This window comes from Pseudochaenichthys georgianus, chromosome 23 (assembly GCF_902827115.2).
Source record: "Pseudochaenichthys georgianus chromosome 23, fPseGeo1.2, whole genome shotgun sequence".
Classification (NCBI taxonomy): Eukaryota; Metazoa; Chordata; class Actinopteri; order Perciformes; family Channichthyidae; genus Pseudochaenichthys; species Pseudochaenichthys georgianus.
The window spans coordinates 22,017,903-22,162,081 of NC_047525.1; the positions used below are offsets into that span (position 1 = coordinate 22,017,903).

Genomic DNA, 144,179 nt, shown 5'->3' on the forward strand with positions numbered 1-144,179 from the left:
CAGTAGCACTTTGCCCAATACAAATGTCTCCTTGAAAACAATCAAGTTTACTCTGCAAGTTCAACTCTGTCTTAATCTTTAAATTACAAACGTTGCTGTTGATTCTTTCTATCCTAACCCTCTGGAGTCTAAAGGTATTTTCTCGATTTTTAGATGTTTTCTTAACCCTCTGGAGTCGGTGGATGCGCCGGCCGCGTGTGCGCGCGCGTGTGTGTGTGTGTGTGTGTGTGTGTGTGTGTGTGTGTGTGTGTGTGTGTGTGTGTGTGTGTGTGTGTGTGTGAGTGAGTGAGACTCCTTCTCCAACCTCCTACACTTTCTTTTATGTGTGCATTGTTATTTGTGCTTGAGCAACATTTTACTTGAACTTTATTTCAATGAAATTAGTTGTAATTTTTGTCCTACATTTTAATTTGTTTTACAGAGATGTTTCACAGCTGTCACCAGAGCCATCACCACCAAGGACCAGCAGACCAGCATCACTACAGCTGCCTCCACCTCCATCTGCAGCTGCCACCAGGTCAAGATACACCTCAGCACAAAGGCTCCACCACAGCCATCACCTTCAACCCAGCCAGCAAGGAGGTCTCGTGGAGGTCTCGTATAGCACTTGTACACCCCACCTACACAGCAGCCCATGCACCATCACCCCCATCTGCACAGCAGCCAGACCCACTGTCTTGGAAGACAGGCAAAGACCTTGACACTGTCTTGACATTTATAATGAATAGTTGGTTGAAAGTTCTGATGTTCAATTTTGTAAATAGTTATATTTTCCAGTTTCTTATATTTATATAAATAGTTGGTTGAAAAAAACATATTTATAATAAATTGTTGGTTGAAAAAAAGGTTGAATGCTCAATTTGTATTTGTACACATCACATGAACCTTGGTATGTAATATGAAGTCATTATTCAGTCCTGATGTATCTCAGTCCCTGCTGTGGTGAAAGTAGAGTGATAAACACCTGTTTTACTCCAAATTCGAATTGAATTTTTTTCATTTTAGACATGAATAACACATTTATATACAGTGTAATTCAAATATTTCACTGCTTTTGTGATCCTAAGACTTTGGTAACCAAATCTAAAACACCAAAACAATTCGATCACATGAGTAAATTTGTGTTTTCACAAGAGTTTTGAAGATTTTCCGAAAATCGGATGTCACATTTTAAGCTTTTGAGCTACTTATCTCATCAAACTCTAAGGTGAGTAATTTGCATATATAGCAATACCAGAGATTGCCCTGAGCATTTTGATATGTAACACATGGGGGGCGCCATGTTAGAAGAAATACATTTAACAGGTGATTTAAAATTGTAATCACTTGTGTTGCAGTGAAATCGTTTGTATTCCATGGAGGCTTTGTCGACACCTAGTGGCATAAACAAGGCATTGCACTGAAAACGTCTAGAGAACTGCGTCACTTCCTCTCTTCTTCCTGTTTATCTTTTCCATTTAACATAAACACAACTACAGGTGTTATACCAGCATCTAACTGAAATAAATACGTTGGCCATATATTTAACGGCATCTGTTTCTTATGGTAAGACAAACTCTGTTTAATTGTGTGACATAGCCTTATCATTATAATATTAAAAGGCTAACGGTTTCATGTGTGTGCTAGGCAAGCTAACACTAGCTTTGAAGATTAAACATTACGTGTTTTTCCTTTGAAAATGTCGGGCTTGCTATCAAAACACAAACAGTTTCGTTCTTTGCTTTAACGTTATCTAAAGCTAGTGTTATCTTAACGGTAGCTAACGTTACAGTCACAGTTGAAGTCCAATAAAACGTGCACGTATGAGATACATTAGAGGAAAAACTGGTAGCAGGTAACTAGGCTAGTTAGCTAACAGTTGGTGTGTATTGTCTCTCCTTACTTTCATTCAGCTTTTAGATAAGAGGATTAGAAAGAGTATTGAAGTGTTTTCAATGAATTCACATACATTGTGTAATGTATACATATCTTTGTATAAGGTGCATATTTAGAAGCATATAAGTATATAGATGTAATAAACAGTAAATAAAGACATCGTAAATGATAATAATATCGAAGTGGGTTTATAACGTTTCTCATTTCGGGCGAATAAGAGTTCAAAGCAATATCTTGCAAGTTAAATGCTAGCAGTTAGCCCGTTGGATATACCGTTCGCTTTGGGAATGACCCACACATTGTCACTTTCTCGGCTGTTGGTTCAAAGGTTGACCGCGTTTCGGAGCAGGGTCTTGCTATCAATGACATCCACCAGCCACCCCTCTCTGAACCTGGTCCTCCTGGGGGTGTGCATCAGCCGGTTTGACTCCACCGCAAAGTGCACCTCCACGGGCAGAGTGTGGGGTCTAACTTGAGGGATGTACACCACGAAATACACGCTAGCTGTCCCCTGAATGGGCTTCCTCCAGGTCGTGGTACTGAAGCGGGCCTCGTAGTGGTGGAAGGTGCTATGTTCCTTCTCAGTGGAGCAGAGGAAGTCCAGGCTGTGGAGCCAGCAGGGCAGCAGCTCCCAGGTCTGAATGTACTCCTCAATCTGCCTTTTCCCCTCTTCCACTGTAAAGTCTCTGATAGCAACCCAGGTTATAGTCTTCATCTCACTGGGAGGAGAGTCGGGAGAGACTGGGTGGCGCTGTTTGTCCAGCAAAGTCTTCACAAGTTGAGCTGACTCTGTTGTTAAATTCATCTTTAGTGTTGGATGTTGTCCCTCTTCCATGTTCTCTTTGCTACAGTGAAAATCTAGAGGGTTTGAGTTGTTAGTTTTTGAAAGCTGTTTACAGTATCTGTTTTGGTTGCTGTAACAACAGTTTCCATGGTTACCAGGTTGGGTAGGGTGGCAAATGGGTTAGTGCTAGATCCTGGGTTTTAGGCGGAAGTGACGTAACCTGCCACCCCGGACAAGAGACGAACATGAATACATAATTTCCCCTCAAAAATATCATAAATATAATATTTTGAGAATTCATAACTTTGGAGGACAGCAGGCTATTACCAATATTTAAAGAAATGACATCTCACAAGAAGAAAAGCATTTCCCATGCAAAATTAAATGTGTCTACTGTTACTACCAGATGTGCAGTCAGTTGCTGCAAAAGTGTTGTCGTCCAGTTAAGTTTGCTCCTATAAAAACGTGTTTAAAATTATCCTTTTTTTTTCTCCAGGAGACGGAACAAGCTGTGAAATTACCTATTTCCCTCTACAATGGAATTTCTACTAAACCACCGTTGCTGATGGCAGGAAGTGTGCCAGAACGCAGCCTCATTTTAAAACAGAATCATCCAGTTGCCTGATAAAGTCTTAGTTCTCCACTGCTGTTCCCGGTGAGCAAACGCATGTCGCGAATCAGGACCACATTGGACAGTGTCACCAAGGCAGTAGGCAGCACTGACCTCATCTCCAAGTTCTCTCGCTTCAAGCCTGGCAGTGCCTCAGTGGACAGCGGCACCCATGTGGAAAAAGTTCTGACCAAAGCCGAGACCTCGTCCTCTAACAACACAGCAGCACCGTCTGAAACCACCATGAAAGAAGCAGCAGAAGGCGAGAGCAAAACAGCTGAGGAAGAGCCAGACAAGCAGCAGCAGCAAGTTACAGAACATCCTTTTGTTGCCACAAAGAAGTCCACATCAGGATTAAGCTCTTCCTCTTCTGTGGCAACACACACATCCCAGCTGTTTCACCCAGCAGCTCTGTCTAGTAACATGGATGAGACGTACGCAACTCTGGCTCTGCACATCAATAGTTACTTTGGCACCAGTGCACCAGAGGAAGAAGTAGACACCAGGCCACTGCAGCAGAGCAGAGAAGGGCGTGATCCGGTTTCAGAGCCCACTCTCAGCGCTCTTACAACTAAGGACCACATTCCTATTTTGTCTCCAGTGGCTAAAAGTATTGAAGCACCCACGACCTCTCCATCTCCCTCAGACATGCTCATTCCCCCAGCAGGGACGTCCTCCCCTGCGACCCCTGCGACTGAAAGTGAAGCTCAGTCCATCCTTGTGCCCGCTGCCTCCACTAAAAAAGGCTTCACCCACTATCTCTCCTACCCTCGGCCCAGCGTTCAGGCGTTCGTCGGCAGCTACCTCACACCCCTGGTCCCAAAGTTCAGAGGGGATTCCAAAAGCATTGCGGCTCCAAACGACAAGCCGTCAGCAGCTGTTGAGCCAGCTGTGGACAAAGCAGCAAAGAAAGCAGACTGCGAAGAGGAGAAAGTTAAGCAACAGCGGTTAATTCAAAGAGAGAAGGTAATTGATGTGATATGAGTCGCTAGGTTAAAAATGCACAATAAAAACAAGTACGGTAAGCATGGTGTGTATTTGTCTTGCAGATAAGAGCCAGGGTGAGTGTAGACAACCAGACCCGGTCGCTGGTGAAAGGCCTGCAGAGAGTGAATGATGTCAAGCTCCTCACCAGTCGAGTGGAGGAGCTCAGCTTTCACATCCTGGAGTTCCCCGAGACAAGAGGTGTTGCCATCAAGGTGAGTGTGTGTCACCGTGACAACCATGCAGCTCTATTAAATGTCTGATGTGTTTGCACAGTCATCAAGTGTTGAGGAATGGTCACCTTCTTAGGAGAGGGTGCTGCCCTGCCTGCTGAGACTGAGGCAGGCTAGAGACCTCCCCCTTCAGGCTGCTGTGAGAGAAGCTCTGGCTCTGATTGGCTACGCCGAGCCAGTCAAAGGCAGAGGGATACGGGTCCTGACCATAGACGGAGGCGGAACAAGGTATAGCCATTTAGGAATGAAGCACGTGTGGCATTAAAAAGCCTGACTACCCTGTTTTACTGAAGGGGTTTAGGTTTGATGTTTTTATCTCCTAATATCGAAAATCCTATTGCGATATCAGTCGAAATAATTGAAATGAGTTATTTGTTCTAAACCGTGCAGCCCTACAGAAAAGAACTATGGGCAACGTAAAGATATAGTGGATAGATATACATGTTATTCATCTCGGGTCAAAAGCATGTGTCTCTTGCTACTTTTTTAAATCATACTTGTGTAGTTTTAAATGCAGACAGAAGTCACAAATCGTGGGAACCAATGGAGATTCTTTCCACTACAGAGAACTACAAAATGAGCTTTCATTGCGTGCCAACGGAACAAGACTACCTCCATATATTACTGTGTCGTAGATCAAATGTTAAAGCTGCATTTTGTTACTCCAGGTGTGTCAATTGTGTGCCTTTTCTTACAGGGGACTGCTGGCCCTGCAGACTCTCTATAAACTGCAGAACATGACCGGCAAGCGCATCCACCAGCTGTTCGACTACATCTGTGGAGTCAGCACCGGTACGCCGTCATGACTGCTTATCGTCTGTATTGTTTTCACATCACGGAATCTAAGTCCTTTGCTCACCGGCACATCACGCTTGTCCCTCTCTACTCTAGGTGCTATCCTGGCCTTCATGCTGGGTATCTTTCAGATCCCGCTAGAGGAATGCGAGGAGATGTACAGGAAGCTGGGCTCGGACGTCTTCAAACAGAACGTCATCGTTGGAACCGTAAAGATGGGCTGGAGCCACGCTTTCTACGACAGTGCAATATGGGAAAACATCCTCAAGTCAGTCTGCAGGACTCTTTCATCCCTCTTTTTTATAGTCTTTACATGATTTTACTGCTCGCTACCGTACTTGATTTCAAAGACACAGAGTTAGGCCCCGTCCACACGGAGACGAAAACGAAACAAAGTCGAAATCAAAAAAGTCTTCCGTCCGCATGGAAAAGGCTCACGAAACGTGTTCCTTCACACGAGACCGCTCGACCCGCTGGGCCTGTAAGTGGCGCTGTACTTCCGCCACAAAATACACCAAAAGCAGCGAATAAGACCGATGACGATTATTATTATTATTATTATTATTATATTATATTATTATTGTTGCTGTTGGTTGTGGTAGAGGAGCTGTAAATGTTGCACTAAAATCTGTATCATGGTCAGTAGCATCTTGAGCACGAACGCAACCCTGTGATCCGCCATTGTTGTTGTTGGAGAAACGCATCAGCAATGACGCGGGGGTGAGCGGGAGAGGCGGGGCTATGGCGTATCGTTTTCAGGGAATGATCATATAGGGCGTACACACGGAGCCGCACGCGTTTCGTCCTCAGACCTACCCACTTTGGGAGCCGTTATCAAAATTCGGGCTCCGAATCCGTGTTTCCGTGTCGGCCTCGTGTGGACGAACCGTCTATACGATAGAGAACGTTAGCGGATTCAACTCATATGGACGGGGCCTTAGTCGAGTGTTTAATTTGAATCTGTTTGCATTCCCTCTAGGGAACGGATGGGTGAGGGGCGTATGATTGAGAGCGCCAGGGACCCTCACTGCCCTAAAGTAAGTCACATGTTTTTCCAGCTCTTCACCATATGGACTCAATTTGTACTCCAGGGTTCGTACGGTCATTGAAAACCTGGAAAAGTCATGGAAATTCAAAATGCAAATTCCAGGCCCTGGAAAAGTTATGGAAAACGATGTTTTTCCCAAAGTTTTGGAAAAGTCATGGAAATGTAACTGCGTCAAATATAATTTACATTTAATCTAATCGCCAAAATAATCTGCGGTCGCGAGCTGTTATGTGCCATCATGAAGCGCATGGTATTATTTTTTAATATATGAAGCGCGAGCTGTGTGCTCGAGTCTTCCTGCCTGTCGGTTGAACTCTGCTGCTCCGGTATGACGGTCAGCTACATTATCTACGGTGCTTTCGTTAACTGCGGAGTCACTGTAGCACAGACTGCACCGCTGGTGAACAGCTGTTAGAACGGGCCGTTCAGGTGTTCAGAGCAGAGCGGCAGAGCATGATGTGAATTGAAATGTTTTTCTGTCACAATATCATTAAGGAATCGTTGAGCGAGCTAGCTAGCTAGCAATAGCATACATTGTCACTATCTGCTAACGTTAGCTTTAGCCTTCGTTTTCTAATAGTTTTTTTCATAGGCTATAAACGGAGGTGGTATAAGTATAGATATTGTGCTAGAGTAAAAGTAGAAGTACTCAGATCTTGTACTTGATTAAAAGTAGAAGTACTCAGATCTTGTTCTTAAAAGTAGAAGTACTCAGATCTTGTACTTGAGTAAAAGTAGAAGTACTCAGGTCTTTTACTTAAGTAAAAGTAGAAGTACTCAGGTCTTGTACTTGAGTTAAAGTAGAAGTACTCAGATAAGTAGAAGTAATCAGATATTGTACTCGAGTAGAAGTACTCAGATCTTGTACTTTAGTAGAAGTGGAAGTACTCAGATCTTGTACTTTAGTAGAAGTGGAAGTACTCAGGTCTTGTACTTTAGTAGAAGTGGAAGTACTCAGGTCTTGTACTTGAGTAAAAGTAGAAGTACTCTGATCTGGTAGTAAAAGTAGAAGTATCAGAGTGTAGGAATACTCTGTTACAGTAAAAGTCCTGCATTCAAAATGTTCCTCAAGTGAAAGTAGAAAAGTATTCTCATCAAAATATAGTGAAAGTAGCGACAGTAAAAGTAGTCATTGTGCAGATTGGTCCATTTCAGAATAATATATATGATATGTTTTATAATGATTGTTTGATCATGAAAGTGTTCTCAAAGCTGGTGAAGGTGCAGCTAGTTTGAATGACTTTGTATACTGCAGGGTAGCTGGTGGATTTACTCCAGGTGGAAGTCTGATTCAACACTTGATTAGATTTCACATCATTCATCCACATCTGTAGAGTAACTAAAGGTATTAAATACATGTAATGGAGGAAAAGTACACCATGTACCTCTGAACTGTAGTGGAGTAGAAGTACACCATGTACCTCTGAACTGTAGAGGAGTAGAAGTACACCATGTACCTCTGAACTGTAGAGGAGTAAAAGTACACCATGTACCTCTGAACTGTAGAGGAGTAGAAGTACAAAGTAGCAAAACATTGAAATACTTAAATAAAGTACAAGTATCTCAAAATTGTACCCACGTATACTTGTTGAGTTTATGAACTTAGTTACTTTACACCAGTGGCGATAAAGATAGAAAGACTAAGCCTTGCAGAGGCATGACAATACATTTTCAAAATGCTCAACAGTGCTGCCAGAATTATAAACTGACTGCTACACAATTAAAATAAATGCTTTTATATATTTATATTAGATGTGACTCTTTGGCGTTTCTGTTATTATTGACACTGCTGCTTTCAGGGGGTCAGGGGTCGGGTCCTTGCCACCTTTTTCATACCAGCCTCCCTGACTACAGTTGCTTTAGCGTGTAGAAGCTAGTAAGCCTACTATTTGATTTGATTTAGATAGGCACAACATGTTTCATATGCAGACCTTATTTCCTGTTCCGTGTTCAAATAAACCATTTTCAGTGGGAATTTCTTTTTGGTCATGGAAAATGAGGTAAAGGTCATTGAGAAGTCATGGAAAAGTCATTGAAAATCATTGGTGAAAAAGTGTATGAACCCTGGTACTCTCAAGTACAATTTCGAAGTACTCGTGCTTTACCTAAGTGTTTTCAATTGATGCTACTTTATTGTTTTTACTCTACTAGATTTTTAAAGACAATATTGTACTTTTTCTTTTAGTTTTGATTTGGCAGCTTTAGTTACTTAACATATTTGGATTATTAGCTATTACAAAATATAGCATACTTACAAATTAAACATTGATATATTATTAGAGGTTCGGATATCCAGCAGCAGTTACATTTTTTATTTCATATTCTATTTAAGTATAGATACTGTTTGACTTTTTACTTGTAGCAGGTCATTTTTAACATCTGATCTTGCTACTTTTACTTGAGTAAAATATCAGAGTACTGATATTTAAAAAAGGGAATAAAACACTTTTTTACCTATTATTTAGTTGTCAATTGAACAGCACCTTAGTGAAACACCAGCTCTTAAAAATATGAATGAAGTCACACACATTACTTGGTGTTGCCTTCTCAATGTGCCCTTGTTTGTCCACCAGGTGTCAGCAGTGAGCACCATCGTGAACAGGGGCTTACCTCTGAAGGCCTTCACGTTCAGGAACTACAGGCTCATGCCAGGAGTGAGATCCCACTACCTTGGAGACTGCAACCACAAAATGTGGCAGGCTATCAGGGCCTCGTCTGCCGCGCCGGGATACTTCCAGGAATTCGTCCTGGGAAAAGACCTCCATCAGGTATGACTCACAGCGGAGAGATACTGTTGGTAACACAGGCTGCGAGATGGAAGAAAGTGCAGCACGAAAACACACAGCATCACTAAGGCTCCGTCCTTGGAGAGGTGAACACATGTGGTTCACATCTATAGTAGTTGCATTTCTCGGAGAGCCCTAGTCCAGTGTGAGAGAGTCATTTCCTTGAAATGTTTCCAATCAATACACTTCCGTTAAGGTGCCAAGGACAAAAGCAATGAGCATTGCACTCTCTCTGTGAATGTACACTTCAAGGGGTATGTGTAAATTAGTTTCACTCTTGATACCTACATACATGCTCCTTTTAGGACATCTAGGAGATCCTTCCTGATCTCTTAAGGGTAAATCAGAGTGAAATCAAGGGCAAAATGGATATTGCAGACAGCTTTAATAATCATTTTATTTCTGCTGGCTCAATCTTTGATTCTAGCAACTCAGGGATGATCGCTGCAGAAGGAGAGCCAGGTCCTCCGCCACTTGACCCTGATCAACTGTTCACCTTTGCCCCCATCTTGACCTCTCAGGTTCACAAAGCTTTAATGAGCCTAGATGTAAAGAAATCTTCAGGCCCAGACAAGATAGAGCCGTTCTTCTTCAAAGTTGCTGCAGGTCTGATTGCAGAACCCATAACCTCTATTCTGAATCTCAGTCTTTATGCTGGTGAATTACCTAGCTCATGGAAGTCGGCCATGGTTCTCCCCTGTTAAAGGGCGGAGACCCCTCTGACCTAAATAATTATCGCCCTATTTCCAGACTGTCTGTAATGGCCAAAGTCTTTGAATCTCTTGTAAACGAACAACTGAAAAAGTTTCTAACTGACCATAATATTCTTAGCGAGTCTCAGTCCGGCTTCAGATCAGGCCATAGTACTACTTCAGCGGCTATGCTAGTCTCAAATGACATCATTGAAGCACTAGACAAGAAAAAACACTGTGCAGCATTGTTTGTTGATCTGTCTAAAGCTTTTGATTCTGTGGATCATGCATTGCTACTGCAGAGGCTTGGCTGCATAGGTCTTGGCAAAATGGCTTTGAGCTGGTTTAAAAACTATCTATCTGAAAGAACTCAGTGTGTCTCAGTAGAAGATTATACCTCAGCTGCTCTTACTATAAACAAAGGTGTTCCACAAGGCTCTATTTTGGCCCCTGTCTTATTCTCCATCTTTATAAATGAACTAGGAAATGGGATAAACCCAGCACGGTTTCATTTATACGCCGATGATACAGTTGTTTATACAGTGGCTTCCTCTTTAACTCAGGCTATAGAGCTTCTACAGGATGCTTTTAATACACTGCAACACTCCTTGCTAAGGCTAAGACTGGTCCTTAATGCAAAAAAGACCAAGTACATGACCTTCTCTCTCTCTCGAGCTAATACAGCTGTCCCTCCGATTCTTACACTGGAAGGGACATGCCTTGACAAAGTAGCATCCTACAAATATCTGGGCATATGGATTGATGAAAAGATGGCCTTTGATGTTCATATTGGGAACCTACTGAGAAAACTTAGACCTAAACTGGGCTTTTTCTTTCGTTTAAGGAAATGTTTCCCGTCTGAAGCCAGGAAGAGAATTGTGCAGAGTTCCTTTCTGTCTGTATTAGACTATGGCGATGTGATCTATATGCATGCTTCTTCCTCCCTGCTTAAAAAGCTGGACTCTGCGTACCATACTGCTATACGTTTTGTAACGGGTGCAGGCTCTCGCACCCACCACTGCACTTTGTATCAGTCCTTAGGATGGTCCTCTCTGTACCAAAGAAGACAATCACACATGTTGATTTTTATCCTTAAGTCATTGCTAGGTAAGCTGCCCTTATATATCTCCAGACTTCTGTCATTTTATACTTGCTTTTTTAATACTAGACGAGCAGCAAATGGGATGCTTTTAAATGTTCCTTTGATGCAGTCAGAGCTTGGTAAAGCTGCATTCTCCCACTATGCTCCCTTTTTATGGAATACGCTGCAAGTAAAACTTTGTCTAGAGGCACTTCCTACTGTAAATGCTTTTAAAGGTATGCTACGATTAGCCCTTCATGAAACATGTAGCTGTGTACCTGATGCTATTGCTGATGTGATTATGCTTCTTGCCACTGCACAAATGGCCTTCTGTATTTATATTTGAATTGTATGTTTTTTTTGTTTAATGCCTTTGTTTTATGTTGAAACTTGTTGTGTGCCGTGTTGGTCAGGACTCCCTGGAAGAAGAGATCTTGTATCTCAATGGGACATTCCTGGATAAATAAAGGATAAATAAAAAAAAAAAAAAAAAAATACCCTAACCTTGAAGGCAGTCATGTCCCTGCTTTTAAGAGTCTGAGAGGAAGTGGAGAGATGGAGGTAAAGAGAGAGTCCTTGGACCCTGCATGTTCCCCTAAACATCAAAGTCCTCGTCCTCTCAGGGAAATGGAGAGCTCTGATTCCCATGAAAGAAAGTGAATATCAGAGCTGCTGTCTGTCAGTCCCACACAGTGAACACGTGTGTGCGTTAGGTGATGGACGCTAACTCTTGACCATTTGTAAGGTTCAAGAGCGGTAGATTAGCTTTAAGTACGAGGTAATTGAATATAAACCCAGCTGTTGATGCGTCTGATGAATTACTTTCTGCTACGTTGATCTTTTCTTGGACCCATATCATAGAGCGCCTTTTATTTCATAACGTTTGATTATTAGGCCAGATATCTTTAGATGGTCTGCGTGGGCAGCAATTATGCTCAAGGCTTCATTTAACAACCTACTTAGGCAGAGTTAGCCTTGTCCCGGCTCCAACAAGCACTTCTCTCCCCTGCCGGTTCCTAATGCCCGGGTCCTGGTAGACGGCCCTTTGCAATGTTTAGTCACTAAGAGACCCTAATCTCTAACCCCACTCAGCATGTTTACAGACCCAGGCCTTGTTAGTTCAAGCATGTAGAATTAAAACAAATGGCCTCCGAGTAATTGGCCCGAGCCCAGGCCTTTAACCTTGAAAACGCATCTGATGTTTGCTAGTATTCCTACTAACGTATTACCAAGACAGAAATTCGATTATATTTGTTATTGGCATGCTATAGCACCTGATCCTTTCTGAGAGTGATATCGATCTCTGGTCATTTTATTATTTTTCTTTTATTCGATAGGAGCAAGGAAACAACAGAAGAGAGTTGCTTGTTTTAAAATGAGCTGTTGGCAAGAATTCGATGAGATGACTATCTCTATTGTGTACATGTTGATTTAGGTATATATATGGTTTTGTTATGGCTTTTATTTTTAATGCAAATTATGTTATATTATCATTTGCATATATTTCTATTCACATTCGCAATCTGCTTTGAGGTGTGTGTGTGTGTGTGTGTGTGTGTGTGTGTGTGTGTGTGTGTGTGTGTGTGTGTGTGTGTGTGTGTGTGTGTGTGTGTGTGTGTGTGTGTGTGTGTGTGTGTGTGTGTGTGTGTGTGTGTGTGTGTGTGTGTGTGTGTGTGTGTGTGTGTGTGTGTGTGTGTGTGTGTGTGTGTGTGTGTGTGTGTGTGTGTGTGTGTGTGTGTGTGTGTGTGTGTGTGTGTGTGTGTGTGTGTGTGTGTGTGTGTGTCCTCTTGGAGCTGCATAGTGTTTCGCCGACAGTTTGAGCTACCGTTGCCACCCACCGGTCTCACTCCTACTCTAGTTTTCAGCACTAGCAGCGGTATTTCTCAGGAGACTTCAGCCGGTGCAGGCCGGCTGTCAGAAATACATTCACACACACAAACACAGTGGGGAGCAGACACCTTCACACACTCAACGTAGAGGTCAAACATCCTTATGTCTCCCCGAGCTGCAGTCCTTTATCGTAGCAAAAGAGTGTCAGTCGGGATGCCGCGTTCAGTGTGCGTGTTGGTTGGATTTCATTCAGAGGTTGAAGGTCAGAGCTGAGGAGCAGCTGAGTAATTAACCTCTGTTTCGGTAGCTTACACCTGAGGGTACACAGCTGTATAATTAGTTCAATAATAACATGTTTCAGACAATAATACCAGGGCAGCGCTGTGGAGCAAAGACAGACATATGAATTTGAAATAAGTTTCCTGGAACTAATATTTAACCTTTTTTATGTAATTTCTTTACTTTTCAGGGTGAATAAAAAAAGTTGAATTCACAGAAAAGCAATTATATAAATAAGTTACTGGTGGAGTTCCTCCGGTATCCACAGTATCAGCACACACCATACCTAACCCGCACATATTTATTCAGTCCGTCTGTGTGTTTTTAGATTTTAAAATAATAAATGTAAGGAATTATTATTGTAGGCGTGTGGTGCAGTGGGTTGTGCGTTGGCCTATGGATCAGGGGGTCACAGGTTCAAACCCCACCGCATGTCGTTGTGTCCCTGGGCAAGACACTTCACCCCAAATTGAGTGCCTAAAGAAGACACAATATTAAATAAATTAGAACAGATACATCTACTACCAACGCGAGAAAGGTATTTGTGTTTTCCTACAGAAGAAGAATGGGATTCAAGCTTTTTGGATATTTCTCTACTGCCCTCCCCATGTAGAGGCGTGTACAGACCTTTACCCCCGCTCCACTGGGGAGGGTCTCAGCTCTTGTGCGCCACACTCTCCATCTCTATTAATCCGATCCAAAAGCCCTTCGGGGTCTGGATGTGGTCCAGAGCTGGACTCGGGGAACGACTGAGAAAGAGTGTTTAGCACTAAATGGGTCCAGGCATCCATTTAGCTCCTTTGTCCTCTTTCTGGCATTGTTGGCACCACGCAGATCAGCTCCAATCCGGTTCCATTATTCAGAGCAAATGGCAAGTCATTTGTGATTAGCTGAATGAAATCAGTCAGGATTAGAATGCTCAAATGCAACATGCTGTATCAACAATTCAGAGTAATGCAGCAACTCGATCTTCTTATTCAATTTAGTTTTAGATCAGATTATTCAAAGAAAGGGTTTCTTTTAGCCTCGGAAAGCTGCTCGAAAAGACACACATTCCTACTTGTTTATTTGTGAATAACAGGGCTGTTTGCACACACGGCACATCTCAGGCCAGGGAGCTTTGTATCTCTGGGACAGCGTGTCCACTTCACCTCATGTGTCCCCTGCAGGCTGTCACAACACATATATTCAAACCTGAGGCTCCTTCTATGCATGCAAAGTGTCCTTTTGGCGTCTTAACCTAGCCTAGTAAGCATATTTGACTGATGAAAAGCTGAAGGTGACTTTGCCGATTTTGAACCCATCAACAACATTGGCTGTTGGTTCGAAAAGCAAATTGTCTACGGTGGAAATAAGACGTAAAACATTCCACGGTGATTGCTTTGGGGCCCTTCTTTTACTTCATGGTGATTCTCCTTGCCCTTTTCATCACCTTTCTTATCCTTCCTCTCCTTTAGGATGGAGGCCTCCTCATCAACAACCCCACAGCGTTGGCCATCCACGAGTGCAAGTGTCTGTGGCCGAACACCCCGCTGCAGTGTGTGTTGTCCCTGGGCACGGGACGGTACGAGACGGTGGGCAAAAACAGCACGACCTCCACCAGCCTGAAGACCAAGCTCTCACACGTCATCAGCAGTGCCACGGATACGGAGGGTAAGACCAATGTTTGACGTCACACACGTTTATTTATAAACCACAGCTCAGAGGCGCGCAGTCACAGGCAGGGTGACGAGTTACGATTTCCCCGCTCCAGTGCTTCTTGAAATATAAACCAACTTTAAAGGTCACCTATTATGCAAAATCCAATGTTTCATTTCCCCCTCTGTGGAAAGAGACTCTGAAAGTTTCAGGAACAAAGATTCTCTCACTTTTTGATCCATTTCTATAAAAACCTGTCTGAAAATGAACTGATCAGATTTTGGCCACTTTATGATGTCATAACGATGTGTTGGCTTGTGTAACCATTAGCCAATCACCAACCAAGGTAACCCCCCCCCACCTTATCACCTGAATCTCCTCCTAGAGCACCATTGAGTTCTTTGTAACCAAATGTCTCTCAGAGGGGCGTGGGGAGGGGCTCCTTATTTTCATCTAAAGTAACAGACAGAGAATCAGCATTTTGGAAACAGGGCTGAAACAGAGGGGATTATGGGTAATTCTGCAATGATCTGTTTGGTGTTTCAGCCAATCAGAGACATGTTCTGTATATATCTGAGAGCTATAATATATTGATGAAAAACAGTATAATTGGGGACCTTTTTTAAAAGCAATACTCTCCTGTCCTTATTCCAGAGGTGCACACCATGCTGGACGCCCTCCTCCCCCCTGGCACTTACTTCCGCTTCAACCCCTACATGAGCGAGGACATCCCGCTGAACGAGAGCCGCCCCGAGAAGCTCAACTTCCTGAAGGGCGAGGCCGAGCGCTACCTGGAGCGCAACGAGGCCAAGCTGAAGAAGGCTGCCAGCGTGCTCTGCCAGGAGAAGAGCACCATCCAGAGGGTGGCCGAGTGGGCCAAGCTCAAGGCCGACATGTACGAGGGGCTGCCCTTCAGCTCCAAGCTCTAGTTATCTGCCGGGCAACAGTGTGGGTTTTTAAGGTAAGAACCAAGACCTGGTAGATTCAGGCCAAACTGGAACTTTATTTTTAAGCATCTTGGTTACCACATTTTTTTTGGACTTTTTTTTTTATCATCATCTACACTGTTTAATTATGACGATTCATTAAAAAAGACAATACTATACTGTAAATAATAGTATGAAATTACATATGTGGTGTGTTTTTAGTTGGACGCAATGTGTCTTTGATGCAGACGGAGTATTAACTTTGATAAGAATCAAGCCGGTTTGGACGCTTAATGAAATCATTTACTTGAATAATTACAGAAAGGAATTGTTTCTGTACATAAATGTATGAATTTTAACTGGCTTAAAGTGTTGGTGGACTAAACGCACAAGGACAGTAATGTGGCACAGACTCATGACCACAATATGAAGAATGAATGATATGGACTGACTTGAATACATTAAGATGTAATCGACACATGGTGCACAGTGAAACCGTTCAAACGACTGCCCATCACTACAGGAGAAAGTCCTCATGCACTTTGTAAAATAGAATTATTTACTAAGAAAATGTAAATAATTTTTGAAGTAATTATGAAATACTTAAATGGGGTTGCTAGAATTTACGAATATAGCAAAAAGAAAAATAGTGCTGATTTTGACTTTACTTGATTGACGCAGACACTGGAATCTGTTTGATACTAACGACAATATATCAGAATGCGATGTAATGTTTTCCTCATGGCATGTTCTCCTTTGTGGCCCATTATTTAGAACGAAGCTTTTGCCTTTAACCTTTTAATTCCTCTTTGTCCCACATTTCAAGAAAGTGACACAATATTTACATTTGGAGAATTCTAATCCCCCCTCTCTAATTTATAGCTTGGTTGAATGCGATAAGAAATGACGTGAAAAAATAAAACTTGGGTTTTCAAAACATTGATATATGATCTTCTGACCTCTGTATGATTTGTTTTAATTGTACTTCTACATTAGTGGATTGGGAATATATGCCCGAGGAATGTTTGCCATCTTATTTTCAGGTTCATATTTGTATTTAGTGTTCAAAAAGTTCTTTATTCTTCTCATACTGCAGCACCTCTTTTCACCCTCTGTATGAAACCAGAGCCCAGTCTGCTCTGATTGGTTAGCTGGCCGGCTCTGTTTTGATTGGTCAACAGATTAGAGATGTCCCGCCCCTTAGCCTATCATGTACAATGTGTTGTAGTGCTAGCCAATAGAAGCGCAAGTCTTACATAGTGATATCACACAATCCATATAACACACTACAGCACAGGGGAAACTCCAAAAAGCACATTAGGCCCCTTTTTAAATTATTGATTTTCCTAACACTCGAAACACATCACCATGGAGTTGTCCCAAAGGAATGCTGAGTATCTTGCTATGACGAATTGCCTTTGTTTCCCAATCGCACACATTGATTTTCAGCTTTATTGTTTAGATCCCATTGAAGGATCCCCTGAAATTCCACAGCGTCATTCCTCCAGTCAAACGGTTGTTACCCCAATCAACGGGAACAATGCCTCACAAACCTACACACCTCCACAACAAAGACACATGTCTGGAAGGTATAGCATAATATGTCAAGCCTTTCACTTGACTGATGCATCAATCCCGGTTTAAAACCATCAAAGTTGTGGCTGTCTTGACTGATTGATCGATGGCCCTTTCTTCCAACGCCAGCTTGAGTTGCGCCTAAACGTCAAGCTCTGATTTATGGCTGCGTTGCCTACACTTGGCCCGGCTGCAGATCTGTTCGGTAGGTATCGGCTTATACTGGGGGGACAGATCCTACAGGAGTAAGCAGAGTGAAAGCGGGCACCATGGCAGAAAATGTGTTTCTGAGCAGTTACATTTTCATTTAGCCGACACTTTTAATACAAAATAACTTGCAATCAATTCTATAAGCCATGAAGATAGAAACTCAGAACAGCAAGAAACATGCAGGTACTATTGGTTAACATGAGCTAAACTATTTTAGTATTATTTTGTGTGTGTGTGTGTGTCACGTTTAATAGGCAGTCAAAACAGGTGAGTTTTTGTGTGAAAATATGTGTAGACTTTCTGCTGTCCTGATATCAATGATACCATTTTGGAGCTATGATAGCTAACGGGCCTTCTTTTGTCGAGGGGTAACATTCTCAGTGAGGGAGTGGCGAGATGATTGGCCGATGCAGAGCGAAGTGCACACACTTGAGTGTATGATTTCATGTCCTCGATGTATGAAAGGTTCACAGCACGGTAGGCCAGTAACAGTGTCTTAAAGTGTGATTTAGGCAGCCAGCGATACGAGAAGACCAGTGGAGCTGCTGCTGCTGCATTCTGGATGAGGTAAGACCGCCAGAAGGGAGTGGCAGTGGTCCAGACGTGAGATGACAAAAGCTTGGACCCGAACTACTTTGCCTTCTGGGTAAATATTAGACCTCCTGATGTTGTAAGTAAATAAGGACTTATTGTGGGTTGATGAGATTTTGTATAGATACAGTATATATTTTAAGTTAAGGTGTATGGAGGCACTTCATGGAACCACCATCTATCTCAAAATCATCTCAAAATCACAAGGCTTCCTTCATCCACCTGATGGCAAATAATTACATTTTTAGAAATGACATAAATAAGGTTTCTTTCACTGCCTTTAAACAATTTGCACTGCTCTTATATTGTTTTTGTGATGGCTTAAAAGTAAATGTCACTGTAGAAATACTCTGTTAAAATTCCTGCATTAAAAGTCTTATTTTTCTAAAATAATGTATGTATTGGCATCAAAAGTAATTTAATGTAAATCCTCCTTTTGTCCAATGTCCGATTATTAAATTATTACAACATTAAATTGTTTATCATTTTATGTTGCAACTGGTTTACAAGGAGCTTTTTTAATATTTATCTCCTGCCGTGTAGCTATGATGTCAAGAAGGGATCAATAAAGTTGTATCAAAACCTATAATAATACATGATTTGTTCATTGTATTTTTAAGTTGTAAGATAAATGCACTGGAGTTTAAGCGCTGCATTTGCCTCTGAATTGTAGTGGAGGAAAAGTATAACGTAGCAGGAAATGCAGCACTCAAGTAAAGTACCACAAAATGATACTTAGGTCCAGAACCTGAGTACAATACTCATTCACACCAACGGTGTTTCAGGGCGGGTTCGGAGCTGGAGCTTGAAAAGCACCAGGTTTTCCTGTTCACACCGCAGCGGAGCAGCCTCTTAGCTCCGGAATCCGGTTCATTTCGAGCACCAAAAAATTGTCCGGCCAGAGCAAAAGCATCGCATACGTCACGCTTACGTCGAGGCGGGGGCAGGGGCGGGATCAACTCCTAAACAACAACAAAAAGCCGGCGTTTTATCCAGCTTGTACACAACGATGGAGAAACGTAACAAGCAGCAGTGGTCCACTGAAGAGACCAGCTACCTACTGGGAATCTGGTCTTCTGAATAGGTACAGAGGAAGCTGGAGCACAATCGGCCATTGTTGTTGTTGTCGGTGTCAGCTGTGAGGGGTTTCCGCGTGGGTTGGCTTTATGAAGCAGGCACGCAAGCGGTTACGTCATGACGCAAACGATGACGCAATGACGCAGCACCAGTCGGATTCTGGGCGGTGTGAAAAGAGCCGGAGCTAAAACCGAAGAACTGGTTCTGAACCTGAAAAGCTCTAGCACGGAGCTTGAACCGGAGTTGCGTTGGTGTGAGTGAGGTAACTCTTCACCATTGGTGATAAGACACCGCCTGAAGTGATTTGAGTGAACAGGCCCTGTATACAATATATTTTTTAATACAGGTTGCTGTTAAATTCCAGTGTCAAACAGCAGGAAATAAATATCCTTTAAGTCCATCTGCGTGGAGAGTGTCTCTTATGGGCTCAGAACAGTCTCATAATACACACATGCGCACAGAAGGATTCACACTTGTATTTCATGATCCGCAAAAGGATTCAAACTTGTATTTCCGGATCCACACTTGTGTTTTTCAATGCACACACAAATGTATTCCGTTTCATATACATGTAAATAAAATCCAAATACAGAAAAAAGTTTTACATGTGTATTTTTGATCCTCACATATTTGTTTTCCGTTTAAATCCTCTGAACCTGCAAACACAAACAGCTTTCTGTGCACGGATCGCTGTGCATTCGTGTGTGGGTTTTTTGAGACTCCCCTGACGGTCAGCCGATTCGTACTTGTAATTATTTCTATCTATAGCCAATCAGATGTCTCCTCAATTCTAAGCCAATCACATGAGCGCGCCCCCACGAGGGTAGATTTCTTGCGTTCATGACGTAGTGCTTCATGTACGCATTTTGCGCAGTCCGGAGCCGACAGGTCCATGGAGCCTGCCTGCAGGCGCTAATGTCAGGACACCTCCACTCTCAGTACAGCGCCACTTTCCGAACAGGAAATGCACGAAAATACAAGCCTTTATATTATTAAGGTACAGCGCCACTTTCCAAACCATTGATGAATGCTTGTGTACACAAAAACGGCAGGCAAAACCGTTTTAAATGTGTGTTTCCTGTATGGCGAATACAGCTGCTTTATTTATGTCTGTATGAAGTTGTTGTGAGTGTGGAGGGAGCAGCTACAGGTTAGCTTAGCCTAATCGATCAGTGCACTACGAAGCCAGTGCTAGACAGTGACCTGTTAACGGGGGGAGCCCCGCCGGTCATTATCGGCCGATATTCACTCTTAATAGGTTGATCGGTGCTCACTATAAAGGCCGATCAGGAGAGCTGGATCTGATCGATATGGACATAAACGTGAGTGAAGTATAACCGGACGCCAGAGAGAGATCAGATCAGCTGCTGAGTCTGATGGAGACACGCTGCTCTGCATGAGCCTGATGCTCCTCCCTCTGTTTAGCGAGCTGACCGGACTGCGCAAAATGCGTATATGAAGTAATGTTACCCTCGTGGGGTCGCGCTCGTGTGATTGGTTTAGAATGAAGGAGACATCTGATTGGCTATAGATAGAAAAAATTACAAGTACGAATCGGCTGACCGTCAGGGGAGTCTCAAAAAACCCACACACGAATGCAAAGCGATCCGTGCACAGAACGCTGTTTGTGTTTGCAGGTTCAGGGGATTTCAACGGGAAACTAATAAGTGAGGATCAAAAATACATATGTAAAACTTTTTTCTGTATTTGGATTTTATTTACATGTATATGAAACGGAATACATTTGTGTGTGTATTGAAAAACACAAGTATGGATCCGGAAATACAAGTTTGAATCCTTCTGTGTGCATGTGTGTATTATGAGACTGTTCTGAGCCCATAGTCTCTGACATGCACAGTCAAGACAGACAAATGAGGTGAACATGCAACACGCTGTGGTGATGTTCATGCTGTTGGCATCTCCTCCAGCGTGAAAGGCCAAAGTGCCGAGTCCAAGTGAAGTCTGCCAGGCCATGTTTACATGAAGGAGTGGGAAACATATATAGTTCATAGCACTGCACTACTAGTTGCTCTTCGTGGCAGAAGCTGTCCATCTCTCCTCCTCCACAGGCACAATTGGATTGTCTGGTCTTATGGTGTTCCCTAGCAACCGTTATAGTTCCCTTCTCATTTACAATCTTCTCAATGTATGTGTGCCCACGGTTTCCTAAAATTGTCCCTGATCTGGTGGAAATGTGTTACACAATCACCCTCTTTTATGTTGCCGCCATGTGTTGTTGTTGACAAAAGAGAGTGGTCACATTAAAGTTTGCCATCAATATTTTTCCTCCAGCTTTTCCTAAGCTGAGCGTCTTCCAGGAAGTGCCAGTGGAAGCTGTCTTACCTTGTTTCGTCTTGGCTCTGCTTTCGCTTTTTGATGCCCTGCAGTAAAACCTCAACCAGTTGGCTGTAGATGCGAAATATAAAGTAACAAGAGCCTCCTTAAATAGAGGATCTTAACTGATGTGGATAACGTAGCTCGAATGATGCAAAATAAGTCACTTCTCAGCATTTCCTTCCTCTGATATGTCTTCTGACTGGCGTCATGTCTTTATGTAAAGTTCAGCTGCTTCACTTGTCAATGATGTAGCTCTCTGGCCAAGTTAGGAAGGCTGTTGTGTAGACGATTAATTTGTAGAAGTTGGTGTCTCGTGGCTGCCAAAGAAACATGTTTGTAATATTATATATCCCTGGCCTGTATACACTGTGTTAGAGTACACAGTGCCATTAGAGAAGGCCTGGCAAGGATCCTAAAACATCGTCACACAGTATAACGGATCTATTGACACACATAGTTTTAGAAATGGTAATAAAAATATAAAAGCTACTTTGAGTATTTCACACTCCACAGCGGTATGTCTGTAATGTCACACAGTAAAACAAAACCAATCTGTCCGTCGTCACGTCTCCCCATTGACAAGAAACGGCAGAAGAGTTTGCACAGTGGTGTGGCCCTCAACAGATCTCTGCCAGTCGGTTATGTGGACACACACACACACACACACACACACACACACACACACACACACACACACACACACACACACACACACACACACACACACACACACACACACACACACACACACACACACACACACACACACACACACACACACACACACACACACACACACACACACACACAGACTATTTGTACAACAGGCCTGCATGAATGTCAAACAGCACTGTCTGTGCCCACTGTTGCCACTTCTGTACAGTGTAAACTTAAATCTTCTAGCATTTTCTAAGTTTTCAAAGTTACACCCATGAAAAACAAATAAGCATCCAAAGATATAACTGGTAACACCTTAAAATGTCTTAATGTCTATATATATATATATATATATATATATTATTGAGCCTTGTACTGATTTTATTGAGCTGTGTACTGATTATTCTAAACAATTTTCAGATCCAGAGCAAGCCATAATTCATTTAAGGTAAGTGTCCATTTCAGATGTTCAACTATAGGTTGCAGTAAGTGCATTGTAATTGACTTTTTATCAAGTTTAAATTGTAGTCGTTGGACGTCGAAATCAGTTATAAGGGAACAAAGCTGAGAAAATCAGAAACCCTGATTTTTAAAACGACACAGTTTTACGACACTAGTCGTAGATTTGTATTGCAGTGCTGCATCATTGTTATGTTTAAAGTCACTAAGGAATAGACTTAATGTGACAAGTGAATGTTGCAGGTCATTTGAATCCCTGTAAAATATCCTGAACAAGTCGTAGGCCTACGAACTGAGCAAACGTTAGCATGTAGCCCCTCCATCCTCCTATGTCAATCCAAACAGAGTAAATCATATTTAACAAGAAACTGATTTGTGTTTACACCAGTTTAACTGAACATGTCAGTTTGTTTTGGAGAGGAAGAGGCCTGTGTGGATAATTTGGCTTCCAGTAACAAACGTCTGTATCTTCAATAACCAGAGAAACAAGCTTGGCAAACAGTCGCAGCTTGTCTATCATTCTGATTCACTTTTAGTGGCATCACATGGCATGTTATGCTTTTAAATCAGTGAGCCGGTGCACACCTTTCAGAGGTTAGTGGGAGTCATGTAGAAAAACACATTCGCATGTTATTCTCATCCTCTTTGTGTTTGTCCGGCCTCCCCTCAGGACTTGTCACCATTAGTAGCAACGGTATGTGAATGCTAATGCCCCTCGGCCTGGATGAGTGTAACATGCATTTATCATGTGAGGAAACTCTACATGTATACCCTTTTCTCCCACTTTGTGCTGGTGACCTGAACATGCCTTAAGGTGATCTACACTTTTCATAAAAAAGGAGGGTGAAAATGCCTTTTAAACAGATGTCAAGTATCTTTCAGCGTTCATTTGACTGCTAGACAAAGAGAGTGAGACTCTGGTATGATGGCCGTTAATGACAGGGGTCGTAATGTGTTTGAGACATGCTTGGTCTGTCCCGTGGTGGAGCTGAGTGATGTGGGAGGGGTGAGGGGTATTCACACACACAGCTGCCATGTGAGTTGTGCAGTAAAACATGTGATGTGAGTAGGTGGGCCAGTAATGATAATGTAATGTGCAGTGGGGCGTTTGACACCATGTCAGTTTCTGAAATGGGCAACCTGTCCCGTGTTGATGGCGGAGGAACACCTGTTTTTCATATTTGACATCCTGGATCAGAACCTTATATTGATTTTTTTTTTTTGTTGCATTTTCATGTCCGTCTTTTAGTCTGCCCTGTACAAATGTCTCTTTTAGGGGCATTTTAAGACTTTATTGATTGTAGTCTCTTTAGTGCAAGTCTCTCAGTCATGAATAGATGCAGACACAGTTTGAAGGTATAACATGGTAGAAAGAAAATAGTTCCTACATTATAACAGACAACTGATTATCTTGAGTTACCAGGTCATCATTTCTACAAGGAAACATTGCTGTTACTTTTCTAAATGTATTTCTTTCGTGGCTTTTTGAGTCCTACAAGCTGCCATCTACTTCCATCTTTATTCAAGAGAAGCCAGGCATCTCTAGGGCTACTAACTCCAACAATTGGTAACTCACAATAAAACAATCCACATCATTGAATAGCACTACAGGTAAAAGAAAATACATTATTTGGATTTGGGATGAACTGCCCCCCCCCCCCCCCCCCAATACAGTAAGATACAAATAAAAATAAGATAAAGAAATAAGATACCAGCAATAACATCAATTGATATTAAAAGAAAAAGTATGAAATGATCCTGGCAAATTAGAACAAACAAATCCGGAGAAAACAACTTTGAATACATTCCTACTATACTAGAAAACCCAATTTGCTGATGATTAGTAAGAGGCTACGTGTGACTTTATTTCAGGAATATTGAGGCTTTTGTATTTAATACAATAAAATAACTCTGCAGGGTTATTGTTTGTTTCTCCCATATCAGTCTGCAGGTTCCACTCCTGCCACTCAGTACCGCGGGTCGCTGTCGCTGCCATTTTTCCTCTTTCTTTCTGCACCGAATTGGCACCGACTGACATATAGTAGGGTAATGAGGAGGTCTCACTCTGACATATTATCCCTCTACCATAAGTAACATATAAAGATTGAAGTTTCACAATTCAACCATGCATGTTAGACAGATATACATTTACATCTGGAGCTAGATTGACTTTAACTATGAAAAGTACTATGCGTTTTAAAATGTAATTATTAAGTCACCGCGCCGCTTTATGCCGTATCGGTCTGGAAAGTGGGTTAGATTTTTTGCTCACGAGTGCGTTGTCTTTGCTAAATTATAGACAATCTTTGTTACTGGTTTCTGAGCTGGTGAGGAGGAGAGCGAGAATCCGTGTGGACCACAGCTTGCTGCTGCAGCGGCTCGGACACACACGCACACACTGGCCGGGCACACGCATACACACGCTCACACATCATCATTTTCTACAGCATTATCACACACTCACTGCCGGGGGAGGACACGGCCGACGGTGAGTTGGAACATCCTTTTTTCTTTCTTTGAAGATGGAGATTTGTTCTCCCCCGTTGTCTGCAATATCAACATATGTTGCTGGAGAATTATGGTGCAGTGGATGTGTCAAAGTCAGTTTTTTGGTGATGCTGCTTCACTGGGATGACCAGGTGCAAATATAATGGATGCCGATTGTCGTGTTTGATTTTGTGTTGTTGTGCTGGGCATCAAAGCAGCACTGCATGCATGTCGGAGAGGGAATGTGTTGATCTGCTGCTGCTGCTGCTGCATGGATGATGTGTTCAGGGTTGCAGCAGCAGGGCTGGTTAGAGCTCATTGTTGCTGCCGGCCGGTGCAGGCCTGCAGGCTGAGAGGATTATTTGATGTCTGCCAGTGATGCTGCCAGATGTAGCTCAGCTCCTCAAGCTGTCAATCCAATTGTTGTGACTTTAAGACACACAGGCTCTGTTGGCACATATTACATTCAGACATATATGAATAGTCAGCAGGTGTCTATTGATCCGTATGGGGGGTGTGGGCCTCTTTTATTATTATTGATCAACCTTTTTCATTGATTCTGCCATACAATAAACAAGAGGGCTCCCTGAAGTAATATTATTTGTGATGATATGATGCATGATAAAAGACAGAGAGGAGAGGACACCATTAAAGATGTGCTCTGCAGTTGGGAGTTGACATTGGATTGGTCATCAAAGGAGAATCATCTTTTGGATTGGATATCCCCACATGTTAAGGAATTCTTTGCATTCAGTATTGGTACTAAACATGATAATTCAATTAATATTTCAATACATTTCAAGCACAAATTGACAGTCTGGTTTTAGATTCTTAAATGTGATAATTTGCTGCTTTTCCTTGTCATATTTGATAATCATACTGACAGTGTGACTAGTTTTAGACTTTGCATGGATATAATTTGATTTATTTGACCCTCAACCTCGGTTACAGGCAATATTGAAAGAAATACTCTTACACTTAAGTAAAAAAAGGAATACCTCAGTAGTAAACAAGTCAAGTAAAATGTCACTTAAGTAAAAGCACTGAAGAAGTATCATCTAAATGTACTCAAGGGAAGCCAAGTACACATTTTTGATGTGATATTATTCAGTTTAAGTCACTTACCAATGCATGCAAGAGCATACGTTGGGATTAGTGGTAGTAGATGTGTAGTGCAGTACTGCATCATATCACTTTTTTTAGTGTCAAGAGAATGTAGAGAAATATATGTATAAAGTAGCATAAACAGAAATATTCATCTAAAACTAATAGTATATCAAAATCGTACTTTAGTACTGCATTGAGTAAATGCAGTTACATTCCAAGAGTGTGAATTGGTGCCTATAATAAGGCTTTAATATAGGCTGCTCAGTTGCAGTGAATGGGAATCCCTCTGTTGCAGCTGCTCTATAATGCTAACATTAGCCCGCTAACCTACATTCCCAAAGTTCCTGTCAGCAACTCAAGTTATATTCAGCAATATTGGAAGATGAAGCTCTCTGCAGTTGTTTTCTAACCTTTTGTTTGTGAAGCAATAAAGAAACATTAACTGCTTGATTTGAGGTTATTCAGCGCAGACAGTGAAATGTCACAGAAGGAAAAAGCAGGTGTAAACAATCACATTTAACGAGTGGGTGAATCCCATTAAGACACTTGAATAGAGCGCAGCCCTTGTTAATGTTGTGAGTAACACCTGTGCTTTCACATGTAACCCATCACTTTATATCAATTAAAAAATACCACACATAATATATTTCACATTTTAAGGCGAGATACTTCATGTACTGGTAATTGTGTGAGTTTGGCTTCTTTTCTGCTCCACATAACATGACTTTCACATTGGATGAAAGACCCAGAATTCACATACAGGTGTATTTCACCAACTTTGTCAATTTGCATCTGTATATTTCTCCTTAATTTAACAATATTTAGCATCAGATTTAAACAAAACATTTCCAAAAACACAGTGGTATCTGTGTATTTTTATGTTTTATTTAAAAAAACGACTGTAGCCTAAGAAATGACTTTTATCATTGATGTTTCTTTTTTGAATAATATTAATTTCTATTCATTCTGAAAACTCCACTTAGCACTGACATACGACAAACTCCAGTTTAATTCTTTTTGATACGTTTGACCAAAGCTTTGTTCATCATTAATAACCTTATTTTTAGGACATTTTATTTCTAAAAATATGGCTTTTTGGATCTACGTAGTCATAAAAAGAGATATCCAAAATCCCATACTCTTTTTGTTTAAAATGTTAAGACCTCTTTTTCAGAAATCCATGCAAATAAAATTGTATTTAATAAGAAAATGCCTCATTTGCATATCGACATGTTGAACCAAAGAAAAGTCTTGGTTACTAGACACAGTGTCTCCCCTTCGATACTGAACCGCTCCATTCATCTTAATGTATAGGGCTATTAATCAATTACCAGTGGGAGTGGAGTACATCTCCATTTGAGAATGAAACTCACGGGATGATGTGGCATGTCATGGCAGGTATCGAGCGTTGGCAGCACCATCACCATTCCTGAGCCCCCCCCCCCCCCTCCCATCACAAGACATCACCTCACCTTGACAACTCCCCAGCACTGAGCCATTACTCAGGGGGGCAGACGCGGCGTCCTCCTCACTCTCCCAGCTCTCCCATGTACCCACGGCCCGTTAGACACAAAGTCAGGTGACGGAGCGTATGGCGAGTTTTCATTCTCATTCTGTCTCCTTAAGTGATGACACGATTTTCAGACAGGGAGCGATGTGCAAGATTGCTTGGCAGGCTGTTTGGGGATTATCAGGTCCAGGTTAAGCTCTTTAATTTCCCTCAGGTGACATTGAAACTGTAGATTTTATTTGCAGGAAGATTGGACGCCAAAGAAAACACTTCAATCACCGGGCCAAAGTGGTTTTACTCTCTTAAACCTCTTGTGTACGTATGGCAATTCTGATACACTGGCGTAGTTTTATTACATATTCTTCCCATCATATTCTTGATTCTTTACCATTAAAGTTTGGTCTGTAAAATAAAATAGCAAAAACTGCGTGTCACAGTTTCCTAATGCCCATGATATGATATATAAAAGGGTTTGAAAGAGTGTTTTGTCAGCTCTGTCCACAATTATGTTTTGCAATAATCATCATCAAGACATATTATACAAGTAATGAAAAAGGCGTGTTCTAAAATTCACTTAAATAAAAAAGTGTTCTGACCCAAAAGTCCAAAACTGAAAGATATTGAATTTTAAGGGATAATAATTAGAGAAAAAAACGAAATAAATCTTTATATTTAAAACTTCAACCAGCCAGTTGTGCTGTTCTTCTTAACTTACCTTAACTGTATATCGACAGAAAGGTAACAACTCGTTATCAAGCTGCATATTAGCATCGTTATCAGCTCACAGGTCTGTTTGAGTTTTTTAGGAGCCCAAACCATCCTGATATCCTGACGACATGCTGTGTGAAAATCAGGTTTCACATCTGCACTTTCCAGCTGTAGCATGCTGCTAATGTTGTGTGCACTGCACCACTTCGGGTACCGCTGCAACTAGGAAACATTAGTTTTTAATGAATCCCTAAGGATCGTTAAACTATATTCGCAGCCTCCACTGAGGATGGAGATGATGCCGTCCTGTTTCTGTCTCAGTGTAGTTTCATTAACCCCTGTGACGTCTACGTGACCACTGTGCACGGAGGCTGCAGCCAAATGGATATAATGAGCTCCACAGAGTCTTCGGTGTGCTTTATGTTAATGGCCTGAGCCCCCTGCAGCGATGATGGGGAGGTAAATAAACTCCCCCACACCCTTGCCTCTCAGCTGGACATGTTTGGGTTGCTGTTTTCATTAAGTGACCAGGACACATTACATTAGCATGACTGGCTGCAGATTGATGAATTGGTGAACAGGGGACCGTTAAAGGGTCTTTGCTGCTGGTGGTGTTTCTGAACGAGCAGACGCTGTCCTCCCGGCCTTCCATCAAAGACAGATGGGTTTTTGTTGTTGATTGTTTTTTTAGGAGATGATGTTGTTGCTTGGAGATGGGGAAGACCCAGTTTCTGCACAATAAGGCCAATGAGGAGTGTGTTAGTCAGGCTTTGACATGAGGGAGATACTGGTGGTGTTTCACCTATGTGATTTCTTTTTAATGATTTTGTGGTTTGTGAACACTAACCTAAGATGGCACAGTTAATTGATCAATCAATTAGTCAATCAGAAAGAGGGGTTAGGACAGAGGAGGAGAGGAAAGGAGATGGGATCAAGAGGAATGGAAAGTTCAAGAAGAAGCAATGGAGTGGAGAGAAAAGTAAGGGAGATAATTCAAAAATAGAAAAGGAATGAGATAGGAGAAGGGAGAAAATAAAGGAGGGGGGTAAGGGGGAGGAAAGGAGAAGGCAAGGTCAGGAAAGGAAATAGGAGAAGGAACAGAATGGAGGAGAGGAGACAAAACACAAGGAGAGTAGGGAAAGACGACAAAGAAGAGGTAAGGAACGAAAATAAAAAGGGTAGGGGATAAAGAAACAATGAAAGACAAAAGGAGAAGAACAAAAGCCTAGTATAGGGGAAAAGTGATAAAAACAGATGTGCAATGACTGAGGAAGAGGAGTAGAAGTGATTGGAGTGGAGAAGAGTGACATCCTGCTGCGATCACCAGCTGTGCCAGGACACATCTGAAGAAGAGCAAGAGACTGGAGACTAATATAAGGAGACATATCATCACGCACACACACACACACACACACACACACACACACACACACACACACACACACACACACACACACACACACACACACACACACACACACACACACACACACACACACACACACACACACACACACACACACACACACACACACACACACACACACACACACACACACACACACACACACACACACACACACACACACACACACACACACACACACACACACACACACACAGTTGAAGTGCCACACGTAACGTTAGATGTCTTCAGAGGTCAATCATTAATACATGATTTGTCCTATAAATGTCTTTTGAATAGAAATGGTTCTTGTTATAGTATGTATCAGGAGGTTTGGGTCTGATGGGAGTTTTGTGGATCAGGTGGACAACAGATGGGACAGTGGGTGAGAGCAGAGGAGCTGCCAGACTGGTAGTAGTCGAGTGTGAAAACATACCAGCAATATCCGTCTGATTTAATTGTATATACTGAGCCATATGCAGGCAAATATGACTTGTTTCTAACATGGCAGACCATTTTAAATCCTGTTGCACTCATAAGAAAAGAAAATATTTGACAGGAAGTATATAGAAAATCCTAATATGTATAGCTTTATCAAAGGCACATGATAGATGATGCCAGCTTTAAGGGGAACAAAGGAGGAATGTTTCAATCTCAGTGGTGGGAGCTTACATCTTTGTACAGTAGGCTTACACATAATGTTACCCCCTCATCCACCAGAATCTTTGTCACAGCTCTAAAATGATTAGTGCGGATTTGGGTCAAAGAAGCCATTGAAGAGCTCTTCTTATCACATCACACACCCAGTTGGTTCAAGGCGCCGGTGTGTGTGTGTGCACCTTCTTTCATGTGCTTCTTTCACATACTGTAGGTAGAGATATTTTTACCTCCAGTCATCAGGAGAGTCCTTACACATGATTTGTAGAGTGTATATATTGCTGTTTGAGGTGTTTCATTGGCCCGAAGACATGTCAGTTTCCACATCTTAAAGTGGCTTTATGCTCATTTTCAGTTTCATATTTTATGCCTCTACTGGGACATTTGTCCATGCTTTAATGTTCAAAAAGGTTCTGAATGTTGGTCTTTGTGGTGGCGTTCCTAGTAGTTAAAAATAAAACTCAAATGTTCAGCATCTGTTAATCCTCAATGTGTGTGTGGTGGGAAAAAGCAGGTCCATTTGAATGGATGTGTCCTCGATCCTACTTGTCTGACCCCACAGAGAAGGCCTTTACGAGGCCAGCCCCCCTTCAGTAAGTGCCCATCTAGTCTCACTGAAAGAATGTCTTTGTAGAAAAAGATACACTGTCCAGAGAGCAGAAGAAGAGGATGGAGAAGAGAGGCAGTGGAGAAGTCATCCATCAGCTTAAGTTGTGTCTGTTAGCGGGTAAACCAATTAAAGACAGACATATCCTTGTCTTTATGGGCCTTGAGGAGAGACAGACGGAGTCATCTTACATCTGTCTTGTTAAACATAATTTGTTTATTCCAACTTTGTATAATCCTCATGCTCACACTGTGTGGTGCAGGGTGAATGGAAACCCCCATATGACACACACTTGCATACATGAGGTATATACAGTACAGGGCTTAACCAATTAATTGTAATTACATATTAAATTGGTTGTGATTTTGTATAACACACAACTGCCTCGGTGGATTAGAAGCTCATAGAAAATATATAATGCAATATTCTGTAAAGCACATTTCAATACAAGAAATGGACTTGGAAATAGACATCAACAAGGGCACAGAGTTTCATAATTAATTGATACAAAGTCAAGGTAACACTTGATGGTAATAATATTCAAAAGATTTAAAAAAGACATTTAATATAAAACATACCAATGAGAACCACTTTATAACAGTGAAATAATATAGTTAAAAATAATACAATTTGACCTACATTTTTTCAGTGTTCAAACCCCCACTCACTCAGTAAAAATAGATGTAGTACCTACATTTGCAGCATGCACATCAATACATCAAAACCAACTCGCCCCCTGTCTTGATTATATTCATCATATATTTAAACGGGAAAGGGCAAATATTAACTTTTTGACCGATATTGTTTTTCTTCTGCATCTGCTGTATCAATGATCTAATTATCTAAGAGGATCTATCCTGATGTTATTTTGGGAAAGCGAACAGTGCTTCACTTGAAACATCCTGTTTGAAAGACAAAATGTCTGTATAATATCTGAAACATGACAGGGAATAAGAGGTTTTGGTTTATTGATTTAAAAGCCAGATCAGGTACACAGTACATAAATCCATATTAATAAACAGTGAGTGCTTGTTTCCTGTCAACAGAGCCGATGCATTGCAGGCTGTGGGTACTATGACTTACTGTTAGTCATTCCCTGTTTGTTCTTACTCAGCATCATTTGATGCCTCTGGATGTTGGCCCATAAAAGTCAATGGCGTTTCACATCAGTGATAATGCCCCACCCTGTCACTCTGTCCTCTCCCTCTCTTTCTCACTTGAATCTGCTGCGCTGGCGTTTCTTTTGGGCCTGCCCAGATACTCTGCATTGTCCTCTAATGGCGCTTTTCCACTGCAGGACCTAGCACGGCTTAGCACAGCTTAGTTTGGCCTTGGTAGGCCAGGCTCACTTTAAGCTGCGTTTCCATTACAGTTTAGTAACTGGGGTAGTTACTATAGTAACGCAGTGTAGGCGGGGCGATCGGCTGTTCGGCGGGCGGAGCGACGCTGCGTAAAACTGCCGTGACGTCATCTTCAATGCGAACCACAAAACCAAAACATCCGCCGTTAGCCGTTAGCCCACAGAGCTCACAGCTCCTCATATCTGTTCAGAAACTAGACAAAAGTTAAACAAGTACAAACCACAGACTGCCTGTGTCATGGTGAATACAGTCACTGGTTTATTTATGTCTGTAGGCCGTTGTTGTGAGTGTGGATGGAGCATATACAACGTTAGCTTAGCCTGATCAATCCGGTCTCCATTCAGAAAACACACACTGCCTGCCGTCTGTCTGCTGACCGGTATCAGTATGTTGTTCTTCGGCATCATTTTGAAAAGTGTATTACAATGAAATCACGGTGAAATATGTTCATGTTGTTGTAGTTGTAGCCCGCTTGCCAGCGATTCTCTCTGACCATTCAGCAGTCGAGAGAGTTTACGTCACCAGTTTATCATATTCAGCCCGGTTGTTGGCCCGGTAAGAACCTCGATTTCGGAGGGCCAGAAAAAAGGTGAAGAAGTAGCCCCGAGCGGAAAAGCAAAAAAAAGCGGGCCGGGCTTAAACCGTGCTAAGTGCTGCAGTGGAAAAGCACCATTAGAGCCAGGCTGCTTTACTTACCTTCCCTTTTTGCACCCTAATGCACCCACGGCTGATGTTGTAGCACTTTAGCTTATTGGACGTGAGATATGAGGCATCTGTAGATATCGTTTTAGCATTAAACAATCCTATGTGTGATCTTTTCTCTGAAACCCTGTGTGTGGTTGTGATAAAAAAAATCACGAACAGATTGTAATCAGTGCATTTTCTCGTGAATCAGCTTCTACTCACGGTCTCCTGATGTCTGATCTGTGGAGAAGAGATAACCTTGACCAGACTGCAGATACACAGCGATGATACTCAGATTGAAATCAGACACACTGTAGTAAGGGATTATATGAAGGGCCTTAAGAGATTTATTTCCAACTTTCACTCGATATGTCACCATCAGGATGTCACAACATGAGTTATTATCTTGTCAACTTTAATGGTACCATACTTTCTATCCTTTAGAATGTTTTGGCTATTTATAATTGTACAATTGCTACAAATGATAAAAGAAGCACTCCATCTGATAATAGGCAAACTCAAAAGTAATTTCTTTGATGCTGCTTTTAATTGAACTATTCACATCTTAGACTGCACTGTAACTTGTCTCCATGTATTTTTTCTTTTAATGTTTATTTTATTATCTTTTCTTTTTAATGACTGATTTTAAATGCCATTTTCTTAATGTCTTTCATTTTTTGTAAAGCACTTTGAATTGCCTTGTGTTGAAAGGTGCTATATAAATAAACTTGCCTTTTGATCTTGGCTCATGAAGATACACAGCATATGCTCTACATTTGAATCGTTTTGTTCATCATTTACAATAATGGCTATATGTTGGTCAAAGATGAACCAGCATGAACGTCATTTCTCAATCTGTAAAGCCAAATTAACTCTCTGCCCTCTAAAATACAATTCTGCTTAACTTTTCTTTTAAATAATATAACTGTTTCCTCGTAGCTTCTAGGCTACACAGATTATTAACTGATTTAATGACTTGGCTAGAAGCCAGTAGCCATAGTTTTAGCACGATTGCCAAATTACTAATGAACATCTGTGATGTCCTTTTTTCCACTTCATGTGGCAGGGCATGAAGTGGAGGGTGAAATTGTCTGATGTGGAATTGTCTTTTAACACAAGTCATAAAGAATGGGCTACTGAGTTTATATGTAAAAAAGGAAAGATTTTTAATTGATTATCCTGGAAACTTGAACCACATGTTGTAAACACAACACTGACATATTGGCACCACACACTGTAGCATAGCTATAGCCTAGCGCTCAAGTTAGCCAACATTCAATGCAACATTAGCATTTATGTGGTGTCGTGTTCCTTGAAACGTGACACATTTAAGACTGTTATCCACTCTTCCCTTTAAGCTCTGTTTTGGTTTTTATTCCACCAACTTCAAGGAAAATTGTTAGCGATGTAGCTGCTAAATGCTCCATGCTAACATTTAGCATGGAGCATCTGTTTGCTGTCTGGTACTGGCCAGGTAGCCTAGCATACAGGAACAGGAAGTTATCGCCTAAAACAAAAGACACAGAAGAGACCTGCATTGGGAATCAAAGCAGTAAAGTTGCTTGGCATTGAAACCAAAAAATTAGATAAAATATTGTTGGAACATTTTTGTTAGCATATTTCCGTACCTAATTTGAGTGTTAGCATACATGAGTGAGAAAATGATTCACTGTCGGTTTGTCACTCATGTTATGAACTACATTGTACACATACATTTGATTCATTACCATTATAGAAGTATTTATAAGAGCAGCTGATGTTGATGGTTTGCAAGCTATATAGACTTTTTCTTACTTAAGCTGATAGCATGAGTAGGCAATCTCTCTAACATGGCATACACCCAATTCTTCAAGTATATTGTTCTCTAATGGAAATGCAATAGACTAGAGACAACCTTGTTGTGCCTTTTTAAAATGACCTTATCTAATATGACATTTAAACATATCCAAAGTCTTTAAGTCATAATGTACTTTCATGGAAGCGCTGCATGGCTCAGCACTACTCATGTTTGCCCAGCTTTTTCCACCCCAGTGTCCTCCCAGAATTTTCCCACCATATGCTACACACTGTCAGTATTGACTCTCAACCCACTCTCTCTCTCTCCTCCACTCTCTGCTCTGGTCCATGACTCAAAAAGCCCGTTTAACCTTTACCCAGCGCTCCGTTGCTACCCCAGTTGCCGCGAGCAGCAAATTTAGATTTTTGTCGTGGTTCGTTTTTACGGAATTGTTGGGGAATATAGCTGTCTGTGTGACTGCTGACATTTTGTTCCTTTTCAAATAGAGGCAGCCCATGTTTGTGTTTGACATACTCAACATCATTCTACCAACGAATATTGACCTGGAGAATATTAACAAAGAGTCTCAAATACTGCTGGTAACAGTCACTGCATTGTGTATTTTCTAAAGCACCTTCACTTGTCATATATTCATTCAAGCTAGTCATCCATTACAGCTATGTGATATATTACTTGACAAAAGACCCATTAATAAGTGGGAGAGCAGCTATGTTTCTAAATCGCATACTTTTCCCACACTCATTTATTCCCTGTAAACACTCACATAACCAGGTAACACACACCAGGGAGTGTCCCATAACTCTTGGATCACATGACATGTCCCTTGTTATGTCAGTGATGATATAGCTGTATGTGGGACTTACTTTAATAACTGTTTTCCTTTGGTTTCTGTACACACTTCAGTATTTGAATGATACAGCCTATTTTATGATATTATAATACTGTTATATATAGCTGAGCTTTGAGTCAGGTAGGGCTGCTCGATTATGGCAAAAATCATAATCTCGATTATTTGGGTCAATAACTGATATCACGATTATTAAAAACGATTATCCATTTACTTTGAAAATACCCATTTATTGAACAAACAATTTGACCAGTATGTTTTTAACAGTTGAACCTGAACTTTAAGTATAATTCAACTGAAAAACCAAAAAAGAAAAAAAAAAAAAAAATCGTTTTATTTCGATTATGTTGTTTTCATAATGGTTGCCAGCCAACATCGTAATTGCGTAGTCAGGTCCAATGCACTTTGTGGCTACCTCACTATCAATTATCTATATATTCATACATCAATCTCCTCACAGGCTGATGACTTCAGGGGAGACCTCACTAGGTTTCTGCTATACAACAAAGAGAGAGAGACCATAATATAGAACACTTTTAGAACACCATTTCCCTCAATATGCTGTAGAAGCAACCAGCCTGCTTTAAAAACATTCATTAAATCCTTCTCTTTCGTTCTTTATGCATGTTATAATTTCCTGATGAAACGTCTAGAAGCAGGCTAAAGTGTGACAATGAATGAAAGCAAACACTCATGGTGTTATTGTCTAAAATATTTAAATTTGCTGATTTGCTTAACACTGTTATACAAATGTAATATGTTTGGGGCTTTGGACTCTTTGTCAAACAAAGCAAGCAATATGAATAAAATAAAAATAAAAATCCTTTCATTTTCAGACATGTTATAGATACTGTCTTTTCTAGAATGATTATTAGGACTATTTAGTCTTACATTGCCCTATTGTTAAAAGTTTAGAGTGTGCCATTATATTATTTTCCATTACTCCTCTTTAATAATCCCGTTTTCCATGATATTAAAGGATTGTTGTTTTGCCACGTGACATAATTTTACAGTATTTAAAAAAAGTAAATCGCCTAAAAAACAACTACTATTCAAGCTGTTATAGTGAATTATATCACAAGGTGTTTTTGTACTCACTGCTTCACTGTGAATGTGCTGCTAGCTTCCCAGGAAGACTGGCTAGGGGTTGGCTGTAGGTGAATAATTGAAAACCTCTTAAATATGCAAAACTACGTCTCTTATCTTCTTGCTTCGAAGCACTGCCACAGCTTTGGTGTATCAAAGCCAGGCCGTAAAATACTATAGTGATGAAATATTGAGTGCTTTGCTGCTTATGTCACTCGCACTCACGTGGCGGGGTTGAACTTGGGATGATCGAAGATGTAGTGTCCTTGTTCTGTCAGAGAAAAGGGAGTTGGATACAGTCTCAACATCAGGTTTAGTATTTGTTTTCTTATATCGTCACTTTTGGAATTCAAATTCCCACACGAGAGCAATCACATTACCCACATTGATTAATAGAAAACAGGTATCACAGATCCATAAGTGTCAGCACATGGGGTTATATTGACAACAAAATAATTGATCCACAGATTAGGAACAGGAACCCGGAGGGTGTCAGTGTAGCTGAGAGCGAAGGCCACTGTTTTAAGAGTGAGGCTGTGTGATCTTTTACAAGCTCATTAACACGGGCTGTAGTGGGTTAACTCGCTTATCTTGGTTAGCCAAATCCTAGAAGTCCTCAGAGAATCAGGTTCATGGTCGGTGGCATTTAAGTGTGCATTGGACAAATAACTGCTATCCTGCCTAATAGAGTGCTGCTGGAATGAAAAACCCAAACATTTGTTGGTATTTTTGAACTTCGGGTACTCTTGTCTCGAAGTCAATGTCTTTTTTTAAAGGGTTTTGTTTGGATTAAGATATATTCCAGTATACATACAGTAGGGCTGAACGATTAATCGATTTTAAATTGAAATCGCGATTTTAAATGATGCGTTTATGAAATCGCAAAGTCTGCAATTTTTTTGTTTTACATTTTTTTTTTTTAAACATGTTTTTTACATTTTACAATAAACTTCCGTTGGGTCGCTTAAAAAAACAAATATCGCAAATTGAATCGCAATCGCAATATTTGTCAGAAAAATCGCAATTATATTTTTTCCCAACATCGTGCAGCCCATACAGTATGAACATTTTCACAAAGCAAAGCAACACAATATACCAATTAAGACAATACAAATACACAACGACCGGCTGTGTATTCATTTAGCTAAATCCCAGATCAAATGCCCGGAAGAACCTAAATGGTCATTGAAAATGTTTTCTCTCAGTGATTGTGCTGTTATGTTAAATGTTTGTTGTTTGTTTTTCATGTAATGTGTCTTGATATTTGTCTATGTTGATGTTACACATGGAGCTGCTGTGATGCAAGTCAAATTTCAGACTTGATCTGACCAATAAAGTATTATCGTATTTGCACAGGTTCAGTTGTGGACCGTCCCGATGTATTTTTATTTTATTTGATATATATTAATTTGACAGGGACAGTGCACATTGATTGACATTTCTGTAAATGCGCCAGAGTTAGCCAACAGGCTATTTTTCGTCTGTAGTCCCTGGTAAACCCTGTGCCGCTCTGCTCATCAGCTCAGACATCATCTGAGTCCCATAGTGCTGACTGGGGTCTTTGTATAGAGATCGCTACATCCTCTCTTTCACAGCTGGGTGTGTGCTGTCTGGCCCGCCATGAGCTCAGCACCACTTGCCAACAAAGCTGAAGAGCCCTGTGGGCAGCAGTGAATATCCTGTTTGAATGTGTACAACCGGAGATAGTAAGCTGCTAAGGTCTGCTACTTTGTTAGGTTCTTCACAGTCAATAGCTGTAGTCATTTAGATGCTTTTCAGTAAGAAAGTGTAACAGGAATAATCTAACATCGACATTCTATAGTCTACAAACATGTATTACAGATATCTTTACCAATGTAGGTACGGGGCTGCATTAAAAGGTAAAGGCGCCTCAGATCATCCATGCTGGCTATAAGCCTTGTGATATGTGTTAGGATAGCTATAGGCATGCAAACCAATATCATGGTCTCAACATTGAAAGCTGTAGAGGTTGTATTCTTGCTTTAAATCCAACATGTTTAAGATTATCTAGATTTCAGGCTGATTATAACTTTAAACGGTGTGATTGAGCTCATCTAAGAGACCTGGTGTTCTAGAGTCTACTCTCCAGAGAGGATAAAAAAGGGAGAAGATGTTGATTATACTCATGTAGAAAGTTCAGAGTTTGGCAGGTGTGAATGAAATCCTCTCGTCTGCTCATAAAGTCAGAAATCAGGCAGTTATCTCAGTTATTTGGATACATCCAGAGCCTTTTTACCGAAGAGTTATCCTTGTTAGACATGTTTATCCAAAGGGTTTTAATATAGTGGTATAAGCATGTTGAGCCTCAGACCAGACGGGTGTGGTTGAGTCAGTACTTTTTTTATTACATTCAATTTGACTGCAGCTCATTGTTTTGTACATTTGTTTAAAGAAAAGCAGGACGAATGTGGAAAGCAAATAAAGCAGGTGTGTCCTTGGGTTCATGTGTATACTGCAACACCTAGATGCATGTGTGTCCATTTCGTGCTACGCTGATCCTGCTTACCACAGCTAGGAAGCAACGACATTACTGCTTTACTGGACCATGACGGCAACCAAATAAGTCCGACCGAGCCTTTCACTTGGCTGCTCAGGTGGGGTCATGAATCATGACTGTCACATTATTTAGGATGAGCCCCAGGAACATTAGCATGTGGCTTCTTTAGCTTTTTAAGTAATCTATTGTTGTTCGTCCACAAAATGTAGGCTCCGTAGCTTTCAATTAGCAAAAGTCGAGAGCTACAGTAGAGGAAGCCATGCAATGTAAGTGTTTTTTTTACCTCAAGGGGCATACACAAATACAGTACTTACATGCAAAAATGCAATACACATTTGCACGTTCCTTCAGCAAACATGAGAGCCCTTGCTAGTGCTTAATGCTGCTGTTGAGTTAGCGCTCCGTTTGCCTGTGAGAGTCCTGTTTCAGAAGTGGACTGTTAATGTCAAGTCGAGCTGGTCTAGTGAAGTGTGTTTTAGAGCGTTCACATTAATCTAGTGGAACTGCTGAGTTGAGTGTAATTTGTCCCTTTGGGTTCGTCACACAGAGTGGGCCACCCTTATAGCATTTCACTATTCTCACTCAAATCTCATTGTGCCCAAATGCTGTGCAGTGTGTATAAACTATGATGCTATCGTTGCAATGGATACAATCTTTCCCTCATAATGCTTTCATGTTTCACCATTTAATTTAATTTTTTATGTAAATTAAATTGTTACCTAGAACCCTTTACTAACCCTCTAACAATGTAAATGTTAATACTACAGCTCTTAACAAATAATCATCATTAATGGTAGGATGAATAAGGGCAATAAGGGGCATCAGTTTTCTTAGAATTTAAAGATAAAACAGATATTAGCCTTCGTACATTTTTTGATACAAAGCAAGAGTACTTGCACTTGAGTTCATCAATATTAAAAGAGACTGGGGACAGAAGACAAACCCAGTGGTCAATGTCATCGACCGAAAAATCATCCAAAACATGTCCTTTTGTCAGCAGCTTTATTGATAATAGATAGATGAGTATGGTGACACACTCAATGCTTTAAAAAGTAAGGGTTCAAGGCTTCAAGTAAGGGTTTCTCGTCCAAAACAAAATTCCTTTGGTAAAGGATCGTCCAGTGAGGAGATAAAAAGGAAACATTGAAACACCTTTGCTTAGCATTGAGAGGAATCGACCAGATATATCCGGGCTGCCATTTAGGTTCTTCCGGGTCATTTCACTCAGTCCTAAGCAATAACTATTCAAGCGCAGCCTATGTGGATGGATTTTCCTTCCACTTGTAAATATATGATGTGGGGGTTAGTCCTGATATTTGTTTTGCCCCTCCTCCAATGTTTAGGGATGGCTGGGTAAAAAAGTGACGGGAACAAGCTAAAGTTGGACATTCTTTAACTCTTTGTGACAAGAAAAGTCATTGGACTGCTTCTCAAAGGTTCAGGAACTTAAGTGTCTTTTTTATCACTTAATTCCTCAAACAGAAGAACTCAAGTATTGGTATAAAGGCAAGGGGCAGACATTTCTCGAGATAAAGGCTAATGTCATCATGCTAGTACGCTCACAATGATGGTAACCAGCTAATAGGGAGGTATAATATTAAACATGTTCACCATTGACTTAAAACGGAGGCTCTGGCTGAGAGACCCTCTGAACCCTTAACCCCTGGGCCTATGTCCAGTATGTCAGTTTGATAAATCATCCTGCTAATCCCAACATGGCTGGGCTTCACTTTGGGGTAATTTGCATGAAGGTGCTATCGGACCGATGGTCAGAGCATCCCTCGATGCTGCATTCAAATCCAGAGTTAGGACTGACATGAAATATCACGGTTGGCGTACTGTCAGCAGTCTGATCCATACCCTGATTTCTACACAGAAAACCTGGGGGGAGGCATACTTCAAATTTAAACGCAAGATAAAATACCAGTCCCTACAGCCCCTTGATCTTTTCTAAAATAGCAAATTCGGTAATGTCATCGCCTGCAATTGCTCATCTCTAGTTTTGATCTTTCTTCAAAGAGTATTGCATCGCATGATCGCTGCAAGACCTTCCAATTACACGGCTGTGTGGTGCTTTGTTTGTGTGGTGTGAGACGAGCAGAAGAAGCATGCATAGTCTCAGTATGATATGATAAGCCTACAATCTGGCGTCACTCTCCACGCTTTGGCTTCTGTTGAACCATTCAAATAAAAGTGATATTTACAGCACATCTCACTTGGTTACAGCTGCACTGCCAGACAGAATGGAGCAAGTGTAATATCTACTCTTCACTCATTACAGCTTTAAGCCTGAGAACAAGGTTTTTGTGAGGAATCCTGCATTAATGAGATCACAGAGACGGGAGAAATCCCACTCCACTGGTGTTACTAATATTAGGAGGCCTCAATCCTCTGTTTCTTCTTTTCTTTCTGCCTCTCTCTGTGTTAGGTGGGATATATGCAGTCAATATTAGACGTCTCCCAGGCATCCTATATGTCTATACCCTCCGATGTTTGCCCTCCCTTGTCAACTGCCCCTTTGTTCCCTCACATTCTCATTTCCACGTTCCCATTTCCCATTGCCCTCCACTCATTTTCACTCTACATCTGTCTCCATCTTTGTCTTTCCCTTGCCTCCCCTTTGTGTTAATACTTTAGATAAGATGGTCTCTAGGGTTCTGGCTGCATGGGCATTTTTCGAACGTCTTTTCTGACATGTCAATGAAGGCCGAGATCTGCTCAGTTAAGCACTCTGGGTGTTATGCTGCTTGACTCTCTCCATGGTGACGCTAGTAACATCCTCTCAAATGTCTTATTAACCCTTTGTACCCTTGGAATCTTTTGTCAAGCTTAGGGCTGCTCAATTAATCGTATTTTAATCGCAATTGCGATTATGGCTTGCAACGATTACGAAAACAACGTAATCGAAATAAAACGATTATTTTTTTATTATTTTTTTTAAAATAATTTTTTCAGTTGAGTTATACTTAAAGTTAAGGGTAATCAACTGTTAAAAACATACTGTTCACATTTTCTTTTTCAATAAATTGATGTTTTCAAAGTAAATGGATAATCGTTTTTAATAATCGTGATATCAATTATTGACCCACATAAGAGATAATCGAGATTATGATTTTTGCCATAATCGAGCAGCATCTGAAATCATGGCAGTAAATCATGACACAGTGGCTGAATTGCTATTTCTGCTCAAGTATGCTTAGGCAATGTTCCATATTTCTTTAAAGTCTATCTTGTAGCAAACAATCTTCTTTTCCATGCTATATCGTGAAATTGAAATTGAAAAAGATAGAAATAATTCACCCATCATGATATACACCTGTGCTTTTATTGGGACGAATCAAAATGTCTGATGATTTATTTGGAAAGCAATACGTGTATTTCCATAAGTAAAGCAAAGCCTTGAAAAGCCTCCCCCCTGCACATCCTGCAGAAACACTGCAGTAACATACAAATCAAATGCCAAGCCACTCTCTTACTTCGACTGATTTAATGGGGCCGAGGTATTTCATCTGCATCGATGGTGGCCACTTCGCCCGTCTTTTTACAGTCTGCTTACAAATCATGTTTTTTCTACGGCCTGTTGCTCCGACTTCCCACTCTTCCGTTTGTCATTCTCATGTTTCCTCTCCGCCTCGTTTGCATACACTCTCTCTTGTTGGGGCTGTAAAAGTACTGTCGATGATTGGATCCAATCCCCAGAGAGCTCCAACACCTGGACACTTTTAAAATATGCTCCTCTTCAGTTGCAGAAAGCTTAGCAAAGGATCAGCAGCAGAGGAATGCTACTTCCTGCTGTTCCTTAATCTTAATTTATCTTTCTTGCTCTTACCATCACTGTGTGCATGTGTGACATTCTTGATGACTACATTGGTGCATTGTGTGGTGTCGAGTGGTAACAGTGGGGATGGGAGAATTGTCCCTTTGACCTCGAGGAGGAAAGAAAAAGACTTTCAGGAGGCCATAAATCTCTTTGATTAAACCCAGCTCTCTCTGACTGCTCTTTTTGTGTAGGACTGGACTGTGTGTGTTGTCTGTCATCTGGAGGATGCTCACAGACTGTTAAAATTAAAAAAGCTTCAGATAGCCATGGTAACCAACCATCTGTCTCTCTCAGACTCTGTGTCCAAAATGCACACATCCACAAACATTACAAACGAATGTGTGGGGGAATGAACTCTTTGGTGGAGAAAGTAGATGTGAAGGCCATCCTGACACAGGCGTGTGACATTTTTCATTCTAACCTTCTAATCATGCTATTAAGAACCGTTAAACATTTATAAATGTTATACTGCTTTACCTCCACTCTAAACTGTGAACAGTGCTCCTCTCCTGTGTGGCGTCCCACAAAGGTCCCTTCTGGGTCCCCTCTTATTTAATATATACATGTTTTCCCTGCGACCAATCATGCATTCATGCATAAACATGACATTGATTTTCATTACAACTGTATGTCTCAATAAAACCTGGAACACATCACACTTTTCCAATTTTAATATCCACGTGCCAGGGGATTTTATAAATGGAACATTGTCTCTACACAATGACACGGTGCGCCGAACGCAAACTGAAAACTACCTTAATTAGGTCATTTGTCATTTTTGGTGACGATTAGGTACATGTAGACAGATATATGGGAACACACACACACACACACACACACACACACACACACACACACACACACACACACACACACACACACACACACACACACACACACACACACACACACACACACACACACACACACACACACACACACACACACACACACACACACACACACACACACACACACACACACACACACACACACACACACACACACACACACACACACACACACACATATATGCCCAAGGCCTAAACCAAAATCTCATCACAAACAGATGGTATGTCTGATACCTAATGAACACACATTTGGTCACCAGACAAACATTCCCTACTTCTGCTTCCATAGATGACTACAAGGCATAATATACTGTATTTTACATTGCGGGGCTTGGCAATCTGACAAACCTTTGAATGGGCAATTGCAAATGCCTTCAGCCTCTTCCCTTTGTTGGTGTGCTGCTGATACCCTTTATTTGTTTAAAGGAGCAATTGTGTTGCTTTTATGTTTTCTGCCATTTGCACTGGCCAGCTCCAGGGCAACTGGTGTCTGGAACATGTTCTCAGACTGAGAAAGTCAGACTTCATTCACGGCAGCCTGGGCATTGGGCTTCAAGCAATATAGATTATTTTACGCTTTGTTCCTCCTTTTGTTATAATGTGAGGATGGGCAGAGAAATGAAGACCGATCCATGTTGGGTGGCAGCTTACACTTGCTTTCTTTGGGTAATAACATGGCTAACTGTACGAGTAAAAGATAAACATGGCTGTTATAGTACACAACAGTTGATCAAATCCTATTGCACAAAAGCTAACCTTGTCTTTTGTACTTCTAGAGAAAATTGAGGCATTCATATTTTAGGGTGACTTTCAAGCACATTTCTCTCTTAATGTGGATATCAAGAAACTTGGAATTACATTTTTCATTGGCTATAGTGATATCAACCTACATTCAAAGTAAAGTCTGCCACTGTATGGGTTTATAAGGATGTGTATTATTAACCCCTTAATGGTGGATCAGATGAAAGTGGAATTGGGTGCAGAGGCGAAGTAGTCAGGGTGTGTTAAGTGTTTTTGTGCAGCTGCTGCTGTTGTCGCTGATCGCTGAGGCCCCTCAGTCGAGGGGATTACGGCGCGCACACACACGACATTTCTATTCATGCCTCGGGTCATTTATTTATCACAGTCTGCAAAAAATCCCCCTTCATTTACCACACACACACCCACACACCCACACACACACACACACACACACACACACACACACACACACACACACACACACACACACACACACACACACACACACACACACACACACACACACACACACACACACACACACACACACACACACACACACACACACACACACACACACACCACACACACACACACACACACACACACACACACACACACAAACCATTCAGACACTGTTTCCCAGTGGATCCATAAACTCGGACAGCTAATTGAAACGGGACAGAGATAGTTAACTAGAGTGGATACCATGGTGGTATTGGGACATATGACTCAAATAAGCAGTGATCTCACAGTAGTTGGCATAAGGACAGTCAGAGAAACACCGGCATTTCTTCAGGGGATGTTTAAGTATTCACAGAGCTTACATTTCACATTCACACTTTTGTCATAGAGATATTTTAGTTTTGCCCCAAAAAATGAGGTGAAGGAACCAGATCTATTTTTGCTTCTTCTGGAGGATTTAGAACATTTACTCACTTTGCAATATAATGTGGAATATGTGTCTTGTCAATTCGCTCGTCTTCTGTTCTGGTTGGCAAATAATACCAATAAAGTTGGTTCAAAATAGAATCAGTGTGCTAGATTAACCACCTTTCCTACAGCGTTTGAAATCTAGGCTACGATTGATCCCACTCTCATGATTGTCTGTTAAATGTGATGGTACCACCCGCAACCAGTTAGCTTAGCTCTGTTTTGAGAAACCAAAATCCACCTAGTGGCACATTTAAGGCATCAGGTTTTACGTATATCTTCCTTGACTCTTGTTGTCAACACTAGTTTGCGAGGCAACCGGCGAACAGTCTTTGAAGCTGCTGCTTCCCTCTAGCTTGAGAGGTATCAATCTTCGCATTTAGCCTTTAGCTGCCTATAAGAAAGTGTTAACGTGAAACAAAAATCCAACTTATAATTTATAACGAAATAGCATAATTCGTTGTCATATGGTCTGTCTGTCTGTTTTTTCGTCTCCTTGGCAATGTGCCAGAGCTTATAGTGTCAGGCCTGCTAGCATTTCTTATCTTTCACCGCACATCTCAACCCCGCCTCCATTGCACTCTGATGATGTAGCGCTTTTAGATTTGTCTTTTAATAATTGATGTTTCAGATTTTTTTCATGTGTTTTCTCTCTCTCTCTCTCTCTCTCTCTGTCTCTCTCTCTCTCTCTCTCTCTCTCTCTCTCTCTCTCTCTCTCTCTCTCTCTCATTCTGTCTTTCTCTATCTCACTTTCCCCATTATCCTTGCTTTGCCTCTGTTGCCGGGGTTTTCTGATGTCACGGTGCGTCCCTGTCTCTGTTCATTAACATCCCCCCCTCATCTGTCTCTGCTCTCAGTTGTGGCTCATTTCCATTTGCTTCACTTCGGTCCAGGTTGCTAAATTCATTCAATCCAACTTGGTACATCAACACTTTAGCACTCTATTGTCCTATATCTCAATGTCCTAAAATAACTCCTTTTCCTGTTCGCCTCTCTCTTTGTACATCCTTCTGTTTCCATGGTGACAGGTCGCGGTTTGGGGTTGGGTTGGGTCGATGGCGTCGCTCCAATCCTTTTTTCTCAGTGACAGAAGCTACTCACCCGTGTCGTCGCGTGGGAGTTCAAAGACGACTTCCTTATCTCTTATATTACCCAATGAGTTCAAACAGATCGACCCCGGCTTATTATAACCACTCGCATAATCCACCTGTCTTTCTCCACTGAACTAACCCCCGTTTTAATGGCCTCGCGTCTAAATTGGCCACTGGTCTACGTCTGTCACATTTGTTTTGCTAATGTGAGATGAATGGAAAGTCTCTCTGGATATTATGATAATGCATTCATGCTCACGAAGGGGAAGCATGTTGGAGGGAGGTGGGGGGCACCGTGTAATTTGTGTGTGTCCCCTGCTGGAGGTAAAAGTAATAAAAAATGACTCGAGACATTTTGGTTATTGATTGCTGGTCCTTGTGTTCAGCAACACACGGCCATTTACTGGGTATTCCCTGGAGAGCTTGGAGGATGTGCCCGTGTATTCATGAAGCGCTGTGTGTGTATTGAGGAATGGATTCAAGTCTGTTAGCTTTCAGATATATGTTCCTTTGGCTCAATTCTGTTTTGTCTACTACATTTTTCCGCAACCAACGGTGTTCTCTATAGGCTCTATTATGCTTTTTGGGGTTGTCCCTTTCCTGTATAGTGTGTTGTATAGGGTTTTGTGCATGTATATGACATCACTATGTAACCCTCCCGCTTCTGTTGGTTAGCACTCCAAAACATTGTACGTGATAGGCTAAGGGGCGGGACATCTCTAAGCGGTTGACCAATCACAACTGAGCCGGCCAGCTAACCAATCAGAGCAGACTGGGCTCTGGTTTCAGACAGAGGGTGAAAAGAGGTGCTGCAGCACAGGCAGTATGAGAAAAATAAGGAGCTTTTTGAACATTAAAGCATGGAGACACCACATACAAATATGAACCTGAAAATGAGCCCTTTGAGGTTTTTTAATGTAGCATGTTTGTACCAACAGAGTCAATTTATTTTATTTTAAGTGCTGCTTTATGTCCTGGTGCTGATTAGGTAATGGGAGGAAACATTAGCATGAATATAAGCTGCGCAGGACTTCAAAATAAATGTTGTGGCACAGTTTTTATGGATGATATTGTGCATGGTGGTATTCATGTATACAGTTATACAACGGATTGGTCCAATAAGAAGGGTTTCTCATGTTCTCCTTCTCATTGTTGCAGGTTTGAACCACCCACTGAAGACAGACTGGGGCTGAGATTAAATCCTCACGGGTAAGTCAAATAGCTATTACAACACCCTCCCTGCTTTACTATTATATCCATTATTCGGTTCTTGGTAACCCTGGTCTTGTGATGCTGTTTTTCTCTGCTCCCATGCTGTGTACACACTGATGCTACTATGTGATGTTTTTTTATGTGTGAATCAGCGTCTCTTGAACACCCACAAATCTTCCTGTTCTAGTTTCCGACCACAACTTTTGCTGATGGCATGTCTGGCCTTGTGAACGAGTGATACGTGGCTTTGTTCAGTAGAAGCCTGAGAGGATCACTGCCCTTTTGCTTGGATTCATATTTCTTTATGTCATCTAAATGTAATCAGACAGTGTCATTCAGATTAAGATCTCTTAGCCATGAAGGACTTGAGAAAAACAAACATTCAATATGAGTACCCAGCATGTATTGGACGAGGACTTTGTTTAAACACGACTGGAAAAATAGAAGCCGCATGTCCCTGTGTAACCTGCTGCTCACCTGCTGACACCTGACACACTCACGTGCACATACCGGACACACCACACACAAACAGAGACATCGCAGGTGCTTTTCAACACAAATTAGGTTTTATACTTGTAAGAAATTGGCACATTTTTTCAGATTTATCATCAGCTTGTTAAAAAGGAACACCCGTTTTCCAAATATATATTGCCTTTGTGAATGTTGTATAAGGAAAGAACAACAAAAATCTCATTTTGATGCGTGACAATGAAAAACTCCTCACCTAACAGGCGAGTAGTACAAAGCACGCTGCCTCATGCACAACCCATAAAACATATGCATCAGTAGGGAGCTATCGCAGTATTATATAACACACCACTACAATGTGTCCACCTCCCTTTACTATCAGTACCTGAATAGCCACGTGAGAGCACTCCGGCGTATTGCACTGATCCATCATTTGAACAGTGAGTCATTATCACAGCACTTTCTGACTGAACATATGTCATGGAAAAGTGATTTGAGTTCAGTTAGTGCAGGTTGTGTTGATGGATCTCCCTCTCTTCGCCCAGTCTTCGCCCTCCGTCGGCCCCCTCCTCCTCTATATGAGTAATCCTGATGAACAGATGGGCGGAGGAGAAAATATAAGGGGCATGCCAGCTTGTTGCGCTGCCATACCGTGTCAATCAGGCCCCTCCCCCCTCTCACCTCGTCCCTATCCCATCATGCACTTCTGTCTCCTATCAACATTGCAGCCTGATCCACTTCAATCTAACACCCCCACCCCCTTTTATCATTACATCCTTATAGTTGCTCCACTGCCCCTGATTACCAGACGATTGTTCAGTCTTCTGTTTTACCTTCCACCAGATTGCTATTTACTTCACTTTCTTGCACCCAAGGCAACAACATGTGTATCCCAACAACAGGCCCCAGAACATTATCAGTCTGCATAGTGTCCTGTGCATCCTTTCGAAGGACGCGATGAAGCCACGGCACATGTTTCTTTAGAGCTTCATCGGCCCTCATAAAATGGAAACGATGTATAGGACGCTCTGCCATAAACAGTCGTCCTCTGAAGGACACATAAACAGTCATACTAATGTAGAGACACACACACTGTAACTCATGTCCACCCGGAGTCACGTACCAAGGCCACATGCATCTATCCGCTCATCAATACCTTTTACCTAGGCACCCAGGAATACCAATGAGGCGTGGCTGTTTTACAAGCCCGGCTGGATTTATGTCTCCACGGTCGTACTGACACTGTGTTAGAATGAGACATACTATCGATTCCAGGTTCTTTCATCAACTTAATTTCCAATATTTCAGCTATAAGATTTGTATTAGTTTATACGTCACTGCTGAATATCAATTACCTTTTTATACGCAGTTTTCTGATTGATTTCTTTGTTATTGCAGCCGAGGTTTTCTCTTCAACATACTAGGGTTTAGCAATCAAACCCTGTCATTAATACACACTCACTCACAAGGGATTTTGCAGATGTGTTGTTGCCCTAATTTAGGATCAGGATGTACATTTATTTGAAAGGGAAGTCATGATTATACATGATTGGATAAAATATGTATGGACATAAATGACCAATAGGGAGCAACAAAAGATCTTTGTTGTTTTGTGTCAGGGGCTGCATTTTAGAACAACTGAAACATATCTAAGGATTGGGTAAGGAATGTTAGGAAGGTGGTGTATTGCTCATGTTATCGTTATTCATTTACATATACAGTATTTGTATACAAAAACAACACAAAAACAACCTTAACCCTACACACACACACACATACACACACACACACACACACACACACACACACACACACACACACACACACACACACACACACACACACACACACACACACACACACACACACACACACACACACACACACACACACAAAACCAAGCCCACACACACAGCCAGCATGACCCTCTGCTCCGGCTGAGCCCTCAGCTTTTGATGTGATGACCTTAGACAGGCGTGACATGCACTCACAAACACAGGCGTGAACACACCTACACACACACAGACACACACACACACACACACAGACACACACACACACACACACACACACACACACACACACACACACACACACACACACACACACACACACACACACACACACACACACACACACACACACACACACACACACACACACACACACACACCACACACACACACACACACACACACACACACACACACACACACACACACACACACACACACACACACACACACACACACACACACACACACACACACACATGGGCACACACACACATTAGGGCACACACCCAACACCCAGCCAGATATCAAACAGGTCCATACGCCCGGCAAAATGCCATTTCGCTGTGTGAAAAATGCAATGTGCTGTCGTCAAAATATCCCAGTGCTATGATTGGACGTTAGATGAAGTACATTTTAATGGCAGCGGTCAGTAATGGCTTCAGATGGGTTAGGCGTGGTTCAGTCCAGTGCTTAGTTTTCGAACAATTATCACGTTTCAAAACCATTCCAGTCCCAGAGTACCGTCATTTCAATGATTTATTTCATCATCATACTTTAGAGGGTGGACACAGGTGTGAGATGATTTTTTTTTCCACCAGAGTATTATACTGTTAAAAGCAAAGCTGTTAAAAGCAAAGCTGTTAACATTCATACATGATAGATTGTTGGCTGCTATTCCTTATTATTATTTGTCTATCAAAAACACCTTACTTGACCTCATTTGATATTTTCCATCTTCCTTTTATTGGTGACCTTCTTTACATTATGACCTTGTTTTATATTGTTGTCATTATTTCATAGCGTTTTTAATATCAGGGAGGAGCATAGCAGTAATGCTGGATTGGTGTTTACATTGCAATAAAACAACCATTTAGATGTCCTATATCGTATCTCCTTGGTATGTTCTTTAAGTTCTCTTTGAGATACGTATGCGCAGTCAACAGTGTCCTTGAAAAAAGGCATAAGAACTATATTTTAATCAGGATAAATCAGGTAAGACTCGGACGACGCTGCCCCTTTCCCTTGAACTCATCTTGTTTTTTGGACACTGGATGGTAGAAGTATATTTCTAAACAGTATTGCATGAGTATCAAATGCGTATTTTCCCACCATGTCTGAGTGCATTTCCCTTACTATCATTCCTATGTGCTCTGGTAAAGAAGTATATCCTCTTGAAATATAGCAGCCTTTTTTGATCGCTAAAGGCATCACGATGTGCCCTAGAACACCCCTGCCGTTTCAGCGTTATCACAGTGGTAAACAACATGAAGGACAAAAGCCCCCATGGGGTGGTTGTAGAGGTGCGGCTGGAGGGAGGGGGCGGTGGCATGCTGACCATCAGCACTTCACAAAGCCTCAGAGAATAGCAGGCGCTGCTGGGGGATTCTGCGGATGGTGCTAGAAAACTGATGCTTGAAAAGGGAAAGCCCTCTGTGTATCTATGTGTGTGTGTGTGTGTGTTGATAGTTTGTTTTGATTTTGGTGGCTGTGTGTGATCCGGTTTGGGGGCTTATGGAGACAAAGAGGCTGTCGGTTCTGTCCTTTCACCCCAAGGAAGTGGTGTTAGTGTAATGAAGGCTCTTCTTACAATAACTTCCAGTGTAGCTTCCTCAAATCAGCAGTCATATCCTGACGCTCTCTTAAAGACAACCTATTCAGCTCGTTTTCAGGTTCATATTTCTGTTTTGTCTCATACTGCCTCTGCTGCAGCACCTCTTTTCACCCTCTGTCTGACACCAGAGCCCAGTCTGCTCTGATTGGTTAGCTGGCCGGCTCTGTTGTGATTGGTCAACCGCTTAGAAATGTCCCGCCCCTTAGAACATTTCCATGGAAATAAACCAGTAAGGCAAGTATAACCTGATCCTCACTGGAAGTTTTTGTCTTTTTTTACTCCACACCTCACCTCTGGGTTTTTTGAGTGTCAAGTGTTTTTTAAGTGAAAATATACCTTTCATAACAGAGTGCAAAGCCTCACTTTAGCTTTAGTGTGAGCGCTTTATTCCCATCCCTCATATAATGTCTCTCCTTACTTTCAAAGAGAAGAAAACATGTAACATTATCCACCTATTGTCTGTAGCACAAATGAGATTTTGTTCGGTTGCTTGATGGGGGTTTGTCAAGGAAGAAGGCAGTAAGAAGTAGAAGGGGAAGAAGAGACGGTGTAATCGGCTAATAAAGTGATCAAATTGACAGAAACGGTAACAAGGACTGAGAGCTGTTTTTTGTTTTATACTCTCTATGTGTATTAAAGGAACCATTATGCTATCTACACTAGAAAATGAAATATTCCCTGCCGGACATACAGAAGGACATATTTTTAACACGTGAAAGCAGGATTGGTTTGGAAAAAAGTGTGGTTAGTTGTCACCTCAGGCGTTAGCTGCACAGAGGCGTTGTTCGGTGTAAAAAGCAATGGTCTGTATTGTTTGTGTTTTTTAGAATAGGACGTCTCTGTCTGCTTTTCCTTTCCCACCATCTGTTTAGTTTAAGGGCGTTTAGCTCCCTTTGAATCAACTACGAGTACAATTACAAGGGTGTTATTTTTGAAAGTGTAGACGTCGGCACTCTCAAATATCACTGGTGAAGTGGCAGTTACAGTGGCTTCACATTCAGGCTTTCCCTCCTTCTGTTTGTGGGGACTCACAGCTCCTTATTTAGTTACCTGGATCCTGGAGACACTCACACTTGATGAATTCCATTTAGTTAAGTGTAGTGTGGGTAGTGTGTTATGATGCATGTGCTCATTTATCTACCCAAAGGAGTGAAATCGCAGCCTGGAAACTAAATAGAGTCTTTTGACTTCATCTGATGTGACTGCAGATGACTGTGTTTTATAATTTGCTCCCTGCCTCCCTTTGCCTCCCCCCTCATCTGTTCAGTCGGGCTGCCATGCCTCAGTGTCTCTCCGTTTGACTGAAGGCTGCGTAGTGACCAACTTAGCTCCTAGCTTCAGGGTTTGCAAACTGAGAGGCAGGAAGAATGTTGCGTTTGTGTCAGCAGGCTTCACGTCATACTATGTTGTTGAGGATTGTTGCCTCTGGTTATATTTTGAGCATGCAATATATTCAAAGTCCTATCTCATCTCTATTCAAGATATAGGGGCTGTAAGTAATTATTGAACCCTGAGAGCAGGACACACTGAAAAGAGTCAAGGGAAACCTATAAAAGTTAACAGCATTTAATTACACAAAAGATGCGGTGGTGTACAAATGAAATTGCAAGCGGAGGCTCTCTCCCCATGTGTCCGGTCAGCCGAGGTCAGGGAGAAGAAGAGGTAGATTATTGGCTTGCTCTTTCTGTTGTCATCTGAGGTCTTCTCCTATTGGCCGGCCTCGTCGGGGGGCGGGTCCAATGCAATTCCTGCCTTTTTCTGTTGCTAAATTACATCATTCTGGTGTCTGTGGTTATTTAAACATTCCCTAATAAACATGATTTCAGCGTCAATAAATGAGTGTTAAACCCAGTGTGTTTAGGGTACAACATCACGTCATTTCACCTTCAATTCACGGTTTTGAAAACGTAGCATTTCGCCACATGCTAATGCTAACCGGAAATCACGAAATGTACTAGCGAAAAACCAGAAGTCATGTGTGAACCTTCGGTTTTTAGAATAAAATAGATTTAAATTAAATACAGTGTATTTAATTCAAATTACGCCATATCAACATTGATTTTAATTTCTAACAGGGCCACTTTTATTTATTAGAAATGTCCTTAAAAGCAAATAAATGTGGAATATCTTATTTTAAGACACTGAACACAACATGGTTTATGAGATATGCTGGTTTAATATGTTATAAAAGGTTACTCTAAGAAACAATCTGACATTCTGGAATAAATGCTTAACCATATTGTTGCCGAAAGATAGATGAGGAGATTAATACCACTCTCATACCTTTATGCTAACTATGTAGCTACCGCCAGCAGCATGTTAGCTTAGGTTAGCGTAAAGACTTGAAACACTTGTTATGGCTACTGTTGACACAACGCACTTTTTTGAACGTTTAAAGCAGCTGTGCACATGAGATAGAAACCATTCAAAATGAACAGATACATGTATTAACATAAGTCCACATAAGTCCATTATGTCTGGTAGCTACAGTGAGCTACTGCCAGATAATGTTTAACAAGATATAGTCCTTAAATACAGCCATTTAGTTTCAATAGTCCATTAAAATCTTCAGTACACATGCACATGCACAAAGCAAATGAGGTTATAGATTGAGGTTAGAACATATAAGTCAATATATGGTGAAATGCGTAGATTAATTCAGAGGTATGGCTGCTGAGTACCTTAACACTGAATTACATTTTCATAAGTGCTTATATAATGGCCGTGTGGTGCAGTTTAATAGCTTTCTGTATGGTAGTGGGTCATTTTGAGTCATCCTTTAATGAAGACTCTAAGGGTATCATTGCAAACTCTCAATGTTAATGTTGATTTGGGAGATTGTGTAAGGATAAGAGTTTGACTGTTTGTGGGCAGATAGTGGTGACTGCCATTATCACCCATTACAATGTCAGTTTTACACATCCAATCCAACCAACACCTTCCTTACCTATCAAAATGCAATCTGTCATAATAATTAAGTAAGTTTTTTTTGTGTTGGTGGTCCAGCTGTTCCATGGGGTAAAATGTCCCTGGTTAAGTTGAGGCTTGATTTACGGCACAAAATCAGTGCGTCAACAATTCGAGAGAATTGCACCTTTTTTTCTGCGATAACAGTCAGTAACTATTCCTAACTACCAAAGAGTACAATTGTAGGGTCGTTGCAGCAACTATCCCCAGAAGCAAATGATGGTGGGCGATTGATTAAAATAAGAAAATGTGGAATACATTTCTTTTGACAAAATCAAATGTTCTTTGTTGCAAGTCTTGGAAGACGGAAACACTAGAGAGAGGAGTTGTATGTTTTCACTTTAAGGAGTGATGGGATAAAACAAAATGAAAGGGTGATGTAGAGGAAGGAAGACAGGAAGTGAAAAAAACAAAGAGACAACGATAAAGCAAGCTATTAGCTGAGTGGGATACAAAGGCTACAAATAATCATACAACCAAATTGAACAAATTAATGATATATTTATTGTTAAATATATACAAAAACCTAAACCTAACCTAAAAAATGGTCGCTGCTCTCTGCTACAATGGGAATAGGTGTATTCCTCAAAATATCTTGTTTCTAGGTTGTTGTTTTTGTATTGACTAATCAATGATTTTAACCACACTGCTTAGCCGTCTATAAATAGTTTTTGACCCAAAACATATGACTACAATTCATTTCTCAAATAATTGTAGTTATTGGTCGGACACTCCTTCAAATGGAGACCAGGAAAGCAACTAATGCAGCCATTCATTTTGTACATGCCTCCTATCAAACTCTTCCCTAAGGCTACAGCATTTTCTTAAATGTCCTCTTCATTTTTACCCTTATGTTCATTCCATTCCTCAATTTCCATCGGCCATCACCCCTTCTCTTTTTGTCACCCATTACCTTTTAGACAAAAAGTCCTATGAATGTGAATGGGCTATCAGGGAGAATATGGCCAGAGGTCCAGCATAGTTTAATGCGCTGCTGTGGGGGAGGTCATTTCTGCTGCAGCAGCATGGAGCAATTAGTGTAATTAATCTGAAGATGGGCTATTACATTTGCATGATATCAAATTGCCTTTTTTCCACAATGAGATTAGTAGATTTAGCATGGCTGGCCTGCATTTAACACATTCAGCACACAACATTGTGTTGCTCTCTCTCTCTGTGTGGACTTCCCTCTCGATTAACTAGTGAGAGCGATATCCAATAGGACGTGTCCGCGTAATTAGCAGTGTCCCGGGGATGTATTAGCTCACACTCTGCCTACCTCAACTAGATAGAGTCTGACACACTACTTCCTGTGTGTGTGTTCATTATAATCTCCCTATGTCATCAGACACGCTACATTCCTCTCCAGCAGAGTGGAGACGTCACAGTGACTGCACTCCTATAGTTTTACCTTTAAATAAAGACTCCGAGCCCACCGTGTTCTGACTGTGTTTGTGGGTTTATAATTCTGGTTACTTTCCAAACAGTCTCAAGGAGGCAAGAATAAACCCTCTCCTAAAGAAACCCACTCTCAACCCGTCTGATGTTATAAACTACAGGCCTGTCTCTCTCCTCCCGTTCCTGTCTAAAACACTTGAACGCGTTGTCTTTAAACAACTCTCCTGTTATCTCCATCAGAACAACCTTCTGGATCCGCACCAGTCTGGTTTCAAGGCAGGTCACTCCACAGAAACTGCCCTCCTTGCTGTCACTGAGGAACTGCACACGGCTAAAGCAGCCTCCCTCTCCTCTGTCATCATCCTGTTGGACCTGTCTGCTGCATTCGACACGGTGAATCATCAGATCCTCCTTCACACTCTTCAAGAACTTGCAGTTTCAGGCTCTGCACTTTCCCTCCTCACCCCATACCTCAAAGACCGCACCTACAGGGTTACTTGGAGAGGGTCGGAGTCGGACCCTTGTAAATTAACTACAGGGGTCCCTCAGGGCTCTGTTCTTGGTCCCCTCCTCTTCTCCTTGTACACAAACTCGCTCGGATCTGTCATTAGCCCGCATGGTTTTTCATACCACTGCTACGCTGACGACACCCAATGAATTCTGTCCTTTCCCCGCTCAGAGACCCAGGTCGTCGCACGCATCTCTGCTTGTCTAGCTGACATCTCTCAGTGGATGTCTGCTCATCACCTCAAGCTCAACCTTGACAAGACTGAACTGCTTTTCCTTCCGGGAAAAGATTGTCCCACTCTTGACCTAACAATCAACATCGGCACCTCTGTTGTTTCCCCGACTCAGACTGCAAGGAATCTGGGTGTGATCCTAGATAACAACCTGTCCTTCACTGCAAACATCGCTGCTACAACCCGTTGCTGCAGATACACGCTTTACAACATCAGGAGGATACGTCCCCAGCTGATCCAGAAAGCGACGCAGCTTCTGGTCCAGGCTCTCGTCACCTCACGCCTAGACTACTGCAACTCCCTCCTGGCTGGTCTACCTGCATGTGCCATCCGACCTGCAGCTCATCCAGAATGCAGCGGCTCGTCTGGTCTTCAACCTTCCTAAATGTTCCCACACCACGCCGCTCCTCCGCTCCCTCCACTGGCTTCCGGTAACTGCTAGAATCCACTTCAAGACAATGGTATTTGCGTACCATGCTGCGAATGGATCTGGCCCTTCCTACATCCAGGACATGGTTAAACCGTACACCCCAGCACGTGCACTCCGCTCTGCATCAACCAAACGGCTCGCTGTACACTCGCTGCGAAGGGGACCCAAGTTCCCATCAGCAAAAACACGTGGGTTTGCTATCCTGGCTCCAAAATGGTGGAATGAGCTCCCCATTGACATCAGGACAGCAGATAACTTGCACACCTTCCGGCGCAGACTGAAAACTCATCTCATCCGACTCCACTTCGAGCGGTATAACTATTAATAAAGCACTTATATACTAATAAAGGACTGGCTTACCTAAAGCCAGTTGAGTAGCACTTGAAATGTTTTTGTTCTATGAAGCCTGATGTACTTTTATGATTCTGTTTTCTTCAAGTTTGTATTTTGTCGGTCGAACGCACTTATTGTAAGTCGCTTTGGATAAAAGCATCAGCTAAATGCAATGTAATGTAATAATAAACGTGCATGGATGCATGTGCTCGTCATGAATAATGGAGACTTCAGGATGGACTGAGCATTTACCTGACAGCAGCACACTGCTCCACCTCCAGGAGTTACTGTCTCTCTCTGGCTACTGTGATTCAGCCAGGCCTTGCACTCAGTGACCTATCTCTGCATTCAAAGCTTCTGTTGAGTTTTTTTTTAATGAAGCCTAAATGTCTGCTGTCTTATTTTTGCAACGTCATCAACCTCCAAAAATTGGCGATTTTCTTTCTTTTGTTATAGTTATATACATCTAATCGATGTTGCTGTTGGACATCTACGTTGAAATATGTGCCAACATACTGTATATGGATTGAAACAGAATATTTCGGCAGATTAAAACATAGGTAAAAATATATCTTTTTTGTATGTATCAAGTCCCCGACCAGACCTAAATATGTAGTGTGGACTTCTACTTGGAGAGGTCCCAGTTCACCTCCTGCCCTGCCGTGGTGCCCTTGAGCAAGGCACCGGACACCCCCCTTCCCCCCTCACTCCCATTGCTCCCCGGGCGCTGTGCAATAGCTGCCCACTGCTCCTAGTACGAGACTCCTGGTGCTAGGATGGGTTAACAGCAGAGAACACATTTCACTGTGTGTGCTGTGTGCTCTGCATGTGTGACCATTAAAGAGGCTTTCATCATCCCTCCCAATTCTATTCTTTAGGATTATTTTCTCTTTGAAATGAATCTGACATTTTTACCGTAGCTACTGTAAGTGTTCTCATGTGTTGTGTTGGAGTTACAGGAAAATGGCTCCGCTTTTTTCACATCATAACCTAACAACCTTCCCTATGACGTCAGCAACCTTTGTGGTTTGCTTCAGGCAATACAAAAAAAGACGCTTTTCAATCCAGTGCCTAGACTTATAATTGCATAATAAGGCTTATTTTTTACTGTAGAAATACTAGGCTTGAACAGAAATAATTGATATGCAAAAATGTTGATTTAGAATTTGAATGTCATCGTTATGAGCATAGCTTTCGAAGCCTCAAAACTACTTGGTAGATTCCAACCAGCTCGTGCAATGTTAATAAACGACCTCCAACCATTTATTAATGTACCCTATTGTCTAGAAGACCGAGACATTCATCAAACATATTAAATGCATAGCAGTATCTTGATGCCATTGGTGCAGTGATATATCACCAATTTGCTAATAAATTAATGCCGGCTAATGCACATGTGACAAAGGCACACTTACTGCAAGACATAGCACATAAAAGGGGAAAACAAACACACACACACACACACACACACACACACACACACACACACACACACACACACACACACACACACACACACACACACACACACACACACACACACACACACACACACACACACACACACACACACACACACACACACACACACACACACACACACACACACACACACACACAACACACACACACACACACCACACACACACACACACACACACACACACACACACACACACACACATTCTCAACTCCCTATGGTAACACTCACAGAATCCCATTAACGCCAACATGGTTCTTTGTGTTTGTGACGGCAGTACGTTGCAATCTGTGTCTCTTTTTAACGAACCACGCAACAGAAGCTCGCGCTGGCGGGCCTGCACTCATGTGTAACTCCATCTGTATGACGCACTGACAAAAGTTGCTTTCACTAATGTGGCGTTTGTGCATGCATGTGCCAAGCTGTGTTCAGCTGTATCTCCGCGGCAGAGTTGCGATTGTTCCGGCCGAGCGCACTCACATGCCATATGTTTACAGGCAAACACGTGGCCTCTCAGTGATGCTCATGGGATGTTCTAGTAAGAAGTGCAATGCAATGTGGATGCTGCAATTACTAAAGACTCCATACAACTGACAAATTCTACGAGTTCGGGTCTTATTTGTAGAATAGAGACTGACAAGTGCAGGATGGTTATGACCTTCCACTTTGGCAGGATGACTTTTGATCCATGACTTACACGCCCTGGTTGGTTGTTTAGCTTTAAGAATGTCAATACACTTGCAGAAAAGTAACCTTTCCATTATGATTTGGTGATATTCATCGTGCCCTACTCATTTTCAGTTCCATATTAGTATGTAGTGTCTCTAATGTGACATGTTTCCATTCTTTAATGTTCAACAGTTCTTTATTTTTCTCATACTGCCTGTGCTGCAGCACCTATTTTCACCCTCTGTCTGAAACCAGAGCCCAGTCTGCTCTGATTGGTTTGCTGGCCGACTCTGTTGTGATTGGTCAACCGCTTGTGTGTCCGAAATGTCCTGCCCCCTAGCTTACCACGTGCAACGAGCTGGAGTGCTAGCCAATAGCAGCGCTAGTATTACATAGTGATGTTATATGTCACAGAAGTGAACAAAGGAAAGGGAAAACATAAAACATAATAGGAGTCTTGTCTACACTTTAATTTATCAATTCAAGTGATCACGTTGCCTAAACTAAATTCAACACTAACATTAAACTGTCCCCGGTGGTAATTGTTATATATACTTGTTCCTCTCTGTAGTGTGGATCCAGACTCTCCGTTGACGGCCTTGATTGAGTCGTTGAATCTGGACAAAAGGTTTTCATCCTGACAGCCAACCATGGACAGGAACAGGAAGTGGGTGCCGGGTTTCGGAGCAGTGCTATTGACACTCTTGAGTCACATGACCTCGGCGCTGGAAGTGCCTCTTGATCGTAAGCATTGTTCTTATGGACATCCCTTTTACTAGGATTACCATAATTGTACATTTTGGAGAAAACGTTTTGAATCAACTATTGCATTATCCTTAAAGCTTTGAGCTCTTGAAAACTGTTATTTCAATTCCATCTAACTCTTCGTATTGGGTAACAATGTCATAATGCAGCAGTTTTTTTATTGTGTTTCAGCTTTGTATGTTTCGGCATGGAATCACATTTCCAGCTTTAAATTATGAAATTACATTTTTAAGAATTCCGTTTCCCTACGTCTTCAACTACTTTTCTTGCGTTACTTGTACCTGCCCGATGAAGCCGTAAAAGTATTCACGACAAAAGAAGGAAATCTCTCCCAAGCTTCAGGCAGGCTCAACAAAATGCTTAAAAATACTTGAACGTGCGACTTTATCACCTGAACCTGTGCTTTACTCCTTTCCAAAACTAACACCTTTCCTCAATATTCTATCACTGTGGTACGGCCTGTCATGGTGGACAAAAAGCTAAAGTACTGGAAGGATGTAAGTTGTCTCGAACACTGCTGTGACTTCCTAGAGTTTTTTTGCATTAAAAACTTGCTTTGGTGTGTTCTAGCAATGTTAGATGTGCATGCAGTTATCTCGACAGTGTGAAGTGACTTGCTTGTTTTTGGAGTGATGCTTGTCTTATGTCAGTTCGTGGACTGGTAAGTTGCTATCAGAACAGATAGCTGTTTGCAGACGGTGTTAAAATATGATTGTGTGACGCTTGCTGCATGCATTTTTTGGATTCTATAACCCCACCCCCAGTGTCATGCATTTCCCTGTATGTGTATGAAGTGTGCTTCCTTTCATGTTCCTCCAGTGCCCCAACCCCCCACTATAACGCTACAGTCCCCGAAGGATTACATCTTTGATCCACGGGAGAACATTGTCATCCACTGTGAGGCCAAAGGGAAGCCTCATCCCAGGTGAGACAAACACGCCTCTTCACTTCTCAATGTAACAGAGTACATGTATAGACAAATCCAAGTCAATAACATGTATTTATTTTTTAAATAACGGCATAATTCAGGGACAACAGCTTGTGAAATGATGTCATGCCAAAGAATCAACCTGAGAGTTTCAGCAATTAAGAGCCATCTGTTTCCATTCCGTTTTATGTGTGAAATTAAAGATTTATTTTGAGGGCATCTCTTGAGCATTGGGGAAATACTGTATGAATCGCCATAGCGACTGTTGTTATGGACACCACTTCAAAAACACCTGGCGGGGTAATTTAGACAATTTCGAGCTTTACAATCCCCCAAACTCCCTGCTTCGTAATGTCCTCTCTTTTGTGTTTCCCCGTGGCTTCTGGCCTAGAAAATCAAGTGCTAATTATCTTGTTGATTCTAGCTTCTCATGGACAAGAAATGGGACCCACTTTGATGAAGAGAAAGACCCCAAAGTCCTGATGAAGCCCGGCTCAGGAACTCTGGTCATCGACATCAGTGGGGAGAAGGCCGAGGCCTACGAGGGAACGTACCAGTGCACGGCACACAACGAGCACGGCACCGCGGTGTCCAACAGCATCGTCATCAGGCAGTCCAGTAAGAACTCCGGTTGTGTTCAGTTTGTCCGTTTGGTTTGCTTCAGATTTTCGTGAAACTTGGTGAAAGGATTAGGGTTGGGTTGTACAACTGTTGCATCGACCAACGAAGAACCAATTATCCTCACAGTTTTTGGGTAGTAAGGCTGCTCAATATATTCAGTGTTTATCATCATCGCAATGTCAGCTTTTGCAATAAACACGTTGTTAAAGACAGCATAATTGCACATTAAGGGATTATTGGTTAGTAGAAAAAGAGTATGACAGTTCCTTTATTGGTAGCTTGTGTTTTCACTACAATTTCTTTGTTTGTGTGATGAAAGAATTTTGTAAAAAATATCCAATTACATTTTGGAACGGAATAAAAACACGGAGTTAACAAACAATACATACAAGTTCTAGTGCTGGTTTCTGTAAAAAAGGAAAATACTCTAAAGTAGTGTTTCTCAAACGTTTTCATACCAAGGTCCACGTAACCAATAAAAAAACACTCGCGGACCACCTAACTCCACAGATATCCAAAATCGCATCGTTTCTCTAGAACAGATTACAAATCGCCTGAAAATGGTACAAACAACTGGCAACATGTGTGATGAAGGTGTTGCGCGGGGCTATATCATGCAATCGAAAGTGAAACTTAATCTCGCTCCATTGCGGAGATATTCCCGGGAGAGTGCGGAAAACTCAAATTAATTAATTTATTTAAAATGTGAAATGTTACCAATATACTCACGGACCACCAGTGGTCCACACTTTGAGAAGCACTGCTCGAAAGGCTTGCGCTCCAACATCATCAAGATGATACATGTTTGATATGTTTTTTTGAGCTGTTAATCACAAGCTGCTTTTTCCATTTTTCCGAAATGTCTGGAATTAAACTTTGTTCCTTATATATCTAGCTTCCGAGCAAATCGCGCCACTTTTACATCTGTATTCATGTGATCCACACTGTTTGAGAATCTATGGGAAGCCTCCGGTGCCTTTTGTTTGATGTTTGTGTGACTCGCAGGGTCCCCCTTGTGGTCGAAGGAGAGGAATGAGGCCATCGTGGTGCAGATGGGGGTCTCCCTGGTGCTGCAGTGCCGACCCCCTGCTGGGCTGCCCCCTCCGGTCATCTTCTGGATGGATAACAGTGAGTCATTTGCATTTATACATATATGAACACATGCTACATGGAGGGAGAATTCCCACACCCTATAGAATATACAAACAAAGGATTGCATACTGCAAATTCAGCATTTAGTCACTATAGCATATGGCGAACCGAGAATAGATGAAAAATAAAGCTTTTACTGACCTTATGAAATAGCAAATATGTTTTGGTTGTAAAACAACATTTAAAAAAGGTACTTACATATTGTTCCTTATTCCGTGTTTAACCTTTGTCTCCCGTCCTTCAGACTTCCAGAGGCTCCAGCTGGATAAGCGTGTGTCCCAGGCTCTGAATGGAGACTTGTACTTCTCCAACGTTCTCCCAGAAGACACCAGGAGCGACTACATCTGCTACGCACGCTTCCCTCACACACAAACCATCCAGCAGAAGCAGCCCATCTCCGTCACCGTGCTGGACAGTAAGTCAAGACACTGATTTCACTGCAAAATTAAAACAACAATTTAATATTTGCACATTTAAGCTTTCTGATTGTGTATTTTCATTCTTATTTTCTAATTATTGCAAAAAATGTCCCCTTGATGGCACATTTATATGCATTTTTTTCACATTTTCTGATCAACAGAATTTATAATTAGTATTGTTTTAAATCCATGTGTCCCTGCAAAACTGCATCAGCTTCAGTTTGGCTGTTTTTCCCTTTATTCTCCCTTTCCTAAGCTTTATAAAGTGCTTCTAGTGGTGTAACAATGTCTTTATTATAGAGCTATACCCGTAATTTGTCAACAATTTCTCATCACTCTTCCCACAATGCACTTTGCAGAAGCTAATGCATTAGCTAATGCATTGGTGAATTGTAAAATAACCCATTTCCTGTTTTCTTTCCTAGCTTTGCATGCTTATGCTTTTCTGTTATATTACAGTGGAAACAATGAATGAGACTGTGGCTGCTTTATACAATGTCACTGATTTCTATAGTGGTGAGTGCTGCTGGTTTATTCCCATTCAGCCCCGTCACGTGCCCCAGCCCTGCTTTTACCTCACCGTACCCAACACACACACTCACCTTCAACTCTATTAACACACTCTTCCTCTCATCTCTCATCTCTCTCCTGACAGTTTTTGTGCAGTAAGGCTGCTCAATATAGAGTGTTTATCATCATCGCAATGTCAGCTTTTGCAATGAACACCTTGTTAAAGACAGCAGAATTGCCGATTACGGTATTTTTTAGTTAGTTTCATTTCATTTCATTTTTATTTGTCCCGCTCATGGTACGCAAAACCAAATGTACAACAATTGCCATAAAACATGACTCCACCATTGAGCGAAAAGGAGCAGGGAGAAGAATAACATCTTATGTGACCTGCCCCTTTCTAAAAAAAACAAATAAATACAAATAAATGGTCTGCCCTTCATAATAATACTTTTTTTTTTTTTTTTTCACAGCCAAACATAACAGTATCTTAGGATATTAAGAGAAACACACAAAAAAATACTTATTTCCCACTTGACGGTTAACGGAAAGAAACAAAACAAAACCAAAACATCACATGTATTAGTTGAAAGAGAGTATGACGTTTTTTGTATTAGTAGCTTGTGTGTTCACTTCAATGTTTAATTTGTGTGATGAAAGAATGTTGTAAAAAATATCCTTTACTGTATTTTAGCAGTACTAAAAGCAACAGAGAGGGAGAAGTCAGTACACTGTACTAAGACATCCATAACTAATAGTTACCTGTTCCTTATAAGGATACAAAAAGGCTGAGATGTAGTAAGAAAAAATATATGATTTAATTTCCTTAGTTCTTGCTGATTACAATTATTAACTCAAATAAAAGCTCTGAAACTGTGGATTTTTACAAATAAAACCAATTTGGCTTTAGCTTATTTGCCAATAATTCTCTTATCATTTAATTATGGTAATAATATAAATGTCCATGAATTTGAATATTTATTGACATATTGCATTCTAACTCAAATCTGTTTATATTTACATGGTCATAAACGTGATCACATAATTTCCTCATATAGTGCAGCCTTATTGTGATTATTGCGGGTCTGATGATGAAGATTTTGGTGAATATAAAAAAACTTGCCTTTAGGGTTAGTATCCGCAATCTCAAAAGCCCAGGATGTTGTAAGCCACATTCAAAGCATGCATAACATTAAATATCAACTAACTGCATCTCCCCAGGTATCATAAACACGCTCTGGACAGATCTGCATCAAGAAAGCCCTCAATTGTTATCCAAGATGGCGACATGTGAAGCATGATATCATTATTATTATAACATGGCATTGCTCTTTGTCCACATCCTGAAGTGGAAGGGGATCATTATCTGTATTATCTGACCTTTCCAGCTGAGGAAATGTAGATCGTTCCATTAGGAATGTATGTGAGGCTTGGAAGTGGGTTGATTTTAGCCAAGATAAGGCCCCATGTTGCCATAGCAACAAACCGACGGCTACCCCTCTCAGGGAGATACCCCCATGCTTTCTGATTCTGAGGATGCTGCTTATATAGAATATGATAAGGCTTTACTGAAAACATGTTGGGTCATCTCATTTATTATCCTATTCACTTTGACATCCACTTTTCCTTCATGAGAATAAAAATGGCTTTCTGAGCCTGTGGTTTCATCCATGGTTACCATTTGTTGTCGTGTATCAGAGTGGTTCTGATGTGGTTGTGTGTCCTCGTGTCTTCAGACAGCCCAGAGGGGGAGCGCCGCCCCGGGTTCATGACGCCTTTTGGTGCCAACAGCACCAAGATGGTTCTGAGAGGAGAGACTCTGGAGCTGGAGTGCATTGCTGACGGCCTGTAAGTAGGAATCTATAAATAACATGGAGACAGAAACTGTTTTATAACAATGACAAAACTAAATGTATTTGACAGCACAGAATGTAGAAATAGCAGAACAACAAACATCCTGTATGTCCTCTGTGACAGGCCCTCTCCAGAGATGTCCTGGCAGAAGGACGGAGGAGAGCTGCCCAGCACCAGGACGTCCTTCTATAACTTTAAGAGAACCCTCAAGGTTTCAGAGGTGAATGAAGCTGACGGGGGAGATTACCGCTGCACCGCCACAAACAATCTGGGCACTGCTCACCACATCATTAAAGTCACCGTCAAAGGTAAGCAGCTTCACCTGGTTGTTCATTCGTGTCAATCGGTGCATCAAGTAGAACCTTTCGCTACATAACAATTTAAGGTCAATTGACAAGCAGATTGACAAGACAGATATGTATAAACACTTTTGGTATCTTGGATTCTTAGACTTTTACAGTTTTCTTTGACTAAGATAAGATTTAAAAGCCCTAGACTAGAGTGTCAAATGAACAAAAACCAAAAAACTTGACACATAACAAAAAAGTGGATATCACTTTAATAAAAACTGACAAAATGAATGCTAGTTTGTAATTTTAATAAACATATCTTATTAGTCAGATTCAAGTTAATGTTACATTTACATAGATCAGGGGTGTCAAACTCAATTTCATCGCGGGCCACATCAGCATTATGGTTGCACTCAAAGGGCAGGTTGTAACTATATAAAATATACATATAAATATATAATATATATAAAATAATGTGTTATATTACATTATTGCCTCTGAATTGGATTATTATCGGATAGGATAATGATTTAGTAATTAACTATGTCTGAAAGCAAATCATTGCAAGTCTCTTCAGTGCGCATGGCACACAACGAGATGCATTGTGGGACATGTAGTTTATGGGCAACCTGATTCTGTAAAGCGGCATTTAATCGTATAATAAACGTATTACATTCTTTGCAAGCTCTTGCGGGGCCACATAAAATGAAGTCGCGGGCCGGATGTGGCCCCCAGGCCTTGAGTTTGACACCCCTGACCTAGATGCTAATAGTTCTGCACCCTTAACGTATATCATGTGGCTTCATCATGTAGCTTAATCATAAACACAAGGCTCAGAATTAGTTTTTGTCACTCTCAAAAATCTTGCTCCTCGTCCTCCACAGCGGCTCCTTTCTGGGTCAGCGCCCCCAGGAACCTGATCCTCGCCCCGAACGAGACCGGCATCCTGACCTGTCGAGTCAACGGAGAACCCAAACCCAAGATCAGCTGGTTTGTCAACGGAGTCCCCATTGAGAGTGAGTAAAACGACGCCATGCTTACAAAGAGATATTCTACACTAGCACACGGATATGTCCACAGTGCCCGACATGTGCTCAAACACACACAGCTGTAGTGGGACTCCCAATCCCTGCAGTGGTGTTTTTCCTCCATTTACAGCTTCTTAAAACCTTACATTTATTTCGTCTTATAATAGACGCACCTGAGGACCACAGTAGGAAGGTGGATGATGACACTGTGATTCTTAGCAACGTGCAATCAGGGTCCAGCGCCGTTTACCAGTGCAACGCATCCAATGACTTTGGTTACCTGATGGCAAACGCTTTTGTCAACGTTCTTGGTGAGTAAAGCCAATACAAGTTGAATGTACATGTTAGATATACAGTAGAGATGCCGATTCACTTTATGTTGTGCTTCTTCTCATAGCCGAGCCACCAAGGGTGCTCACTCCACCCAACCGAGTGTACCAGGTCATCACCAACAACCCTGCGTTACTTCACTGCGCGTCCTTTGGCTCGCCAATACCAACCATCACATGGTAAGATTGGTTTGGGTTCGATTGTCACTAGTATCAATGTCTATGTTTTACTGTGTTTTTTCAGTTTTTATTTTACATTTTTAATTTTCTTTTACATTTTTTTTTTATTTAAACATATTATCGCTGTAGATGTTTTATCTCGTTCTGTATTAATTGTAATATTATTTTAATATTGTTGTTGTGTTTTCTGTAAAGCACTTAGGGCTGCTTTGGGTGCTACAGTATACAAATAAAGTTTATTCAGATTCAGATCAGGTTTTCACTTCAAACCGCAAGTTAAATTCGAATTCTTGTTGATTTTTCCCTTTCTTCCCACCAGTTTTCCATTAAATGCTCCCTCCTTTCCTTCCAGGTTTAAAGACAGTCAGACCAGCGTTAAGAATGGCGACCCGTATGTGATCCATGAGAACGGTACGTTGGATATCCATGTGGCCCAGCCGTTAAACAGCGGGAAGTACACCTGCATAGCCACCAACATCCTGGGGATCAAAGAGAACCACGTCTTCCTGGAGGTTAAAGGTCAGACATGAAGGGAAACATTATATGTAAGGCCTCTATAACCACATCAAACAATGTTATTTATTAGTATTAACTCCTATTTTCTCCGTCTCCTAGAGCCCACCCGTATCCTGATGCAGCCGGAGTACAAGGTAGTGCAGAGAGGAATGAGCGCTGTGTTCGAGTGTAAAGTCAAACACGACCCCTCCCTCATCCCCACCATGACCTGGCTCAAGGACAATACAGAAGTGTCTAAAGAGGACAGGTACAAAGACATTAAAGGTCACCTATTATGCAAAATCCACTTCTTCATGTCTCTTCTACATCAACATGTGTCCCCTCTTCTTCATGTCTCCTCTACATCAACATGTGTCCCCTCTTCTCCATGTCTCTTCTACATCAACATGTGTCCCCTCTTCTCCATGTCTCTTCTACATCAACATGTGTCCCCTCTTCTCCATGTCTCTTCTACATCAACATGTGTCCCCTCTTCTTCATGTCTCTTCTACATCAACAATGTGTCCCCTCTTCTTCATGTCTCTTCTACATCAACATGTGTCCCCTCTTCTCCATGTCTCTTCTACATCAACATGTGTCCCCTCTTCTTCATGTCTTTTCTACATCAACATGTGTCCCCTCTTCTTCATGTCTCTTCTACATCAACATGTGTCCCCTCTTCTTCATGTCTCTTCTACATCAACATGTGTCCCCTCTTCTTCATGTCTCTTCTACATCAACATGTGTCCCCTCTTCTTCATGTCTCTTCTACATCAACATGTGTCCCCTCTTCTTCATGTCTCTTCTACATCAACATGTGTCCCCTCTTCTCCATGTCTCTTCTACATCAACATGTGTCCCCTCTTCCTCATGTCTCTTCTACATCAACATGTGTCCCCTCTTCTTCATGTCTCTTCTACATCAACATGTGTCCCCTCTTCTCCATGTCTCTTCTACATCAACATGTGTCCCCTCTTCTTCATGTCTTTTCTACATCAACATGTGTCCCCTCTTCTCCATGTCTCTTCCACATCAACATGTGTTCCCTCTTCTCCATGTCTCTTCTACATCAACATGTGTCCTCTCTTCTTCATGTCTCTTCTACATCAACATGTGTCCCCTCTTCTCCATGTCTCTTCTACATCAACATGTGTCCCCTCTTCTTCATGTCTCTTCTACATCAACATGTGTCCCCTCTTCTTCATGTCTCTTTTACATCAACATGTGTCCCCTCTTCTCCATGTCTCTTCTACATCAACATGTGTCCCCTCTTCCTCATGTCTCTTCTACATCAACATGTGTCCCCTCTTCTTCATGTCTCTTCTACATCAACATGTGTCCCCTCTTCTCCATGTCTCTTCTACATCAACATGTGTCCCCTCTTCCTCATGTCTCTTCTACATCAACATGTGTCCCCTCTTCTTCATGTCTCTTCTACATCAACATGTGTCCCCTCTTCTCCATGTCTCTTCTACATCAACATGTGTCCCCTCTGTGGAAAGAGACTCTGAAAGTTTCAGGAACAAAGATTCTCTCTCTTTTTGATCCATTTATATAAAAACCTGTCTGAAAATGAGCTGATCAAATTTCGGCCACTTTATGATGTCATAACGATTTTTTGGCTTGAGTAACCATTAGCCCCCCCCCCCCCCCCCCCACCTTATCACCTGAATCTCCTCCTAGAGCACCATTGAGTTCTTTGTAACCAAATGTCTCTCAGAGGGGCGTGGGGAGGGGCTCCTTATCTTCATCTAAAGTAACAGACAGAGAATCAGCACTTTGGAAACAGGGCTGAAACAGAGGGGATTATGGGTAAGACATGTTTGTACATATAATATATTGATGAGAAACTGTATAATAGGGGACTTTTAAGACACTTAAATAATCCCATTAACACAGGATTATAACTCTCCATTCGACCCTCTGCCATCAGGTTTCAGGTGGACGTGGACAGTCTGACTATCACAGACGTTAAAGATGAAGATGAGGGCACCTACACCTGCATCGTGAACACCACCCTGGACCAGGACTCAGCCAGTGCCATGCTGACGGTCGTAGGTATGTTCACGATGCATTCAGGGGTCCTTTGTTATAACTTAACAGGTTACCAGATGTTAATATCAATAATATCAAGTTTAAATAAAACTTTGATTATTGATTTTGCCTTACCTAATACAGTTATCTCAAATGTGTTGACATAATACATTTCATTAAAGTCAAGGTTTGAGTTTTCTCAGTGTACAAGGCTAACAAATTAGCTAGCTGGCAAACGGCTAACACAACTCAAGAAATGCAAACACGTAAAATGCCCAAATTACAATACATTAACTTATTACAGAGTGAACTCTCATGGCCTCCGCACTTCTGACATTAGCAAACACATAACTTTCAGAACATCTCCACTTACAAGGTTGTAAATACCACATTTATCTCATGAGGACTCTTCCTATAGGACTTTAAAATGACCCCATTTGATTACAGAGAGTGAAACCACACAATGTAAATCCTGCATATATTTGTTTAAAGGAATTGCAATGTAGTAACCGTGATAAATGATCTCTTTACACAAATATCGTTAGTGGCTTAGACTCAACACAAGAGTAAAGGCACACAATATTCCCTTTCTCTTCTGCCCTGCGCATTTTTTACAATTACTTCCAAAAATCTTTTTTGAAATGCACTCAACCCGCTTTTCACCCCTTCAACTTTACAGCAGCAGCGTCAGTTATGATCTTCAGTATTTTCCCTGCGTGTCTGCTGTTCTCTAATATCTCTCACTAACATCTTCTTCTTGTACTTTACTCTTGCTTCTCGCTCTCTCAGAGGCTACTCCTACTCCAGCTATTGTCTACGGTAAACAATGTCCTCAAATTAGGATGCATAGCTTTCCTTATTCCCACCCAACCATCAAGTTCTGTTTGTAAAAACTCATTGGTTATTTCAGTTACGTTGTATTTATTCCTTTCTTTAATCCATATTGTAGCATTTGATTTTCATTTAGGGAATCCATTTTTTTCATTTTCTCTTATTGTATTTCTAGGTATTGTAAAAGGGCTCGCCCACACAGGTGTTTTCACTTAACCTTCCTGATTAGACCCTTCTCAGGTGTTTATGAGCATGCGCAGAGGTCTAACCCTGAGAAGTGGAGACACCTGTGTGAGTGAGCGTGAATCTAAAATGTTTAATTAAACAAAATAATACTGCCCATTGAAATACAACAGAGGAACCAAAGTGTATTGGTACAATTCTTTAAAAAATACCAATTGCCTCCGGTTTATTATTGAATCCAGGGTCAAACATTTCATGTTTATCGTTGTCTAGATTTATTTGATGGTTATTTTTATCTGAAAAAAATTATTATAGACATTTTGACAAAAAAAAGCTTCAGTGTGCATCAAAGTACATTTCCCTCCATTTAATTTTTTTTTTTTTTTGTCAACTTGTCAATCCAAACAGTAGCGAGGCCTATTCCTCGTCAAAAACCAGGGAGAGACTTTTCATTTTTCTCTTGTGTGTTGCAGAGAGTCCCGACGCCCCCACCGACCTGGAGCTGACGGACCAGACAGCGAGGAGCGTTCAGCTCACCTGGACGCCCGGAGACGAACACAACAGTCCCACAGAGAGTAAGACTACACTTCACTGTTACCATGCCGATAAGACGCAATAGTCACTGACATCAAAAAACGATTTCCACATTTAAAAAAGTCCTCTGTTATGCAGGAAAGTTCCAATATAGTTTGTTGGAATACTAAATAATATCCCTATTGAAAGGAAAATACATGGTCAGTTATATTTTTAGGGACATATATTTTCTCCTGGATCGGTTAAAAAATAAGTCGGTGTTGACCAGAGGTGGAAGAAGTAGCCAGAGCTTTTACTTATGTAAAAGTAGTGTAAGGGAAACTTCTGCAGCAATGGAGAGTCGGGACTCAGAGAGACACGAGGAGAGTTGGAGCTTTGATGTCAAACACTGATGGTTTATTACAAGTATCGGCCGGAGAAATTCACATCACAAGTCACAGCAGCCAGAGATTCTGACTGCCCTGGTGGGTTGCCATGTCAAATCTGACCAGCCTCTCTCTAGTCTAGATAGACCTTTTAACTAGTTTACAGAGAGTTAATCCACATATTGGGGGATGGTACGTAAACACCTAGGAACACTGGAGATATCGCCAACATCTGGAGATACGCTTAGGTTCTGTGACCGAGAGTTGACCGGTCCTTAGCATTAGCACATTCCTTACGGGAGGTAACAGACTCAGGGCTGGTGATAAACGTCAACAGGCAGAAAGGTTAAATATCTAGAAGTAAAGACAGAATTATTCTCTAACAAGTAGTGATGCCACAGTGTAGAAATACTCAAACTGTCCACTATTTATGCTTTTCCGGATATAAACCCAGCAGAAAAGACTTTTGGTCCAGTAAAGTCTGCTCGAAAGGATCTTCTTTGTTGTACCTCTCACATTTTAATCTAAACATATCATATTTACTACTTGAGCATTGATTCTGATCCTTTTTAAGTCCATGTTCCATCAACTTAATTCCAATAGTCGAGTAATATCCCTATTGAAAGAAAAATACATGGTCAGTTATGTTGTTTTAGGGAGACATATTATCTCCTGGATTGCTTAAGGAATAAGTAACTGTTGACCAGAGGTGGAAGAAGTAGCCAGAGATTTTACAGAAGTAAAAGTAGTGATGCCACAGTGTAGAAATACTCTACCTGCTCTACTACTCTTTACGTAAAAGTCCTGCATTCATTAACTCAATTATTTGAAGTCAGTGTCTTTAATTCAATATTTACTCCACCCACAGAGTTTCTGATCCAGTACGAGGATCTGCTCCACCAGCCGGGGGTGTGGATCAACCTGACGGATGCTTCTGGGACGAGCACCACGGCGCAGTTGAAGCTCTCTCCGTACGTCTACTACTCGTTCAGAGTGCTGGGTATGAACCGCGTGGGCTACAGCAAGCCCAGCCAGCCCTCCAGCCAGTACAGGACCACCCCTGCAGGTGATTGACACAACAAATGATCTGCCATATTTAAATATTCAAAAATATCCATGAATCAATCTATATCTGTTTTTCTAGCTCCTGATGACAATCCATCAGATGTGAGTGGAGTAGGGACACAGCCTGGGAATTTAGTCATATCCTGGACGGTAAGATTGCTTTTATGACAAAAAACAAACGGTAGAATTATTATTTTTTTTAGGCAAATGACAACATATTTCTCTCCACAGCCGCTGACCGGATTCCAGGCTAACGGGCCCAACTTAGAGTACAGAGTTCAGTGGAGAGCGAAGGACGTGGACGAGGATTGGACCTCGAAGAACGTGGCCAACGTTTCCCAGTTTGTCGTGACTGGAACTCCCATCTACGTGCCGTACGAGGTCAAGGTTCAAGCGTTGAACGATTATGGCACCGCCTCCGAGCCCGAGGCAGTGTTTGGATACTCTGGAGAAGACTGTGAGTTTCCTGAGTCAACATCCTTTATGTTTCTCAGGGTTTTTGTTGTTGTTGTTGTTGTTGTTGTTGTTGTTGTTGTTGAATGAGTTTTGCTTGGACTTCGAGCCTTTTTTTCCAAAACAATGCAATACAGGTTATGGCGTGGATCAAGATGAGATCTAAACATCTTTGTAAATTGTTACTATATATATGCTTCTCCAGATATAAACCCAGCCGAAAAGACATTGTGCCCAGTAAAGTATGCTTGCAAGGATCTTCTTTGTTGTACCTCTCACATCTTAATCTCATATTTACTCCTCTTGAACATTGACTCTGATCCTTTAGCTCCATGTTCCATAAACGTCATGCTAATAGTTGATTGACTTTAAACTGAATCGTCCTCCTCTCTGCAGTGCCTCTGTCTGCTCCTGACAGTGTGCAGGTCATGGTACATAACAGCACTCTGGCAGAAGTGCACTGGGAGCCTGTCTCCTCCCCCTCTGTCAGAGGTCAACTGCAGGGATACAAGGTACTGTTTTTACCTTTCATAAACGATTCATTGCCTGTATATTCACAAAATAGATGACGATTTAAAGATGACCAAATTAGGCATAAACGCATATTGGTTAGCCTCATAGCAGGGCTGCTCAATTAATCGTCTTTTAATCGCGATTAAGATTATGGCTTGCAACGATTACGAAAACAACATAATCGAAATAAAACGATTATTTTTTTATTGTTATTATTACTTTTTTCTTTTAAATAATTTTTCAGTTGAATTATACTTAAAGTTCAGGGTAATCAACTGTTAAAAACATACTGTTCAAATTATTTTTCTCCAATAGATGGATGTTTTCAAAGTCAATGAATAATCGCATTTAATAATCGCAATTACGATTATTGATCCAAATAATCGAGATTATGATTTTTGCCATAATCGAGCAGCCGTACCTCACAGGATGTTGCACCACAAGAATGGTAACCATTAATTAGATTCCCATAAAACAGTGTTTCTCAAACTTTTTCATACCAAGGACCACTTAACCAATAAAAAAACACTCGCGGACCACGTAACTCCACAAATATCCAAAAACACATCGTTTTTCTAGAACAGATTACAAATCGCCTGAAAATGGTACAAACAGGTGACAACATGTGTAATGAAGGTGTTGCGCTGGGCTATATCATGCAATCGAAAGTGAAACTTAAGCTCGCTCCATTGCGGAGATATTCCCGCGAGAGTGCGGAAAACTTAAATTAACTTATTTAAAAAAATATTATTAATTTATTTAAAAAAAATGGTTACCAATGTACTCACGGACCACTAGGGGGCGCTCACGGACCACACTTTGAGAAGCACTGCCATAAAAGAACATATTCATTTATTTTAAAGGGAACCAAATACATTGAAGTGATCTGTGAAGTGATTTGTTCCGTGTTTTCAAATTATGAAGCCCTTTAGCCAAACTTGATGAGCAGATAACAGGTCTTGGAAGTTCATAGAGGAATTTAAAGACTCTATCAAGACAGTTGTTTTCATTCTAAGCATATCTGGACTGGTCCCCTAACCGTGTTGATGAGACAAAAACTACAAATCAAGCTCAGACGAATGAACTCCTCATGTGTTTCCTGCAGGTTTACTACCGGCGGGAGCGCGGCTTTCACGACACAGAGGAGGCTGCAGAGCAGAGCGAGCAGGTCCTGACGTTCAGTGGGAATCGAAGCGAGGGACGTCTGCCGGGCCTGCAGCCCTACAGCCACTACAACCTCACCATCAGGGTCCTCAACAGCAAAGGAGAAGGGCCTCCGAGCCCCAGCAAGAAGTTTGACACCCCTGAAGGAGGTGTGTAAAACCTCACATTACAACCTAGTAATTGCGTGGAAAAGAAATCCTGTGTTCAGAATCAGAATCAGAAACGGGTTTATTGCCAGGTAGGTTGACACGTACGAGGAATTTGACTTGATGTCGTGGTGCATACATAAAAGTAAAAAAACAAAAAAACACAGATGGCTAACTATTTTAAGATCACTATAATAACATTACAGAAAAATAGGAACAAATATATTAAAATAGAAAATAAAAAAAGCAGTAATTTACATTGAAATAGAATGCAATAAAATATGTGCACTAAGCAAACCAGATATTATATATATATATTATAACCAGATAATGCTACACAACCACCATCTTGCCTTCTTGTGTTGAATATAAATGCGAATGAATGGTCAGCATCCAGACCCTGACTGTTCTTCTGTTCATGTTTTCAGTCCCGGGGCCTCCATCTTTTCTGAATGTCGTTAACCCCAGTTTGGACTCTCTCACTCTGGAATGGGGCCCACCGAGGAACAACAATGGACGCCTCGCTGGATACACACTGAAATACCAACCAGGTAGGCTCTCCAGCTACCAGACAAAAAAAAAACGATGCCTTGTTTATTCTTTCCATTTATTCCTAACAATATGGCTCCTGTGACTCTGTGTCTGCAGTCAACACCACGAAGGAGCTGGGGCCGGTGAAGAGCATGTCTTTCCCAGCCAACGAGACCAGTATCACCCTGGGCAACCTGAACTCCAGCATGCTCTACAAGTTCTACCTAAGCGCAAAGACAATCAAAGGCTCTGGCCCCATCATCACAGAGGAGGCCTTCACTGTCATGGACACAAGTGAGTTATTTATAGCTTCATCTGTGGCAGGTAACAGGAAGAGGTCAATGTCCTGAATCAGTGGTGTGCTGTTTCCTATCAACTTGTGTCCTACATAGTATACAGTGTAAAATATCATTTTAAGCAAACGTTATTCGGCCCTATTACAAGTATTGCTCTTATTTTGGGAAATGTAGTACTAATAGACCTCACTTACACACAATAAAACAGAATTTCCGAATTGAAAAAGGCACAAATATATAATTATTTAATAATTTCACCCCAGAAGATCGCATTTGTCATGCATTTGAATGAAACCCAAACCTAATGGAAGTGATCATAATTCTCTTCTCACGAAAAACATAGTGGCACACAAGTTATTTTTCTAGCACTACAAACCTATAAAAACATTTGGAAACGGGTCAAACTCTACTCGAGGACAACAGGAAGTTAAGGAAACAAAGTGTATGGGTAAACGCCACAGTGCTCTGACTGATATCAAGGCTACCTGTGAGCTTAAACGCATCCTACTGCTTTCCACACCTTTCTTTCTCTTTTTCTCTCTGAAGCTCGTACTCAGCCCACTGTAGAGACAGGCCAAGGTAACCCGAGTTTACCACTGGACGCACCTGCATGTTATTCACACCACCGAAAAACAGCATAGTCTTTAGTTAAATTACCCATGCATGGTACTTATAATAGCATGAATAAATAGGACTAGTGTGACAGACTTCCATGGCATCTGTAAGCAAACCATGCTTGTGTCCGGTTCTGAGATATCATAGGTTAAAATCATAGAATGTATAAAATACCCATTTCTTTTAAGCTAGTTTTTGTTATGCTTGCAGTTCAATCGAACGTGATTTCATCGGAAGCCTCACGCATGACGCTTGTGAATGCCTCAACATAGTACTAACACATTATTTACCTGTTAATGCTACAAACGGAGCATTTTTAACACAAAATACAAGCATTTGATTAAGAGTACCGTACTTTTCGGACTATAAAGCGCACCTGCATATAAGCCGCAGCAGCTAAATTGTCCGTCTGTCTTGCTCTCGTTCTGTCTCTCGGTTCCACTTTTACTTTGGCGGTTAAAGCTGGCGGGCGCGGACCGGTCATAGAGCCCATAGAGTTAAAGGTGGTTAATTGTACCTGTGAAATCCATAGATCTAGGAGGTTCCCTAGTGGCCGTTAGCTGTACAAAAAAAAATGGGGGTAAAAGTCGCGGTTTATAGTCCGAAAAGTACGGTATATGCATGCTGCAGTGCGTAACACCCCTCGACATCTCAAATGTAAGGAGGTTTTGCACCAGGTTTTAACTCGGCATGTCAGTAGCAACTTCTCCCTGAAATCAGTGCCTCTACAGTTCACTCTATCTATGCTGTTTCCTGTGTTCTGTATGTGTGTTGTCTCACTCTTTTCAATGTTCTTTCAGGCCCTACAGAGCCCCCTCACCCAACCTCCCCCATCACTCAGTCTCCGCCTCCCCTGTTTCACAAGGGTATAAAAGCATATATATATAAGCACTCCCTGTATCCCCTTCTACCTCCCCAAATACCTTCACGTTATTCTGCGAAAAATGGTCAATCTCAGCAAAAGAAAGCCTTTAAAATATTAGTTTGATTAAGAAAAGGAAGTGGATCTAAGTGATTTCTGTTGGATCTTTCTCTGACTGGTTCTTGTTTGACTTGTTTTAGGAGGATTAAAATAAATCCTCGGTGAGACGGCCATTTTGTGCAGCGATAACACTGAACTGTTTCGATGTTTTGGCAGGATGTAAAACTGCAATCTGTTATGTTATCAATTAACTTTGGGCTATATGTGAAAACCCTCTGAGATCTGACCAAAGTGAGCGACAATTTCACTTCCTTTTGATCAGATCTCAAGAAATATTTCACGTGTGTCACTAATCCTAGTCCACAGTGTTGTCGTGTATTGTATATTGCAACTTTTTTCTACCATATGACTGTAAATTGAGTCTCTGGTCAGTCATACAGTTTAAAAAACCCTAGAGTATAGATGGAGTTTATTTTTATTTCTTGATTTTAATTATACTGCTGGTAGGCCTCAGGTTACAGTAGCAGCTTTATGCTAAATACTGGCATATTGGATCTATTTAAAAAAAAAATGTTATTTCTACTTGCTCCTTTCCTCAATAGCAGTTTAATTTCATAGTAAAGTTTTGTAAAATGAGTACATTTATCATTTAAATTACAACTCTCTCTCTCTCTCTTGTGTGCTCAGCGCCGCCTGTCGGCCCTGCGTTCGCCAATGTTAACACGTCTATGTCGGAGGACGGTGCGGTGATCAGTTGGGATTACTTTGGACACCATAAGAATGTTTATGTGGAATATATTGTAGAAAACAGTAAGGCTTTCGCTTTGTATCTCAAAACACGAGTGAATGCGTTAAACGGCTGTATTATAACATAATCAGTCGTTTAAACGCCACCATTAAAATAATTCTTCTTCTTCCTCTTGAATCCGATTCCTCTCCATCCGCTTCACCGACCTCAGGTAAAGACGACTGGAAAAAGGAGTTGGTAAACGGCTCCCACTGGCATATGATAAAGGGGTTAAAGCCGGGGACGTCCTATAAGGTGCGAGTGGTCGCTAGAGACCCCTCCGACCCGACGGTCCACAGCACAGACGAGGTGCTCGTGGCGGTGCCAGGTGAGGCGGCATGCCTCCGATCCACAATTGTTGTGTTTTAATTTAAATAAAATGTTTCCATCCATCGTTCTCAGTATCCGACATTCCACTCCATCCGTTAGTTTGTTAGTGTACAAGCACGTCCGAAGTCGTACTGATCCATTAAAATCACCACTAAACCCCAATTATTTTACTTTTGTTGTCGTTATTAAAGGCCTAATCATTGCATATTAACCCATTTTAAATTTTTTATTTCTTCCTTTACAGCTTTAAGTGTTGCTCCGCATAAATAACTGGTTCCACAATCTTTAGCAGCCATGATTACAATTTGGACTGACAGCCCTGCTTCCTGTTTGTCTCCATTTGTGCGTGTGTGTGTGTGTGTGTAGCTGTACCCAGTCGGCAGGTAGACATTGCCACCCAGGGCTGGTTTATTGGCCTGATGTGTGCCATCGCCCTCCTCATCTTGGTCCTGCTCATCGTGTGCTTCATCAAGAGGAACAAGGGTGGCAAATATCCAGGTAATGCTCACTTTATGTACCGTAAGGTCAAGCGTTTTGATATTGATGATGCAAATTAGTGCCAGTTTTTGGTTTAAAAAAAGCCCTATCTCTTACAATGACCTATATAAGAAATGGATGTATGCACTTTTGAGATAAAGTCATCAAACGTGTGTGTAATCTGCAGTGAAAGAGAAAGAAGACGCTCACCAAGACCCAGAGATCCAGCCTATGAAGGAGGATGATGGGACATTTGGAGAGTACAGGTGAGGAGTGGAAAGAAAACGCTGAAATACAGCGAAGATGTTCATTCATTGAGACCTGACTGTTTCCCCAGACTCCATTGATAAACACTCCATGGAGCAGGACATTTCTGAGCACTATTGTGTTCTTTTTTGACCAAAAGAATGTCTGGAAATCATCAACAAAGGCTTTATGCAATGGAAAATATGTCTAATAATTCAACTGCTTAATACTTTTGACACAGTTTCAGGTTTTTCATCACTTGTTCAAGTGTTTCTAGGAATTCTATGAGTTTTATGACACAACCCTTGAGCTTTCCGGGGACAATTTTGACTTTATTACAACCTCAACTTCTTAAAGTCTATAATAAACTGTGTAGCCAAAACACAACACACTCAGACCAGAGCCTGAGAATCAGCAGAATATGTCCTCTTTAACTTGTCGTGGTGTCATTGTGCTTTAAATGTTCCCATACGTAAGCTTATGTCTTGTCTGTTCATGAAACAGATGCTCATTGTGGCTTATGAATTGCTTTTCATGTGTCCTTCCATTCTTATCTCTGTTTTGTTGCCGGGTTTAGGTCTATGGAGAGGTAAGGCGAGATGTGGTAAAACAAGCATGCATAAAACCTCAAGCAATGTGACTAAAAGCAACCGATCAGTTTCACCATGTCATCATACGGACGTATAGTCAACATCATCATCAGTTATAACATTAACACTCAACATGAACAAATACTGCTTCTACTTCCCTAGTTCCTTCCATTTAATACAAATGCATTGAGCTTTAACATGACGTTGATATAGATTTTAGATTGTAGAGCTTGCCTAGTATTAACTAAAAAGGGATGTTTTTAGATAAAATGAAACCAGGTTTTATCTTTTGGGGGAGGACTGAAAAACAAGTGCATTTTGGATGATTGCATGTCAACTGAAAGCATATTGGTTGATTTGAAGGTAAAGTATTGCAAGAGACTGAACGGCACGCTTTTGGAAAATCCTCTCTAGCAGTGGTCACCAACTCTAACCCAGACTGAAAGCAGCACTAACACTATAGTGTGTAGATAATACCACAGACGTAGCTGAGCTGCTCCACTGTACAAGCTCCATGCAGAGTGATGTTCCAGGACATTGTTACTGTACAATATAGTAAGCCTTTAGTTAGAGTTTATTCAACTTAAAGGGAACATATTCCACCTTTTTATATTGAATCAGTTCAAATTAAAGCTATGAATTCCTTATTTCATTGATGTTGCACATTTGTAGCAAACTGTGCACACAACAGCAATATATATTCCTAATAGCATACAGTAAATGGGATATTCGTGCAGTGGAGAAGCCAGATTACTCTTTGTGGCATCAGGGTTTCTGACCACTGCAGAAAGATCAACAATCTTCCACAACTGATCTTCTCAATAACCTTCCTTCCATCTCTTTCGCAGCGACACGGAGGACCACAAGCCGCTGAAGGGCAGCCGGACGCCGTCCAACGGGACGGCGCGCCGCGACGAGAGCGACGACAGCCTGGTGGACTACGGGGAGGGCGGGGACGGACAGTTCAACGAGGACGGATCCTTCATCGGCCAGTACAGCGGCAAGAAAGAGAAAGACACACACGAAGGGAACGAGAGTTCGGAGGCCCCGTCGCCCGTCAACGCCATGAACTCCTTCGTCTAACCGAGGGCCCCCGAGGCTGAGATACACCTCGTCACCTTGGCAAATGTGACCATCCCTGTGGTGACAGTTGCGAAGGTGACAGTCCACGGTGGCGCGGGCACTCCGGTGGCTTCCTGTCACCAACACTGCTGGCACGCCCTCATCATCATCACCACCCCCCCCCCTCCACCAGCCCCTGTCTGTCACACTGTGACCTCCTCCGATCTACACACACTGAACAAGGCAAACACATCCCCCATGATAAGCGTCAAAAGAAGGTGTGAAGCGACGGATGTGAGGACTCAGAGAGGAGGGAAGGAGAGGAGGAAGCAATATAGAAAAGCAGAAGGAATGTACCAGAGACTCGGCAGAAGTGTGTGCGTGTGTTAGTGCCATTTCCTTTGCAAACACGATGTATCCAAATATATATTTTATCAAAGTACACTGCATTACCCGCAGGCAGGCAACGAATCAAAACATCTGCATGGAGTAAATCATGATTCTATTAAGCATTTCCACCCCCCCCCCCCCCCCCTTATGCCGAGGTGATCCGCTTGTTGAGACCGTATATGGTGCACGCCTACTAGCGACCGGGTATTATTGTTTTGTTTCTTCAGTCAAAGTGTTAAATGGCGTTTAATATAAAGAGAAAAAACGGCGGCGTTGTCTGACAGCGCTGCGGAACAGTGTGACACTGAGTAGCTAGTCTTTTTGAGACGGATGAACTGTTTGTAAATATGTAATAGAATAAGAAGAAAACTATATTTCATTTCCATTTGTATTCATTGGAAACCTGGCTCCAACACTTCGGTCACCAGCCAGACAACTAGAACTCCCACACTTATTCCCGCTTTCAGCCTCATGATTTTCAAAGTTCGCTTGCTTTTGTTTCCTCTTCCAATCTGTTTCTTTGCACCTATGCTATACTGAGCACTCGTTGAACACAAGCCAAGCTGTGATTGGCCCAGTTTCATGTCAAGTGCTTCCACCCCTCTAATCTTGGTACTGTCAGAGATACCCCAACACTTTCCCCGATAGCTTTTCCACTTCTGTAATGGCAGAGAAAAGGACGCAGTATGATAAATGCACCTGAACAGGGTTGAGTGGTACGCACTTTGGGATGTTTAGATTTTTGAGAACCTCTCAGCACGGTTTCTAGTGCCTTCGTAGATCCATAGAGTTACATCACTCTCCATACACCGCGCCGACCTGGGATCAGTAGTGTTCTGAGGAGTCCATGAATACTTTGCATACACAATACTACCCCACTTGAAATGCAACTTTGAAATAAAATGCTTATTACATCCACTACTCAACGAGTAAAGAAGTCCATGTGGGCTGCAAACTACGGTGGCCTATACGTGCCAACGCGCGACAATGACCCAAAACACTTGCATTAGGAGAAATGTGCTACGGCTTCAAAAGCAATGCACATATTAAAATGAAGAAACGTCTTCTAAAACATGACGACGTTCAACAGAATTTAGAACACGTTCACCATCTTGATGAAACATGCGCAGCGTTTATTAAAAGCGCTGCTGCATATACAAAACGCTTCAAGAAGCTCTAGACACAAAGGAAACGGGGACTGTCACTATCGCAAAGTTAGTCTGTTTCATATTACATTACATTACATGTTACTTGTTAGACGCTTTTATCCAAAGCGACTTACATACTCAATACTGTGGACAATCCCCACAGCAGTAATTTGGGGTGAAGTGTCTTGCCCAGGGACATGCTGACTGCAGTGGGGTTTGAACCTGATCCAAACACCACCTCACAACCCACTGCACCACACGCCTCCTCATAATTGTAAGTGTTTTGTCAGTATATTTGAAATGACTACGTTAGCTACGTTAGCTATCTAGCTTACAGTAAATCGACAATAATATTGGAAAGGAATCATGAGATCGAATTGTTAATATAAGCCGATAAAACTCATGTTTTCAGGTACGTGTCCAACATCCGTGACAGTTTTTGAAACTTCCGTGTGTTTCTCCTAATGGAAGTGTTTTGGGCCACCGTAGGAACTATTTAAAAAGAGAATATCATTAAATAGATTTGACCACATAATTCAAATTCGATATTGTGACGATATCATAGGGTTGACTATTGGTGCTTTTACAAAATATTGACCCAATTAGATTCTACTTTTCTGTAATGCAGCCTTTGAAACACTTCTGACACCATACTATCACTTACATCTCAATATAACATTTAAAAAGTGACGGTCGTACACTGGCATTAGTTGCAAGGAATAATTTTCAGCTACAGATTATTATGATCTTGTTGACAATCAAACACCCTTATCGTACCGCCAAATCACACCATGCCGCTTGGAAGTTAAGGAAATGTCAGAAATAATAAAACGAAGCAGAGTCAGATCATGGACACCTCATGAGAAGTCGTCATGTATCCAACATCCTCTTCATGTCGCTCCAACAGCACTGAACTACTGCCAACACTCTCACCAGGTAACTGCCAAAAAGGAAGCAGACTTCTCTTACGAGCGGGCGAACTGTCACTGGTAGCACTTAGAAAACGCAGGGGTGGGGGAAATGATGCTGAATGTGGAAACAAGTGTATGTGTTTATATGAATGAAAATATTGCTTGTTTCACTGCAACACACTGGTGACTGGTTCATGCATTTAACCTTATATCTGTGTATGTCGTCACGTTCTGAGCGCAGCACTCGGTGAGTTTTTCTATTCCTGTAAATTAATGTGTGAATGCTTGAGTGCACGAGTGTGTGTGTGTGTGTGTGTGTGTGTGTGTGTGTGTGTGTGTGTGTGTGTGTGTGTGTGTGTGTGTGTGTGTGTGTGTGTGTGTGTGTGTGTGTGTGTGTGTGTGTGTGTGTGTGTGTGTGTGTGTGTGCAGCACATGCATGCTACTGTGTTAGGCGTGCGTGATGTATAATATCGCTTTTCCATGGATGATGGTCTATTATTCTGATGTCTACTCTCAACAAGAAATCCAAGAGCTTTTTTTTTGTTTTCCTCCACATTTTCACTTCTTAGGTTAATCATAACTTGCATCAAGTTTTTACGATGTGTCAGCTTTCCTCGTGTAGATATTTTTGTTGTATCTTGTAAATAACGGTTTGACTTGAGAGTGGACTAGTTGAGGTCAAAAGTGAGAGCTTGATCTCAATCTGCCCTGTTGCATTATGGGTTAGGAGGGCGTTGTGTGAAACGAGACCATTTACAGTGTTCACCCTTTCTTTTGCTGTGAAATGTATTTTAGTTTATTCACTTTTATTTGAACTTGTCAGGTGAATTTGCAAATGTTTAGCCTATCAGGTATCAAAAGGAGATTATTTAACTTGTGACTGAGCTCTTGTGGCACCTGTATTGTTTCTGTCTCAGACAGTTCATGCACCTTTTCTGTATTTTTTATAAAAAGGCACTCGCTTAAACAGGATGTGACATTTCGAGCACATCTGAGCATCTAGTTTACGATGCTGGAAAACTGTCGTTCCAAATCACACAACATCCTTTTTAAGAGTGTGCATTTAAAAAAAACAAAAAACAAAACTGTGATATGAGGGAGGACGTGTATGCGGACCGGCACATTGGAGTGTGAATCCCCATGGAAACAATGTTCTAGTGACTGGTGGACATACAGTAGGATATACAGTATATGATATAGTATGACATTCTGGTTAATGTTGAAGCTACATGAGAAGCATGAAAGGCTGTCGAAATGGTTTACTCAACAGTATAATATTGCAAAAATATTTTGTATTTTAAATGAACTTTAAAAAAAATGAAATAAATGTTGGTTTCAGGATTTCAAATCTGCTTTTCTTTTAGAGTCATGCATGCAGCACAACATGTAAAAGTGTGTGTGTGTGTGTGTGTGTGTGTGTGTGTGTGTGTGTGTGTGTGTGTGTGGCACCTCCTGGTGCACAAAAGTGAGAATGATGCTTGAGTGATTTTATCTGAAAAAAAAACCCAGAGATAAACCAGCAAAAATTAATCCCTGGATTAATCTAGATCTGGCGTATGGGATGGGTGCATGTCTTCCATTGTCGAACAGAATATAGCTTTACACCATTACAGTGTGGTTTACTTCCAAAAGTACGACCAATAACATTTGCAAACACGTCTGTTATGGTTTTTTCAGCAAATAATTATTCATTCATGATATTAATAAATTGGAAATAAGACGGTTAAGGATTGTAAATCAAAGTGAATGATTCAAATAATTATTAAATGGCATTATTAACAAAAGTGTGAATTTGATTATTTGTCCTTCTTCTTCTTCTTCTTCTTCTTCTTCTTCTTCTTCTTCTTCTTCTTCTTCTTCTTCTTCTTCTTCTTCTTCTTCTTCTTCTTCTTCTTCTTCTTCTTCTTCTTCTTCTTCTTCTTCTTCTTCTTCTTCTTCACAATGTGGCTGTTATGGGGAAAAGGCAGTCACTGATATTACTGGTGTTGAATGTGTCATAAATAATAGATTGGTCTGGAGGTGATTTATGATGCACAGCACGCGATGGGGAGTGAAATATGGTTTCCATGAAGCATCCTTTTCTCTGGTATTTTCATCCATTAAAAAAACAGTAGTCAATTTACAGGTACTCAAATTAAGGGGCTAGATACTTACTTAACCAAAAGAAGAAGAAATAATAGTCATAATAATACAAAAATAACATTCTGTTACTGTGACTTGTGTGTGATTGCCCAGTTTTTAGGAGGAATATATTACATTTGGTATTTGTGTGCATATTAAGGGGTGACAAAATAGTGATAATATATTCAAATCTGTACTTTTATATTTTTCCGAAGCATACTCTTAATATGCCTTATTTAGTTATTTTGAGTGTGCAAAGACTAGCACTTCCTGTTGTGGTATTAAAGCAATCCAATCATATTCTATGATGTGCACATTGAAGCTAAATGGTTATCCATGAGAGGATTTATTGCATGTATGCGCAGCAGCATGACGCCCGCATCCCTCCCATCCTCCCTCCTCTCCGCAGTGGACCAATCACAGCCTCCCTCTCGCTGCCACGCAGAGCTGTCACTCAGTAGCTTTCCTCCTATAGAAAAGTTCGATCTGAACGGGACAGCTCCGGCGGGTGGGCTGCGGTTCGGGATCCAGGTGTGCCATAAGACCGAGAACTGAGATTTCCCATTCTGCCTCAAAGGTAAGGAAACGACACCTCATGCGAGAGTGCGTGCATGACCTAAAACTGGCTCTCGTGTCCGGGCTGAGTGGGGATAAAGTGGGATGTGAGGGGTGACATGGACCGGCTCAGGAGTACCGCAATGCAGAGCAGAGCATCACCGGTGCCGCTCACTCGCCATTAGGCTGAAGTGATTTAAGCAGCTGCGCAGATACTTGTACAGGCCGAATGACTGCGCTGTTTGATCAGAGGTTGCGTTCGCTTCCCAAATGTATGTTTATGCAGAGGCAAGGTGATAGTGTGCATACTGCATGCGTCAAGGGCGCAGAGATATGCATGTTTTTTTGGTAAAGGGCAAACTGTCCTTCAAGGGCAGTTTTAGGGGACAACTCCCTTAAAAATCTGTTTTAATATTGTTTCCTGTACTGTGTTTGCATAAAAGTGATAAAAGATCATTAAGGCAGATATTATTGAAACTGCAAATAATGATGTAGATGCATATGGATGTTTTATGACTATATATAATGTGTCTTCCCCCTGTCCTATGGACCATAACAGAAACAATGCAACATGTATAGGAGTCCAAACATAAAATGGTCACCCCCCTCCTTTTTTTAAATGTCAAAAAGATTCATCAAACTGTCATGGCTGCATCAGAGGAAATGTCTCCCATCACATCTTCAGCAGTGCTTCGATAAGCTTTTCACCACTTTAATCAACTAGCCCCAAACCTAGAAAACTCACATTTAAAATGCATGGGCTATGCTTTTGTTGAATCCAAACGTGACTTTGAATGTGATTTTGAGTGCGGCCATCAAACCCTCATAACATTGTTGTTCAGGCTGTCACCGAGACACTGCTTAATACATGAGCTGACCTACATTTCTCCAGTCTGTCCAAAGAGGATCTGTGATGGGATTATCTCCGGGGAAACGCATGAAAACACACTCTGATCAATTGATTAGAGTTAGTGGTGGAACAGATTGTTGCTAAGAAGCAAAAGCTGTATATAAAAGTGTCATTTGCACGATTAATTTTTAAAATATTGACCTGCAATACTGTCTCACGGCTGGTATGCTGGAGTGTTGAGTCATCACTTTAGGAGTCAGTGCTGCAGTGTGTGTGGATGTGTGTACATTTGGTACTATCTGGTTGAGGCAGACATGGCAGCTGAGGCTCATGGGAAGTCTGTCTGTGCCTTCTCATTCTGTTTCTCACATCCTCAATGACTCAGCAATTGTGAGGGTGTCTACCAAAGCTAACTAATGTGGGATACAGGCTACTGTAGATGCTAACAATGGTTAGCTCAACAACTTCCTTGTTCTTGAACTTGATGCTAACATTTAGCTCAAGGAGCAATGGTTAGCAGGAATTCATTCATTCATAAAGTATAATTCAAATCAAATCAAGTTTTATTTATATAGCACATTTATAAACGATATTTGGTTGAGCCAAAGTGCTGTAGGCCTACATATAATAAAAATAGCCTACAGTAGAGAGCGGACCCCAGAAAGAATAGCCAATGCTAATGCCAGTGCTAATGGGGATCCTAATAAAGAAAGAAAGAAACACAGCTTTTCACAAGTATGTTTTGTTTCTTTAATATAATAATAATGGCCCAACGTGAAGCTGTTTTTCTCTCTTCAGTGTCTATCAACCTTAACCTCTGACTTTGTTGGAAGATTATTTTCAAATGAAGGCTGAGCTTTAAGCTGAATGTTAAGCGCAAAGGTTTAGTCCCAAGTTCAATTAATCAGAATTCTATCAAAGTCAAAACTGACGAGTTAAATGGATCCATATTGCAGGAGGTGTTCTCTGTTGACACCATGGTTGACACGTGTGAAAAGCAGCTGAAAACACTTTCATGTGAACTAGCGTTTGTCTCGACTCATTGGGTTTGTAATGTTGGTGTTGTTCTGTGACAGATTCAATTAAATGTACTTAACTAAAGGCAAAATATGTGTCAAAATACAATTGTGAAGTTACATACATGTAGCTTTTGTAGGGAACATTGTTATTGTACACGACACCCCATTATCTTTTTTTGATCCCTTGAACAGCTGATGTTAGCGCCTTTAATATAGTTGACCTCATTCAACACATTTGACTGGCCTCCATGTATATATACTATCTGGGAATCAGTGTCCATTTGATAGAAATCTCGGCCAGGGGAAGTTGTTGTTGTTAAAGTCCTAGCTGAGTGGCATGCTTTTTTATATTTGGTCAAATCAAGACCAAGTCATGTGACTCGGGTCCATACCTCTGCCCATCCTGCTGGATCTGTGCCTAATTGAAACTGCACTGTATTTGATAGCATTAAACCATGCCCCCCCCCCCCCAGATGTTAAGCTCCTAAACATGTGGATCATCCTGCTTTCTGCCTCCATACTCCTCCCCCTCCTCCTATGTCTCTAAATACCTCTCCCTGTGCCGCCGTCTGACAGAGAGACTGAAACACTGCAGTCGCTCTCCGCGGCGCTGCTGTTCCATCCTGCAGAAGTGATGTGTCAGCATGTGTGACGCAGCAGCAGGACCTGCCTACGTACTGCAGTGTTCCCCTGCACACACACGCACACACACACACACACACACACACACACACACACACACACACACACACACACACACACACACACACACACACACACACACACACACACACACACACACACACACACACACACACACACACACACACACACACACACGCACACACGCACACACACAGGCCTTTGTGTGTCTGCGTGTGCTTGTGCAGTATTCTGCTGAGTCACTCACATGCTTAATCATTTATATGCAGCAGGGAAGATTCCATCTGCAGTGTTTCTGGTGTGGAAGATGTGGTGTTATATCTCAGAGTGTTTTCATGATAAATAGTTTCTGACAGCTTCAAATATGTCCGTTGTGTCTCCTCAGCCCTCTCCGGTTCATGCCCTGTCCATCTTCTTCTTCTTTGCGTCCCTCTGCTCATCCTCCTAAATCCCGCTGCTGCATTAAGTCTGGTTGTTGACCGTCATGGCTGCCGCTGCCGCTGTTCTACTCCTGGCTCTCTCCTCATCAGTCTCCCTCACAGGTAGGACAATGAACCCCCTTAAGAATCAGAATCAGAATACCTTTATTTGTGCCACAGAGCAAGTGTTGGTTTGCCGACGTGACTTCTTTATCTCTTGCTTTGCAGTGGCGGTACTTTTTAACGAGCCTAGAATTTACGGAGGTGAGTTTCGTGGAGTAATTGCACATACGTTTCAGGGTGACTTTTAAATCAGAGGGTCAGCTCATTGGTTATGTACACTTTGTCAGATGATGCTACTGGATACGGCCCCATCTTTGAGGAGGAGCCGGTGGACGTGGTGTACAGCGAGGACTCTCCTGACGGCAGGATCTCCATGAACTGCAGGGCCCGAGCAAACCCCCCTGCTTCATACAGGTTACACACAATGACGAATATGTACTGAACATACAGGATTAACAGTGTACCACAAGTACTGGGTATGACGACACATGTGGGTCGATGTCTTTTGGACAATTATCTTGGATCACACAAAATACATTCAATCAAGTAGAATTTCTATGCATTTTAAGAACTTCCGTTTTCTCCAACGTTATACTTACACTACAATATTTCATATGGAAATATCGTACCTTTTACAGCACTAACTCTAACTGTTGTCACGGCCACCATATATGAAGTCAGCCATCGTACATTTAACATGTAGAAATTATCTGATCATAACAATGAAAATCAAGATTTCTCATAAAATACAGTGGCAACATTAAAAAGCTCCCAACAATATGTAACACTTGTTCATTTTGAATAAAGAATACTTGTACCTAGAAGTTTAATAAAATATGAAGTTTTTATCTTTCATAGACACTCTGGATATTATGCCTAACAGATCAGACGACTGAGTCCTTTTGGTTCATATTATTCTTATTGTACGAATAGTATTGCTTAAAGTTTTCCCTTATTATTATTATTACCAATTTATTTAGGATTATTTTAGTTTTGTGCGCTTAATTTTGTTTCTTACCTGAGGTCGAGGCAGGGTGGATGGGGGGTGGGACGTTTAAAATAGAAAACTGAAAGTGAGCATTATGTTTCTGTCCCTTTCTTATTCTGTAATTGTATATTTAAAAAAAATACTTTTACCTTTGATTGTTGAAGCTAAAAAGCTATGTTGTGCACTTTCACTTAGAGAACTTTTTTGAGACTTTGACATCTAGCAAAGTGTTTTTACATCGTAGCATTGCAATTTTACTTAAGCGTCTCAACCTTTCTCCCCGCCTGCTGCCAGGTGGCGCCGTGATAACTGGGAGATCAAGCTGATGGAGCAGCCGGACGAGCACTACAGCCTGGTGGGGGGGAACCTGGTGGTCACCAACCCCAGACAGAAGAAACACGCCGGGACGTACATCTGCGTCGCCAGGAACATCTACGGCACCGTCATCAGCAAGGAGGCCAGGGTCAAGTTTGGATGTGAGCATGTTAAACATTGTTTGTTATAAAGGTCCAAGTCCTATCTCCAATATAAAAACAAAACATAAGCTAAAGTGATTTCCGAATATTTCTGGGCCATTTAAAGAACATTAATGATTGTCATAGTTAAGATTGAGATTAAGATTCAATTTATTGTCATGACGTAGTACAGGTAATAAAACGGTTTCTCAGCATTTGACCCATCCTAGTGTTAGGGGCCATTATGTACGGAGCCCGGGGACTTTGTCCAGGATAATTTGATTTGATTTCGAACGTGTAAAACAATAATTACAACAAATTCAATGAAACAAGAGAATTATGATACTGTACAAACTTAAGCAGAATCAAATTGATAAACAAACATATTATTGACTTACAAATGCTAAATAAACAAATGATCTACCTAATTACACATCCGAAAAGGGGTGGGAAGAAGTTTACACTGATTTAACCCCAACCCCAAAATGTACATCTAAATGTTTGTCTACATTGAAGATTCAATTTATTGTCGTTACGTAGTACAGGTACTATGAAACAAAACGGTTTCTCTGCATTTGACCCATCCTAGTGTTAGGAGCAGTGGGCTGCCATTATGTACGCCGCCCGGGGAGCAGTGTAGGGAACGGTGCCTTGCTCAGGGACACCTCGGTAGCACTTGGTCTTCCCGGGACTTGAACTGGTGACCTTCCAGTTGCCAAGCCAAATCCCTATGGACTTTGCCACCACCACCCGGTATACAATACATACAATATACATTTACAATCCTAAATAGATTATATCATTATTACTAATAATTGTATCGTGTGATTCCTTTTTATAATAATAATAATAATAATAATAATAATAAAGCTGTATTTATATAGCACTTTTCATACAACACGTGCAGCTCAAAGTGCTTTACAAAATGGCGACACATCTCAAGTTAAAAACAAACAAGAAATTCCCCTCAGATTATTTGTTAAGAACTTTAAAAGGTACATGCAACAAAATATAGCATGTTTTCAGGTTAATAGACACAAGGAGGTATGGTTTCTCTCTGACAGAGAGTCGATGCAACAATATAAAATATAATATAAAATTACAATTAAAAGATTAAAACCTATAAAATAAATAAAACAAGACTAAAATAACATTTAAAGTGGGGGGTTGCTAATAAAAAACGCATAATTCCTGTTTGTTTTATTTCTCCCCATCTCTGTATCATGTAGTTGTGGAGGAGTTTCCCCAGGAGGAAAGAGACCCGGTGTCTGTGAAGGAAGGACAGGGGGCCGTCCTGCTGTGTGTCCCCCCCAAAGCCTGGCCACGTACGTTCATTTCTTCATGCCTAAATTAGAAGAGCCAATTTTCTGGAGATGAGGAACCAATAACAACCTCTGTGTTCCCCCTTCCAGAGGAGGTGACCTACCGCTGGATCTTCAACGAGTTCCCGGTGTTCCTGTACACGGACCGCCGCCGCTTCGTCTCCCAGAAGAACGGGAACCTGTACATCTCCAAAGTGGAAGCTCAGGATGCGGGAAACTACTCGTGCTTCGTGTCCAGCCCCATCACCGGGAAGAGCGTCTTCTCCAAGTTCATCCCCCTCATCCCCTTAGCCCCCGAGGATGGTGAGCACATACCGGCTCTGAAAACAATATAATCCTCATCCCTATGTTAAATGATGAACTGCCAAAAACAATCACAGAGAATTGCATGCACACAATCACTAACTAAGTACATTTCTTGTATTATTTGATGTCTTACTTCAACATAATTGTACTTTACTTGAGTTTTTCCATGTAATGCTTCATTATATTTCTATTCCACCACATCTCCGAGCAAATATTCTACTTTTTACTCCATTAGATTTACCTAACGAAATATATTTAGGTTCTTAACTCATAAAACAAGACATTTAAAGAGATCTTAAACATTTGTCTGACAATCTATTGACCAAACAATTGATCATTCTAGGAAATAATGAGTCATAATGAAAATAATCGTTAAATGCCGCTCTACAATGTTGCTATTATCTTTCAGTATCCTTAATTTATACTACTGTAGGAGACTGTATGATTGACTAGCACCTTATTTAAGATGTATATGGATAATATACTCCATTTATATGTAGTAAAATGCAGAAGGGTTATTTAGCATGTGTTGCATTATTAAAGAATATTATAATATACTGTTTTTAAAACTAACAAATACATATATGTATACATATATATACATATAAGTGTCGAATAAATGTGGTGTGAAAAGTGTTGTTTATCCTCGTAGGTGTAATAGAGTAGAAGTATTAAGTAGTACCTCAAAATGTACTTAATTAAATTCCACCTCCGCTCACTATCTCGTCACGTTTGAACATTTTGTTAATAATACAAATGTTTTGCCTCAGGTGAGGAGAAAAAATACCCAGCAGACATCAGGGTGAAGTTTCCCGACACGACTGCCATGCTGGCTTCTAATATTACTTTGGAGTGCTTCGCTCTGGGAAAGTATGTTTCCTGTTTACTCAATGTACTCAAATAATGAGTTCTGAGGGCTTACAAGATATTTATATACTGGCATATACTGTAGGCACCTGTTCACTTCCTCTGTGTCCCCTTTCAGCCCCATCCCTGACATTGTTTGGAGGAAGGTGGACCACACAGACCTGCCGCCCAGTCATGAGATCAGCGAATCAGGAGCCGTGCTTCACCTGTACAACGTGCAGTACGAGGACGTGGGGGGGTACGAGTGTGAGGCCATCAACACCAAAGGGAAGGACTGGCACAAGGCCTGGCTGTATGTGGAGGGTAAGTGATTGTCTTTGGCGTTGACCAATCACAACAGAGCTGGCCAGCTGACCAATCAGAGCAGACTGGGCTCTGGTTTCAGACAGAGGGTGAAAAGAGGTGCTGTATCACAGGCAGTATGAGAGAAATAAAGAGCTTTTTGAACATTAAAGCATGGAGACACAAATATGAACCTGAAATGAGAATAGTATGTCCTCTTTAATTATTTAACCCTAACCAAAATGATGACTAAATTAGTTGGTCAATAAACCTTTTTCATGTGCATATTGGAGACTTTTTTATTTACTTAAATAAAAGTTAACAACACTGATCAGGGAATAAAGAAGATTGTGAATCCATGTCATATTTTGGCTAGACTAGATTGACTAAATAGTTAAATATAACCTCATGACTAAAAACACAAACAGATCACAAATTGTTGTTAAACTAAAATAGTAACAGTTTTCTTTGACTAAGAGAAAACTAAAATGCCCACACTTAAGTATTTCATAATTAAGGATGACTTACTATGATCAAATCAAACAAGGACATTTGTACTAAGATTAAAACTAAATGAAAGAAAAAACTTCACTACTAGCACTTCAGTTGTATATCGGTTGATGTTAAGATTTGTTAATTTAATTTAACTAAGAGCAGATAAAAAAAAGGAAGCTATGTCAGCAGTTTAAGCACAATGTGTTGCAAAAAATTACTTTTTACTTAACCTCTGGCTAACTTAAGTATTTTACTTACTTGTATTCTTAAATACCCTATATGTTAACTGAAATGTTCTTCCTATACTCAATGCTAGCTAGCTAATCTAAACAGTTTTATAATCCTATATCAATATACTGTATGTCCAGTAGGTATTTCAAAGGTTAACTGTTGGTTAAAGCTTTATTTGGAATTTGAAGTATCTACCATTGATAAAATATTCCCCATTTCCCCCATTTCACACCTTGAGTAGTTTCAGTCACCATTTAAAATGACTATATTGTGCATGATGTGTTTGAATATTGGCTTTATCTATCGCTTTTATATCCCTGTAATTTGTTCAGCTGCTCCGGAGTGGGCAGAAACCATCAACAACACTCAGATCGACATCGGCTCGGAGCACACCATGCGCTGCGTGGCGTCAGGGAAGCCTTTCCCGTTCATCCGCTGGTACAAAGACGGATACATGGTCAGAGAACAGTTATACGTTCAGTCATTTATTAAACAAAATGAGATTACATGGTATTGACTTAGCATTTGGGTTGTGTCTGTGTGTTTTCCAGTATGGGAAAGGGGAGTTGAAGTTTTCCAGTCTCACTTTTGATGACTCAGGAATGTACCAATGTCTCGCTGAGAACTACTGGGGCATCAAATACGCCAACGCTGAGCTGAGGGTCATCGGTGAGACCTTTGAGGAAACCTTTCATTCATTATTTAATATCAGGAAGCACATTTGTAACACAAAAGTTATCATGAAATTGGGGCACTAAACAAGAGTTCACACCTGATGGTTTCCCGCAGCGTGTGCTCCTACGTTCGAGTTTAACCCCGTGAGGAGGCAGCTTCTCGGAGCTAAAGATAGCCGTGTGCTGATCGAGTGTAAACCCCGAGCTGCTCCTAGAGCTAAGTTCACCTGGATGAAGGGCAAGGAGCTCCTCTACAACAACTCAAGGTAAATCCTCATTTACCAGTATCACCTATCCTCTCATTGATGCAAGCTGCGTAGCTTCATTAATTGTGTTCATGGTCAGGATTTCCGTCATGTGGGATGGGACTCTGGAGATCAAGAACTCCACGGAAAACGATGCAGGACTCTACAGCTGCTTTGCAGAGAACGACAGAGGAAAGGCCAACAGCTCTGGCTATCTCACTATCACAGGTCTGTGGACATGTGCATACTGTATAAGTGTGTGTACATATTTAAACCCTATTAAAAACATTTTCTCTGATTGTGGAAAAAAGAATGCCATTCAATTATCTACAAGTACTTTTTTCACTTTCATCAAGTTGAATCTTTAATCAATCTCAGTCCTGACCAAAGCTATATTTTCCTATTTTTTACGCTTTAAAGGGGACCTATCATGCAAAATGCACTTTGTGATGTCTTTTATACATAAGTATGTGTCACCGGTGCGTCGGGGAACTCACGCATCGTCAGAAAATAAAACCCTCTCCCTTTTCCTCCGTACCCAAATCTTTTAAAAATGGGAGTACAACGAGCGGATACAGATTTGCCCACAGAAAGTTGCTATCAGAAACAATGCCTGACGTGTTTTGGACGTAATCTCGTCTTTGTTTACATTAGCAAGCCTCGCTAACACTCAGAGCTAACCTGTACTGTAAAGCACATGTGTTTAAAAAGCAGGACATATAAAAGGGAACTCACCTTGTGATAAACCCGCAAGAGAAAAAGCATTTGAGCTCCATACTGTTTCAGAAATAATCCTTGACGTGGTTTAACCAGGATGGCGTTTTATCAAAACCGAATGTAACTTTATCTCAGGTAGAATTTTGATCAGGCATTAGCTCCGCCTCCTCTTTTTTTTTTTTTTCAAGCTAAGGACCCAAAATCTGAGTTTACGGCTGCAATGGGCGATCTGTTTGGGATTTTGAAAAAAGACTTCACAGACATGTTTTGTATAGGTATGGCCCTACAATATATATTTCAAATATAGCATGATAGGTCCACTTTAAATGTCAATTTTTATATAATTCCATAATGTTTATAGACAGAAACACACACAGTTGTAATTATTTTCTCTATACTAAATCAGGGCGATTGTTTTTTTCACAGTCTGGGTCATGTCAATAATTAGTTGCTTTACACACTGCTGTGCTCCATTAAACACCGACATAACCCCAGTGCAAACAAAATAAAAAGGGCACGAAAGAGAAAATGGCTTTATTTGTTGGAAAAAACCACTCATCTAAAAATATTTGGCCATGGGATCAAACATGTGGTGTTAATGGGTTCAAGTGGGGACATTTTTGATCTGATTTTTTATTTTTAAGGGGTGTTCGTGTCTGTATTTTGGCTACAACATTTATTAAAGACTTATTTAAGTTGCTTAGTTGAGATTTAAAAAACGAATAACAAACTAAAACAACACAACTTTGCTTGAAATGTATGTCATATGTATTAGCACAATCAAAAAATATGAGTTTTCTTGTTTCCATAGAGCCTACCATCATCACAGAACCACCTGAGGACACTGAGGTGAAGGTTGGTGATGAGGTGATCCTGAGGTGTGGCGCTTCATTCGACCCCATGCTGGACGTCACATTCATCTGGACCATCGACTTCAGGATCATCGACTTTCACTCTGAGTGGGAACACTACGAACGCGTTTTGGTAGGTAGCCTCATTATTTTAACATCTCACACTCACAAACCGTGTCTTGACACCCTCAGCTAGTGAAATATATATTGTCTCTTGCACTCCCTCTTTCCTTTCCCCTCTCATCTCCATGTTTTGCTTCCTGGTGTTCAGAGTGAAGATGGCAGCGGTGATCTGAGAATAAAGAATGTCCAGATTTGGCACGAAGGTCGCTACGCCTGCACCACTCAGTCAGTGGTGGACAGCGACTCTGCATACGCTGACCTCAAGATTGTTGGTACGTCCCAGCATGCTCTGTCTAAAAGGATCATAGATGCCAATCACATATTTACCAGTCAGCAATGTTGGTTTTACTTTGAAAGTGTGTGTCCTTTGACAGATTTGTACGACCCTTATAACTTAACTTCCTTGCAGTCACAAAACTTTACAGATGTGTAGTTTAGATTAAAATCAAAGAGTAAAGGTGGCGATTGGCGGCCATACCTGATGCCTCTGGCTTGATTTGGCATTGTTGATCCCATAACACCAGCCATCTATGGTTGGTTGTTTTTTTTACTCTGAGCAAATGTACAGAAAAAGATTAATCCGTGCGTCCCTGATCCAGGTGTTCCTGGGCCTCCCGGGGTGATCCGAGTGGATGAGATCGGGGACTCATGGGTGAAGTTATTATGGACTAAAGGGTCAGAGCATAACAGCCCCATCCTCTCCTACACCATCCAGACCAGACACTTCTGGTCCCTGAATGAAGACGACTGGAAGGACGCCACCACTTGTGAGTACTGATTTATATTTGTTCGGGATTGTGGGAAACGGTATTTCGATCTCTCTGTCTGTACACACAAACTGGAAGATTGACAATAAAGTTGACTTTGACTGACTTGTTGATACTGCTCACTGCCAGTAGGGGGCCATCTCATGCTAAATCCAGCATTCTGACATCACGTCTGCTTTAACCTGCAAATTAAGTCGACTTGCACCCAAACAAGAGACAGAAAATTGAACACAATTATTTTTAAGTCAACATACTATATGTGTCTCCTTAAGCTCCAACCTTTCTGGATGGCCATTCTGAGAAGGCAGAAGTCACAGCCCTGTACCCCTGGATGGAGTATCAGTTCAGGATCATCGCCACCAACGAGCACGGCTCCGGGGAGTCCAGCATCCCCTCCCTCAAGATCAAAACCTGGGACGCTCGTAAGAAGAGAGAGCTGACATCTGACATATTATTTTTTGTCAAGAATGAACATTAATGGCCTTTCTCTTCCTTCTCAGAACCAGTGGTTTCTCCCACTGATGTGGAGGGTTACGGAGGTAGAAATGGTGAGATCGTCATCACATGGACTGTAAGTAAGCCTTCAGTTAACGTAGCTTGATCCAAAATACTACTACAAAGTCTAAGGTGTTTTCCCTTTCCTTTACTCTTTCCACTCCTGACCCCTTAGCCTGTGGAGCCTTGGTATTTCTCCGGCAAAAAGTTTGGCTACATCGTGGCATTCAAGCCTCACGACGCGTACGACTGGTGGTACGAGACCATTTCGGACCCCGAGACGAGGCGGTACGTTCACAGGGACTCTTACTTCATTCCCACAGAAGAAGATTTCCAGGTCAGAGAGTTTCAGGTGAAGATCAAGTCTTTCAACGCGAAAGGAGATGGACCATACAGCCTCACCAAGGTCATCTACTACCCAAGAGATGGTGAGGATTTAGTTTCAGCATGGTTTAATTCCAATGAGAAGAAAGGGAGGACATTAACGAATAGGGTTGACTAAAATGTTTTCTTTTCCCATCCATTTGTCTGTCTCCAGTACCGATAGAGTCTCCAACAGATATCTACGCCAGGCCTGTTTCCTCCACTGAAGCTCTGGTCTGGTGGTTGCCTGTGATGGACACTGGTACCGGCCTACAGCAGTACATTGAGGGATACCAGGTACACAGCTTTTACTCTCCAAGTTGCATACACTAACTAAAGTCAAATGTCTTAAGGCTTATGAAAGACATACTATCTCTTCACACAGAACCGGTAGTCATTTCAAATGGTGACTCAACACTACTCAAGGTATCAAATAAGTGAGAAAGTGGAATATTTAATTAATGGTAAAGACTTTAACTTTGGATTAAGGTTGAAAAAACAAGTTAAACGTTTAACTTGTCAACACATTAGGCTCAAACTGCTGACATACCTGCCTTGTTAGTCTGCAGTGCAATTAAATCAACAAATCCCAGCACCTTAACCTCAACTACTATAAAACTGCAGAGCTAGTAACGATTGCTAAAGGCAACAAACTCCAACTAACTGCTGGCGGCAGAATATGCCGTGTTGGAGGTTACAGGACAACTAATGATTTAAGATTCCCCTTGCAAGGAGTACCATAACCACTTTTCATTTGTAATTGTCTTGTAAGTTACCCTGCATTCTACATGCATTGACTTCATGTCAGTGTTAGCGAGCTAGCAGGGTATCAACAACACCGTAGCCGGGAGTGTTCACTCTTTATCCAGTGATAACTTTTGTTCTCTTCTTTCTTTCCAGGTGAAATACTGGAGAAAGTACGATGATCCGGAGCCAGGAGCACACCGTATATTTGTTTCAGCCTCAGTGAACCAGACCCGGTTGGAGAACATGCTGCCCGACTCTCACTACCTTATCGAGGTCCGGGCCTTGAATGGAGCTGGCCTCGGACCTCCTGGTGAACACTGCGAGATGTTCACAAAGAGAGCACGTAAGACAAAACATGGACTATAAACACCTACAATGAGAGTTATGGTATAGATATGGTCCTAGCAAATGTCTGTGTTTTGTCTCCAGCCCCACCAGACCCTCCCAGGATGTGGCGCTATGTTACCTGGACAGGACAGTGGTTGTATGTGTGGTGGGATCACATCTCGTATGACTGGTTTGGCGATATTTCCTTCCCCCTTTACTACAAGGTGAGTGTGGAATACTTCTATTAAGGCTGCTATCTGTCAAGTCTATACATACGTTTTTCCATTGGAAACCTTGGCCTCAGTGTCCTCAGGTGGTTCTGTGATGATGGTAGCCTCTATGGAAACAAGAAAACTCACATTTGTGATTGTGCTGATACATATGACATGCATTTTAAGCAAAGGTGTGTATGTTTTAGTTTGTTATTTGTTTTTGAAGTATAATTTAAGCAACTTAAACAAGTCTTTAATAAACGTTGCAGCCGAAATACAGACACTAACCCCCCTTAAAAATCGAAAATCAGATCAAAAATGTCCCCACTTAAACTCCAGAGTCTACATGGAAAAGTTGAAGATCCAATACTTTTTGTTTTCAAGGTTATGTTCAGAAAGACGGGCTACATCTATGGGAAAGTCTATATGACTGGCTGGCACTTCATGGACTTCCCCATGCCTCAGATGGGAGACTTTGAGCTGTTGGTACGCGGACGTTATGAAGGAGGGGATGGCCCAGTCAGGATGATTAGTATCAAGGGTAAGGCTAGAAAATATAAATATATATATAATACATTATGTCCTCTTGGTCCATTTGTCTCATGCTGTTTATTCTTCCTCAGGTGAAGCACCAACCACAGCACCCACTCTAAGCCTGGCGTCGATGGTGCTGCTGGCGCTCGGCATTGTGGGATTGGACATTTAAGCTCTGCCTCAAGTGACATGTGTATATAATAGACTCTGGGGATTACATTTGAATAGAAGGGATCCAGTTTTCACTTCCAAACACTCTGATAGTGGTTAAAATCATGCATCTGTTCTGTTGTTCTGTTTTCACCAAAAAAAGCATTGGGTGTTGAACCCAACACTTAGTAAGGATGTGTCTCCTAAAAGAACACAACTGTGCTGTATAACTAAGTAAGACTTCTGTACTGGATGATATGTCTCAAGAGAAAATCTAAATAAACTATGTCTTACCCATTTTTCAAGCCAAAACGAATGAACCAATAATATGTGTTAGATTATGTGATTAAGCTCTACACAAACTGTTATGGAACAGTCCTATCACCAGTACGATGCGTCTTATGTTGGACTTCATCACTGTTTCCTGTTGGAGTTGAAACTGGAAAGCGGTGCCAAGGTAGAATTTAACGCATCCATTTCTCACAGGGTCAAGCAATGAAAAGCGCTGTATGATAATCGATGCATTTGGAATGAGCAGAGAATAATGTGTGACATACAATATCACCTATTCTAAACAAACGTATTCTTCATAATCTCTTTTGTTCATCTTTTTTTAAGTAAATTTGTTTTCTACATGTTCCATGGTGCTGTATTACAGATACAGAAGATGCTTGCTAAATTGTTCATTTAAATCTCTATCCTCACTAGTATCATATGCATAGACAATGTAAGAGTTATGAGTTCTAGCTGCAACAATGAAAGCCATATCACTTTGAATGAAGCCAGGGTTGGAAGAAATATCCGTATATCACATATATGTAAGTTCCTTTATGTCAGGCTGCAAAACCATTAAACAGAGTACAACAATCTGGATCATGTCATTGGTTTAGCCATTTTAAAATAGCCAAGTACTGGTGCTCCTTTCATTACAGTGGGTTCTCAGAATAAAAAGAAAATATCAAACTACCGTACTTTTCGGACTATAAGCCGCGACTTTTTCCCCCATTTCTTTTGTACAGCTAACGGCCACTAGGGAACCTCCTACATCTATGGATTTTACAGGTAAAATTAACCACCTTTAACTCTATGGGCTCTATGACCGGTCCGCGTCCGCCACCTTTAAGCGGCGAGCTCCAGCAGGAAAAGCTGGAGGCCGGAAAAGAGTGAGACAGGTAGCGCGCCAAAGTAAAAGTGGAACCGAGAGACAGAACGAGAGCAAGACCAGTGGCGCAGCGGAGGCCCGGAGCTTAGGGGGCCCCGCCCCCATTGTAGGCTATCCTCTTAGATTTCGTAATGCGGGAACAGGGCGCAGAGGGCGGGCCCCCCCCCCCTCCCTGCTATGTTGCTACGTCATGTGTACGCTGCCTGTAGTAGTACAACAGTGTATCATTATAATTATTTGCTCACCTGCAATAGGGCTAGCCGGCTGATAACTAATGTTCATTGGCAGGCTGGGCAGCGTTCAAAACAAAGCGGCAAGCATTGCTCATATAAATAACGTTCATTAGTTGCGTTGCCGGTAAACATGAAAAATGAAGCGCCACTACCCAAGCGGTGCTCAGAATGAGAGCGAAAGCCGAACAGGAGAGGGCAAAACTACCTAAAATAACGTCATTGTTCCGGCAGGCAGCAAAGGTAGACGTAGACTCTAACGTTAATGCAGATAGACCGCTAGCAACCCCCCCGGCCCCCGGCCGTCAGCTCCGAGTCCAGGCAGACAGCCCAGCAGCCCCGTTACAGCCGAGCCAGCTAGTCGTGCCTCGCGCTTCGAGACAGGTTAGACATTAGAATAATAGAAAGTTTTATTCGCCATAACCAGTAAGAGTATGCTACAGGTTACATTGGAATTGGAATCTAATCCGTTCCTTTTTGCAGGTCAGCAAGAAGTCAGCTGTGCCCCCTCCGAGAACGTGCCGAGGCGACTGGCTTGAAAAAGGCCATGGAGAGCTTTGAGTTTGTTGTAATGACTGTAATACAGGGCAAGGTCCTTGAAACAGTCAACATTGTGTCCCAAGCTCTCCAGCGCAAAGACGTGGACCTCTTACAGGTGACAGCAATGCTTGGTAACGCAACCGATACACTTGCCCAACTCCGAGGAGAGTTTGATGGCTTAAAAGCGCACACGCAAGACCTGGCATCCTCATGGGGTGTCCACAGTCTCTTCAAAGACAGACGCGCAAGGCGCACAAAGAGGCACTTTTCAGAGCTTTGCGAGGACCAGCGGCTCCAAGACCCAGGGGAGCATTTTAGAGTGGCGGTATTTTACGCAAATATGGATATTGTCGTTGCCCAACTCAAAACTCGATTTGTTGGAATGAGCGAAGTTGCACAGCGATTTTCTTTTCTGCTTCCCCGCGAACTTTTGCGCACAACAGACAAGGATCTGTCTGAGTCCGCATGTGCTTTATCAGGCCGGTATAAAGACGACCTGTCAGCCGAGTTTCCTTTCCAGATCCTGTCCCTCCGTAATGCTCTTAGGCCTACTATAAAGAAAATTGAGTGTGGAACAATCAAAGACCTTGCACAAACCCTGCTCATTGAAAATCAGTCCATTTTGCCAAGTATCCCCGATGTTGCCACAGCACTGAAATTGTTTTTAACTATACCCGTGCTGAGAGATCTTTCTCAAAACTTAAATTAATAAAGACATATTTGAGGAGCACAATGTCGCAAGAGAGACTGTCTGGGTTAGCAGTCCTTAGTATTGAGAGCCGACGCGCAGTATAGATTTAAAGACTGTTATACAGGACTTTGCGCAGAAGAATGCCAGGAGACGCGCTCGTATAAAATAATAGGCCTACAAAGCAGCTCCTGATTGCATCCTCTATGTAGCCTATAGGATGTGTTTTATTTGTTTGTTTTTTGTAGGCTACTTTTCTTTTATACAGAATGTTATATATATGTGAACCGTTCCGTTGTGTGAACTCCAATGATGATAGGCTATAACGTTCTACAATATACCTTCATGTTACAAAAAATACACAGCCACTTGTTTGTATTTGTCAATAATGTTTAAATCAGATGTATATTATTATACAGTTCCTACTGACCTTACTGTTTAAATCAGATGTATATTATTATACAGTTCCTACTGACCTTACTGTTTAAATCAGATGTATATTATACAGAAAGTTCCTACTGACCCTATACTGTTTAAATCAGATGAATCTTTATACAGAAAGTTCCTACTGACCTATAGGCCTACTGTTTACAAAAGATGAAAAAATAAACATTTTAAAAAGTGGCCGCGATGTCTATCCCATGTCACTCTATTATTGATTTAGGGGAGGGGGCGGGGCCCCATGGTCCGACCTGCGGGGGAGCCCCGAAATATTGCGCAACGCCACTGAGCAAGACAGATGGACAATTTAGCTGCTGCGGCTTATATGCAGGTGCGCTTTATAGTCCGAAAAGTACGGTATTTGAACTCGAGAAAATAAGCACTTTTTTGCTACTACTGCAATGTATCCAATGCAGTGTTTGGAGTTCAGGAAGAACTATAATGTCATGCCAGCAAACTGAAATGTGATGTGTGATTTCAACCAGCAGATGGCAGTATGTCTATGTGCCATTCACCACCGTTCCTGTATCATTCGGCACAATCTCAATTCTATCGGGAATTGTGACATATTAATCTTATCCTTTATAGTTGTTTACACTAAATGTTGGCATTACTGCAAAAATGAATGAAAGCAATATTGTTCACACCTGCCTTCATGTTGTTTCACACATAATCTGCAGAACTCTGCTTCTTCTTATCACTTGTAAATAAGGAAGTGTTGCATATCCATTATTTTGTCTGTAATGCTGTTTCAGGAAAAATCAAAAGGATTGTTTTGTTTTTTCGTTATCTCTGTATGCCTTTGTTTGAGCTTTTAAGCAAGCGTGATTGTCTCTTGTGTGGGAGGCTTTTATCTCCTTTTTTTCTCATCCATGTCCAATTCCCTCATTTTACATCCTGTCTTTCAAACAGATTACCAAAACAGACAAATATCCCAGGTGAGCTGCTGTCATTGAGAGGCAATCAAACCACATTCACTAAGGTGAGTCCCACTCTGCAGGGGAATGAGTATTCCTTTAGACAGAAATGTTTTCTGTTGGCTTGAAATGTTTTAAATGGACCTCTCATGTGCGAGTTGCCACTGAGCAAGGCACTAAACCCCAAGTGGTCTGCTAAATTGGGCATTTACATTGGTCAGCACAGTCAGTCGCATGCAACATCTTGAAATGCTGCTTATGTGTTATCAGAGTGGATTTGTGGTGGCTCTGGATGATATTGAGCTAAGATATGTGCAGGAAGCAAAACACTCCCATAGCTATTACTGTCAACTAGGAAGGTGATGGGTTAACTCACCTGATCAAAGATGCATATGCATTGGCTGTACTTTCAAAATAAAATGCATCGCCACAGAGCGGTGCTCACGCTATGGTTTGCAGCCCACTGTGTGGACGTGCCAACGATGCATCTTGGGGCGAATGGGGTTAGAAATACAGAGCTATTTAAATTAAATTAACTTAGTGTACAGCTCAGTGTTAACATACTTGTACTGGACCTTAGTAATTATATTGATATGCTACTTTGTATATGCTTTTCTTTGTTACTCTTTATTTATTTGACAGCTTTAGTTTCCAGTTACTCTACAGATGACTGACTTTGACAAACAAAGGGAATAACATGTTGTGATGTATTTCTAGACCAAACAAGTGGTGGTCCAAATACTGGTTGGCAATAGCAGTAATATTCTAAAAAACACAATTCCCCAAACACAATAATAACAACATATGTTATCTTTCTTTGTATCTTGATAATGATGTTATTGTGAATTTTGAAAATCTAATATTGTGGCACTGTTAGACTACATTGTCCAACATTTATATTTAAAATAGGATCCACTTGGATGGGCCACAGCCATTACTCAATAAAGCGACCATTCTACCCAATAATGAATTCTTCATGCAGCTGTTCTTAACTTTTTTTATCGACAATATTCCCAGGACAGATGCAGCAGACGAACTCCCACAATGCACCTAATTATTTACCTATCAGATATTCCCTTTGCTGGTTTCCATTTGATCAGAAGACGCTCTCTGGCTCTTAGGTTGGACCTGTGATGGTGGGAGCCCACAAATGCATTTAATAATAGAGCTAGGTGCTCAAAGCGAGTGGAGCCTCTGCGATTATACCTCTCACAGGCTCTCATTGTATTTTTATCAAACCCTCTCGACCCTTTTAACCCAATTTCCCCTCTCTGAATCATCCCTATCCATATCCACATAGGGCTGTGTTTTTGCATAACAGCACACTATAGATTTCAATTTCCTATAATTGGAGCACCAAGGGGAATGCAATGAATACACGGACAAATAAAGGGGAAAGTTCAAAATAAAGCCAGTCAAGCGCCAAACCAGGACATATGCAAAGCCTTCACATTGGCCCATAAATCCCATACATTTCACAGCGCCCTCTGGCTAGCTAGCTAGTTAGCCCAGACTGGAGACGCCACTCCTGCTGGTCCCACGGAGCGTTTAGCCTAGTGGGCGACATCAAGATGGCTCCGGGCTTTGGAAAGAGCCACACTAAATCTCCCAGACCAATTTGGCGTGGCAGAGCTGGCCTGTGTTAGCAGCTCAGTTAACCAGGTTAGCAGCCTGTGAGAGCACAGTTGGAGGCCCCTCCTGCTGGTCGATTGGCTGAAATGGGCTGCTGTGTCAGAACAGGAAGTAATTGCTTCCTCTATGGATAGTTTATGACCTAGTTTACCCTGTGAAGAATAGCTCTTTCACGTATCCCTCTTTCTGGTGGCGGTGCTTTATCAGGCTTTCCCTCTCGCTATTAGTGAGCAGATCGTACCTTAAGGCCAAAGGGAACACTTTTAGCTGCATTGTGTGGCACTAAGGGCTAATTGATTGCTTACTGAGAAAAACCTTTTCTGTCTTCTCTCACAGAAAAGGTTTTTCCTGTCCCTCGGCTAAATTGGGAAACCTCATTGTTGGAATATTCCCTGGATACCCAGTAGTGTCTAAATTCAGTATAACAACAGGCAGGGTGTATTGTTGTGTGACTTGGTTGTGCGGCTCGTCAGCCCGCTGCCAGGTTTCTGTTCTCCCTGCACCAGGACCCCCCAGTCAGCGTTGGCAAATCCTCTCTCTTCCTCCCCGCTCGGTGCTGGCAGAGCCATCCCTTCGTATTGCTGATGCCAGAAAAACAGTTTCCAATCCTCTTTGAGTGAAATTAAAGATTAGCAGCAGTGTGTCTGGAGCCAGGAACCTTTGTGGCTGTGAACACTTTTCAGCATTTGTGGAGGTTCATTCAGTTTGATTGCTGGAACTGGGAAACGGGCAAGCGAAACTCAACTATGTTTTATTTTCAAAATGTCATACTATACTATGACTCTTTTTCACATGTTTTAACATACTATACTATTGCATTTGAATGTTTTTTCTCATTTGTTTTTTATATTTTTCGTGATATTTTAGACATACTACACATTTTTTTCTGGTATTTTTGACATACTATGTAATGCCTTTATTATGACGATATACTATACTATGTATTTTTTCCAATTTCTTCGACAAACTATACAATTTATTTATTTTTACTATACCATTACATTATTTAAGATTCTTTTGACATACTATAACTTTTGCTTAAACTATATAAAAAAAATATGTTGTGACATTTTATACTGTGGCGTTTATAAATACTTTCTACTTAGCCTACTATATAGTATGAATACATTTTTATGACATAAGGCTTTTTTTTTTAAAGTTTCAACATAAATAGGTTTGATATATAAATATATTATGACATTTTTCAACATACTTTATACTACTTCTGTTTAATATATACAAATAATGTTTTGCTAAAACTCTTTTCTACCTGCTCAGCGTAAAATCTCCCCGAGTATCAGGTGGAGACAAGAAAGAAAGGCTTTAGCCATTAGTGTTGTGCGTTCTCAGCTGGCACACAGGAGGCCATGCAGTGACGGATGCATGTCAGCCTTATGAAAGAGGAATGTGATACCTGTGCTGTCAGGAAGGAAAGCTGGAAGCAGACGGAGACAGGAAACACGCTGGCAGAAAAAAGCAGGAGATATTTGAGAAAAGGAAAGAAGATCCCTTGAAAGACACCGCAAAATAATGTGGATAGCTCAGCTCACTTTAGGCACCATCACTTCAGTCTCTACTCACCACCACCACAGAATAATGACAGGATGTATCACACATTTCTATCCACATTTTGAACAACTAAATTCATATTAAAGGTGAGGTAGGTAAGTTTGAGAAACCGGCTCGAGATCGCTAGAATTTGAAAATACACAACCGGAGAAAATCTGCGACTTCCTTATAGAGCCCCTCCTCCAACACACACGAACGCGCACATGACCAATGAGGGCACGAGATAAGTTTGTGCCCCGATGGAAGGCTGACAGGCAGGTAGGCCATCTTTTTTTTTTTGTCAAAGCACTTAAGATATTCATTGCTATCGGATGTTAAGAGCATTCCATGGAATATAACAAAAAGTGTATCTCGAGCCGGTTTCTGAAACTTACCTACCCCACCTTTAAGATACAGCTTTCAAGCATACAAGTAAAAATGCTGAACTACCGGACAAAAATATCTTCAAATTCCCCTTCTTTCTCTTGAAATGTCTACTGTGCGTCAACGCATTACAATTGCCCAAAAACATTTCATTAGGAGAAAGGGGTTGCAGTTCCAAAAACGCTACAAATAAAGAAAACACTAATTTGCCGAAACACATGCAAATTACACATTCACCAACTTGACCAAAAGTCTACAGCGTTTACTAAAAGTGCTGCAAAAACAAAATGCTAGAGTTGAAAAAACGCTGTGAGAAGCTCAAAACATGATGAAAATGGGTACACTTAAAGTTGGTGAAGATGTTTCTTAATTTGCATGTATTTTGACACATTTGTGTTTACGTAGTTTTTGAAAGTGCAGCGCGTTTCTTCGTGTTGGGTAGTTGTAGCGTGTTTGCACAGGTTGGCCACAGTACTACAGTCTATATTTTTAAATCATTTATTTCGGGAATTTGCCTTTTTCCCCCTCTGACAGCAAGCTAAAGTCCTTTTCACAAACAGGCTCTCAGTACACTGGTAGGCTGGCGGATTGCATCATGGTTCAGATTCAGCCAAGGAGACAGGCTCTATTGTCAACACAGCCGTAACATAAACCGTCATTAGTGGTGTGGCATGAAAGGTGACAGATCCATTGTGTCTCCTTGTGTTTCACGCATCCGTAACACAGCACACACTGACCGTCCTAACAAGAAAGTGTACCGTGTCATAAAATGTTATTCCCACTGAAAAAACAACACAGCAGTAAATGTGTCACCCACCCTAAATGATGACTCAATAAATAGTAACACACATTGTAAGCTTTGACAATGGTTCCCCTTCTTTGTCTCAGTATGTAGGCTCATTGAACAGTGTGATTGGGCTGATAATATAACATCATAGTATTTATGTTGTTTGGTAAAATGTGTACCAAATACATCTGCTTATCAGAAGGTCAGTGGTTCGATTCCTGACCCTTTCACTTTACATGTTGATGTGTCCTTGGGCGAGATACTGAACCCTAAGTATGGTGTGAATGAGTGTGTATGGCTTCTGTGAGAGTAGTGATAACACCTTCTATTGTAGCCTCTGTGGACACAAGTGTGTGTTTGAATGGTGACTTGTGTTGGAGAGTGCTTTGAGTGGTTGCTAAGATATGATGGATCAGTCCCAGAGATTTGCGGTCAGGGTGTTGCACGGAACTGGATCCAAAAGCAGTCAAAAAGAAGATGGTAGTTTGAACAAAACACGTGCTTTTATTTAACAAAAAGTGAGTAAACCAAAAGCCACAGTTTGACACAAAAACAGGCGAACCAGGCAAAACAAAACAAAGGCAACAAGGACAATTGAAACATGTGCAGACCGACAGACTTACAACTCCCTCTGTATATAAATGTGTGAGTTGTCTTAAAGAAAACAAACGTATAGACTCCAAAAATATGATATAACAATAAAATATGCTATCTTCAGTCGGTTTAGAATTATCGGTGACAAGTAGTCTACATTTGCTTTGACATTACAATCAGTGGAGTAACTCTTTAAGTTATCCTAATTCACCCTCCATTATGATCGCATAATACCTCAATTAAGCTACAAGCTGAACACCTGTGATGCAACTTGGATTCTTTGTTCACAAGAGGTGAAAACTGCCATGTGTTGTAAAGAGTTAATTGAGATGGATGCATTTTTAATGCTTCTGTGTTGCTTAAAGCAAGAGAGGCATCACATTATGCTAAATAAGAGGGAAATGCTAATGGGTATGGCGCTGCTGCTGAATACGAACTTTGCAGATTTTTTACGTGCTTCCCCCTTGGCGAAATACTTTAACCGGCATTTGTTTAATTCCTGAAAAGCTGAAAGGGCTCATCTCCAATTCAGACGATGCCAGTGTGGTTTGTATCACACCCACATTTGTTAACCTTAAAAAACGAATAATTTGTCGTTCTTCCAACAAAAAAAAGAGGTTGCTCGTGTTTGACATAGCATTTTGTAAATCCAGACTGTTGATGACTTTACGCTACAACATTTTATTCATCACCAAATAAAACATTATATCCCATCATGATTCAGGTGGGGTGTCTCTGTTTACACCTGGAGAGAATCAGCTTCGTATCAAAGCAGAAACATTCCGGTGTTGCAGGAACCACTTTGTCAAACACACAACATAGGGATGCAAACACACAGGGCCGTTTCTAGCTTTTTGGGGGCCCTATGCAAGATGCTGTTTGGGGCCCTAGTTTTTACAGTTGTTTAAATACAATGGGGGGATTCCGAAGCCTTTAAGATGACCTGTGGAGATGCATCAATCTGTTACTCTTTAAGAGGAAAACAGGCTAATTTCACGAAAACCAAGCAATTGAAACTTACAAAACATGATATTAAAAAGGTAAACAATAAGGCTCCTCTACGTCAATAAATGCAAGAGATGCAGCATTTTCTCAACAATGTATCATTTACATTTTTCATCTTCCTCAGACGTCCCTCATTGGGTGACAGCCCAACGATGATTTGGACTTTATTGATCCCCACAAACACAAGCCACAGCTTTGCTCTCATTGCAGTTTAGTTGTGTTTATATCCTACATTTGATGTGTAAGCATACAATGCTTCACCGAACACACTTGGCTGTCTACAAATAAAGACGGCTAATTTTAATTCCCCCCAAATATTTTGAGCTTGAACTTTCAGCTTGGGGGGCCTCTAGTGGCCGCGGGGGCCCTATGCATGTGCAAGTACATAAATGTGTTTGCACATATGCACTCACACAAACACACAAATAGACTGATTTCCTCCGCTGCCATCTGTCAGTTGTAAAAGGGTGCCTCCGGGAGTTACAGTAGGCTGCAGACTGTGCCACAGTTGGGTGCTAAAATGAACAGCATAACAGATGCTTGGGTTGCTTTTTAGTTAGTTACTATACCAAACTCCAAGAGAATACTGCCAGTTTGGCTCCGCACGAGGATTCTTACTGTGCTCCTGTCACCCAATAGTGTCACTTATTTAATGACATCCCCGCAAACTGGTGGTAGAAACATCTGTGCTCCGTTTGTGCTTGTCTTTGTGAGTGATGGGATGCAAAGGCTAAAGAAAGGGATGTCAAGACTAACAGAAAATAACCCACCAAGTGTGAGTGCTCAAACTAAATATATTTTCTACGCCAACAAACACTATTTTCTGTCATCTGATTATAGTTTGATGTATATATTTACTGTTTATCAGATATATTATATTTTAATTAAAATGAATATAACTGTTGATTTACATATGTATTTCCATACATATGTAAGTTATTTATTATCTTGGAACATTGTCCTATACAATGATAAAATAACGGATATTCTTTTTGCATCGTTTTGTTAAAAAGAATCATAACAATGTTCACACCGAAGGCCACCATGTCCTAACAAGAGCCAAATCGGCTGCATTATTATTATTTTTCGGGTACAGCACAGCAAGCAAATTTAAAATCACAAAATCATGAATGTGTATCAAGTAGCACACCTTTTAGCTAACATTTTCCTTTCTCCACACATAGATCATCAACAATATTGATTTGGAGTTATGTTTCTAGTCAGCTGAAAAGAAGTCCAATATTGTGTCTCCTCCCATCCCTGTTTAAGTCTCGACCTCCAGAGGATGGTGTCTGTTTCTTGAAATGTTAAATAATCTACGTTTTAAATACAGCTAGCAGCTAGCTTTGTCATTCTGCTGTTCGTTGCTCTATGGGCTTTGAGTACAGTGGGTTTATACAAGCTTTTTGCTGAAAACAGATGCCTGCAGCTTCTGTAATATTGTTGATGAGATTGCTGAGAGCGAACCAAAACATTTAAAGGTGGGGTAGGTAATTTTGGAGAAACCAGCTCGAGTGCGCTAGAATTTGAAAATACGCAACCGGAAAAAATCTGCCACTTCCTTACAGAGCGCCTCCTCCAACACACACGAACGCGCACATGACCAATGAGGGCACGAGATAAGTTTGTGCACAGATGGAAGGCTGACAGGCAGGTAGGCCATCCAATTATTTTAGCCGGCTCAGATGATTGGTCGTGGTCTTTACAGCGCCACGGCTTCCACTGATGACATTTTTTTTTATGGATTTTTTTGTCAAAGCACTTAAAGGTGGGGTAGGTACGTTTGAGAAACCGGCTCGAGATCGCTAGAATTTGAAAATACACAACCGGAGAAAATCTACCACTTCCTTACAGAGCCCCTCCTCCAACACACACGAACGCGCACATTACCAATGAGGGCACGAGATAAGTTTGTGCCCCGATGGAAGGCTGACAGGCAGGTAGGCCATCCAATCGGATTGGTTGTACTTTTTACAGTATTACGGCTTCTACAGATGACGTTTTTTTTATGGATTTTTTTGTCAAAGCTCTTAAGATATTCATTGCTATCGGAATGTTAAGAGCATTCCATGGAATATGACAAAAAGTGTTTCTTCAACCTTTAAGTTGGGGGCAGTAAATAAAAACAATGATCTTAAAGACGCTAAAATGCTGAAGCGAGAGAAACTGCTGAATTGGATGATAAGAGTGAGTCACTACGAGCAAATTATTTGACTACATTTGAAAAAAGAACCTGTGAGTTTGCCAGTCGGAGGACAAAGAAGAAAGATGCCAGAAATAAAGTGTTTGACAATTTTGACATGCTTGCACCCAGTGTGACTTCACCGCCTCATTGTAAAAGAACGCAGCTCAGACAATAGGAACCATGTCCGATATGAATTCCCCCGAGAGATGACTCCACAGCCTTGCATTAGTCACTGACGGATGACACAGTGAAGCCCTGCTTTCCATTGTTCCTGAGTCTCTAAGCTCCTTCCCTGCTGATGTCACCAAGTCTCCTCTGTGAGAGATTAGCTACTGTTTGAAGGAGTAAGCCTTTTCTTTGAGGAGCGATATACAGTTCTTCTTTTGGATTGCTCTGTTTGGATAAAAGATTGTATAACGTCGTCCAAGGGAGGGGATTTCTTTACTTTTTAGACCTGGAATTTAACTGTCACCCTGATCGAGACTGAAGAAGTGTGTAGGGATTTACTGTCTTCCAGGCACTTGACAAGGACACATTGTTTAGGGTTTTCAATGTACCCTTCTTAAAACGGAAAATTAAGAGCTGGAGTTAATGCTGTTTGTCGATATGGTTATGAATATTGAATTTTGGAAAATTGAATATGAGTACCCATTTTTGTACAAAAGTTCAATTGATCTTATCTTTAAACTATAACACCTGTAAGACCCCCATCACCCCAGCCACAAACTGTTAGTCTGCTGCCGTCTGGCAGGCGTTACCGCAGCATCCGGACAAAAACAACCAGATTCAGAGACAGCTTCATCCCGCAGGCATAAGACTGTAACACCTGAACTGCTGGAACAATTTCATAACATTCATCTGCTACTTAGTCATTATTTATCTATTATCTAATATATCATTCCAATATCTTGTAGATAGACTCGTATTGCACTATTCCACTTCTTTTTTTCTCACTTTTTTAAAACCGTTTTTCTTTTTGTATTACTTTTAATATAGTATATTTTAATATTGTCTGCTTATCTGTATTATTGTGTTGCATTGTTGGAGAAGCCTGTGACCTAAGATTTTCAACGACATAATTACTCGGTAGCTATGTTAGTTTGACAATAAAGAACCTTGAACCTTGTACAGTCTGTGCTTCAATAGGGAGTCTGTAGCTCTACTAAAACGTCTTGTTTTGGGAACAAATCTCTTCAAACACACTTCTCTTCAAACTTTTGAGTTTGCTCAATGATTGGGGTCACATGACACCTTGTTGTTGTCATACCTCCACTGTCATTCTCCCCTGTATGTTGTCCTCTATGAGAGAAGAACTGAAGGAAATCCCCAAAAGCACGATGTGTACGATCCCTTGTCTCAACAAACCATTTACCCCTCGCACACAGTGAAGCCTCGCTCATCGATTTCTAGATTCACTTTTGTCAGGTTTGATTCCTGAACCCATTTCTCACTTTCCTTAAATATACAGTGAGCGCTCTGGGTATAAGACGAGGGCACCACATTGTGCGCTTGGAAGTGATGGGTTGATGGCCCCTGTAGAAAAGAAAAACAATAAAATAGAACCCCAAAAAACCCTTTCATGCTCAACGTATTTTACCGTATCAAGACAAGCTAAAGAAATGAAGGTTAACAAGTGGGGCTTGTCAAGCTCTTGTCACCAATACAGTTTATTTTCCGTACCAAAGGTTAGAGAAGTGACAACCGGGGACAAGAGGGCGCGACCCCGGTGAGTTTGGGAACGTCAGGATGAGGTTAAAGGTCAGAGGGCAGGGGCTTTGAGGTAATAGGGTCAGACAGTGATACATTACTGTATCGCCTAAATGCAAACAACTCTTGAGGAACTGTTAGAAAACCAACAAGAGCAGCGGACGCAATATTATCGTAAGAGATAACGGTCAGGGATTAGTCATACAAACATGATCTCCTTATGGTTTTAATTACTTCCCAATGTAGCTTTACGTTACTTTCCAATAACATATATTATAATAACCAACAACACCAATCAATAATCCAATCACACCTTTCGTATACTTAAACACATGGATGTTAATGAGTAAATAAGCTTTTGCCAGATGTTTGCTTTAACCATGCAGTCAAATTATTTATTTAAGGATGTATGCTTCAGTCACAGTTTCTCCTCGATTAAAGATACCCTTCGAAAGAAATACCAGTGGAGCATGGAGATTATTCAGTGACCTTTAACCTTTAGGATGACCCTAATCACATATGAGTCTGAGGAACAACTGACAATAATGAGTAATTATGGCTGTTAGCAGCTGTTAGAGGGAAGGAGACACCTGGACACTGGAAGGTAGAGGTTTCAAAGAAAGCAAGGTAAAATACACAATGTATCATTCTTAATAATAATTTATTGGGCACTTTTTTTTATGTGAATTCACTCTGACTACTTTTAAATCCAGGCTGAAGACTTTTCTTTTTGTCGCTGCTTTTATTTGAACTATTCATATCTTAAACTGCACTGTAACTTTTATCCATGTACTTTTATTGTAATGTTTAATTGAACTATTTATATTTTAGACTGCACTGTAACTTTTATCCATGTCTTTTTTTTCTTAATGTTTTATTTGATTAGCTTTTCTTTTTTAATGCTTAATGTCTTTCATTTTTTTTTTTTTTTTGTAAAGCACTTTGAATTGCCTTGCGTTGAAAAGTGCTCTATAAATAAACTTGCCTTGCCTTGAATTAATATGAATCATTTGGAATTTTGCCTAATATGTGTTGTATTCTAGCGCCTTATTCCACCCCCGTGACTTGACAAGCTGGAAGATCACCAATTGTGCCTCGTCTTTTTTATTAATTGAATCTGGCATCAATCTTAGCAGGTTTTGAACAGTTCATTATTACATATATAACATGCTGTCTGGGTTTTAAGTGTGTTGACATGGCACACCGAAGCTTTTCAGGAAGAAGAGTAACATGGATGTGACACCAGTTGGCAACACTGAGTTTCAGGATTAAATTATCATTAATTATCCCCAAATTGCCGAATAGCAAACACAACCTGACAACTTCAACAGACCGCTTCACCACCTCGCTGCTGATGCGCAACACATTGTCACATCATTTGGAGATGTCTGTTTGCAGATAGCGGTATAATCTGCCAGGTTGTGCATGCAGAGCTTGTCACTGAAAATGGCTGACATGTCTGATCGATCACAATTTGAGGGCTGATAGGTACAAAGCTGCTGCCGTGCGTGTGGAGCTTTTTGAAACCGTTTTTAATTAGAGGTAGCATCTGGACTGAACCAGCCTGAACATCATTTAAATGTCAGAAAACTATGACGTTTGACAATAAAAAAGTTTCACACTTGCAAGACAGATGTTTAGTTTTGGGTGCATTCATGGTGAACAAAAAACTTTTGTTTAGTTAATTTAATGTAATGTAATTTATGTAGCTATACAATCTGTTCAACAACAACGCCCTGGATTCTGATGATGAAACACTCCCAAAGCAAAAACTTAAACGGGTAAAATATAGTAAAAATAGGAAGGATAGATCTATAGATAGATAGATATATGACTTAACAGAGTAAGTAATAAAGCAGATAAGTAGGAGACTGAAGAATTGAAAAAAGTACATCAAGGGGGGAAAAAGAGAAGACAGTGGTTGGCGGATAGCACCAGCTAGCATGCAGTACATTTGGTTACAAAAACCACCATCCAAACCTTTCATATGATGACTGGTATTTTTCTACTCCACTAAAAGATACGAAGTACTGTTCAAAGGTGGTATATTTGCATGTGCCGTGAACAATCAAACCGTTGACCTGAAGACCCTGAGATGGATGAAAGTACTGGGCTCTGGTGTGGGCCAGCCAGACTGACAGGCCTGCGTACGAGACCCAGTTCGTCAGAAGGCAACTTTTGCAATTATCTCCACAGCCGGCCAATCAGACAACAACCACACAGAGGCAAGAAGACCGCAATCAATCCCCAATGCTGCAATGAGAAACATATTTTTCTCTGCCGGTGAAAAGATAATCAGCAGCTCAACGGAAGGGTCAACAGGTCCTCTGTGCAAGGATGAAGCGAAACAAATAATACGATCCGCTATCAGCCCTCCACCGCTCTGTTGCTGAGCAAAACAAGGTTACCTTCAACCTGCACACCATAAACTGTGCTATCGATCAGTTTCTGTGTGTGTGTGTGTGTGTGTGTGTGTGTGTGTGTGTGTGTGCGTGTGTGCGTGTGTGCGTTGTGGTGTGTGCGTTTGTGTGCGTGTGTGCGTGTGTGTGTGTGTGTGGTGTGTGTGTGCGTGCGTGTAGGAGTTTTTTATGTGTCCTATGTAAGGCATTGATTTGGATGTGCAATTTGAGACTGGATACAACAACATTCACTTTGTGCCTTTACAAGGTATGCTAATGGGATTGAAAGACTGAAGGTTACCAAGTGCTTTCAAAATGTGTTCAAGGGAATAATACATTTCGTAAAAAAATATTTATAATGCACCAAATGTCGAAAGCTCAAGATTTTGGTGCAACAATCCTAGCTTTTAATCTCAACCTTAGGGGGAAAATATTGGAAAATTATTCAAGAGAATACATTAAAGCTAAGTGTAAAAATCAGTGTTTTGGTTCAGACATTATTAATTTGTGTGGCCTTTGAAGTGCATGTGTGCACTACTCAGCTACAGAATTATTCCTCTAAATAGGCTTCCTAATGAAACCTTACAAGAAGTTAAAAGGAAAGAGTCGGGACTCTGCCATTTTAAAGTCTTTGTTTGGAGGAGGGTTAGGGTTAGGGGTAGGGTTAGGGGTAGGGTTAGGGTTAGGGTTAGGGGTAGGGGTTAGGGTTAGGGGTAGGGTTAGGGTAATGTTGTGAATCGAGTGGCCTGTGTTCGTCGTCCATAACATACGCCTGCCCATACCATAATCCCACCACCACCATGGGCCACTCGATTCACAACATTACCCTAACCCTACCCCTACCCCTAACCCTAACCCTATAGAAGTGCTCACTATCACAGATTTGTGAACAATATTTGAGAGAAATGGTTATTTTGTGTATATAGAAAATGTTTTAGAGCTTTGAGTTCATCTCATGAAAAATGGGAGCAAACAAAAGTGTTGCGTTTATATTTGTGTTCAGTGTAGTATGTTACAGTTTGCACAATCATCATCAGTTCAATCAATGCAGTCATCCATCTTTTTAGTTTTTTACAGTAAACATGAAACAAAACAAGACAGGTCGGGGCGTTCTTTCTTGAGAGAAAGAAAATACAGAATACAAAATAATATTCAATCTGAGGAAGTATATTCCAAGATTCTTCTATCGATGCATCGTCGACTGCGGGAAAGACAGCAATAAGATACTGCTACAATTCTGTGTCGTCAATACTGCAAAAATGACCATATTTTCTTTGCCTTTTGTGAAATGTAATTGAACATACAGACATTCTTTGTACAAACAGGATTGCAGTGATTGATGCAACACATTTATTACATTTCAAAACATCAAAAATGACCATCAGCATCATATCAATAACACTCCGAGTGCAACTCTTTAATTGTGTTTCCTGTTACTTCTCCGCAGACGAAGTAAAATAAACCTCTCCTCTCACCGTGTTGGTTAATTGAAGCAAGCATCTCATGATTGAATCCAAATTGCTTTGTATCATTAAATATTTGTTATAATTACTTTAATTTGTAAGATGATATCATTCCTATGGCTGCATGTGTGTGTATGCAGAGTGCAGCCTGAGTGTGTGTGGGTGTGTGGAAGTTAATGGAGCTCGTTTTATTTTGTCATTGTTTGTGAGATGGAGGTGAAACCAATCCCAGATAATTGGAATCAGTAATTGTAATTTATGTTGCCACTTAAATAACCCTTTCCAACTTTCATTTGTCCAATAAAAGTAAACATTCAATCATATAAAGTGAAGCTGAAAAACACGTTAAATAATACAACCAATCCATTTATAATGCTCTTTTGTTTTTCAGCAGTGGGGAAAATCCAATATCTCATTTCTCATACCCTGCTGCGCTGCCTTTAAAGCTTTTTTAATTGCAAAACAGTCCAACATTTTTTACAGGTCTGTTTTCAACAGAGCTTCTGAACAGGTTATTAGAAGTTACGCAATCTCTGCAAATGATTATTCCTTGCAGTGAGTCACAAAATAAGATGTTTCGTATTCAAGGTACAGGAAGAAGGTATTGTTCGTTTTCCAATGTTATATTTTTTAATATTCCCAATCCTATCTGTATGAGCATGAGATGCAGAAGGTGGACTGGATGTTTCTCGAGGTGACCTCAGTGATATCTGACCTCACAGTTGATGAGCTGTGAAAGGATACAAAGGCTTCTGACCAAAGCCATACATCCATATTAGGCAATGTGACGGGGATAATTGGAGCAACCCCATTATTATTATTGAAGGTTTTCTGAGATGCTATGTTTTGACAGTTACTACATGGGCAGGAAAAATTGCTTTTGCATTGACATGCGTTAGCAGGGGTGGAGCTCAAGGACCCTTTAAAAAAAAAAAAAAATACAGTATATGGTTATTTTCCAAAACGTGGCTTTCCAAACCTAATTGGTCAAATCACATGCGACCCCAAACACATCCTGTATAGAGAGTTTGAGTTGCTGCAAGGGCAGACAAAAGGGCAGAAGGTATAGATTACCAAACTGTAAATTGAACAGGTATAAGTTTTCCTTTATTCCGCTGTCAATCAAGCTGCTGAACAGTCAGAAACAATGATTACGCTGTGTTAGGAGTTGTTGGGAGGTGCAATGTGTACAGTGTAGTTTGTGCAATCGAGAAGGTTAAATAGGGAAAGTGCAATATGTGTAAATAGGTATGGACACAATAGGGATATGTGCAATTTGACGGACACTATGCATAGGTGCAATAGGGAAAGTGCAATATTTGATTTATGTATGTGCAATAGGGAAAGTGCTGTGCCTATATGTTTCTTGTTTGTTTCTTTGCCATGTGATCTCTGTTCTGTATCTATGACTGATTGTCCTAAATGTTTTATGTTCATTATCTCTATGCCCAAGACACATTTCTGCTAAGGGAGACAATAAAGCTCTATCTATCTATCTATCCATCTATCCATCTATCCATCTATCTATCTATCTATCTATCTATCTATCTATCTATCTATCTATCTATCTATCTATCTATCTATCTATCTATCTATCTATCTATCCATCTATCTATCTATCTATCCATCTATCCATCTATCCATCTATCTATCTATCTATCTATCTATCTATCTATCTATCTATCTATCTATCTATCTATCTATCTATCTATCTATCTATCTAAGATGGAGGCTTTGCTAAACTGCTTCCAGGGTTAAGATATCCAGAAAGTCCTGATTTACCTGTACAAAGAATAGTTGCCGCCGGTGATGATGGCTGCCGTGTCTTTGGCTCCTCTCCAACTCTGCCTTTTTTTTGTTTTATTTCACTTTTTGTTTACATTTCGTTGTGGGCTTTTTTACTTGCAAAACATTCTCTTGCACTATTTTATCTGTTTTATTTGTTCTATGTCCAATATATATTCATGTTGCACTGTTGGAGGAGCCTGTGACTTAAGTTTTTCATTGATACACACTGTAGCACATGACAATAAAGCCTTGAATGTTGAATGTTGTTCGCTTGTAGTGTCAGAAAGACCCTTATCGTTCATGTAACATTTGGAGCAGGATGTATTCAAGTAAAAAAAGCTTTATGTTTCGTATCCTGTGTCTCCAAATGGCTGTTTTTTATGTGGCACTGTTGAGCCATTTTGCCACGCCCATTCACAAGACTTATATTTCCCTTAAATTCTTACCATGTCTTAATTTTGTGCCAAAAAAAACGTGCGGATTGGAACACGTTTTGGTCGCAATCCTTAAATTCATTGGGGATAAAAATATGAATAATTCCATTGCATTTCCAATAGGACTGTGTCTGTGCTCGTGACCTAATTAAGGCTATAAAGATGAAGTCATACAGTACCATACACAAACCAGCAGGATTGCCATAGATAAGAAATGTTTCTGGCACCGGGCACACACTTGTTGACAGAAAGTGCTGTGCTTCAACACCAGCAGAGTATCATCTTGTCGCTCTGTTTTTTTTACTGTCACACAGTGTGGAGCGGGATAATTGACATGCATTGAAGCTGGGGAGCATGATGGCCAGAGACACCATATATACTGTGTGTGTGTGTGTGTGTGTGTGTGTGTGTGTGTGTGTGTGTGGACTAGCATTACTATACTTGTGTGGACTAGCATTACTATACTTGTGGGGACCTACATCTGTTTACATAGTCACGTGTGGGGACTGGCCTCCCTTATGGGGACAAATTGGAGGTGTAATGTAATGTCCCCTGAAGTGGTGTGTGTGTGTGTGTGTGTGTGTGTGTGTGTGTGTGTGTGTGTGTGTGTGTGTGTGTGTGTGCGTGCACATGTATATATATATATACACACTAAACTTGACTATTGCTATTTGTCCCAACCAGAGCGGGACAGCCAACCCTGTCTTTTGATGATGGATTTTTTCATCCGTCCATCTTTCTTTCTTACCGTCTCTCCCCTTTATTATGTCTCCCCTATTCATTTCTCTCTCATGCTCTCTCTTTCTGAAATTCATCCCAATATACTTTCCCTTTTATGGTCCCCGTACATAAAACCCTCAGACAAGGCAGCGTTTATGCTGGCTATTAAGTGAGCCATAGTGGTCAGTAAGGTTGTTAAGTACATCATATAACCTTCTAAATCAAGATTTTAATGGTCAAGCCATTTTCTATTGCACTAATCCTTTGTTCAGATGTCAGTCATACAGTATATAGTGGCACACAACAGAACAAAGGGTGTGATAACTGTACAGTGCTAAAGAGGAAACTGAATAATTATTATTAATAGATTTGGATCCATTTGTTGTTTATTTCATAAGATTTACTCTGGTAATTCTATATTTACGCTACAGTAGGACCATTTAGAAAAATCCTCAAGGACTTTTAGGTTGTCCCTTTCTTCTAGTGTTATATTACTGTATGTCTGTGTGCATGTAAATGGTCTGCAAAGGCTCAAATGGTAATGTTCCCTCCTGAGGTGTTTGGAACATTAAAGCATTAAAACATACTTAAGTAAAAATCATCTTTTTGAATTATCTTTGAATTAGCACACATCTATTTATGTGCATTGCTTTGGATATGAGGAAATCCAAAAGCAACGGAAAGTACTTAGGTTACATTATTCATATTTTGATACTTACAGTAGATTACTGATTACATTTGTAACCAGTCACTGAGTAACCCTCCCAACGCTGACTAGCAGTCTGTGAATGTGTTCTATCTTGGGCAAAGCCCCTGTGGCACTACGACATTACTGAATATTAAAATCAATGTGATCTTGTTACAGCTCCATGCTCAGGTCACGTTGACAATTAAATAATATTTAATCAAGGGCGAAGGAATTCTATTATTGTTGCTGTCATTGTATGATATGAAATCTCACGGTTCACCTCGCATACTAACTTTTCGCTGGTTTTTCAATTACATTTTATTTGTGGCCATTCTTTCTCTCAGTCCTTCTCTATGTATCCATAGCTTCTCTTGGACTTAAAATCACACTGTACATTTTACATTTATATATCCAATTTAATATTCCATCTGTTACATACTTATGTATATATAATACCTTGCTTTATATCTTGTTATTGTTAATTAGTAAATTCATGCATATTTTCTACTTTCTTGTTTATTTCTTGTCTTTTAATTTGTATAGTACAATGCCATGTATTTTTATGCTGCTGCAACACAAACATTTCCCAAATTGGGATCAATAAAGTATCTTATCTTAAAGGTCCCATGACATGGCTAGTTCTACTGATCATAATTCCATTGTTGAGGAATATATTTACATTGTTCAATGTTCCAAACTCACATTGGTTTCTCATACAGCATCTCTGTGCAGTATGTGTATTCACTCTCTGTAGTACACGGCTTGTTGGAGCTGGAGAAATACCAGCGTTCTCCTCCGGTTTACAGCACGGGCAAGGAGTGCTACAGGAGGAAGCTGGAGAGTAAACTGGCCCAAAACAACACCAGGGAAGTGTGGCGTGGGATGAGAACCATCACTCGTGGCCCCTTCCAACCGGACCTAACCACAGGAGGAACCTATTGCGGTGAGCACGTTGCACGTTGTAACTTCCGGTTGTTGTTGTCATCTCCGGGTATCCCGTGTGCCTGTTCTGTTGCTGATAGCTTATTAACTTAAACTTAATCGATCGTTTTAAAACTCTTGATCACGGCAACTGCCTGACGTTGTAATCACACGTTACTACAGCTTAAGCACTCACAACTCTCCTTCTCTTAGCGACTGTAACTCCACAGTTGCCTACACTCTTTTCGGGTTTGCTAACGGTAGCTACTTTAGCTTGATAGCTAGCCATGGCTCTTTCCCCACCTTCTGGTGCTATTTCCTGCTCTTCCTGTCTCATGTTTGGTTACTTCTGGTAAGGATACATGTGTTAAATGTAGTATAGTTGTTAGGTTGGAGGCGGGAATCATAGCCATAGAAGCCCGGCTCCGCATCTTAGAAAGTAACTCAGCTAAAGTAAAGCCCATGTTAGCATGTGCGGACCGGCAAAAGGAAGCTCCTCTTAGCCGTCCCCCGGCAACTCCCGAGCAGCAGGGAGGCTGGGTGACTGTTCAGAAGGGGCATAACGCGAAACCCGCAGGTCCCCACCAACCCGTTCACGTATCTAACAGATATTCCCCACTCAGCGAGACACCCGCTGAGAAGCCAACTCTGGTTATTGGTAGCTCTATTATGAGACACGTGAATTTAGAGACCGAAGCCTCCACAGTCACATGCATTCCGGGGGCCAGAGCGGGCGACGTTGAGGCGCATCTTAAACTGCTGGCTAAAGATAAACGTAAATACAGTAGGATTGTTATTCACGTCGGTGGTAATGATGTTCGTTTACGCCAATCAGAATGCACCAAACTTAATGTGGAGTCGGTGTGTAGTTATGCTAAAACAATGTCGGACACCGTAATCTTCTCTGGTCCCCTCCCCAATCTGATCAATGATGACATGTATAGCCGCATGTCATCATTTCAGCGCTGGTTGTCTTGGTGGTGCCCAGCAAACAATGTGGGCTTCGTAAATAATTGGACAGCCTTCTGGGGAAAACCTGGTCTGATTAAGAGAGACGGCATTCACCCTACTTTGAAAGGTGCAGATCTCATTTCGGCAAACATTTCAGGGCTTTGTGGACGTAATCCATGACAAACTGGAGTTGAGACCAGGAGGCAGAGTCGCAGTCTTACACGCTTCTCTGCGCTCTCTCCTAGGCAGTCACCCATAGGAATCCCGAACCCAATAAAATACCCAATATTAGCGGTGTGTGTGTCTGCCCAAGGACAATTTAAGGTAAAACCTAATAGAGGTGTCATACATAATAACCTAATAAAAGTAAATGTAACAACTACTACAGTGCAACAAAACAGGAAGATTAAATGTGGTCTCTTAAACATAAGATCTCTAGCATCTAAAGCAATATTGGTAAATGATTTAATATCAGATTATAATATTGATATATGCTGTCTCACTGAAACTTGGTTGAGACATGAAGAATATGTCAGCATAAATGAGGCCACTCCACCCAGCCATGTCAACACTCATATTGCTCGAGGCACGGGCCGAGGAGGTGGAGTTGCAGCAATCTTTGACTCAAGTTTACTTATCAATACTAAACCAAAATGTAATTATACCTCTTTTGAAAGTCTCGTTATTAGTCTTACGCATCCGACCTGGAAAACTTTGCAGCCAATCTTATTTGTTACAGTGTATCGTGCACCAGGTCCTTATTCAGAATTCTTATCAGAATTCTCTGAGTTTTTATCAACTTTGGTTCTTAAAACAGACAAAGTAATTATCGTAGGTGACTTTAATATTCATGTTGACGATGATAAAAATAGCCTTACTGTTGCATTTAACTCTATATTAGATTCTGTTGGTTTCTGTCAGAGTGTAAATAAACCAACCCACTGTTATAATCACACTCTCGACCTTGTTCTGACTTATGGTATTGAAATTGAGCAACTATTAGTCGAACCGCATAATCCTGCTTTATCCGACCATTTCTTAGTAACTTTTGAAGTACTGTTACTAGACTACAAAGCATTAGTCAAAAGCTCTTGCAGCAGAAACCTATCTGTTAGTGCTATAGCCACATTTAAGGAAGAGATTCCACCAATACTTAACTCGATAGCATGTCTGCATGTAGGGGAGGAAACTTATACAAAATGTACACCACCCCAAATTGATCATGTTGTTGATAGTGCTATAGATGCGCTGCGAATAAAATTAGACTCTGTTGCTCCTTTGAAAAAGAAGAAAATAAAACAACATAGATTAGCTCCATGGCATAATGCCGAAACCCGCAAAATAAAGCAAAAGTCTAGACAACTTGAAAGGATATGGCGTTCCACTAAACTTGAAGAATCCCGTTTAATTTGGCATATTACTCTCAATGAATATAAGAAAGCACTGCGTAAAGCGAGAGCAGCCTACTACTCTTCATTAATAGATGAGAATAAGAATAATGCAAGATTTCTTTTCAGCACTGTAGCCAGGCTGACAGAGAGCCACAGCTCGATTGAGCCTTCTATTCCCTTAGCACTCAGTAGTAATGATTTTATGTGCTTTTTTAACGATAAAATTGTTACTCTTAGAAACAAAATTAATGACCTCTTGCCTTCGACCAGTATAGTGTTATCAACAGCTCCCGGAATCGTAAGTTCTAATATTACACTAGATAGTAAACTAGAATGCTTTTCAGCCATTAACCTTGAACAATTACATTCAATGATTCTCTCTTCTAAACCATCAACGTGCATGTTAGACCCAATTCCAACTAAGCTGTTGAAGGAAGTTTTTCCATTAATTAGCACTTCTTTATTAAATATTATGAATATGTCTTTATTATCAGGCTATGTTCCACAATCATTCAAAGTAGCAGTGATAAAACCGCTTCTTAAAAAGCACAACCTCGATCCAGAGGTTTTAGCCAACTATAGACCTATTTCTAATCTTCCGTTCCTCTCAAAAATTCTTGAGAAAGCGGTCGCAAAACAGTTGTGTGATTACTTAAAAAACAATGATTTATTTGAAGATTTTCAGTCTGGCTTTAGAACACATCATAGCACAGAGACAGCTCTGGTTAAAGTCACAAATGATATTCTAATAGCCTCAGACAAGGGACTTGTCTCTATTCTTGTTTTGCTCGATCTTAGTGCTGCATTTGATACTATCGACCATGATATCCTATTGCAAAGACTAGAGCACTTAGTTGGCATACAGGGAACTGCTTTAGGCTGGTTTAGGTCCTATCTATCTGAACGCTCTCAGTTTGTACGTGTTAACGATGAATCTTCCACGCAAACCAAAGTTAGCCATGGAGTGCCACAGGGCTCAGTGCTCGGACCTATTTTGTTCACATTATATATGCTTCCGTTAGGCAATATTATAAGGAATCATTCTGTAAACTTTCATTGTTATGCGGATGATACTCAACTATATTTATCAATCAAGCCTGATGAAATTAATCATCTAAATAAAATTCAAGACTGCCTTAAGGACTTAAAAACGTGGATGACCTTAAACTTTTTGATGTTAAACACGACCAAAACTGAAGTTATTGTACTTGGCCCGAAGAATCTACGAAACAAATTATCTAAAGACATACTAACTATGGATGGCATTAATTTGGCCTCCAGTGAGACTGTAAGGAATCTTGGTGTTATATTTGATCAGGATTTATCCTTTAACGCCCACATAAAATCAATTTCAAGGACCGCCTACTTCCATCTACGTAACATTGCAAAAATCAGGCATATCTTGCCTCAAAACGATGCAGAGAAACTAGTCCATGCATTTGTTACTTCTAGGCTGGATTATTGTAACTCTTTATTATCAGGGAGTACCAAGAAGTCAATCAAGTCGCTTCAGCTGATTCAAAATGCTGCGGCTCGTGTACTAACCAGAGTTAGGAAAAGGGACCACATTACTCCTGTTCTGGCTGCCTTACACTGGCTCCCTATAGAACACAGGATAGAATTTAAAATTCTTCTTCTCGCCTACAAAGCCCTTAATGGGCAGGCGCCATCTTACCTTAAAGAACTCATTATACCCTACTGTCCTACTAGGGCATTGCGTTCCAAGAATGCAGGGTTGTTGGTTGTTCCTAGAATCTTTAAAAGTACAATGGGAGCCAGAGCCTTTTCTTATCAAGCTCCACATTTGTGGAATCAGCTTCCAGTTTGTGTTCGGGCGGCAGACACCCTATCCGTTTTTAAGAGTGCGCTTAAGACCTTCCTTTTTGATAAAGCTTATAGTTAGGGCTGATTAGATTCAGCCCCTAGTTTTGCTGATATAGGCTTAGTTTGTCGGGGGACATCTTACTTCTTCCTTCTCTCTGTCTATACCCGTGTACACTCATGTTCCGATTAACCCAGCCTCCCCAAATGTCTTTCTTTTTGGTGTCTATATACGCTGGGATCCGGAGTCATGGATGATCCTGCGGTCCTGTGTCCTGGATCGCGAGCGCTGGATCTTGAGTCGTGGCTGTGGTCCTGGATCATAGGTCCTGGATGGATATCCTCGTGGATTCATCTTCCTATTATACACACATGCATTTCCAAACATTTGGACTACCTATGTTGCAAATGTATTATCTTTTCAATTTACACACGGCATCTATTGCACGTCTGTCCGTCCTGGGAGAGGGATCCCTCCTCTGTTGCTCTCCCTGAGGTTTCTCCCATTTTTCCCTTTAAACTGGGTTTTCTTTGGAAGTTTTTCCTTGTACGATGTGAGGGTCTAAGGACAGAGGGTGTCGTATTGTCATACTGATATTCTGTACACACTGTGAAGACCACTGAGACAAATGTATCATTTGTGATATTGGGCTATATAAATAAACATTGATTGATTGATCACTGGGTATGGAAACAAGACCGACCAGGTGATGGGAGGAGATCTACAGGAGGCCAATGACTTAAACCTGTTTTTCAACAGGTTTGATGATGAGGTTACCACCCCTCCCTCCTCCAGCTCCTCCTCCTCCTCCTCCTCCTCCTCCTCCTCCTCCTCCTCCTCCTCCTCCTCCTCCTCCTCCTCCTCCTCCTCCTCCTCCTCCTCCTCCACCTGTGACTCACCCCCTGTGATCCCCAAGGAGCCTTTCCTCCCATCTCATCCATCTCATCCCTCTTGCCCCCCCCCCCCCGACCAGGGCTCTCTCTCTCAGCCCCACTGTGCCCCCACTCACCATCACTGCGGAGGACGTGAGGGGAGAGTTCAGCCGTCTACACTCAAGGAAGGCTGCGGGGCCTGACGGCCTCAGCCCCAGTCTGCTGAAAGGATGTGCTACTCAGCTGTGTGCAGTTTTTTCGGCACATTTTCAACCTGAGCCTGGACATGATGGCCATCCCTGCCCTGTGGAAGACAACATGCCTGGTTCCTGTGCCGAAGAAGATTCATCCACGCACACACAGTGACTACAGACCGGTGGCTTTGACATCACATGCCATGAAGTCGCTGGAGAGGCTGGTCCTTAAACACCTCCGTACAGTGGTCGCACCATCACTAGACCCCCTGCAGTTTGCATATCAGCCTCGTATTGGAGTGGAGGACGCCATCATCTTTCTGCTGCACAGAATACACACACACCTTGAGAAGGCAGGCAGCACTGTGAGAGTCATGTTCTTTGACTTTTCCAGTGCTTTCAATACCATCAGACCTGCCCTGCTCAGCAGGAAGCTACTGGACATGCAGGTGGATGCTCCACTGGTGAGCTGGATAACCAACTATCTCACCGCTCGGCCACAGTACGTGAAGCTGCAGAACAACACCTCTGACATTATATTGAGCAGCACGGGCGCTCCTCAGGGCACGGTCCTCTCTCCCTTCCTGTTCACAGTCTATACATCAGACTTCAGACACTGCTCACAGTCCTGCCATCTGCAGAAGTTCTCAGATGACTCTGCCATTGTGGGCTGTGTCATCGGAGACCAGGAAGCTGAGGACAGGAGTGTGGTGGACAGTTTTGTGGAGTGGTGCGGTCAGAACCATCTGCAGCTCAACGTCACAAAAACCAAGGAGCTAGTGGTTGACTTCAGGAAGCGGAGTACCGCCCCAAGCCCAATTACCATCGTGGGCATGGATGTGGACATTGTGGACAGCTACAAGTTCCTGGGTGTCCACATAGACAATAAACTGGACTGGAGTAAAAACACTGACGCCCTATATAAGAAGGGCCTGAGTCGCCTGTATTTCCTCAGGAGACTCAGGTCCTTCAACGTCTGCAGCACTATGTTGCAGATGTTTTATGACTCGGTGGTCTCCAGTGTGATCTTCTTTGCTGTAGTGTGTTGGGGCAGCGGGGTGAAGACAGCTGATGCCAACAGACTCAACAAGCTCATCAGGAGAGCAGGCTCTGTCCTGGGAGTGGATCAGGAGTCGTTGGCAGTGGTGTCGGAGGGGAGAATGCTGAGGAAACTCCTCGGCATTCTGGACAATGGGTCTCACCCCCTGCATGCCACGCTGGTTTCCTACCGGAGCACTTTCAGCCACAGACTGAGACCACCGATAACCACCACACAGCGCCACAGGAGGTCTTTCCTCCCAGTGGCCATCAAACTTTTTAACTCTTCACCCCTAAGTAAAGGGCACTGAGAACTTCCACACCAACACTATGTGCAATATATCAATATAATTACCATCATTGCAATTACACTCGCTGCTATACATAACTATGTGCAATATTATATTATATTATATTATTATTATTATTAGTATTAGTATTATTATTAATAATGCTATGATAATGTGCAATTACGTAACTGCCACTACGTTTTAATTTTTGCACTACTAACTACTGAAAACTACTGAATACTGCTAATAATGATTGCATTGATTGTGTGACCATCTATGTTTCTATGTCTCATGTTGTCGGTGGACGTTTGATTGCTCTTTTTCTGCTGTGTTTATTGTGTTTGTTGTATTTTGTTACTGTTACTGTTACTCTGGCACAACAATTTCCTTCGGGATGAATAAAGTCTTATCTTATCTTATCTATCTTATCTTATCTTATTGTGTAAATTATATATATAGAATAATTCTGATGATGAATGCATTTTTTTACCACTAAAATACAGCAACACATCTTTGATTCATGTCGTTTATAACTGGAATATTACAATTATTATTAACTTCGGGGTTACTGGTGTGGTTTCCTGGTTGCTGCGTGGGGTCGGCGAGACAGCGAGACAAAGCGAAACCCAGCCCGAAACCAGCCCGAGCACACACACACACACACACACACACACACACACACACACACACACACACACACACACACACACACACACACACACACACACACACACACACACACACACACACACACACACACACACACACACACACACACACACACACACACACACACACACACACACACACACTACAGTATGTCCACTATGTTTGTATATTATGTACATGTATGCGGAACTGCTGGACGGAGCCCTGAACAAATTTCCTTACGGGGACAATAAAGTATATCGTATCGTATCGTATCACTCACACACACACACACACACACACACACACACACACACACACACACACACACACACACACACACACACACACACACACACACACACACACACACACACACACACACACACACACACACACACACACACACACACACACACACACACACACACACACACACACACACACACACACACACACACACACACACACACAGCCTGGCTGTGAGTCTGTGTGAGACTCGCAGCCTGGCTGTGAGTCTGTGTGAGACTCGCAGCCTCGCCGCATCCCGCCGCATCCCGCCGCATCCCGCCGCATCCCGCCGCATCCCGCCGCATCCCGCCGCATCCCGCCGCATCCCGCCGTCTCAGGCTGAGAAATCCGCGGAGCTGCAGCTGAAAAAATATTGAGTGTGTGTGTTTGAGGACGTAACGGCTCCGCGGATTGGTCCATTTGGGTATGGTCACGTCACCATACCCAGGAAGAACAAAAATGGAAAATGACAAATGTCCAACGGGGCGTTCTGGGGCAGCACAGACAGGTCTTTTCTGTGTTAGAGTTTTACTCGCTACAGGGTGTACTTTGAGGTTGTGTGACTCTGCAGACCGTTTACATGCAGAAAGAGCTACATAATACACAAGGGGACGGGTAATAACCGAAAATGGATTAATGAATAATACTGAAAAGGCCTGCAAATGTAAAAGGAAGTGATGGAAAATTAATGGCTAGGGAAGCAAATAGACCAGGCCGTGTTAATTTCACTGAATGTTCTGCCTTTAAGACCTACTATAAACCCTGCCATGACTACGTTTGGCCTGATTGGATGCTGGGGTCTTTAAGAGAGTTCTGCACTTTATTTATCCCACATGTTTTAAAAGCTTTGAGTGGTCTTGGTTGCCTCTGCAGCACTTAAAGGCACTCATGATGCTGTGAACCCAGACCAAGCTGACATTATCATAAAACCATCATGAACCACACAAACATCAGATACTTAGGAATGTGGTTTGAACAGTTTTGTCTGTATGCTTTCAACTTTTTAAAACTTTATTTTTGTAATTAGCTGCATCTTATTGCTCGCACAGGTATTGCAACATGTTCTCCCTAATCTGTGATAAATCGCATACAAAAAGCATGATAATCCAGATCAATCAAAAAGCAATTTCTCACAGCGGTAATATTTGGTAATATCTGTGGGGAAGGGCAAAGATGAATCGCAGCGAGTTCAAATATTATTTTACACGTGTATACTCTAGTACAGCTGCACTACGAAAATGCAATGCCACATATTTCTGGATGTGTTACAGCAATGTACTACTAAAAGAAAAGGCTTGAAATGTGAAAGCAGGAAGGTGGATTTGTCGAATTTGAATCAAATGTACTCAACAAATAGTCCATAATGTTAATTGATAATACCTGTAATATAAATTGAAATTAAATCAGTGAGAGGCGTCATTATAAATATTATTATTTAGTTTCTACAATCTGGTTTCAAATCCCCTATATCATCATCTGTATTTCCCCTTTCTCCATAACTGGTCAAAGTTTCCTTAAAGGTGGGGTAGGTAAGTTTGAGAAACCGGCTCGAGATCGCTAGAATTTAAAAATACACAACCGGAGAAAATCTGCCACTTCCTCACAGAGCCCCTCCTCCAACACACACGAACGCGCACATGACCAATGAGGGCATGAGATAAGTTTGTGCCCCGATGGAAGGCTGACAGGCAGGTAGGCCATCCAGTTACTTTAGCCGGGCCGGCTCAGATGAGTTTTTGTCAAAGCACTTAAGATATTCATTGCTATCGGGATGTTAAGAGCATTCCATGGAATATAACAAAAAGTGTATCTCGAGCCGGTTTCTGTAACTTACCTACCGCACCTTTAACAACAAGTTTTTTTTTTAACCAATCCCTATTTTTCTTCGTGGCGTAAGCATGTTTTAAGCTCTTTTGTGCTGAGTCACTATTAGAAAGAGGCCCTTGGTCAGGTGGTTTTCACAGAAAGGCACAGAAAAGAGAATCAAAGCTTGAGTGGTGCCTTTTGAACTCTGACACGTTACTGACCTTGTGTCATCTCAGATCTATTAAACAAGCGCCCCTCTCATGAGATTAAGCCTCTTAACCATTTTGATCTTTTTGACCGGAGAGGACCCCCACTGGGACCCGGGGTGACCGGAACATGCCCTGCTCCCTTTTGATGAATTGACCATTGAAGGTCAACAATGAAGAAAGTGATTCTTGGTGGCCACAGAGTTGATGATTAAAGTGAGAAATCTGAAAACTACTCCGGTCTTTCATGGTGAATTATGAAGTCCGACTTAACACTCAAGAAGTGTAACCAAAGTAAAGGCCTTGCAGAAAACAATTTTTCTTTCGAATGGTTGTTTTTGTCAAAGGTACTTTCAGACAGAACACAAATATTTCGTATAGAAAGGTGGTGGAATTAAATTTCTCGAACAGGGTCAATTTTACCAAGGCCTCGTAGTCCAAACCAAAATCCAAAACTGTACCTTGAAACAAGGCAGCACATAACAGATTACCTCACAATGAAAGCCCTAGAAATAATTTACGCTGAACAAAAGTTTACCAGAGGGTGCTCAAGTTTTTTGCAGAAACGTTAGCAAGCAAATATTGTCTCGTGTATTTCGGTACAAATGTTTTTTCCCCCAGTTTCCATTAATCAATCAATCAATCAATCAATCAATCAATCAATGTTTATTTATATAGCCCAATATCACAAATGTTACATTTGTCTCAGTGGTCTTCACAGTGTGTACAGAATATCAGTATGACAATACGACACCCTCTGTCCTTAGACCCTCACATCGTACAAGGAAAAACTTCCAAAGAAAACCCAGTTTAAAGGGAAAAATGGGAGAAACCTCAGGGAGAGCAACAGAGGAGGGATCCCTCTCCCAGGACGGACAGACGTGCAATAGATGCCGTGTGTAAATTGAAAAGATAATACATTTGCAACATAGGTAGTCCAAATGTTTGGAAATGCATGTGTGTATAATAGGAAGATGAATCCACGAGGATATCCATCCAGGACCTATGATCCAGGACCACAGCCACGACTCAAGATCCAGCGCTCGCGATCCAGGACACAGGACCGCAGGATCATCCATGACTCCGGATCCCAGCGTATATAGACACCAAAAAGAAAGACATTTGGGGAAGCTGGGTTAATCGGAACATGAGTGTACACGGGTATAGACAGAGAGAAGGAAGAAGTAAGATGTCCCCCGACAAACTAAGCCTATATCAGCAAAACTAGGGGCTGAATCTAATCAGCCCTAACTATAAGCTTTATCAAAAAGGAAGGTCTTAAGCGCACTCTTAAAAACGGATAGGGTGTCTGCCGCCCGAACACAAACTGGAAGCTGATTCCACAAATGTGGAGCTTGATAAGAAAAGGCTCTGGCTCCCATTGTACTTTTAAAGATTCTAGGAACAACCAACAACCCTGCATTCTTGGAACGCAATGCCCTAGTAGGACAGTAGGGTATAATGAGTTCTTTAAGGTAAGATGGCGCCTGCCCATTAAGGGCTTTGTAGGCGAGAAGAAGAATTTTAAATTCTATCCTGTGTTCTATAGGGAGCCAGTGTAAGGCAGCCAGAACAGGAGTAATGTGGTCCCTTTTCCTAACTCTGGTTAGTACACGAGCCGCAGCATTTTGAATCAGCTGAAGCGACTTGATTGACTTCTTAGTACTCCCTGATAATAGAGAGTTACAATAATCCAGCCTAGAAGTAACAAATGCATGGACTAGTTTCTCTGCATCGTTTTGAGGCAAGATATGCCTGATTTTTGCAATGTTACGTAGATGGAAGTAGGCGGTCCTTGAAATTGATTTTATGTGGGCGTTAAAGGATAAATCCTGATCAAATATAACACCAAGATTCCTTACAGTCTCACTGGAGGCCAAATTAATGCCATCCATAGTTAGTATGTCTTTAGATAATTTGTTTCGTAGATTATTCGGGCCAAGTACAATAACTTCAGTTTTGGTCGTGTTTAACATCAAAAAGTTTAAGGTCATCCACGTTTTTAAGTCCTTAAGGCAGTCTTGAATTTTATTTAGATGATTAATTTCATCAGGCTTGATTGATAAATATAGTTGAGTATCATCCGCATAACAATGAAAGTTTACAGAATGATTCCTTATAATATTGCCTAACGGAAGCATATATAATGTGAACAAAATAGGTCCGAGCACTGAGCCCTGTGGCACTCCATGGCTAACTTTGGTTTGCGTGGAAGATTCATCGTTAACACGTACAAACTGAGAGCGTTCAGATAGATAGGACCTAAACCAGCCTAAAGCAGTTCCCTGTATGCCAACTAAGTGCTCTAGTCTTTGCAATAGGATATCATGGTCGATAGTATCAAATGCAGCACTAAGATCGAGCAAAACAAGAATAGAGACAAGTCCCTTGTCTGAGGCTATTAGAATATCATTTGTGACTTTAACCAGAGCTGTCTCTGTGCTATGATGTGTTCTAAAGCCAGACTGAAAATCTTCAAATAAATCATTGTTTTTTAAGTAATCACACAACTGTTTTGCGACCGCTTTCTCAAGAATTTTTGAGAGGAACGGAAGATTAGAAATAGGTCTATAGTTGGCTAAAACCTCTGGATCGAGGTTGTGCTTTTTAAGAAGCGGTTGTATCACTGCTACTTTGAATGATTGTGGAACATAGCCTGATAATAAAGACATATTCATAATATTTAATAAAGAAGTGCTAATTAATGGAAAAACTTCCTTCAACAGCTTAGTTGGAATTGGGTCTAACATGCACGTGGATGGTTTAGAAGAGAGAATCATTGAATGTAATTGTTCAAGGTTAATGGCTGAAAAGCATTCTAGTTTACTATCTAGTGTAATATTAGAACTTACGATTCCGGGAGCTGTTGATAACACTATACTGGTCGAAGGCAAGAGGTCATTAATTTTGTTTCTAAGAGTAACAATTTTATCGTTAAAAAAGCACATAAAATCATTACTACTGAGTGCTATGGGAATAGAAGGCTCAATCGAGCTGTGGCTCTCTGTCAGCCTGGCTACAGTGCTGAAAAGAAATCTTGCATTATTCTTATTCTCATCTATTAATGAAGAGTAGTAGGCTGCTCTCGCTTTACGCAGTGCTTTCTTATATTCATTGAGAGTAATATGCCAAATTAAACGAGATTCTTCAAGTTTAGTGGAACGCCATATCCTTTCAAGTTGTCTAGACTTTTGCTTTATTTTGCGGGTTTCGGCATTATGCCATGGAGCTAATCTATGTTGTTTTATTTTCTTCTTTTTCAAAGGAGCAACAGAGTCTAATTTTATTCGCAGCGCATCTATAGCACTATCAACAACATGATCAATTTGGGGTGGTGTACATTTTGTATAAGTTTCCTCCCCTACATGCAGACATGCTATCGAGTTAAGTATTGGTTGAATCTCTTCCTTAAATGTGGCTATAGCACTAACAGATAGGTTTCTGCTGCAAGAGCTTTTGACTAATGCTTTGTAGTCTAGTAACAGTACTTCAAAAGTTACTAAGAAATGGTCGGATAAAGCAGGATTATGCGGTTCGACTAATAGTTGCTCAATTTCAATACCATAAATCAGAACAAGGTCGAGAGTGTGATTATAACAGTGGGTTGGTTTATTTACACTCTGACAGAAACCAACAGAATCTAATATAGAGTTAAATGCAACAGTAAGGCTATTTTTATCATCGTCAACATGAATATTAAAGTCACCTACGATAATTACTTTGTCTGTTTTAAGAACCAAAGTTGATAAAAACTCAGAGAATTCTGATAAGAATTCTGAATAAGGACCTGGTGCACGATACACTGTAACAAATAAGATTGGCTGCAAAGTTTTCCAGGTCGGATGCGTAAGACTAAAAACGAGGCTTTCAAAAGAGGTATAATTACATTTTGGTTTAGTATTGATAAGTAAACTTGAGTCAAAGATTGCTGCAACTCCACCTCCTCGGCCCGTGCCTCGAGCAATATGAGTGTTGACATGGCTGGGTGGAGTGGCCTCATTTATGCTGACATATTCTTCATGTCTCAACCAAGTTTCAGTGAGACAGCATATATCAATATTATAATCTGATATTAAATCATTTACCAATATTGCTTTAGATGCTAGAGATCTTATGTTTAAGAGACCACATTTAATCTTCCTGTTTTGTTGCACTGTAGTAGTTGTTACATTTACTTTTATTAGGTTATTATGTATGACACCTCTATTAGGTTTTACCTTAAATTGTCCTTGGGCAGACACACACACCGCTAATATTGGGTATTTTATTGGGTTCGGGATTCCTATGGGTGACTGCCTAGGAGAGAGCGCAGAGAAGCGTGTAAGACTGCGACTCTGCCTCCTGGTCTCAACTCCAGTTTGTCATGGATTACGTCCACAAAGCCCTGAAATGTTTGCCGAAATGAGATCTGCACCTTTCAAAGTAGGGTGAATGCCGTCTCTCTTAATCAGACCAGGTTTTCCCCAGAAGGCTGTCCAATTATTTACGAAGCCCACATTGTTTGCTGGGCACCACCAAGACAACCAGCGCTGAAATGATGACATGCGGCTATACATGTCATCATTGATCAGATTGGGGAGGGGACCAGAGAAGATTACGGTGTCCGACATTGTTTTAGCATAACTACACACCGACTCCACATTAAGTTTTGTGCATTCTGATTGGCGTAAACGAACATCATTACCACCGACGTGAATAACAATCCTACTGTATTTACGTTTATCTTTAGCCAGCAGTTTAAGATGCGCCTCAACGTCGCCCGCTCTGGCCCCCGGAATGCATGTGACTGTGGAGGCTTCGGTCTCTAAATTCACGTGTCTCATAATAGAGCTACCAATAACCAGAGTTGGCTTCTCAGCGGGTGTCTCGCTGAGTGGGGAATATCTGTTAGATACGTGAACGGGTTGGTGGGGACCTGCGGGTTTCGCGTTATGCCCCTTCTGAACAGTCACCCAGCCTCCCTGCTGCTCGGGAGTTGCCGGGGGACGGCTAAGAGGAGCTACATTTTGCCGGTCCGCACATGCTAACATGGGCTTTACTTTAGCTGAGTTACTTTCTAAGATGCGGAGCCGGGCTTCTATGGCTATGATTCCCGCCTCCAACCTAACAACTATACTACATTTAACACATGTATCCTTACCAGTAAGGGAGGCCGGGAAGTAACCAAACATGAGACAGGAAGAGCAGGAAATAGCACCAGAAGGTGGGGAAAGAGCCATGGCTAGCTATCAAGCTAAAGTAGCTACCGTTAGCAAACCCGAAAAGAGTGTAGGCAACTGTGGAGTTACAGTCGCTAAGAGAAGGAGAGTTGTGAGTGCTTAAGCTGTAGTAACGTGTGATTACAACGTCAGGCAGTTGCCGTGATCAAGAGTTTTAAAACGATCGATTAAGTTTAAGTTAATAAGCTATCAGCAACAGAACAGGCACACGGGATACCCGGAGATGACAACAACAACCGGAAGTTACAACGTGCAACGTGCTCACCGCAATAGGTTCCTCCTTCCGCTCAGTCTCTGTGTGTTTACTCCCTTAACTTAGGCAGTAAGATTGAGTTATTACCAAAGACAAAGAGCACATTTGTGTCCATAATATTTGTACCAGTCCCCCTGGAGAAGGCTAGTGCTTGTTGTGCTTGTACATTGCATTTTGATGCACAATCCGATCATATATACATTTTCCTGAGTTCCAACGCTAGCTACATTTTTTAAGAGACATACATTTTGTTTGCGGAAAACACAATAAAAAGCCGAAATGTAGCTCCAATGAAGACATGTGTTATCAATTGTGTTTACATTTATGACACTAACACAAACCCCTGATAAGATGACAAAAGGATTTTCCTCAGCCACTCTTGTCTTTGTTCAGGTCACTATCACTCCTTTACCCTTACTCTCAGTACACCCCCATGGATCCTATTCGCTTTGCTGTTCCATCAATATGACACCGTTTGTCACGTTTGTGGACAGCGAAGAACTCTGTTTCTGTGGAGGCAGCAGAAGAAGAAGTGTGTTGATTTACACACACACAGGTACTACTAACGCCATTACAGCATGGCTCCACCATATGAGGCTATTTCATTGACAGATCTTTGTTCAGCGCTCCTCTGTCATCAGCTCTGTCATATTGCATGGTTGCTATGACAACCACGGCATGATGTCAAGTCGAGCGAGGGAGAAAACAAACAACAGCCTATTGTGCCAAGCCCCCTTACTATTTCCAAACGAGATTGATTTGATTAGAATAAACGACACGGAGGTGACTTAATTCATGAATATGTGACGAGTACAATCATATCAGAGACGCTTATAAGTCTTTAACAAGCAGTTAAAGTGCTTTGAAAAGCTTTTGACAGCATTATGACGCACACCGCTGGTATGTAGGATACCAATAAAAACCTTCACTCTGACCTTCTGCACCTTTTCACTGTCCAGGTCGGCTGTAAAAAGAATGGCTTCATATTGGATCATAAACAACTGACAAGGCTGAGGTTGTATTAGAAAAACAGGAGGTTTTATAAGGTGGAAAGAGAGCCGTAAACATCAGCGTGTAAATGGTCTTGCAGCTCTGCCCTTGTGAGTGTCGAGGCATACAGACCCCATGCTGTTTAAATCATTCCACAACAATACAATACCTCAGTTTATTAATAACATCAGCTACATTGAAATGAATTAAGGACAATTATTTGTGTCTGATTTATAAATGATACCTGTGTATTTGAGCTGTTGACCAATAGTTCATGTTGACTGATGTTTGAGTGCATCAAGCTGCATGGTAAGCGGTATAACTGCTTTGCGCTAGCTGTGCCGATGTTTTCCTATAACTAGCTGGGAGTCTCGCCCTTGGCGTAGAGACAGCTCGAAATTGCTAATGAGGGCTGCACTCAGATATCAAACTTTTGTCAACTTCGTCCTTGATCTCTGGATGCAAGACCAGTGAGATGACAGCTGTATGAGATGTATCCAGAAACAACACAATCAATGAGGTTAACCATAGAAACAAAAGCAACAATCCACCTTCACTGCAAGGCTCTGCGCCATACAGTGGCGGGGCCAGAGTTTTTTTGTTGGGTAATCTATGGTACGGCTAACCAGGGACGGATTGGGACAATAAATCAGGCCGGGAATTATACACCCAGCCAGGCCACTACTAGTTTTGTGTGCAATTTTGCTGGATTTATTTGTCAATTTTTACAGCATTGCTGCCCATAGTGATAGCCGTCTAAATCTACTACCCAAAAATAAACATATGGACATGGGTTACTATTTAAAAAAATTTGCAAATCTATTTAGGAAACTATGTGAACATATTTTAAGTGGAGGTGGACCTCAAATCCTATAGGGGGGTCCGGGTCGCTCGCGCCACATTACACACCCTCCCGAGCTTGAATGACACACAGAGACCAATCGAGGGCATTAGTGTATGTATGATCTGTATGAAAGTGGCCATGTGGGCAGGCCACATCATGTAGACAGCCAGTCACCCTCTGTGAGGCAGAGTCAGACCCACATTTGCGCAGCGTTGCATTCACAATACATACATAAAAAGAGAGAAATTCCACAGGCCAGCAGGCCACTTAACAGGCCAGGCCATCGGGAAACCTCCCGGTCCTCCCGATGGCCAGTCCGGGCCTGGGGCTAACCCATACAGTGGTGGGGCTCAAGTCAGTATTTGCAATGTAATTACATACACGCTATATCGCCCCCCTTGACAGTGGAACGCCACGCGTGAGGTTTCGATTGTCTCAATCAAAATGGAACTGTATGAACTGAATGGCAGTTCCGATTGATCTCAATCGGTAATGCATGACGCAGACCCAACGTTTCATTGTTCTGATTGGCTGTAGGTCTATTCAAATTGTATTCGGAGGCATTTTGATCTGACCGCGGCCGCGCTGATATTATAACGCCAGAGAACTTCCACACCTTTAGTGTATAAAACTCCCCCGCTACTTAGACTATTCCTTGCACCCCTCTTCTAGCATAAGCCTGAATGGTCTCAACCATATTGCATCAGTAACGTGCACTTGTTGTTACAGCAGGAGCAGTTTGTGTGTTGTGGACACGACCCGTATATTTTGCTTATTTTTAATTGAATGTGCTTACTTTAACATCATTTTTCATGGTGGGGCTAAGCCATTTCTTGGTATGGCTGTAGCCTACCCCAGCCATACCCTGGCGCCGCCACTGGTGCCATACCTTGCAGCTAGCATAGCGATCATTTGCATTAATTTGAAGGCAGCTTCAGAGAGCCAGAAACTATATGACGGAAGATATTGTTATTTATTAGTAGTTCTGCAGCCACCATTTTTATTTGAACCTCCTCTGTTTGAGTCACATACAAGCGATCCGTTTGCTACTGTAGCTTATTATTATCATGCTTGTTTAAGCTGTAATCTCTTTGCCTATACTACTCCAATAACCTTTTTTTTGAGTGAATGGCAACGGAAAACAAAATATACAGCAGGGGTGAGTAAATAGACCAGTGACTGCCTAGCTCAGGCCCAGCTAGCTCGGAGTTATCACAAACTAGCTCGCCTATCACAAACTAATCAATGCTGTATATCACCATTATTTTTGACTAATGCTTTGCTGAAACCCAAAAGTAACCGCACTTGTGAGATTTTAGACTTTCTTTCAGAGTTTTAAATCAAGAGAAACCAGTTTGGTGAGTTTTTAGGGTCAGGTAACTGATGTGGAAGATCCTCATTGAGCTACAAAATGGTGTGTCTGGTTTGCTATACCCAGTAGCCTACTAAAAAGGGGTCCTCCGCTATCCTCATTAGCATCGTAAAGACCGAGGCCATCTGATCCCTGCTTCCCTTTGACCTCTGGGGTCATAACTGAGCTGGTGTCGGAGCTTTGTGCCTTCTGTGTTCAGGCTGCTTTGAACCATGTAGCAGACAGTGTATAATCTGTGAAATAATTTGAATGTCAATGCTAAACAGATGGTTACCGTTAAAAAATGTTGTGTTTCTTACAGAAGACAGACCTTGCTAATTCGATCAAATAACATAATAAGTCTTTGTTTGAATTTGAATATATGGATATTATCTGCATTTATACAATATATGAAATCTGGAATGTTCAACCTAAAATTAAACCTTAAAAAAATGACAAAACTAACAGAAGCATGTAAGTAAAACTCATAATATCACTGTTCAAGTGTGTAATTTGGGGCTTTTGAAGATCAGAATTCTTTATTTTTACACTTAAATACTACGCATTGCAGAAAGAAATACAATTGGACTGTAATGGGCCATCTTCTCCTCGTAAAGCAATTTTTTTCCTCCGTTGAATGGCCATCGTGGGGACAGTTAATTCTTTTATTGGTCACTTTTGGCGAAGATTGGGACCAGCAGGGTGCTCGGCACGCCCAGTCAATCAAGCAATCAATCACATTTATTTGTGTGTCTATCTTTTTTAAGACAGAAAATCTGGCAATATTGTGAGCAACAGCAACAGGGACAATTTGTCAACCCAGATGCCATGAGGCTCTTCAGCAGACACATAAAGTAAAAAGCACTGTGGGATTGACCGGGTAACAGATCGGTGAAATGCACGGCAGCTTGGATTTGTAAATCTGGTGGTTTTTAATACACTCATGTTGCAGCAACAACCTGGACTATTTGTTCGGTTTTATTTGAAAGGCTTTATTCACCAATAACACCCCCTTACCATCCAAAGACGCAATTAATTTTACAAGTCATTCAACTCCTTAACCTTAACTGCTTTACAAATAATCTATAAAGTATATTTTTGTAATCATGTCCTTCTAATTTCCTTTCATGCCGAAATGTATTAAATATTTTTAGAGACATGTTTCCTCCTATTGCTCTTATAACGAACAATAGCCTACCGTTGATGTGATTGAGAAAGAGCAATGGTTCAATTTTTCAATTAAAGCTACAATCCTTATAGACAAACGAAGCAAAGGCATTTCCCATCATTGACATTTCTCAAATACAACTTCAAAGCCTTATACATCTTGTCAGTCCAATATTGCTCCACATTTGTAGAAAAAAATGTATGTTTATATTGATGCTGCACGTCCAAATACATTGCTGTAGTAAAATGGCTGCTATGTCAACATAAACAATGCACATCACTAGGGATAAGCCCCACTGTGAGTAAAGAACTCACCCAATGATTGGTTCAAGTATGTATGTCTGCGTAACAGTAATGTCCTGCTGACCTACCGTATAGATTTGCCCGATATAGATCTGTGTTTCTTGAGATTTTCCAAATGACTGTATGTTCTACAATCTGCACTTTATTGAGCATATTGACTGTAAGGCCAACCGCTGCCAGTTAGCCAGCAACAGAGGGCCCCTAATCAATACCGTGCGCTTATTCACTGCATGGGTTTGGGGCCCCTGTTGTTATGGACGCAATGTAGCACACTTGAAGCATTCAAATGTAAACCCAATGTGGGCTCCTCCTGCCTTGTAAAGGAATTGACGCCAACAAAACATGTGTGTGTGACTACAAGGACATATTGGAAAAGGGATACAAATGGAAGAAAACTCTTAAGGTTAATGTGTTTGTGTACAATGACAACACATGTTTTTTAAACGCCTTTTTTTTGGCATCCAGATGGAGCTATTGTTCCCAATGCTTTTCTGCAAGGACCACACCTCAGGTTGGCACATTGACACAAGAAGCATCGTAAAATACAGACATAAGGTGGATCAGGGAGACAATGGACACTTCTTTATCTTCCTGGCAGGCACTGGCTTGTCCTGAGTTAGAAATAGACAGGAAAAGGGGCCACTGGCAGCTGGAACCAGGAAGTGAGACGCCATGCGACATTTCGGGCCCCACTTCGAGCTCAGTGGCGTATGACTAATCTTGTGTCCTCTTACCAAACGCTCCGTCTCTTACACTGCTTTATCACCCTGTGTGGGGGTCCAGATTAAGGCCACATTAATTCACAACAGGGAAGCCCTTTTAAACCCAGCCGGTGCACTGATAAAAATCGATGGCTATGCTCCACCATGGGAGGATGTGGATTCGAAAGACGGCAAAGAATAAGAGTGGCAGGCAGAAAGGGGAGTGAAGAATTTGGAGAACGGAAACTAGGGCCTCCAAGTTGTTGAAAAAAATATGAACACATCAAGATAATCATGATTATTAAGGCCTTTGTTTATAAAAGATTACCGCAATTGCACCTATTGAATTCCATACATTTCTACACAACAAATACATGTAAGGCTGATTCGTAAAACTGAGCAAGGAAAGAGGTTAGATGTCTAGACCAGTGATTCTCAAATTCGCGGACCCCTGGGGGTACGTTGGGGTACTGCAGGGGGTACGTGAGATTTATAAAAAGAAAAAAAAAAAAAAAAAAAAGGTTAATTAAAAACATAATCTTAGTAAAATAAGTTAAATAGAAAACACAATTTTATATAAAACATTCCTAGAACCACTAAGG

General features: G+C 41.3%; 4 protein-coding genes across 11 annotated transcripts; 3 read left to right on the forward strand and 1 right to left on the reverse strand.

Moving 5' to 3' along the window:
• The first annotated feature begins 1,447 nt into the window (after positions 1-1,447).
• On the forward strand, positions 1,448-16,504 carry pnpla8 (patatin-like phospholipase domain containing 8). Its single transcript, XM_034074826.1, has 10 exons — positions 1,448-1,545; positions 3,156-4,235; positions 4,319-4,468; positions 4,563-4,714; positions 5,184-5,278; positions 5,378-5,549; positions 6,261-6,318; positions 8,903-9,097; positions 14,455-14,650; positions 15,290-16,504. The coding sequence occupies exons 2-10, from the start codon at positions 3,327-3,329 to the stop codon at positions 15,562-15,564; spliced, it is 2,202 nt and encodes a 733-aa protein (XP_033930717.1). The 5' UTR covers positions 1,448-1,545; positions 3,156-3,326; the 3' UTR covers positions 15,565-16,504.
• akap14 (A-kinase anchoring protein 14) lies at positions 2,198-2,710 on the reverse strand. Its single transcript, XM_034112505.1, has one exon. The coding sequence runs from the start codon at positions 2,708-2,710 to the stop codon at positions 2,198-2,200; it is 513 nt and encodes a 170-aa protein (XP_033968396.1).
• An 8,309-nt stretch (positions 16,505-24,813) lies between the features above and the next one.
• nrcama (neuronal cell adhesion molecule a) lies at positions 24,814-85,559 on the forward strand. 8 transcript variants are annotated; one of them, XM_034075054.2, is made up of 33 exons: positions 24,814-24,955; positions 47,837-47,887; positions 60,574-60,746; positions 61,247-61,264; positions 61,587-61,692; positions 62,120-62,313; positions 63,322-63,444; positions 63,713-63,883; positions 66,134-66,245; positions 66,375-66,559; positions 67,426-67,557; positions 67,737-67,880; positions 67,967-68,078; positions 68,431-68,597; positions 68,694-68,841; positions 70,507-70,631; positions 71,397-71,426; positions 72,095-72,196; positions 73,389-73,586; positions 73,665-73,735; positions 73,817-74,042; positions 74,435-74,550; positions 75,657-75,864; positions 76,290-76,412; positions 76,510-76,686; positions 77,235-77,267; positions 78,104-78,169; positions 78,913-79,035; positions 79,185-79,340; positions 79,709-79,840; positions 80,007-80,085; positions 80,643-80,654; positions 81,504-85,559. In XM_034075054.2, exons 3-33 carry the CDS (start codon positions 60,653-60,655, stop codon positions 81,736-81,738), a joined length of 3,918 nt encoding a protein of 1,305 aa, XP_033930945.1. In that variant the 5' UTR covers positions 24,814-24,955; positions 47,837-47,887; positions 60,574-60,652; the 3' UTR covers positions 81,739-85,559. The 8 variants fall into 8 exon arrangements, with proteins under 8 accessions (XP_033930945.1, XP_033930946.1, XP_033930950.1 ...); XM_034075055.2 differs by lacking the exon at positions 80,643-80,654; XM_034075059.2 differs by lacking the exon at positions 77,235-77,267.
• Positions 85,560-86,767: 1,208 nt separating this feature from the next.
• Positions 86,768-101,878, forward strand: cntn1b (contactin 1b). Its single transcript, XM_034075244.2, has 24 exons — positions 86,768-86,864; positions 89,760-89,916; positions 90,022-90,057; positions 90,144-90,270; positions 91,139-91,320; positions 92,529-92,624; positions 92,712-92,924; positions 93,698-93,797; positions 93,913-94,097; positions 95,135-95,259; positions 95,354-95,471; positions 95,592-95,742; positions 95,822-95,949; positions 97,250-97,422; positions 97,561-97,684; positions 98,012-98,179; positions 98,452-98,601; positions 98,680-98,750; positions 98,850-99,102; positions 99,213-99,334; positions 99,938-100,127; positions 100,214-100,335; positions 100,708-100,864; positions 100,947-101,878. Exons 2-24 carry the CDS (start codon positions 89,859-89,861, stop codon positions 101,027-101,029), a joined length of 3,132 nt encoding a protein of 1,043 aa, XP_033931135.1. The 5' UTR covers positions 86,768-86,864; positions 89,760-89,858; the 3' UTR covers positions 101,030-101,878.
• Positions 101,879-144,179: the final 42,301 nt, after the last annotated feature.

Bases quoted from the DNA above. Each gene is read 5' to 3' on its own strand.
- akap14 (XM_034112505.1), bottom strand. From the start codon at position 2,710: ATGGAAGAGGGACAACATCCAACACTAAAGATGAATTTAACAACAGAG.
- pnpla8 (XM_034074826.1), top strand. From the start codon at position 3,327: ATGTCGCGAATCAGGACCACATTGGACAGTGTCACCAAGGCAGTAGGC. The intron at 4,469-4,562 runs GTGAGTGTGTGT...TCACCTTCTTAG, and splicing joins CAAGAGGTGTTGCCATCAAG to GAGAGGGTGCTGCCCTGCCT. The intron at 14,651-15,289 runs GTAAGACCAATG...TCCTTATTCCAG, and splicing joins CAGTGCCACGGATACGGAGG to AGGTGCACACCATGCTGGAC.
- nrcama (XM_034075054.2), top strand. From the start codon at position 60,653: ATGGACAGGAACAGGAAGTGGGTGCCGGGTTTCGGAGCAGTGCTATTG. The intron at 63,445-63,712 runs GTGAGTCATTTG...CCCGTCCTTCAG, and splicing joins CATCTTCTGGATGGATAACA to ACTTCCAGAGGCTCCAGCTG. The intron at 77,268-78,103 runs GTAACCCGAGTT...ATGTTCTTTCAG, and splicing joins CACTGTAGAGACAGGCCAAG to GCCCTACAGAGCCCCCTCAC.
- cntn1b (XM_034075244.2), top strand. From the start codon at position 89,859: ATGGCTGCCGCTGCCGCTGTTCTACTCCTGGCTCTCTCCTCATCAGTC. The intron at 95,743-95,821 runs GTAAATCCTCAT...GTTCATGGTCAG, and splicing joins CTCCTCTACAACAACTCAAG to GATTTCCGTCATGTGGGATG. The intron at 95,950-97,249 runs GTCTGTGGACAT...TTGTTTCCATAG, and splicing joins TGGCTATCTCACTATCACAG to AGCCTACCATCATCACAGAA.